The sequence below is a fragment of the Zalophus californianus genome, chromosome 12, assembly GCF_009762305.2.
Source record: "Zalophus californianus isolate mZalCal1 chromosome 12, mZalCal1.pri.v2, whole genome shotgun sequence".
Classification (NCBI taxonomy): Eukaryota; Metazoa; Chordata; class Mammalia; order Carnivora; family Otariidae; genus Zalophus; species Zalophus californianus.
The window spans coordinates 54247547-54391725 of record NC_045606.1 but is presented as its reverse complement, the minus strand read 5'-3'; the positions used below and the strand labels follow the sequence as shown (position 1 = coordinate 54391725).

Below are 144179 nucleotides of genomic sequence, written 5' to 3'. Positions count from 1 at the left end.
GGATCTGTGTAAGCAGGGCTACTCTGATGAATCACTCTTCTTATGTGTTGGAGAAGATCCTCCTTAGTAACTAAGGCCCCTCTCTCATCCCTGCCCCATGGATTAATGCAAAAAATTGTGTTCAAATTTCTGAGTTTGCATTTGTGAGAAATAACTGCCATTCTCTGGTACACGGTGTGTTAACAAAAAGCACACTGTTGTTCCAAATTCCCACTCTTTGCTTCAAATGTTTTTGAGAAAGAACAATATGAGTCATTTTTCACAGGATTGGAAATCTGAGTACTTCCCTTTGGAATAGCACGCAAATATGTAATAAAAAATGGCAAGCATCCTCATTATCATGTTTTGTGTTCCTGGTATAATAGTAACACAGTGATATAATTACAACAGTGATGATGATGATGATGATGATGATGATGATGGTGTGTACCATTTATTGAATGGTGCCAGCCACTGGGCTGAGAATATTTATACACACATGCATTTTTAATTCTCACAATTCCATGAGATAGGGTTGAATATCCTCATTTTACAGATAAGAGAACTGAAGGTTAAAGAGGTTGTAGGACTTGCCCAATTTTACACAGTTGGGAGCTAGGCTCTGAATCCTATCTGCTGACTCAAGTGAGCCTGCTGAACAACTATGGTGTGCTGCTTTCTCTAAGTTCATGACATCACCTGCTACAGATGAAGAACTAGGGTGGGAAAGGCAGTAGGAAAAGAGATGTTTCCAATGGCTAAAACTAATCTTTACTTGGAGTAATTAAAAATTCATTTGTAAGAAGAAAATCTTTTTTTTTTTTTAGTTTTTATTTAAATTCCAGTTAGTTAACACACACCGTAATATTAGTTTCAGGTGTACAATATAGTGATTCAACACTTCCATACAACACCTGGTGTTCATCACAACAAGTGCCCTCAATCCCCATCACCTATTTAACCCACACTCCCCCCAACCTCCCCTCTGGTAACTATGAGTTTGTTCTGTAGTTAAGACTCTGTTTCTTGGTTTGCCTCTCTCTTTTTTTCCCCCTTTCTTGTTTGTTTTGTTTCTTAAATTCTACTCATGAGTGAAATCATATGGTATTTGTCTTTCTCTGACTGATTTTGCGTAGCATAATACTCTCTAGCTTGATCCATGTCACTGCAAATGGCAAGATTTCATTCTTTTTATGGCTGAGTAATATACTACTTCTTTATCCATCAATCAAGGGACACGGGCTGTTTCCATAATTTGGCGATTGTAGATAATGCTGCTATAAACATCAGGGTGCATATATCCCTTTGAATCATTATTTTTGTATCCCTTGGGTAAATACCTAGTAGTGCAATTGCTGGATCATAGGATACTTCTATTCTTAACTTTCCAGGGAAACTCCATACTGTTTTCCAGAGTGGCTGCACCAGTTTGCATTCCCAACAACAGTGCAGGAGGGTTCTCCTTTCTCCACATCCTCACCAACACCTGTTGTTTCTTGTGTTGTTGATTTTAGCCATTAGGACACGTGTGAGGTGATATCTTATTGTAGTTTTGATTTGCATTTCCCTGATGATGAGAGATGTTGAGCATCTTTTCATGTGTCTGTTGGCTAACAGAATGTCTTCTTTGGAAAAATGTCTATTCATGTCTTCCGCCAATTTCTTAACTTGATAATTTGTTTTTTTGGGTAGTTTGATAAGTTCTTTATATATTTTTGACACTAACCCTTTATCAGATATGTCATTTACAAATATCTTCTCCTGTTCTGTAGGTTGCCTTTTAATTTTGTCGGTTGTTTCCTTCACTGCGCGGGAGCTTTTTATTTTGATGAAGTCCTAGTAGTTTATTTTTGCCCTTGTTTCCCTTGCCTCGGGAGACATATCTAGTAAGAAGTTGCTATGACTGATGTCAAAGAGGTTACTTCCTGTGTTCTCTAGGATTTTATGGTTTCAGGTCTCACATTTAGATCCTTAATCCATTTTGAATTTATTTTTGTGTCTGGATTAAGAAGGTAGTCCAGTTTCATTCTTTTGCATGTTGCTGTCCAGTTTTCTCAACACCATCTGTTGAAGAGGCTTTTTTTTTTCCCCCATTGGATATCCTTTCCTGCTTTGGAAAGATTAGTTGACCATGTAGTTGTGGATCCATATCTGGGTTCTCTATTCTGTTCCTTTGATCTACGTGTAAGAAAACAAATCTTGAACTACAGTTTAAGAGAAGCATTATTGTATTTTCAAGATTACCTGGAGTCAAGTCCAAGCTTTACCATTTACTATTTGCAAATTATTTCAGCTGCCACTGCCTTAGTGTCTTCATGTGTAAATAGAGGTAATAATGTTATCTTCTTCACAGAGCTGCAGGGAAGATTAAATGAGTTAATGGGTATAAAGCACTTAAAACAGTGGCTAAAACTTAATGGGTGATTGAGAGGATGTAGAAATAATGTGGGCTTCAATCACCTGGGCTTGGGTTTGAATCCTGTCTGTGCTCCTTAATAGTTGTATGACCTGAGCCGAAATTCTAGACTCTCTGTGCCTAATATATGCTTGTGTTAATAAATGGATTTTAAGAATATGACCTGCTTGCCACAGACCTGTGCCCCTGAAACAAATGATACATTATATGTTAATAAAAAAATTAAAAAAAAGACTATGACCTGCTTATAACATTATGTCTACAACATTTCCTCTTCCTCTATATTCATTTCTTCCTATTTTGATAGGTCTGATCGGCAACAAGTGACAAGTAAAATCAGGTTGATGCTGCTTTGAGTATAGTAGCTCAGACTTCTCTGCCCTGAAGATAACTAGACCTGAGTGTAGTATCTGAAATTAATGTCTGGCCAAAAGAATGCCCCAAGTAAAACGTGGTTTTAAGAACTCAAAGAAGAGGGAGATGTTAGGAAAGGCGATAGCAGCTATCCACTAGGTATTTTATCTTCTGAATTTCTCAGCAGAGGAATCTGGATATTAAATAAGAGGCAAAGATTCATGGCTACTTGCTGTTGCTGCTTGTAATAAACATCTTGAAGCAGAATGGCCGTGGCTATGGTGCCTTGGGCAATCCTCTGAAAATCCCAATTCTTTCTTCTTCCAAAATTACTCCTCCTCTTTCTTCAAAAGATATATGAGATGATTACCCAAAGAAAAGGAAAACACTAATCCAAAAAGTTATATGCATCCCTAGTTTAATGCATCATCATTTACAATAGCCAAGATATGGGAGTAACTCAAGTGTCCACGAATAGATGAATGGATAAAGAACATGTGGTATATATATACAATGGGACATAACCACACCATAAAAAAGAATGAGATCTTGCCATTTGCAACAACATGGATGGACCTAGAGGGTATTATGTTAGGTGAGATAAGTCAGAGAAAGAAAAATGCCATGATTTCACTTATATGTCGAATCTAAAAAACAAAACAAATGAACAAACAAACACAGACTCTTAAATACAGAGAACAAACTGGTGGTTGTCAGAGGGGTGGGGGATGAACAAAATAAATAAATAAAGGGGATTAAGAAGTATAAACTTTCACTTATAAAATAGATATAAGTCACAGAGATGAAAAGTAAACCAAAGGAAATATAGTCAATAACATTGTGATATGTTGTATGGTGACTACACTTTTCATGGTAAACATTGGCTAATGTATCAAATTGTTGAACCATATGTTGTATACCTGAAACTAATACAACATTATATGTTAATTATACTTCGGTAAAAGAAGAAAAGAGTATGTATTTCTTTAGGGCTCCATTCCTAGCCAGATGCTACAGAAGAGGGAAATCTGACAAATGAATTCACCTAAGAGCATTAGTGACCCCTATAGTTGCAATATAGAGTGAACAACCAGAAAGAACTGCAATTTACAAAATAAGATAAAGAAATGGATTTCTAATCAGAGTTTAGGCTATCAGGAGACTTTCTAAGGCTCCCCACATCTCACATGGTCTGCTTCTCTCCCAGAAGCCCCAGTAGACTAGGTTTTGTATATGCACTAGGTTATGCCAGAGCAAGCTAAGTGCAAGGTAGGACTCTAGTGGGGGTACAGATACTTACTTTCTTCGGTTTTATGACTTCATTTGGGACAGGGGTTTTTCCTTAGACACAAACCAAGCACATTTAATAACATGAGACCAAAATAATATCTTTTAACCTGAATGATAGGAACTGTTACAGCTATGATCTTATCTTACAATTATTTTTTCTGTTTGCTCAGGTTAGGCCTGCTCAGTCCTGAAGGCAGAAAGTTGTTATTTTGTGATTTTTTTTCGTGAAATTTTTATTATCAGACCCAGACTCCAAAAAACTCAGGCCAAAAGACAAAGTTCTTTCTTGAATTATTTGCTCAAGAAGTTCTTTGCTCAAGCAATTGTGCAAATGTCTACTTCCCTTTGAGTTTTATGGAGATGAATGAAAAATATTTCCCCTTTGGTAAGTATCAGGGGTTCAGATGAGGGCATATAGAAATCATGGTTTGCTGGAATGCCATTCTGCTTTCTGGGATAAAATGGTAATCAATTTTAAAGCCTAAGACTTTTTACAATGGAACTCACAGGCCAAAAGCAATTTTCATTTTTTTCAGAAGGATTCAGGAAGTAGAACTCCCTACAATACTGTTAAACATTTGTTGGCAGGGCCTTGCTAGATGTGCCTGAGAGCTCTTGGCAGAAGCTATAATGGAATCATCCTTTTTCCCTTTGTCACCCCAGCTATTCATGGTTGATTTATAGTACTTTCTGAGAAAGGCAATTCTCAGTCCTAAGGGACATTAAAATGAAAAGCACACCAAATGAAATGTTTAATTTAATCAACCCAAGGATTAAGTAAAAAGTCTTTTTCTCTTTAGGGTTTATAATAGCAAAATAAGCTTCTGTTAGAGAGACTTGCTTACACCAACACTTATACAATAAACTTCTGGCGTAGATTACATGTCAGTTAAAATTGTAGCAGAGGAAAACATGGGAACGTAAACCTGTTCAATTCATTCCTTATGGGACCACATACATTTTTTTTTTCTGTAACAAAGAGATCCTATAATATGTCTCAAGATGAAAGTTTATTTCATCTTATTTTTTTAAAATTAATAGGCTATTTTTAGAGCAGTTTTGTTGACAGAAAAATTGAGCAGAAAGTAGAGAGTTCTTACCTACTTCCCTTCCTCCTTACCAGCTCCCCCTCCTCACAGTTTCTCCTATTATGAACATCTTGCATTAGTGTGGCACATTTATTACAATTAATGAGCCAATATTGATCTGTTATTGTTAAAGTCCATAATTGACATTAGGGTTCACTCTTTGTTTTGTACATTCTATGGACTGAACACATGTATAAAGAAATGTAACCACCATTACAGTATCACACAGAATAGTTTCACTGTCCTAAAGATCCCCATTCTCCATCTATTCTTTCCTCCCTCCCCCTTAACCCCTGGCAACCTCTAAACTTTCTGTCTCCATAGTTTTGTCTTTTCCAGAATGTCATATAGTTGAAATTATAAAGTATGGAGCTTTTTTTAGACTGGCTTCTTGCACTTAGCTATTGCATTTAAGGTTCATCCATCTTTTTGTGACTTGACAGTTTATTTATTTATTTTATTTTAAGTAACCTCTACACCCAGTGTGGGGCTCAAACTCACAACCCCGAGATCAAGAGCCACATGCTTTACTGACTAAGCCAGCCAGGCGCCTTGTTTATTTTTATTGCTGAATAATATTTTATAGTGTGGATGTATAGTAGTTTATTCATTCACCTACTAAAAGACATCTTGGTTGCTTTCAAGTTTTGGCAAATAGGAATAAAGCTTCTGTCAACATTTGCACATGGATTTTTGGGTGGACATAAATTTTCAGATCATTTGAGTAAACACCAAGGAGTATGAGTGCTTGGTCACTCATAAGATGTGTTTAGTTTTATAAGGACTGTCAACTAACTGTCTTCTAAAGTGACTGTAGCACTTCACATTCCACCAACAATGAATGAGAGTTCCTGTTGCTCTACATACTTGCCGTCATTTGGTGGTGTTAATGTTTTGGATTTCAGCCATTCCAGTAGGTACATAGTGACATCTCACTTTGTTTTAATTTGTTTACATGCATTTTGAAGTGTCTTAAAACATATTGGCACCTTCTGATCTGGGGTTCTTAACCTAGAATTGACAGATCAGATTTAGATCTTTGTGTGATTGTATGTAAAATTGTGTGTGATTTTTTTGGAACATGAGACTTACTTTTTTTAAAGATTTTATTTATTTATTTGACAGAAAGAGAGAGAGCACAAGCAGGGGGAGCAGCAGGGAGAGGGAGAAGCAGGCTTCTCGCTGAGCAGGGAGCCTGATGCTGGACTTGATCCCAGGACCCTGGGATCATGACCTGAGCCAAAGGCAGGCGCTTAACCGACTGAGACACCCAGGTGCCCCGAGACTTATTTTTATTGTTAGAATTTAAGGGAGGTTTTAAACAACAAAGACAAAGAGACTCCATTTTAGAGCATTTTACTATTATTATTTTTTAATCTAATTAACTCTTACGGTATTGCTCAGATTCCAGGCTTTTTAAAAGATTAGATTATGAGCAATTATATCGCTTCTTGGCCTTTTGGCTAAGATCAAGTGTAGATTATGAGCAATTATGTTCATGATCATCCAACACATTTTAGAACATCTTTAATGTGACAAACACAAATATTAGGTGCTAGAGATAGCTCAAAAAATGCATGATCTCTGTTCTTAAGAAATTCAGGCTAGTGTAATTTGGGTTATCAGTAATCATAGAGGAAGACTCAAAACTGCTCTGTCATTTTGAAGATTAACCCTGGGTGCTTAGTCTGGTTGTGCCAGTAGATGTCATTGTAGTGCAGGCCAACTAACTGATCAGCTAGCATGGAGATGTGGAATTCAGAAATGTCTTTTTTTGTCTTGATGCATGATATACACACATATTAAAAAGTGATCATATGGATTTTTTTCTCTTACTGACACAGACAGAGCTGTCATGAGTATAAAATTGTGGTTATTTTGAAAGTTAAAGGAGATTTTGAATCCTAAATAAAAAATATTTTTGCAAACCAAACAACAATATAACTTCTAATATATAGTGTAGTTGGCAAGCTGAGCCTGTTAAGCTTTCAGCATTATCTTGAGGTTTATTACAACCTTCATGTAAAGGAAACCCAATAATAACAATTACTTACATTTAATAACATTTGGCTTTTCTCCCATAAAACAAAGACAAATTGAATGCTTCTAGTAGCAGTGAAAGATTTAAATTTTAGTGTTTATGACATGTATGTTGTTTCAGACAGTATTCTATTGTGAAATAAGAAGAATTTTGTACAAGAAAAAGCTGAACTAAAAATCAAAAGCCTTGTTTTCATTTTTAGAGTGCTCATTCATTTATTAAATAAATTATGCTAATGTCCAAGATTTTCCAAGCCTTTTATGAACATTGCAAATACAATGGTGACTAAATTATATACCTCGCCCATAAGGAGATTTTATTCTAGTGAGAGTGAATTTTGTTTTTGTCTTTGGAAACAAAAATTAGATTAGCAATCATATAGCTCCAGACTCAATCTGATTTAATGTGTGTTTTAGCTAGTAAGCCAGTAAGAAATCAATGAGGTAGGTACACTAACATACAGTTGTGCTGAGGCTTAGAATTTTTCTTTAATACCAAGTTGTTAGGGTTCTGGAGCCAGTTACTGAACCAGTGAGTATGTCTAGCTTACTGCTTGGCATCCATATCCTAAAGAGGTCTTGCCAATGCACACTCTTTTTCATACAGGGAGTCACCTTAAAGAGGCTGCTATGTTTTAAAATGTTCATCAAGTAAGTGGGTGAAAATTGAAAAGCTGTCTATTTTCTAGTGGGAGGGTTGACATAAGAAAATCATTTTGTGAGGTCAACATTATCATGATACTGAAACCAGACAAAACCAGTACAAGAAAATAAAAACTAACAACAATTATCCTGCATAAACATAGACCCAAAAATCACCAACAAAGTATTAGCCAATCAAATCTAGCAATATATAAAAAAGGTAATGCATCCTGAGCAAGGGAAGGCAAGGTGGCTCAATATTGAAACTAAATCACTGCAATTCACCTTATCAATAGACTAAAGAAGGAAAACTCTGATCATTTCAATAGACGCCAAAAGAGCGTTCAACAAAATTCAGTATTTATTCATGGTAAAAATTCTGAGTAGAAATAGAAAGGAACTTCCTCAATTTAATAAATGACATCTATGAAAAACTTACTGACATCATATGTAATGGTGAAAGACTGAATACTTTCCCTTAAGGTCAGGGACAAAGGAGAACGGTATAATCTCACCACTGGTATTTAACACTTTATTGGAGGTCATAGCCAGTGCAATAAGGAAGGGAAAAAAAATGCAAAGATATTGAAAAGGAAGAAATAAAAGTATCTCTATATACAGATGATATGATTGCCTAGATAAGAAATCCCAAAGAATATACAAAATAGCTACTGGAACTAATAAGTGAATTTAACAAGCTTGCAGGATACGTGCTCAACACACAAAAATCAATTATATTTCTATATATTAACAATGAACAACTGAAGTTAAAATTAAAAAATCACTTAACAATAGGACTAAAATCATTAAATACTTATGTATAAATCTAACAAAATATGGGTAAGATTTGTATGCTGAAAATTATAAAACATTGATAATAGAATAAAAATCTCTAAAGAAAGAAGTATCTGTGTTCATGGGTTAGAAGTCTCAAGATTGTCAAGATGCTAATTCTTCCCAAATTGATTATTGATTCAGCACAATCCTAATAAAAATTCCAGCAGACCTTTTTTTTTTTTTAGAGAGGAAGTGGGGGAAGAGCAGAGGGAGAAGGAGAGAGAGAATCTTAAGCAGGCTCCATGCCAAGCGCAGAGCCCAATGCAGGGCTCGATCTCACAACCCTAAGATCATGACCTGAGCCAAAATCAAGAGTCGGATGCTTAACTGACTGAGCCACCCAGGAGCCCCCAGCAGACTTTTTCTTTTATCAAAGTGGCAAGTAAATCCTAAATGTAAGTGGAAAAGCAAGGGATAGCCAAAACAATTCTGCAAAGGAATGGCTAAAGCAAAGGAATGGTCAAAACAATTCTGAAAAAAGAAAAAATTTGGAGGAATCATACTCCTACCTGATTTCAAAACTTACAATAATCCAGTTAAAAAATGGGCAGAAGACATGAACGGACATTTTTCCAAAGAAGACATCTAGATGGCTAACAGACACATGAAAAGATGCTCAACATCACTCATCATCAGGGAAACACAAATCAAAACTACAATGAGCTACCACCTCACACCTGTCAGAAGGGCTAAAATCAACAACACAAGAAACAGCAGGTGCTGGTGAGGATGTGAAGAAAAGGAAACCCTCTTGTACTGTTGGTGGGAATGCAAACTGAGGCAGCCCCTCTGGAGAACAGTATGGAGGTTCCTCAAAAAGTTAAAAATAGGACTACCCTATGACCCAGCAATTGCACTACTAGGTATTTACCCAAAGGATACAAAAATAATGATTCAAAAGGATATATGCACCCTGATATTTATAGCAGCATTATCAACAATAGCCAAATTATGGAAAGAGCCCAAGTGTCCATTGACTGATGAATGGATAAAGAAGTTGTGGTATATATACACAATGGGATATTATTCAGCCATCAAAAAGAATGAAATTTTGCCATTTGCAATGATGTGGATAGAGCTAGAGAGTATTAGGCTAAGCAGAATAAATCAGAGAAAGACAGACTATATAATTTCACTCATATGTAGAATTTAAGAAACAAAACAGATGAACATAGGAGGAAAAAAAGAGAGAGGCAGACCATAAAACAGACTGTTAACTATACAGAACAAACTGAGGGTTGCTGAAGGGGAGGTGGGTGGGGGGATGGGTTAAATGGGTGATGGGGATTAAGGAGGGCACTTGTTGTGATGAGCACTGGGTGTTGTGTGTAAGTGATGAATCACCAAATCCTACACCTGAAACTAGTATTACACTGTATGTTAAATAACTGGGATTGAAATAAAAACTTGGAAGAAAAAAAAAGAAAAAAGAAAAAATACCCTAAAAACCTTATAGGCCACAATAATCAAGATAGTGTGGTATTGATAAAGGGATAGACACTGATTAATGAAATAGACTACAGCAAGTGTTGTCAAACTAGAGCCTGAAGGCCTAATATAGCTTGTTGCCTATTTTGTAAATAAAGTTTTATTGAAATATAGCCAGGATCATTTGTCTACATGTTGTCTATGGCTGCTGTTGGGCTGTAATGATAGAGTTGAGAAGTTATAGCAGAGACTGTAAGACCTGCAAAGCCTAAAATATTTCTTATCTCTCCCTTTAGAGGAAAAGTTGTCTAACTCCTAAAATAGAATCCAGATATCAAATGACTCATATATGGTCAATTGATGTTTGACAAATTGCTGAGGTAATTCAATAGAGAAAGGATAGACTTTAAATACCTGCCACTGGGACAATATATGCTGGACATATACGTATAAAAATGGGAACCTTGACCCATATCCCACAGCCTTTTAAAAGCATAACTCAAAATAGATCATAGATTTAAGTGTAAAACTTAGACTGTATAATCTCTAGAAGAAAACATGTGAAAATCTTTGTGAACTTGAGTTAGGCAGTTCTAAAATAGCATCTAAAAGTGGAGACCAGAAAAGAAAAAGTTGATACACTAGACGTGATCAAAATTTAAAACACTTATTCTTCAAAAGACACTGCTAAGAAAGTAAAAAAGAAGCCACTGGAAAAAACATTTATAAACACTATCTAATAAAAGACTGATTGCTTTAATATGCAAAGAACCCTGACAACTCAATAATAAGAAAACAGAAAATCACTTTTAAAAAAATCAACAGCGTATTTGAACAGACATTTCACAAAACAAGAGATACAGATGGCAAATAAACACTGAAAGCATCTTTAGTCATTAGGGAAATGTAAATTAAAATCACAGTGAGATATTACTACAATCTTCTTAGTGCTGCCAAGGATCCTGTGCCACTGGATCTCTTATACATTGTGGGCGGAATACAAAATGGTGCAGCCACTTTGAAAAAACCATGTGATGGTTTCTTATAAAATTAAACATGTACTTACTACACAACCGAACTTATCTTCTAGGTCTTTACCCAAAAGAAATAAAAACACATAGGTCCACACAAAGACTAGTACGTGAATATTTATAGTAGCTTTATTTATAACCACCCAAAACTGTAAACAACCCAAATGGTCATCAGCCTGTGAAGGGATACATAAACTATGGTATCCCCATGCTGTGCGCACACGTACCGTGATGCATTCCATACCATGAATTCCATACAATGCAATGCTATTCAGCAACAAAAGGACAAACCTTAATTGCATTATCCTAACCAAAAAAAAAAAAAAAAAAAAGAAGCCAGCCTTATAAGACCACATGCTATCTGTTTCAATTTATATGGCACTCTGGAAAATTTAAAATCATAGGGACAGCCATAGGCTGGGGATTGACCACAAAGGGGCACCTGGGAACCTTTTGGGGTGGTAGAAATGTTTTATAACTTAATTGTAGCAGTGGTTATATGGCTGAATGTATTTGTCAGAAATCATAAAATTATACATCTGAAAAAGTTGATTTTACTCTGTGTAAATTATATCCCAATAAACCTGACTTAAAAATAGCTGTCAAGGGGCACCCGGGTGGTTCAGTTGGTTAAGCATCTGCCTTCAGCTCAGGTCATGATCTTGGGAGTCCTGGGATTGAGTCCTGAGTCAGGCTCCTTGCTCAGTGGGGTCCGCTTCTCCCTCTCCCTCTGCCTGCCCCCCGCCACTCATGCTCTTGCTCACCCTCACTGTCTCTCTCTTTCAAATAAATAAATAAAATCTTAAAAAAAAAGCTATCAAGTAAGAAAAAGATTTTGAGTCAAAGTTGTAAAGCTGGCTAACTTGTGCTAGGAGGAAACTCAGCATTCAAGCTAGTAATTTGACTTAGAAGAAATCCAGAAGCCCACATAAAAGTTTGCATATTCAAACATTTTGGATCTGTGAGGTCTCAGGGGGTATACCTTGGGAATATTAATGGTCTATGGCATGTACCATAAAGTGCAAGTGCCCAATAAGAATCTATTTTTCACATAAGAGATCTACGGGCATTCAAGGGAGTAGGTAGTTAACTCTAGGTAGAGTCTCAGGCAAGCCTAACAGAGATAATGACGTTAACTTCTGAGTAGCTTCTTGAAGGATGAGACAAGAATAAGATTGAAGAGACAAACATTCTAGACAGAAGGGCAACCTAAGATACTAAGACTTGATAGAGTAAAGTACCTTCTAGGAAAGAGAAGTATTTTTGAAAGTTTAAAGCACACTTATTCATTGTATTTCACATTTATCAACTTTTCTCTTGCTTAATTTCTTCCCTTCATTTATTTCACACATTCCTGAGCACCTACTTTGTGTCAGGTAGTAGGTAAGGCTTAAGGAGATAAAGATAAATAATTAATAGTTTCTGTTTTCCAGAAGCTCATGGGCAATAGTACACACACTCACAAACAGGCACACGTGTGCACACAGACAGCTGTTCTAAACCTTTGAAATAAGGGTATTATGCGCATGCGTATTCAGGTTGCTCAGAGACTAGAGAGTCTAACTGAATAGGGTGGTGGTGAGCAGCCAGTAGTGAAAGAGTAAATAAAGGATACTCAAGTTGAATCTTAAAAGTATGAGCAAGATTTGTCAAATAGACCTGCAAGGTGGAAGGAATAGCACATGCAAAAACATAGCAGCAGAACAGAACGTGGCACTGGGAGAAAATGAAGAGTTGTTTAGTATGGTTAGAGAGCAAAGGACAAGGTGCATTTGAATGCATAGACAAAGAGGTGTGGCTAGAAAAGTGGACAACGGTCCGACGTGCTAAGGAACTTTGACTTCTATAGACAGTTGGGAGCTACTGAAATATTTTACTCAGAGTAATGACATGATCAGATTTGGGGGTTACAATGCCATTTTTTTTTTTTTTGCCAGCTTTCTGGAATGTGATTTGAAAAAAGAAGAAACCAGAAATAGAGAAACTGGTTTTACAATTGCTGCAAAAATGTAATTGTGGGATGCTGGAGACCTGGCCTATGAAAGTATAGATTAAGGGGCACTTTCAAAAGATATCTGAGAGAAGAAGCTGATGGACTGTGAATCAATTTCAAGTGTCTGGGGGAGTGGAGGGAGAAAATGGAACTCAGTGTATCTACCAGAGCTCTGGTTTGAGTAGTGGGATTGTGAAGCCATTAACTGGGTTAAATTATTATAGAAGAAAGAGCAAATTCTAAACACAGTTGTCTAATAATCCATTTTTCACATTGGAAATCTAAAAACAGTATAAATTTGGGATGCCTGGGTGGCTCAGTTGGTTAAGCGTCTGCCTTCAGCTCAGGTCATAATCCCAAAGTCTTGGGATTGAATCCCGCATCGGGCTCCTTGCTCAGCAGGGAGCCTGCTGCTCCCCCTGCTTGTGCTCTCTCTCTGACAAATAAATAAAATCTTTTTTAAAAGAGTAAAAACAGTATAAATTTAAATTACAGAAAGTTGTAAAAAAAATACTCTGGATCCTGCCCTCTTCTTTGCCAGTTAAGGACATATTTCTTTGCTCCTTCTCATTCAAATACATACTGAAACAAAATGGAACCTGAGGCCTTGCAAACCATGTGCAATTTACTCCTGAACTGTTTCACTAGTGACACAATGGTTACCTTAGAAATGAGATAAATAGAAAGTTGTTTCCTTTTGTGTTCCAAATAATTGTCTTGTTGCCTAGGAAGATAAGTTCTAACCTCAGGCTCTCTGTGAAAGGGTACTAACCTTTTTCTTTGTTGGTTCACTTCCTTCTGCTTTGAGATTCCTTTTGAAATCTCACAACATGTTGTTCCAAGTTTCTTTGAAATGCCTTCAATATTTTCTATAATTATAGTAATAGCTACTGAGTGTCTAGTATGTGTCAGGCACCGTGCTAGGTGCTTTAGAGGTATTATTTCTTTTAATTTAAAAAAATTTTTTTTTCCAGAGAGAGCGCGAGAGAGCATGTACATGATCAGGAGGTGGGTGGGCTTGGGGGGTCAGAGGGAGAGGGAGAGAGAAAATCTCAAACAGGTTCCAAACCCAGGGCAGAGCCTGATGCAAGGCTCGATTTCATGATGCTGAGATCATGACCTGAGCCAAAATCAAGTTAGACGTTTAACCGACTGAGCCACCCAGGCGCCCCGAGGTATTATTTCTTTTAATTCTCAGTAGCACTATGAGATACACGTTAGTTTTTTAAAAGATGAAGAGGAAGCTCTGTAAGTTTCAGAATCTTGCCCCAGATTCCCTAAATGGTTAGTGAAATGAACCACTATTTGCACATTGATCTACCTGACTTCAAATTTCAATTATGTCACACTGATTAGATCTATATATAGAAAAATAAAACATTTTAATGGAAAAGTTTAAACAAAAGAATAGGGAATAGTATAATGAACCTCCTTGTACTCTTCCCCCAGCTTCTCTAAATATTAACTCATAGCCAATCTTGTTTGATCTTTACCCATCTATTTTTTCTCCACTCCCTCCTTCTACCACTGAATTATTTTTTACCAAATCTCAGACATCATATCATTTCATCTAGATATTTTTTGTATGGAGATTTAACAGATAAATATTCTTAAGAAAACCAACCACAATACTGTTATTACATCAAAAGAAGTAGGCAATAGATTCCTTAACATCATGAAATCTGCGGTCAGTGTCCCTATTTCCCTCATTGTCTTATACATTCTTTTCAATGGTTGGTTGTTTGAATTAGGATCATTGGAGCTAATTTTTACTTGAGGTACATAGTTTAATTTAGTTAAAACACCAGCTCATTTGGTCCATCTATCATTGCATCCACATGCATAGGAGCTAAGGGGAACTCAGTGACAAATTATAAATGAACTACTGAATCAGTGAGTGATTTGTGGGTCTCTATTTCTTTTTTTTATTGAGATATAATTGACATTATATTAGTTTCAGGTGCACAACATAATGACTTGGTATTTGTATATATTGTGAAATGCTCACCGCAGTAAGTCTAGTTAACATTTATCACCATAGAGCTATATTTTTTTTCCTTGTGATGAAAACTTTTAAGGTCTACTCTCTTAGTAACTTGCAAATATACAATACAGTATTTTTAACCATAGTCAAGATGCTGTGCATTATATCCCCAGGGCTTATTTATCTTATAACTGGAAGTTTGAACCTTTTGATGCCCTTAATCTATTTTTGATATAGACCACAACAGATAAGGCTGGAAGTCCATCCCATCTGTGATATGTGTGAAATGAATCATTACTTTGACACCTTAACCAACATGCAAAGTTTCACCGTGTTTGACCACCTATGTCAAATCAGATTATTTTCATTTCCTTTGCTAACTGCCTCAGAAACAAGATGAAGAATTGAATAAGTGTGGAATTTTAATGTAGATCTTCTATCAGATTAAAATGTCACACAATAAAAAATGTAAGAGCTGTACATATTGAGTTTCTACACCACATCTGGTGATGCCCAGGTATTAGAATCTGTTTCATGGTGGTCAGATTTTGGAGTAGATAATATTTGTCTCTAGTGCCCTTCTTGTCCTTGTCTTTCTTCCCCGAGTCCCTGTTCGCTGGGGTCATGGTTCCCTATGTCTTCCCAGAGACCCCTACTAAAAACAGTTAGGCTTGATCTGATTCCAAATTCACCCATTCTCTAAATTGCCCATCTTTTACCTCATCCTCCAGTCAAAAGCCCTTTCCCCAAGGACAAGCAAATGTCATGGAAGGCCTGTAGGCTTTGGAGTCAGACAGGAATGAAGTGGAATCCCATCTCCACGACTCTGTGACCTTGGCCAAGCTGGTTAACCTTCTAAACATAGGTTTTGAGATTAACCATTGGGTTGTTGGCAGACATAGAATATTTATCCACCCTATAACTTTCAGGTAGCACCTTCAACAAACTCTTTTTTGTATGATGAATCAAAAAGATTGGTCCAGGTCTCAAGCCCTGGATGAGTGGCTCAATGGATACACAGACTAATGGTAGAGACTCAGAGGTGGTCAGAGAAAGGACATGCTATCAACCAGTCTTTCTTCATTTTGTTTTGTTTTTTACTTTTATTTTTTTTAATATTTTATTTATTTATTTGGGGGGGTCAGAGGGAGAGAAAATCTGAAGCAGACTCCACACTGACCATGGAGCCCAATGTGGGACTCAATCTCACCAGCAAGAGATCATGACCTGAGCTGAAACCAAGAATTGGTCACTTAACTGACTGAGCCACCCAGGCGCCCCTTGTTTTGTTTTTTACTTTTCATTTTATTTTTAAAGATTTTATTTATTCATTTGAGACACAGAGATACAGAGAGAGAGAGCATGAGCAGGGGGAGAGGCAGAGGGAGAGGGAGAAGTAGGCTCCCCGCCGAGCAGGGAGCCTGATGTGGGGCTTGATCCCAGGACCCTGGGATCATGACCTGAGCCGAAGGCAGATGCTTAAACCATCTGAGCCACCCAGGCGTCCCTTGTTTTGTTTTTTAAAAAGACCAAGACTCATATGCCACCTACCCACAACTACTTCCTCAAATCACCAAAGCAAAGTAGGCCAAACTGCCCTCCCTTGCTCCACACACCCCTTTCGGGCTGTATGTTGCCCTTTCATGATTTGTAATCCCTTTTCAGATCCCTTGAGAAGTTCCCTGAGACCTGATTTAGAGGCAGGAGGACAGTAGGGAGCGGAGCACACAGTATGATTTGCTTCATTTCACCCCCCATTAGAAAAGGCCCTGCTTAGAACTATTCATATCAGGAACTGGAGGAAAACAGCCTTTTAAATATCCGCAGTTAACTGGTATTTCACAGCATGGCCATGGGCAAGCAGAGGTCAATCAGGGACTGCCTGAGTGGAGTTGCCTATTATACGATTCAGCATATTGTTCTGGGGCCCTTCCTATAACCTTTGAAATAAGCCTTCTTCTGGCAGCCACTAAGCGAGACAACCAAGTTCTCTAACATCTTGCAGGCAGTTTTATTTTATTTTATTTTTTTTAAAGATTTTATTTATTTATTTGAGAGAGAGAGAATGAGAGATAGAGAGCACGAGAGGGAAGAGGGTCAGAGGGAGAAGCAGACTCCCCGCTGAGCAGGGAGCCTGATGCGGGACTCGATCCCGGGACTCCAGGATCATGACCTGAGCTGAAGGCAGTCGCTTAACCAACTGAGCCACCCAGGCGCCCTTGCAGGCAGTTTTAAAATGGTGCTCTGGGGAGCCCTGGAGTTCCAACAATGATGGAGAAGAGGGTAGGAGAGCAGAGGAGGCTGCAAACACTCCATTTCTGTTCTGTAAGTTCTGCTTTGTTCAGTTTATTTATTCAGTCTAAAGGAAATATTTGGGAAAAGGACAGAGGTTGCTACTAAACACACACACACACACACACACAGATACACACACACACTGGCAAACCAGTCTTGGATATTGTGTTCAAGGGGAAGTTAAAGAAGGATAATGGGGAGAGGGAGCAGGCAAGGAAGAAGCAGCAAAGCCTTGAACTTGTCTTACTATAAGATTATATTACTAGTATTTGGTGTTCCCAAAGAAGTTAAGAAAATATACGTGTTCATGTTCATGTATGGTTGGTAGAGCATTTTGAGTCGTTCTCAATTCTGCTTGTACATTGTAATCACCTGAGGGGCTTTAAAAAAAAACAAACCCGTGCCTGGGTTACACCCCACAGAGTCTCATAACGCTTGGTATTAACTCACCTCTGGTGTCTAGTAATTAAAAACATATATCCATATTGCAACATTTGAGCAATTATATACAGATATATGTATATATAGTAATATGCATATATAAAAATACATGCATATTATATATAAAAGTTTTATAGGGAAATTTGACACAATTATAGAGTTGAATTATTAAGAATGACAGTGGTAATGACATTTTTGGATATTTTCTCAATTTTATATTCTCCTCTGCTCACAGAAACACAAGATAAATAGCCATAGGCTTTCCTGGCATTGTGTTAGATAAAGAGAGGCCATAAAACAAACTTTTATCATTTTTGTTTTTTTTTTTATCAACCAGAGGGATAATAACATATATTTGTCTTCATGATCTATTCCAGCTTCCTGGTTACAATAAAGGCATTTTAGAGAGTTATTCTCTGGGTGAATTATCTGATGTCAAACATTTGCTTCAAAATATGGCTATAAGGGGTATTGGTCATGGTCTTGGAAAACACAAGGCCATAAACGTCCACTCTGCTTGAATAATGTTGCAGGAAAATACAAGCATTAAATAAATTCAGAAGCCATTTATCATAGATTTATTTCAAAACTCTGTTATTTTCAAGATGACAAAATTAAACAGCCCACAATGAACTATAGCACTAGAATATGAAGCAAACACAGGTTCTTCCTACTTTTCAAGTATTTGAAAGAGCTGTTTCCTAAATCTATTACTTTTCACCATTAAAAATAATGTGATGATAGAACCATAGAACAATTTATCCTGAAGAATCCTTTAAACCTCATGGGAGTGAATCATGAAATATTTACAACACATACCCTTCTGAGCTCAGAGAGTAAAATTCTTCTCTCCTTAATGTAGTTGCTTTAAAGGGAGCATTCTTTCCTTGGGAATGGCCTTTGTTGTCATGAGCCAAATAACTTCCCCCAAACTCTCTCTGTGGGTGCTGTTACCCCTCCATCGCAGGGAAGGGTGGGGAGTGGCTGTGAAAGGAGAGAGTGGACTCCTTACTCCATAGAGACTGTTCTGTTTTGAGATTAACACAGGTTAAGAAAAATAGTTCTGAAATTCAAAATGTTCTTCTGAATTCTAATGTGGACTTGCATAGCCCACTTGAAAAAACTCTGGGAGAGATTGTGAGGAGAGCATGAATATGGGGGTGCTGACAGAAGGTCTAGGGTTGATCTTGTCCTTGACAAGTTCCTTTTATCTGGGTTCTTACATTTAGAAAAGTTTTAATCAAGAAGTCACAGACAGAATTTTTCCATTCCCGGTGTTGCTTAATAAGGTCACTTTTGAATGAAAATATTTGGTGAAATAAGTAAGTAAGTAAGTAAGTAAGTAAGTAAGTAAGTAAGTAAGTAAATGTTCCAAAATGTTCCCCCTTGTTCAGCAAATAACAGTTCCCAACAAGCAATAGGCAGGGGGAGAAAATGAACGTTTATTAAATACCTATTGTTATCCGGGCACAGTGCCAAGCACTATTATATGTATTATCTCCTTTAATCCTTACAAATGTCATGCAAAATGTTATTTTACAGATTGAAAATTAAAGTTTCCGAGACGCTAAGTAACTTTCCCAAAGTCATAGATCAGGAGAGTAGTGAAGCCAACATTCAAATGATAGCCTAAATTCAAAGTCCACATTCTTTTCATTATACTAAACTGCATCTTTCCTAAAAAGCATAATGAATTAAACCATATGAAACCAAATGAATTACAGCATTATAGATTTAGTTTGAGTGGGCCCGGGGAGAGTAGTGGTTTAGCAAATAGACTGTGGGAGCAGATAGACCTAAATCCCAGATTCTTTACTCAGCAGGCCACTGAATTTGGGCAAGTTACATACTTCATAGGGGCTATTCTTAGTATTAAATGATAAGTGTGCTAAATAAAATCATTGGCAGTGCATGGCACATAAGTGCTCAATAAATTCTAGCTACAATTGTTTTCATTTTCAGGCATTTAAAGACTCTGTTCCAATATCTTTAAAGAAGTAAAAGCCGGATTCCAAGAGTCTAAGTGAATTTCTCAAGGACATAAAATTCATCAGAGGCAAAACTAGAATTGGAACTCTGCTCTTTGGGATCCTGATATAGTCTTGCTGTCTTTCCAAGACATAGTATATTCACAAGAGGATTTCAAGAAAGTGTCTGAGTTATTTTAATGCAAACCCCATGGAACAGAATATTGGAAATATAAGAAAACATTTGAAGTATTTTCTTAAAAAAAAAACCTCCGATATGGATACTGTTAGCATCTCAAAAGGTTATCTTCCTCTTCTTCCTTTCTAACATAATCCCAATTTAGTCCAGGTGTCCACCCCTTTCCCATCTCTTGGAGTAGATTCTACATAGTTTAAGGCAGTAGACATAGAATACATGGAAAATGTATTTTATAATACATGGAAGGTTTGCTAAAACTCAGATTGCTGGACTCCAACTCCAGCATTTCTGATTCAATAAAGCTGAGTAAAGGAGTAAAGCACAAGAATTTGCATTTCTAACAGAGTTCCTGGTTCTCGGAACCTTCAACTGCAGATATGGGAACTGTAGTTTGGGAGTCACTGGTCAAGACCAATCAATGTTGTTCCTCTGTTCTGGGGATGGGCAGGTGTAGTGAGTTGGTCCAATCCGACTAAAGGCAATGATTCATAGTCCTTGGTTGGAGGATTTACTTTCTTCTGTTGCAGGTGAATAATGAATAGTCATTGGTTGCTGGCAGCCATTTTATTACCATGAGGACAGAACCATGAGTAAAAAGGCAGTGCTGTAGAGGGCAGAGCAGAGAGAGGGATAGAGCCCAAGCCTTTCATAACTTTGAGCTTCTGAATCAGCCAAACCAGGGGCTTTATCTTCCTCCTTACACCCTGGTATGTGAGGTTGTGTAAATTTGCCTTGTTGAAGCTGCACCAGATCAGAGCTTCTGTTATTTTGACCACCCTTAACTACTTAATGTCAGATGCATTCCTAAAATGAAATAAGTAACGTTTTTATTTAATGCCAACATTTCCTTTTCCAAATAACTGACCACTTTATCTTTCACTAATGAGACAAGAAATATATAAATAAAATCTATTACTGCACTTTAAATCATAGAAAATAAATAAAAATAATATTTTATTTGTAAATAAATAAATAAACAAAATAAAAGCACAGCCCTAGTCTTAAGGATTTTGTGATATACTATCAACAGGAAAACCAACTTTCTTTCAAAAGACTTGAAGTGATTAGTTAGTAGTTGTAAGAAACATACTTTAGTACATTTCTAAATAAGGAAACACTTGCAATTCTTAGACAAGATAAATTCCTTCTAAGGAGGTTGATCCACAGAATCTTACTATGTGCAGTCTGTTAGTTTCCATTCCGTTCTGTAAGTCCAGAAAGGAACAGAAGTGAAATGAATTACTTCACCTCTCCATGTTTTACATTTTTACTGTAAATAACTGCAACCGTGATAAGGATGTTATAAATTAAAAAGCAAAACTCTCTCTCTCTTCTTTTTTAAAGATTTTATTTATTTATTTGACACAGAGAGACAAAGCGAGAGAAGGAACACAAGCAGGGGGAGTGGGAGAGGGAGAAGCAGGCCTCCCACAGAGCAGGGAGCCCGACCCTTAACGACTGAGCCACCCAGGCACCCCAAAAAGCAAAACTCTCAAATAACATAGCAGCCCTTCCTTTTAGCATCACGGAACTGAACTTTTCCTTTTTTTTTTTTTTAAAGAGTTTTATTTATTTATTTGACAGAGAGAGACACAGCGAGGAGGGAACACAAACAGGGGGAGTGGGAGAGGGAGAAGCAGGCATCCTGTGGAGCAGGGAGCCTGATGCGGGGCTCGATCCCAGGACCACAGGATCATGACCTGAGCCAAAGGCAGACGCTTAACTACTGAGCCTCCCAGGAGCCCCTGAATTTTTTCTTTATCCAGCTCATTTCTTCCTTGTACAAACGTGCCATTTATTGTTTGTGACTGTAAGCAAACAATATTTTTTTTCTGTGATTCTGATACATCTCCATGTAAGTCCTCCCTGTGTGGAAGGTTATTCCGTTGTGGCATAATCAGTTGATTCCCTTTCAGAAAATGTATGTTACCTGGAGACAGAGCCTATCTAAGTCTTGAAGTTATTTTGAAGAGGGCTAATAACAAGTTTCGAGTTTTTCTGTTTCCTATAAACCAAAGATTGTGATGAATAGTAATAATAGCATTTGTTGCTACTTACTCTGTGTTAGGCTGCTACTTACTCTGTGTTAGACATTATGCTAAAGGCTTTACAGGGATTTCTTATTCATTCAATCATTAATTCATTCAGCAAACATTTGTAGAACACCTAACATTTGCCAGTCTGGTGCTACAGACCATTTTCAGCTAGAATGTTCATCAGGATGGAAAAGAGCAGCAGTCTGATTTTGGATCCCAGGGCAAGAGCCACATTGCTCAGGAGGTAGAAGATAGAGAAGATAGAAATCATATTCTCTCAGGGGCACCTGGGTGGCTCAGTCAGTTAAGTGTCCGACTCCTGGCTTCAGCTCAGGTCATGATCTCAGTGTCCTGATGATCAGCAGGGAGTCTGCTTCTTCTCTCTCTCCCTCTGCCCTTTCCCTTGATCATGCTCTCTCTCTCTTTCTAAAATAAATAAATAAATCTTTTAAAAAATCATCTTTTTTCCTTTTTATTCCCTGAGTTTTTGCTCCCACTGCAATATCCCATGTTTCTTAAAAGTTTGTTCTTTGATATTTCCACAAGAGAATGATAAATAGGTATTATTTTAAAAGTTTCCATGACTGGGCGCCTGGGTGGCTCAGTTGGTTAAGCGACTGCCTTCGGCTCGGGTCATGATCCTGGAGTCCCGGGATCGAGTCCCACATCGGGCTCCCTGCTCGGCAGGGAGTCTGCTTCTCCCTCTGACCCTCTTCCCTCTCGTGCTCTCTATCTCTCATTCTCTCTCTCAAATAAAATCTTAAAAAAAAAAAAAAAAAAAAAGTTTCCATGACTAAAAATTTGGAGGAGAAACATGGGAATTCAACCATGAAACACAATTCTTGACTACAGAAATCCTCTATCCCTTTAATATGCTTTGGGGCTTTCCAAGCAGGTGCCACATTTTTAGCATTATGTCCCAAACTTATTTGACCATAACCCCCTCCCACTTCCACCCCCCAGAGGAGGCACAGTGTCAGTGTTCCATGGCACACATTTCAGGAAAGACTGATCCAAGCTATTTTTGCTTTTAAAAGTTTTTTTTTTTCCATTCCTCCCTCCACATCAAAGCTCTCTAGTTCTCAAAAGCTCCACAATTGCAAACTCCCCATGCCCCGCCAATCTTCTGCATCTTGAACACATCTAGTTTTCAGACCTTACAGTCATTTCAAGTTAAATTTGAGATAATATAAATATAATTAAGTATAATATAAATATAATATATATTAGTATATATTTATATAATTATATATTATTATAAATATATATAAATATAATATAAGTATAATAGAAAACTCACTTCTCAAATGCTTTCCTTCCTGGATGATATAGTGGCCTTGATCCACAACGACTAGGGGAAGAAGAAGGAAGATAGAGGGAGGAAGGTTCTAACCAGGAAGGGAAAAAAATGTACATTTCAGTGAGTAAGTGAAACTTGGCATGGCCCTTCTGAGAAACTGCCAACTCCTGACTGAAACCAAAATGTATAAAAACTAAAGTCATGAATCGTGTTTATCCTGGATGCAAAATGAATGGGAAAACTTGGAAACTGCCTGCTTAATCTTGTCATGTTTCAAAGTCAAGTCCAATAATTCTTGGAGGAGGAGGTGTGGAGAGGGAGGAAATGGTCTTTGGAACTTGGATCATGTAATCTGGCATTTCTGTTGGCTAAATAACCATTTCGAAACCTGGGTTTCTTTTGTGTGAAGCGTGTAGCTGAATATTGTTGTGAGTTGTGGCACTCATGAAGTCCATTTGGGAAACAGTAGGGTAAGTAAATAAAAAAGGAAACCTCTTAACTCTGGATACGTTTCCCTCCTCTAAGTAAATACGCGCATCAGACCCCATCATTCTCTGGAAATGAGAAAAAGAGTAATAGCATCAAGTCGGGGAGAGGGGGTCTTGTGAAGTTCTGTAATTCATAACTTCCTTTTTGAATAGAAAGTTTTTGCATGAGCCAGGAACCTGGTAGGAAACTGAATTCCCCATCCAACATTGTTCATTGGAAGAGATTTTAGTAAAGGGAGTATTTACAGAGATGAGGGCATGGTTAAGGGAGCCAGCAAAGATGTTGAGGTACCCAGGGAGTAGCAACAGTGACAAGTTATTACCATTAGTAGGTCTGAGAGGGCAAGGAAAGCAAAGGTGTTAGCTGGAGGTAGGGCCACCCCATAGAACCTGGACTTGTAAATACAGGACACCAAAACAGAAAGGAGGCAGGAAAAGAAATACCTCTCTCTCTCTCTCTCTCTTTCAGCTCTCAGTTCTCCTGCAAGTATCTTCCACTGGCCAAACCCAGACCGAACTAGAACCAGAGAACAAAGGAGGCTGGGAGATGTAGTGTGAGTAGTGAGACCACTTGGGCACTAGAGCAAGCAAGGCTCTGGGGAGGAAATGTAGAATAACCAGGCCTCTTTTGCCACACTTCTAACCTCTGGGTAAAAACTTTGAGCAAGACCCCAATATGTCAAGAAGGAGGAAATTTTACTGTGGGATCAGTCCAATCCCCTCATTTCATAGATGAGGAAACCGAGAACCACAAAGCTTATTCAAAGTCACACATCTTACAAGATCAATGTAAGGTTTCAGCCTGATTGTGACTTCTAGCTTTGTAATGCCTGTTTTCCACTCTCCCACTCTGCATATTTCAGACCCTCTGTGTCTACTCATTATTTTACTTCTGTCTCAAAATTCAGTTTCTCATGTCTCCTGTGTCTTTTAGAGAAGGAGAACTAGAGATGAAGATTTTTTTCTCCAGGTAGACATATGCTACCAATGATGGGCTATTCATCTGAATAAGGTGAAAAATGCACAGAAATGAAAATGTGATTATATTCATGCCCAGCTACATCTCTTTGGGCCAGCTGGATGGATAAGAAAAAAAACTGGCTCACTGGGAGAGGTCAACTTGATTCTTCCAAATGTACCACAGTCCGAATGGGTAATTAATGTGGTTGAAATGCTGCATCTATTACTAGGTTCAGTGGTGGCTTTAGCCTCCCAGGGAATGCAGGGCACTTTAGGTTTCAATACTTTAGGATCAGCCTTGGGGAAAATTGGGAAATGGTTGATCTTTGCCTTAAAGTCACTTGGTGCCTACTCCTTCATCCAAGGTTCCTTTCTTCCTGTGGTCAGGAGCTAGTTTCAGATTAGCCAGGAGCTGGTCTTCCCCCCACCCCTCCCACCCGCACCTTGAGTGTGACTTCCTTGAATGTGGCCCAGCATTTCAGACTGCCCTTGGCCCTTTGCTCAGTCAAAGCCCATCTCTCCTTTATGGTTTCCCTTTCAGTGAGATTTCAAAAGGAGATCTGCCCAACAAAGCTGTGTCTAACTGTCCAGAGTTGTTACTTAGTGTGTTAATATGTTACCCTTCTCAAATACTCTCCCCATATTCTCATTCCTGGCCATGGCTTCCACATTTAGAGATTTTCCACATTTAGATAGGTCCCATGAGAGGGTATTGGATATTCATAGACTCCAGTCAACCTGTGACAGAGGCAGTAGGGGGAAGATCTTCTAGCTACCACCTCTTGATTGAGATGCAGAGGATGGTAATTCACAGCACCTTCCCCTTTCTAAAGTAGGCTCCACACCCAGCATGGAGTCCAACGTGGGGCTTGAACTCATGACCCTGAGATCAAGACCTGAGCCAATATCAAGAATCTGACACTTAACTGACTGAGCCACCTAGGCGTCCCTCTCAGCCCCTTTATAAAACAGAAAAGAGCTTCTCATCGGCTCATATTGCCAATGGGAAAACAGGAAAAAACAAACAAACAAACAAACAAACCAACCTCTGCCTTGTAAAATTTGAGGTCAAGTAAACATTTCTTTGGTCCTCAACATGTTACTAGAGGTTCGTTCACATTTTCAGAGAAACTGTTCTGTGAGTCATTCAAAGAAAGATCTTTCTGGGAGATTTTTATTTCACAGTGACCAAACACCTGTCAAAGTTCACTTTTCCCTTGCTTATAAGAACTAGTATTATCTGTACCACTATTAATCATCATCGTATTTTATGGCTCATAGCTTAAGTTATTTAGTTGGAGAAAACTGCCATCAACTATTTTCAAGTTATAAAATTTGAAAACCCATCTGTTTTTCACTCGTACTTAACCTCTTTCCCACCCTTCGGCCCCAGCCTCTGTTAGTACATTCTTCTCCCAGAAGTGTTATCTCAGTAATGTTAGTGACAATATATGGGAGCTAAACAGCGGGACTGACCAGAAATCACCTAGTCCAGAATCTCTCACTGCTACTTTCAGGCCATGTACACGTAGGTAATTAACACATATAGTCTTTGGTTTACTTAATAACTGATTGTTGATCTTGCAACTAGTAGACAAGTAGGTCCTGGAGATCTGATGTACAGTACAGTGAATAGAGACAATAATATTGTATTATAATAATCAGACTTGCTAGGAGTCTAGATTGTAATTATCCTAACCACAAAAAAGAAATGGTAAGTATGTGACATGATGGAGGTACTAATTGTAGCTACAATGGTCATCATATTACAATATATAAATATATCAAGTCAACATGATATACACCATAATTTATATGATATTATATGTCAAATATATTCCAATTAAAAGAAGATTGCTGATTCTGAATCAAAATGTGATTGAGCAGTGGTTTGTAATGAAACAGAAATGCAGGGATGCCTGAAAATTGTGGGGCATGGAAAATTCTGCATTAGTCATCAGGGAAAAGCAAACTAAAACCACAGTGAGAATACTACATATACACCAGAACGGCTAAATATTTTTAAAAAGATTTTTATTTATTTATTTGACAGAGAGAGGGAACACAAGCAGGGGGAGTGGGAAAGGGAGAAGCAGGCTCCCCGCTGAGCAAGGAGCCTGATGCGGGACTCGTTCCCAGGACCCTGGGATCATGACCTGAGCTGAAGGCAGACGCTTTACTGGCTGAGTCACCCAGATGCCCCTGGAAAAGCTAGAACTTAAAAGCCTGGTAATATAGATATTGACAAGCATGTGGAGCAACTGGAACTCTTGTATTTCATTGATGGGTGTGTAAATGATACAATTACTTTGGAAAATGGTTAGATAGTATGTAAAGAATAGCATATGCTGACCCTAGACCCAATAATTGCACTCTTGAATATATACCACAAAAGTGCACATACATGTATACTGAGAGTCATGTACCAGACTGTGCCCAGAAGCATTATTTGTAATTAATGGCCCTCCACTGAAAACAACCCAAATGTCATCAGCTGTAGAATTGTCAGATACATTATAGCATATTCATATAGAAGAATACCACACAACAATGGAAAAGAATATAATTACAACAAGAAATATGGATGGACTCCACAAACATCATATGGAGAGGAAAAAAGACTCAAAGTATATATTCTGTATTATTCCATTTATATGAAATGTAATAGGCATAGATACATTAAAGCAATAGGAGGCAAAACTGAGGTTATCTTTGGAAAGGAGAGATGGAGTGGTAATTGGTAGCAGGCGCAATGTAAAGAACTGGATTGTTGTCAACATTCTTTTTAAAAAAGATTTTTTATTTATTCATTTAAGAGAGAGAGAGAGAACATGAGTGAGGGCAGGAGCAGGGGTGAGAGTCATTGGGAGAAGGAGAAACAGACTCCCCACTGAGCAAGGAACCTGACATGGGGCTCGATCTCAGGACCCTGGGATCATGACCTGAGCTGAAGGCAGACGCTGAACCAACTGAACCACCCAGGTACCCCTGTTGTCAGCATTCTTTGTCTTGACCTGGTTTGGTGGTTGCAGGGTTCACCTGTGACAATCTGCTGACAAAATCATATTTTTGTTTTATCTATTCTTCTATATGTATGCTATGCTTCAATTAAAAAAAATACGATTGCAGAGCAGGAGGACCGATCCATGTTAACACAGCCTGTCCCTCCTTGACCCTTTTAGCGTCTCTTATTTCCTTCAGTAGTCCCTCTGATTGTTTTCCGCTCCTGATACTGTCTTACTGCTCATGGTCTCCAAAGTGAGAGACCTTCCTAGGCACTGTCCCAGGCTCAGATATCTACATCCTTCCCTCTGCCCTCTCCATTTTCTTTCCTACAGCCCTGCTCTTTTCTTGGGGACATGATCAATTAATTTTTTCTAATTTCCTGATGACTGATACGACTTCTCTTCCTGGTAAAATTCAAATTTGAAAAAAAAATCCTTAAGAGTGATTTTACGGATTAGTACCATGATTCAACCCATAAAAGTAGAGGTTTTTCTGGGATACAACACTCTTTAAATAACACAAGGTAATTGGGCCTGGACATGTATCCCAAGTCTGTGCTGAGGACTTGCCTCAGGTGAGCAAAGTCCAGACAAGGTGTTCCTTGGTTCTGCCAGCATAACAGGTATCAAGAAAGACCAGCTTGATGGCAGGCTGGGTCACTTCAACATGGTGGTGGAGGAAACAGGTGCTGGGCTTGTCCTTGCTGAACATCAGTGATGATGTTGAATTTGCTCACTGGAATTTTTTTGTTTTGTTTTTTTGGCATAAATATCAGGGTGTGGTGATGATGACTAAGTAGATGAGGACAAAATTGAAAAATGGAAGTATTACTCATACATCAGACTCTCTAAACCCAGGAGTTACAGACCAGAGTGAATGGGCTGGCAAAACTCTTTGGGAATGTGCCTCTTCCTGCCATTTCTTTTCAACCCTCTCCTTGCAGCTGGGCTTCAAGTTCCCAGGCTCATTTACCCTTCAACCAGTTCTTGTGCTTTTTGAATGGCTTCAAGGGTATCACTTGGCAAGGAAACCAATGAAGTACGTGGCCAAATTGCTGTCTCTGCTCTCTGGGTGAGAGGTTAACACATGGGAAACAATTTTGGAAATATGCAAGTTGATACGCAATGAAATGTTACATGGAATATGACTGAAATAATTTGCATCTGATGAATACAGTGAGGGGTCAGAAAGGGGAGAAATCATGTTTCTCTTTGGCCTATGGAACCCAAAAATGATTCATAAACCAAACTGAGACCGGGGAAGAAAACTGCCAGCTTTTCATGTTTGCCTTTAACCTGTGTTTCTGAAGTTCCTCTATGGGCCAAGCAATTTTACTATTGCGGAAAACCCAAAGATGGCAAAACACACTTCCACTTCCTCTGGGGGAGGGTGGTGGTGGTGGGGAGGAAGGAGGATCTCTCACTGTTTTTCACAGTTTTCTATAGATTTTTTCCTGTGTTTTCTGTTCTCTGGGTCTCTGGAAGAGAAGAATCTACATACAAGTTTGTGCTTTTATACTAAATACTGGTGAGGTCTTTTGCTTGTCAGCAGTAATAAGAGCTTCTCTGTGGAATTTATGACAGCACTTTAAGGAGTTTTGAATAATGCATTGGCTACAAGTAAAGGGAAGAATGTTTGACTGAGGTTTACTTAGGCAGAATTAACAATAGTCAGTGTACAGCCAGTGCTGCCTGTTCATCTTAAAAGATAATGGGCACTTTTTTTTTTTTGGTCATAAAACTCAACCTGTTTTTTTTTTTTTTTTTTTTTAAGATTTTATTTATTTATTTGAGAGAGAGAGAATGAGAGATAGAGAGCACGAGAGGGAAGAGGGTCAGAGGGAGAAGCAGACTCCCCGCTGAGCAGGGAGCCCGACGCGGGACCCGATCCCGGGACTCCAGGATCATGACCTGAGCCGAAGGCAGTCGCTTAACCAACTGAGCCACCCAGGCGCCCTCAACCTGTTTTATTGTAGAAGATTTGGTAAATTAAAAACATGTATGAAGAAGAAAATAAAATTCACCCATGATTTCTCCATGCTTACGTGTTGCTGATATAGCCTCCTGACATGAACATTTGAAAATTGTGATCATGTCATATATGCTGTTTTGTAACCATCTTTTCCATCTTCTTCCCACATCATAAAATATATTTTCAAAAAGATAATTGATAAAAGCTGCATAACAAGACTCTCCCAACCATAATTCTTCTAGAAGACATTGGTTAATAAAATGTCTTAGGAGATATATGTGGACGTTTTTCATTTCCAATCACTGGAGTGTAGCAGCGAGTCATTAGGTTTTCTATCCCTACCTACCTCTATGGCTTTCTCATAAATATGAGCCAGATTGGCTCCACTAGCAAGAGATAAGAGAAAGGAGACATTTTCCCCTCAAAATATCTGTTATAAAGATATTGAAATTTCAATTTTAATTTACAATCTTTTTTTTAAGATTTGGAGAATGTTTTCTTCTTTCTGGGATGCTATTTCTAGAGAAACTTGTAACCAACTTTGAAGGATAAAGTTCTCTTTGCACAATGCAAAAAATCTGGCTTCTTTAACTTGGTCCACAGTTCTGGGCATCTACTTATTGGCTTATACAAGAGTGAAAGGTACAACAATTTACTTAGAATATCTTGTGATGCAGATGGGAATCTTAAAGACTCTGGGAACAGCTGGGACCTCACAGTTGTGGAACACAGATGGGAACTGGTGTGATTCAGTGCAGCTGTAGGAATGGGTTGTGTCATTGTCCCCTTGACAGCAGGACTTCATTGATCCCTATTTATACAGTGACTCATTCTACTCTGTCTCTACTTCTACTGTCCCTTTGTTACTGATTACTTCATTCTCTATGTCTCTTCTCTGCCTAATGGCTTCAGTTTGTTCATAACTTGCCCTTCTTAAGGCTTCTCAGGGTCTTTCTACTACCTGACTTTTTAACTTCAGCTCCCACCATGTGATTGATTTTCTCTTCACATTTCCAGTTCAGATTCTTGAAAGAGAATGGGCACAGGTGGCCACCACCACCCATGTTTGCGTGGAGTATTCTTATCGGGTCACCTTTTAGGCCTGGCTGCCTCAGGTTATATGGTTCTATAAAGGGGGTTGAAATGCACAGGTCATGCCTCAGCCTGCTGCCTCAGCTAGGGATGCTGGCTGGAGTAGCTCTCTTAAAAGGGTAATCTGGCACAGCAGGACAGAATGACCTCTTAGGCACATTCTTCTTGTTTTGAGTTAAAATTTTTTTTTTAAAAAATATACCACTAAAGTAATATATTTTTCACGTTTTTTTTTCCCCTAAGACAAAATTCTCCTGACTCTTCCATTTTAAATAGTCATGTTACATAGAAACAAAGAGTAGATTGGTGGTTGTCAAAGGCTAGAGGCTGGGGAAAACGGGGAGATGTTGGTCGAAGCGTACAAACTTCAAGTTGTAAGATGAGTAAGTTCTGGGCCTGTCATGTACAGCAGGGTGATTATAGTTAACAATACTGTATCAATACAATAACAATACTGTATCAAGACTACGGTCTTGAAAGTTGCTCAGAGAGTAGATCTCAGATGTTCTCGCCACACACACACACAAAAAAGGTAACCATGTGAGGTGAAGGATGTGTTAACTAACCTTATTGTGGCAACCATTTCACAATATATGTATATTAAATCATCACGTAGTACATCTTGAACTTACACAATCTTATATGTCAATTATATATCAATAAAACTGGAAAAAAATCATCATGTTACCTAGCTGTTTTCCAGCTGACTCTAACAGAAATATAGATGAGCTAAATCTTTCTTAAATTTCCTTAAATTTAATATTATGGGGGAAACGTTCATGCTTTATAATGTTCAACTGGCATTTTAATAAGCTTATTTGTGAGAAGGTAAATGCGTTTTAATAGTTAATATAGAATTGTGCCTACAGATATCAGAGATTAGCAAAGATGAGTGGGGAGGGTCTGGAATATGCTGACTTTCATAAAGAAAGTTAAAAACATTTCCCTTTTGAAACGGAATGTTCTCAGCCATTTTCCTGGCACTCTGCTGTTAAAATATAAATGGTTATGTGTAATGGTTAACTGCAGACTGTTATTGTTGGAAATTATTTTTATATGCATAAATTGTGATGGAAAGGAGAGTGGATTGCAAACATAAATTTGTGTTTTGGTTTTATTCTGACTTAGAAGGCAGACTTAACTTAAATTGTCTTCTATATCATCTCACCACTGGAAAAAGGGAAGTGAAGTCAGGTGAAAAACTGCTTGGTCTTCTTGCAGAAAGGAAACAAATATGTAAATATACATAGGCAGCTTTCAATCTCTCTCTCTACTCAGCCCATCGTATGCACAGTCCTGATTTAGCATTAGTAAAATATTATGATGTCATTCCCCTAGTCTCAACTCTGGCTGTATGTTAGAACACTTGGAAGGCTTTTAAAATAAACCTATTTCCAGGCCCCACCCTCCAGTTTTCTGATTTATTTGGTGTGGGTGTGGTTTGTGCATTGATATTTTTGAAAGGCATCCTAAGTAATTCTAAGGAGCAGACAGGAAGCCACTAGGCAAGAAGACAGAATCTGAACATTTGCATTTGCCTTTAAGGCAAATTTTCTATTACTGCACCCCCCCCAAGCTTGTTAAGCGCTGGCCAGCTCAACTAGCCTCCCATGCCCTATGAACGTTACTTGTGCTTCCCCTCTTCTATCCCTTTTTCAGGCATTCCAAGAGTTTCTTCCTCACACAGTCTTTTCTGATTCAAATTCCTGCCCATTTTTCAAGATTCAGCTCAGTTTTTACCTTTTCCATGAAGCCTTCCCTGACTGCCTTTGATGAGAGGTCTTGCTCCCTCTTCTGAACTCACAAAGCAGTTATTGTCTAGAAAATCACCATACGCCTTCTCTTCTACTTTGTTAAGTAGATGACTCTCACTTTTTATGTTTGTTATCCAGCTACTTACTCTTCTAGCTTACGCTTCTAGCGTTACTTGGTATCTTTGACAAGCCGAACGTCTTGCACAGTGGAGGAAGTCAGTTGATATTCTCCCCTCCCATCCTCACTTCCACAGGTGTGGTTCAGGCCTTCGTTTCTCCTGGAGTCTTGCCCTGGTCCTACTGTGCCTTTCTGACAGCAGACTCTTTGGCTCTTTAAATCGGGCCATCGCACCAGTGGCTCACATGGCCAAGGGCCAGTAAAACTAATTGCATGCTTGTACTCTGCTCACTCTTGCTCTCTTCCTATTTTTTACTCTAGATGACCCGCTGGCTTCCTTTTGCCCTCTGTCCCCTCACTCTTCTACTCCCTATTCTGCCAGGACTTGATGGCAAAATTCAGTTTCTCAGGTTTTGACCTCTTGTGTTCTCTAAAATGTCAGAGTATAACATACTTTCTGGATCTTTCTGTCCCTAATTCCTTTGGGCAAACACTTCCCCTGGCCAGGCTCTGGCCCAGCTGACCTAACTTATTCTGCCAGCACCCTGGTCTGATCTGTCAAGATTCCCCTCAAAGAGAACAGACACTCTATATGCTGTCTTTAGGATTCTCACCCTTTGGAAGAGAGCTGATTGAGTTGTCCACAGATTAAAAGCTTCTGTTGGTCCCTCATTGCCTGCAGAACAGTGTCTAAACCTGAGATGTCCAATATGGCAGTGATTCATATCCAGATAAAAAAGTGAGTTTCTGATGTCAGAACAATCTGGCTGTGACATCTGTCATCCCATTGATTGCCAGGGTTGGTTTGGCTGATCTGTCTGGCTGGGTGGGTGTCCCCTTCCTCCCTCAGGGTTCCATGTGTTCCCCTCCTGAAGCAGAACATAGGTGTAAGAGGACAGCTTGCCCTGATAGAGGAAGATCATTCTTCCAGTAGCTGCGATCCCCTGCTAGAACCTATAAACAAGCTCTCAAGGTCCATTTATAAGAGAAGGTAGGGTAGTCAAGCGTCTATGACTCCAGACACATCCAAATGAGGCCCTGCAGGTGGCAGTCTGCCTTTCTTTAAAAAAAAAAATTTTTCCTCAGCTATGTCATGTTGTAAGTGGCTAGTGGCTATCATATCGGACAACACAAATACTGGACTTTTCCATCATTGCAGAAAGCTCTGTTGAACAGTGTTCTTCTAAATCCCTTAGTGTAGCTCATGCGGCCTTTTACAATCTCATCTCAACCTTGTGCTCTATCTTAATTTTTGGCTGCTACTTACCTTCAGTCCCACCCACTTTCTCAATGTTCTCCAACCCCTCAGTGCCCTTTTATAACTTGATGCCTTTGAACATGCTGTTCCTTTTTACTGAAATGCCCTTTGACTTTGTTTTCTGGCAAACTCCTATTTACCTTTTAAGATCCAACTCAAACATTACCTTCCTTGTGAAATTCCTTGACCTTCCTAAACACAATAATTTCTTCCTTTGTGTTTCCCTTGCTCATTGAGCCTAGCTCTATTGCCCTATCACTGTATTTTGTTATTATTTGCTTATAAATTTGGCTATGCTCTTGGAAAGGAGATGCTGACTGCCCTAATGGTTACCTGAAATTGTTTGCTTGAAGCCTGTTTGATATCAAGTATTTTCTTATGTATGTGCTTGTTATTCATGTATTTGGCATGTTTAAAAAGATCATTTTGTGCCTGCTTTAAAGTCCTTCCCCTTTCTGGTGTAAACCCAGAATGACTTCCTGTCTTCCAGGATGAAGTCCATTTCTCTTCTAATTAATTCTGTCTGCACTTGAGACGGATGTGATAGGAGGAGGTGACAAGGTCAAAAACAGAGGGACCATATATATAGGAGCTGGTTCAGATGTGCTTAGGTTCCGGTAGCGACACAAAATATTTAGTATGTGTTTGGGAGAAGAGTAGGGAGGGAATATAGAGAAAATAAAAATAGCCCATGGAACGAAAGTTGGGGAGTTGTGCTTGACTTTTTCCAGGCCAAGGCCAAAAGCAATGTATAATAAGGTAGGAAGAGTTTTTATGACCATTTTGCAAAAGTGTACATTTTTTCCCTCCTGGTATTTATTAAGATTTTAATAAATTCTCGTGACTCGAATTACTGGGAAGTAAATCCTCCTGACCAAGAAATTAAAATATGTTAGTTTATTTTCCGTGATTATGGTCAATATCACTCCGAAAGGCTTATTTTCTTCTGAGAGGGCTGTAAATCCTATTGGCTCCGGGTCTGAGAAACGCTAACAGATCACTCTTCACTAGCCCTGCAGCAAATCCTACGGTCAATCATTTTCTCTTTGGCGCCCCGACCACGCCCAGGGCTCAGACCACGCCCATCCAAGTCGCCCTCCCGCCCATCTCTTGGCTCCGCCCCAGGCCTAGCAGAGGAAGATTCTTATTGGTAAAGAAGTTGTTCTGGTCCCGCCCCAGGGCATGGCGATAGGCCGAACCGGAGTGGGGCGGTGGTGGTTGGCTGCCTGGGGACGGGTCCCTAGCCGTGCCTGTCAGAGTGGCTGGCGGCAGTGGCGGCTCTCCCGGCTGGGTTGTCAGTCAGTGAGCAGAGGGGGAAGATGGCTCGCCGGGACCCGTTCTGTTAGGAAGAAGGGGGGCAGGTGGTGCTGCTACTCGGGAGAAAGCACAGCAGCCGCTGTCGCTGTCGCTGCGAGTCAGACAACTCGAGGTTCTGGAGGTGGAGGTCGGGGAGCCGCTCTGGTGAGTCCGACCGAGCGACCCACGCCGGGCCCCCAGGGCGGCCGGCGACCGATAACTTTTTTGTCAGGGAGGAGCCGGGGCGAGGGCGGCGGGGAGGGGACCAGGACTTTGTCCCCGGGGCGGCGCCTTCGTTGGGGGTAACGGCTCCCTCGCGAGGCGCCGCGGGTGGGCGCGAGAAGGCGCTGGGCGCTAGGGGCGTCCGAGGGGCCGGAGCAGCCGGGTTGGTGAGTGGGCTGCGGCCGGCGGCTGCTCGCCCCGAAGTTGGGCGCAGCCCGTTTGCTGCCTGGGCGGCGGCAGCTTTGTGCGCCTGGACTCGGGTCTTTCTCTTTCCCAGCAAGGAGCAGTCCAGACTCCGGGCGTGCCCAGGGTACAGCCGCCTCGGCCGGACACGCCGCCCCTCTGCGGCGGCCCCCCACCCCCATCCCGCCGCAGCTTGTGCTCTGGCCTGGCCTCTCCCCCTCCAGGGAGGTTACCGCTATCCGTCTAGTCTAGTGACCAAAATGGTCACCGTCAAACCCCCCCCCCCCATCTTTAAAAGCAGTGTTCGCCTGGGTCTTTGGTGTCTCGTAGGGCGGTGAGATTCAGAAAGCGGCTACGATTCCTTCCTTGGTTATTGCACTGGAGATCCCCTCTTCAGCACTTGCTCCCTTCTATGAGTTATTCCTCTTCCGAGGCTGATTTTTTTTTTTAAGATTTTATTTATTTATTTGAGAGAGAGAGAGAGAGAAACAGTATGAGAGGGGAGAAGGTCAGAGGGAGGAGCAGGCTCCCCGCTGAGCCGGGAGCTTGATGTGGGACTCGATCCTGGGACTCCGGGATCATGACCTGAGCCGAAGGCAGTCGCTTAACCAACTGAGCCACCCAGGCGCCCCCGAGGCTGATTTTTAACGTACTCGGGAATCGTCGGGGTTTTGTCTGGAAATGGTTGCATTAAAAGACCCCAAGTTTGCACGCTTCAGCAAAACTGCGTATCCGCCCGTCAGCGTGCACAATTGTGCTCTGTACCCCTAAGTTTAGGCATTCCTGAAAGATTTTAATTTTGCCCTAGTGGTTTCATACTGCACAGGATCGGGTCTCTGATAAATACACTATCACACGCCCGGCAGCGTCTGCGCTCTTCAGGTAGGGGGAGTTTGTTCCACAGGCAGCTAGCTACTAATTTCAGAGACCGTACGATAGGCAGTAGGACCAAGCTGTCCTTTTGCAAATTATTTGTCCTTTGGGCCACACAGTAGTTTGGGGAGCCGATATGCCACCTCTTTGGTTCATGTAACACTTGACATTTTGAGATTTCCAGCTTTTAAAATCCTATCTGCGTAGAGCCATGAGGATCGGTGTAACCTTGAGTCAATGTGATAGACCCAGGAGGGTTGTTTTCCATAAGAACATTTTCCTAACACCCACAGACTGGCTGGCCCTCCCTCCAATTTATAAGCATCTTTTCTTTGGATTAATACATTTTAAGGTTTACAGGATGAATATTGGTCCCATTTTTTTTTTTTTTGAAGTGCAGGGAAAGGCAAGAAAGAAAGAAAAAATTTAGGATCTGCTTGGCCAATAGTAGCTTTAAAGTCATTTATTCAAATAATTCATTTACATAAAGTGGCTAAAGGGAGAACCATCATATATTTAGATTAAAAAATTCTGGATTTGGCTTATTTTATTCTTTTTAGATTTACTATTATTATCATACAGGGATTATAAAACCTCTTAATTATCAACATGAGCAGTACTTGGATATAGACACCCAGATAAGGTGTTGGTTAGCTCAGTATGTTATTCCTGCTATGCTTTCTTTGTTGTGTTTCTATTTTATGAAATCTGATCTTGGTTGCATTTCTTAGAGTGGTGTTGTTTTGACAGAGTTTAAACATATAGTCACCTCTGTTTTATTCAGGATCCTGTTGTGTGATACTTATTTTATAATGAATATTTAAAATCTTTGAAAAATGTTAGTATCAGTACCATTTGGGGGTATCAAGTTTACATTTTGTAAATAATTGAAATTTTGTCAAACATATATTTACTTTGCACTGTCCCAGGCTGAATAGGTTCTAAGGCAGAAATGAATGTCATAGTTCTTGTCATCAAGAAATTTACTCTCTGATGTACAAGACAGATCAAGTAAGTGTTATAATACCATGTGATAAATGTGAATAGAGATATGCCTAGTGTAGTAAGGGAGCAGCAGGGTAGGAGATGGCTAAATCAGTTTGGATGTAGGTAGAGTCAGGAGCACACAGTACAGTTTTGAAATATAATTTAGCCAAGTGCAGGAGGTTAGTAACTTTCCAAGAGGAGAATAAGTGAGAAGGCAAGGAAGCATGAGAAACTATGACAGTTTAGAGAAGTCATTGTCAATGACAAAGTCAGTAATAACATTGACATTAACATGGCTTGAATGCAGGGGTTAGATAAGGAAATGGTGGAAGATGAGAATAGTGAGGGTGGTAGAGCTCCAGACCAGGGCATGGTTTCCTTGGCTACAGGGATTGGATTGAAGGTGATGAGTAAGAAGCCATTTAATGAATTTTTGTTTGAGACTCTCACCCTGGCAGAGTGAGGTAGAATCTGATAGGTCTTGTCACGTTTGGGAAGAAAGGAGGAGGAATCAGGACCCTGAGGATTTTACTTGGTTCTAATAATTGGAAGTGAGGGAAGATGGAGGGAAGATGATAAGTTCTCTTTGGGGTTTTTTGAATTTGAGGAAGCTGTGGAGCATTCAGGTGAAGATGTCAATTAGATGTTTGGATCCATGGGCATGGAACTTGTAAAGGAAATCAGGATTACAGGGCAGATTGGGGGTTGAACTGAAGCTGTATTGATTTGGTTATATTGAATACAATACAATTGGTTATACTGATTTGGTTATATTGAAATGATTCAGGGAAGGCTTTTAGTATGATCAAAGCTGGAGAACAGAGTGATAAAAAGCAGAAATGGGTAGAAAAATAGTGTGAAAGAGATAGAAGAGTAGTAGTTAGAAAGGTAGGAGGAACATTGAGAAAGATGCTAAGGAAGGAGAGAATTTCAAATAGAGGTGGAATGGTTCAACAACTTTGATGCTGTAAGAGGTGTCAGGTAAGAGGGGTACTCCAGGGACAAGGGAATTGGTCAGGATTCCATAGGTGACTTTAACAAGTACAGTTTTAACTGTGTAGAGTTCAGAGGACAGTTGTTGGAAGACTGAAAAGAATGGGTGATGATAAAGTAGATATACTTGAGTGAGGCATTTCAAGAAAACTGAAGAAGGAAGAGAATGATAGCTATAGAGCAGTGGTTCTCATTCCTAGCTGCACATTTACAGTTATCTGGGGAGCTTTTAAGAATCTTGATTTCCAGGGGAAAGCCCATCCCAATTTGGGGTTGAGGTGGAACCTGGGCATTATATTTATTTCAACAGCTTTGTTGTAATATAATTGGCATGTAATAAACTACATGTATTTAAAGTGTGCAATTTAATGTTTGACGTAGGTTTTCATTTGTAAAACTATCACTGCAATCAAAATAACGAACATACCCATCACTTCCAAAAGTTTCCTTATGTCCCTTTGTAATTTCTCCCTCTCATCCTCAGGAAACCACTGATTACTTTTTGTTACTACAGATTAGTTTCACAGGTATATATATTAAAGTTCCCTGGGTAATTCCAACGTGCAGGCAAGGTTGAAAACCACTGAAGAGGGATACAGGTTGAAGAAATATTATGTTTGTTTCTTTACATGCATAAAGAAAGTGAGAAGTAAGAGATTTAGGAAAGATGAGATATTTACTGGAACTGAGTCCCTGAGGAGATGGAAATGGATGACATTCACAGCTTTGACAAATAACAAAGGAAGACAATTTGGAAACAACAAAGAATATGATGTTAAAGATAGCACATTTCTTTGTTATCAGCATCCATGTTGTCATCATGTAGTATTAAATTTGAAGTACTCACAAAAAAAATTAGCATCTTAATATTGTGGAAATGGATGTCACTCTGGAAAACTCCTTAAATGGAGCCTGGGACCCCTGGCATCACCATGTAATGATTTGTCATTTTTTGGAGGGGAGCAGATGGAATTAACAGTTTGACTATTGCTTGTTACTGAGAGCCAAGTACTGCCAGAGTCTTTCTGGTCCTTTTGAAGTTAGGCTGCATGTCTGCACTGAGGAAAGAGAATATTTAACGTTTGAAAATCATCTTTATGCTCAGAAGAAATCCTGTTTGCTTGCCCTTTGGATATATGCTTTTTAAATACATTGGAGGATAAAATCATTGCTCTGTCTCCCATATGAGACTGAGAAGAGTTGTGATTAGAAGTTGTCAAAGGTCCACACTTTCTATCCTGAGAAAGGTAATATTTATATTCCCCTCCCCCCCTCCCTTCCCTCCTTCCTTCCTTCCTCCCCTCCCTCCCTTCTTTTTCTTTTCTTTTCTTCCTTCCTTCCTTCCTTTTCTTTCTTTCTTTCTTTCGTCTTTCTTTCTTTCTTTCTTTCGTCTTCCTTCCTTCCTTCCTTCCTTCCTTCCTTCTTTTCTTTTCTTTTCTTTTCTTTTCTTTTCTTTCGTCTTTCTTTCTTTCTCTCTTTCTTCCCCCCCCTCCTCAGTATTTGGATGTATTTAAAAGTTGAGCTCTACCAGTTCTGATGTCCAGGGCTTATTCCTAACTTTTGATTCTTACCTTTAACAGGGGGCCGAAAGCAAAATGGTTAATTCTAAATGTTATTGGACATTATACTTGATCATAAATAAATGTGGAGCGAAAACTTTTGTCTGATTTCTAAAGTTCTGAAAATTTCTTTCATTGTGATTAGAGTATCAAAGTATGATCTGACTTAGACAGTAGGCATCCCTAATTTTGGTGCAGCCTAAAATCAATGTTAGCATGATTTTAGATACTATTGTTACTATAGTGACAGCAATTTTGTAAACATCCTGTATTTTCCTAATTATTAATTAAGATATAATAACTGTAGGAAATTTGGAAAATTTAGGAATGCATAAATGATAAATAACATTTATGATGCCTCCACCCAGAGATAATTATTAACACATTAGTGAATATCTTTATAAGTTCTTTTTAATGGGTATTTACTATTTTTTTAACAAAAAGAAACCATACTGTATGTACTATGTTTTTTTTTGTACATGCTGTTTTGTTACTAGATTATTTTCACTTAATTGAATGAATGCTTATCTGAGTCAATAAAATATTATTTTACGGCAAAACATCATTTTAAATCTATGGTTAATATTCTAGAATATGGATTTACTATCATTTATTTACGTTGTTGAAAATTTAAGCTCTTTCCAGTAATTCTGAATGAATAGTATAGCAGTTAGCCTGATAGATTAATCATTGCCCATATCTTTATTTCCTTAGGATAAATTCTGACATCAAAAGATATGCATATTTTAATTATTTTTAATAAATAATAATAGATTGCTTTCCAGAAAGGCTTAATATTCATTTTTTTGGTTATGCTTGAGAATGCTGGCAATTTCTCCATTTCCAGCACTATGAATTAAAAAACTGCCATTTTGGCATGAAAAGTTGTATCTTCTATATTTTTAAATTTCATTGATTATTAGTGACATATATATACACATATATATGTGATTTTTTTCCTAGGATTAGTGATATATATAGAGATATATATATATGAGTTTTTTCCTAGGCTTTCTATTCTGCTTCATGGGGCTGTTTATTTTTTGCTCCAGTAATTTCAAACAGTCTTAGTTTATTGCAACTTTTTAAAGTATCTTACTATAGGGTTGTGTGAATTCCTCTTATTGTTCTCAAAACATTTTTAGCATTTCTCATATATTTCTTTTTTCAGATTACCTTTAATTCAATTTATTAAGATCTCAAAAAATCCCCAGTGGAATTTCAAATTAATTTTTTTGAGATAAGTGTGATATCTTTACAATATTTTCATCATCTCAAGTCATTTTAATAAAATTATTTTCTTATTTTTTTATTAAATAAACTCTACCCCAACATTGGGCTTGAACTCACAGTTCTGAGACCAAGAGTCACACACTACTGACTGAGGAGCCAGGTGCCCCCAAGTCATTTTAAAATGACTTAGTGTTTTATAGTTTTCTTCATGTGGTTCTGCCTATTTTTAAAGTAAGTTTTTGATATTTTAAAAATTGCTATTCCAGTGGAATCTTTTTTCATTGTATTTTAAAGAGTATGGCATCTTCCCAATGGAACACAGAAAAGTGGGTGACTTAGGTATACTGTTTTCTAACTGGTCATGAAATTCTTAATTCTATAGTTTTTTTTAAGATTGTTTAAATTTATTTATTTGAGAGAGAGAGAGTGCACATCAGCGTGGGGATGAGGATCAGAAGGAAAGAGAGAGAGAATCTCAGGCAGACTCCCTGCTGAGCAGGGAGCCAGATGTGGGGCTCCATCCCAGGACCTTGAGATCATGACCTGAGCCAAAGTCAAGAGTTGGATGCTCAACTGACTGAGTCACCCAGGTGCCCCTTAATTCTTAGGTTTTTATTGGACTTTGTAATACAGCAATTACAGCATTTGTAAATGATAATAATTTTGTTTTGCCAATATTTAATCCTTATTTTGTGTTTTACATTAAATTGCTAGAGTAATGTTAAATTATATTAGTGAATAGTGAGCATCTTTGGCTTGTTTCTCATTTGAGTGAGAATGCCTTTAGTGTTTCACAGTTATGTATTCTTTCTGACAACTTTATTTTTTAGCGTGTTAAAAAAATAGTCTTCCTTAATTCCTTTTTGGAATTGAGATTTAATTGGAAGAAGATCCTGAATTTGATCACATACCCTTGTGATGTACGTTGAGGTGGATCATATGGTTTTTCTTCTTTTACCTATTGGTTGATGAATTATGGTAGAGGACTTCCTAGTAGATTTAACCAAACAATTGCTGTCTTTGGAGTAAAGGCAACTTGATAATGGCATATGTCTTTAAAGTAGTGCTAGATTTGATTGCTATGTCAGATTGTCTTTAGTATTCCTCTTATATTATCTTTTTCAGGTTTTAAGTTTCTGAATGTACTAGCTTTGCAAAATAAAAAAAGGGAGAGGGGCACCTGTGTGGCTCAATCAGTTAAGCTTCTGATTCTTGATTTCAGCTCAGGTCATGATCTCAGGGTGGTGAGATTGAGCCCCACATCCAGCTCCCCACTCAGTGGGGAGTCTGCTGGAGATTCTCTCCCTCTCCCCCTTCCCCCCATGCATGCTCTCTCTCTCAAATAAATAAATAAATCCTTAAAAAGAGAGAGAGAGATAGAGAAGCTTTCCATCTTTTTATATGCTCTGACAATTAATCTCTTCCTTAAGGCCTGAAATAGTTTAGCTATAAAAATGGCTAGGCCTTTTGGATTGAATACAATTTATTGAGATTTTCCTATGTGCTACTTTCTAAGTACTTTGCATAATTAATTTTATTTAATCTGTGTACAACTTTATGAGATATAAGTATTATTATCCTTATTCTACAGATAAAGAAACTGAGACTCAAAGAGGTTAAAAAACTTGTTCAAAATCAGCAACTAGTTAGTAGTAGAGAGTTCAAGCTGAATTCCTCTCTGATGCCATAGCTCATGTTTTTAATCAGGACCCTCATTTTTCCTTAATAATACTCTTTCCTTATTCTCAGTTACTGAGAAATAAATTTAACTATTTTATTTGAGTGTCTTATTGTTTTCCTTTTTGCCCAATTAATTTCAGCTTTTTGTAACCGTATCATAATTACTACTTGTCTGTTCTGTATGACATCATATTTTAACAAATACATCCAAGTATGGTTATGGTAGAAGTTCCCGGAATGGGAACGGGATGATAAATGTATAATGTACTATATATAATTTACATTTTAATTTATTGGGGATTCAAGATCAAGTTGCATTCCTGAATCCTGTTTGTACCTTGTAAAGAATGTTAAGTGCAACACAGATAAAATTTCCAGAAGTTGTGGAAATAGTACTTTTCCATTTTAGTTTAAATATTTGTCATTATTGAGGCTTGCATCAGGATAGCCTTTTAGTAGTAAATGTTAAGTGGTATTTGTTTGGTGTTTGTTTTCCTGAACAAAAGGTCTTTTGATTAACTGTGATGAACATTAGTTGCTTTCTCCTATAAATGCATAAAGATTCGTTCAGTTATTTGTACTTGACTTAATGAAAACATTGTATATGAGTTCTTAAACTGTACTATGAAAATTATTTGAGGCTTCGGGTATTGGAAAATTTACATTTACTCTTTTATAGAATGATGTTTAGGCTTGGAAATTTGAGAGAATAATGTAAGCCTTAAAAGTGCTTAAATTGGGCAAGCAATTATGAACTGTATTTTTTAAAAAATTTTTTATTGTTATGTTAATCACCATATATTACATCATTTGTTTTTGATGTAGTGTTCCATGATTCTTTGTTTGTTCATAACACCCAGTGCTCCATGCAGACAGAATGTGCCCTCTTTAATACCCATCACCAGGCTAACCCATCCCCCTACCCTCCTCCCCTCTAGAACCCTCAGTTTGTTTTTCAGAGTCCATCATCTCTCATGGTTCGTCTCCCCCTCTGACTTATTCCCCTTCATTCTTCCTCTCCTGCTATCTTCTTTTTCTTTTTTCTTAAAATATGTTGCGTTATTTGTTTCAGAAGTACAGATCTGTGATTCAACAGTCTTGCACAATTCAGGGTGAACTGTATTTTTTTAAAAAGATTTTTTTTTAAATTTTGAGAGCGAGAGAGAGAGCAAAAGCATGAACCATGGGGAAGGGCAGAGGGAGAGGGACAAGCAGACTCTCTGCTGAGCAGGGAGCCGGACATGGGGCTTGATCCCAGGACCCTGGGATCATGACCTGAGCCGAAGGCAGACGCTTAACTGACTGAGCCACCCAGGTGCCCCTTATGAACTCTATTTTAATCTTTTTGAGCTTGCCTGGGTTTTTTTCTGTTTCAAATGTAAAGAATTAATTTAGTTAGGGTATTGATTCTAATCAACGTACACATCCTATACTCCCCACCTCTGCCTATGGGGGTATAAAAAGTTGCCAGTCTGACCTCTTTAAACTTTCCAGGTATATATTCCCTTTTGAACTAAAAGTTCAACGTTCCTGCTGATTCGTTAATCCATAGATATTACTGTGGTGGATGGAGTGGCAACATAGCCCCCCAAGCATACTTAGTAGTGTAGAAGAGGGAGAGACTATTTTGGGAAATTATGAATCTTCAAGTGGGTCCCGATAAGGGAATGGAAGGGAAGGTAGAAGTATTTAGAACTGGGTTGGAGAGAGAAGTGTCTAATTAGGGAAGGTAGAAATGTGCATATCAAATGGACTGTTCAAGAAGTACAGAAAGTCAGAATGGTTATGTGGGTGATAGAACCAGAATATTGAGGACAGTGAAGTCTTAGAGTTTTGGAAAGGAAGATGCTTGTGGCAAGGTTAAAAAGAAAGAATATTGAGAAAAAAAAAACAATAGATTTGTCATTTCTAAGGTGATGGAAAGTATATGATGAGAACCAAATACATACTGTAAAGGGGGTTAAGGAATAAATTGGTGGTGAAATAATTGGAGGCAGTGGCAATAGATTAGGCTACTAAATCAGAAAGTTAATCGGTGAAGAATAAATAAGGATGGAAGTAGCTGGAGAGCATTAGAATCTAATGAAGTCTCCCTCCTGTCCAGCCCTTCAATCTCCCCTTTTAGGAACCATAAGCTTCTGAAATGCATTCTCAATTGTCCAATTGATAAATATTTTGTTAGTAATAATTAGAGCTATTATTATTGAGCATCTATGGTGTACCAGTGCTTTATTTGTATTATTTTTATCCCTAAAACTTTCCTGTGATGTAGACGTTATCAGTACTTTTCACAATGGTGACATTGAGATTGGAAGGTTTAAGTATTTTGCTGGAAAGTAAGCACGAGTTTTTTGGACTATTTGTTGTGCCCTGTTGTTTTTTCTATTTATTGAGCTGTGTTAAAACATTAGAGGGGAAGGGTGCAAAAGGACCATAAGGTATGATTACTCTTCGAATAGAAAGGAGTGGAAGAGAAATTTTAGCTATGCTCGCTGTAATTTGTGTTAACAGCATTTTGTATTTAAAATGTTTTATAAAAGGATTCCTTTTTTTAAAAAAATTTATTTATTTATTTGACAGAGAGACAGAGAGAGAGAGAGAGAGAGCACAAGCAGGGGAGAGTGGCAGAGGGAGAGGAAGACGCAGGCTCCCTGCTGAGCAAGGAGCCCCATGCAGGGCTCGATCCCAGGACCCTGGGATCGTGACCTGAGCTGAAGGCAGACACTTAACCAACTGAGCCACCCAGGCATTCCCCCCCCCTTTTTTTTAAAGATTTTATTTATTTATTTGAGAGAGAGAGCATGTGAGAGCACAAGTAGGGGAGAGGGGCAAAGGCAAAGGGAGAAGCAGGCTCCCTGCTCAGCAGGGAGCCAGACATGGGGCTCCAACCCAAGACCCTAGGATTATGATCTGAGCCAAAGGGAGACACTTAACCAACTGAGCCACTCAGGCGCCCCAAAAGGATTCCTTTCAATAAGCTTCTCTACCATATGTGTAACATTTAATTTTTAACAAGTCCCTTTTTTTGGGAAGATGAAGGACTTTTTTAAAAATCCATAATAATGATAGGTTGAGGGGAAAGGAAGAACAAGCCAAGAAAGTTAAGGGTAAAACTTACTCTTTTCACTATCAGAACTTCAAATATGCTTCATAGGTGTGTTTTAGGTAGTACCTCAGGAAGGCCAGCCTCTTCATGGAAACGGTGTTGAGCTGGTCCCTGAAGTAATCAGGGCAGATACTTTCCATGTCAACAGATTATAGAGCTCCAGAGTTCATAGTTATATAATGTGATTTATGGCACTTGGAGTCCATCAGTCAGGAATCGGTTATTGGTGAAAGGGTCCAAATAGGTGTTTAGTTTTCTGTTATAAATCCTTTCTTCAGAAACAATGCATAATTGTAAAAGAAATGCTTAAACTACTTTAGGGATTCTAAACATTCTTACAGGACTTTCAAGTATTTGGGGAGGAACCAAGATAGAAATTTTTGTTGTCCTACTTTTAGTTTCATATTCAATGGCAAAGCAACATCTAAGTTATATTTTGTTATACTCATATAAAACTTAATATTATTGAAAACTTTATTTTTTAAAAATGTATAATTCAGCCTCTACCAAAACAAAGTGACTGTTAACCCAGTTAATACGAATCAGCATGATCGTACTGAACTATTTATTGCGGCTTTGCTTCCTATAATTTTTAAACCAAGATAAACAACTATTTTAATAAGATCTACTGAGTTTCTGACTGAGAAGAACCAAGCAGAATTTTGTAGTACAGTCCAGATCTGTTGATTTTACTATTACAGCTGTGCCAGTACACATTACCTTCATTAACTGTGCTTACTTGCATTTTCTCTTTGCACCCTCCCTTTGCCCCCATCATTTTCGAATTGAACATCTGAGCCCCTATTGGCAGACTTTATTAATGGTTGAGAGTTTCATTCCAGTTTACGAAAGGGCAGTGACTCACTCTAAGACATCAACTCAACCCACAAGTCAGCTGGAATTTGGTTCTCTTAACATTTCTCTCTTCCTTTGTTCCCAACATTAGAGCAGGGAAAACTGCCATTTAGAATGCAAAAAGCTTTGAAGAAATTAAAGTAGAGCTATGCTTTGGAAAGTGTATTTCTGTATGCTATAATTTTGGGGAAAGAGAGAGGAAAAAGGGGCAAATGATAGCAAAATGATTGCAAGATAAAATTTACATTGGGCTTTCTTTTACATTCCTCCCCATTTCCTCATAACATTTGTTTTTATTTTATTTGCTTATACCCTGATTTGCCTTGCTTTATTTCAAAAGGGATTAAAGGACACTCACTCTTGCTATGTTTTAGGTTTAACTTGTCTCTCCTAGTGGACCATGAATCCCTCAAGTCTGGGACTATGTCATATTCAGTTTTGTAAACCTAGCATCTAGGACATAGTAGACATTCAATAGTTTATGGATAAATGGATGGTTTTTAAACACCTCTAGTACAAGAAAAGAGAGTGAGATTACTTGCTACAACCCTAGTTTATAGCAGCTGAATAAACTGCATCATGGGCTGAATCATGTCTCCTGCCCCCTTTTATACGTTGAAGCCCTAATACGCAGGACCTCAGAATGTAACCATAATTGGAGATGGGGTCTTTATAGAGGGAATTAAGTTAAAATGAGGTAATCAGGGTGGGCCCCAATCCCATATTACTGGTGTCCTTATAAGAGGAAATTGGGACAGGACTTGCACAGACTGAAGATGATGTGAAAACACAGGGAGACTAGGACTACAAGCCAGGGAGGAAGGCCTGGAACAGATCCTTTCCTTATGACTCTCAGTAGGAACCAACCCTGCTGACACCTTGAGCTTGGACTTCTAGCCTCCGGAAAATGTGAGAAAATAAATTTCTGTTGTTTAGGCCACAGTCTGGTACGTTGTTACAGCAACCCTAGCAAACTAATATGGGTGACTTTTCTGCTTGGATGTAGCAAAATCCCAAATGGCCTTAATGTACATATCCCCAAGGAACAGTTTGCAGTGCTCAGTGCCAAAACCTTAAAACTTTTACACACTTCCCCCAGGCAAGACATGGGGGAAATTATAGAAATTTAATTATAGAATTATACCCAAATTATAGAAATTTGGATGGCTCAGTGGAGAAAGTAATAACTATTCGTCTCTTTTCATTGCCCCCCACAGTACAGGCAATGGCAAGCAGCTGGCTGATTCTTTAGTTCAGTTGAGTTTGCTTGGTTTGGCAAGGAGAAAGTGTTTATGGGGTATTTGTGTTCTTAAGTGTTCAAGAGCCTCTCCCAATAGACCTGGTTGCTTTTTCAAAGTAGAAACTGGAAGAAGAAGACTGAATAAAATACTTTTTAATACAATGTTGATTTGAACTAATTGCTTGTACATAATCTTAGCAACATTACTTTGCCTGTGTTATAATCAACAGGGTCAGAGCAGTGTATCCTTTGGCTCATGCCTATTGCTTTGATAGTTGCCATACCCTCTGATCATCAACCAATCATAATGAGTTGCCTCAGTTATTTTCAGCCTTTTTCACCACATGCTTTAGCCATAAGCTAGATAGATATGCATTTTTTGCCTTTTTTAAAAATTGGACTATATATTAAATAGTGCTGTGTTTAGTCAACTCCTTTATAGTGTTTTGAGATACTTTGCTGAAAGAGAAAAATTTTGAACATATACAAAAGTAGAACACTTGCTCTTTCATCATTTGGAAGCAGTTACCAGAGTTCTGAGGATAGGGAAAACTAAATTAACTAGTGAACTGTGTGTCACCCTGCTAAAGGTGATTTTGCTTAGCATCCCATAATGCTGTGTGTGTCCATCAGTACTAAATTCTGGCCATGAGCTATATGTGTATATGTGCTGCCAAAGCAAGCATTGCTATATGTGTAAGTTAAAAGGGGCTCAGGGAAGGAAGTCTCCTTAAAAGAAAGGAGGAGGACATCCTTTTCCCTCCTTAACCTTTTTCCTGGAATGTGAGCAGGATAGCTATAGTTGCCATCTTGAAATGTGAAGTAGCCTTGAGGATGGAAGCAATTTTGCTAGGATAGTAGAGCAAAACTGACAGCTGTGCCACCATACCAGCCCTGGTTGCCAGTCTCTTCCCACTCATTTTTAATGAGAAGGAAATAGGATTTATCTTGTTTAAGTCATTGTTACTTGGATTTTACTATAATATGCACTTAATTAGTTTCTAACCAATAAAGTCACTTAAATTATAGTAGTTAAAATAGTGTGGTAGAGATGCAGGAATAATCAAAAAGATCATTTAAATAAAGAGTCCAGAAACAGACCCATGTATATGACAATTTAATATATATTAAATGGACCAATTCTTACCTTTGGGAAATGATTGAATAAATGGTGTTGACATAACTGGTTATTCATTTGGCGAGAATAGGTTAGATTCACACTGTGTGTGTATATATGTAAAAAAATCCAGAAGTATTAATGATTTATCATATAAAAAATAAAACTGTAATAACTCTAGAGGAAAACATTGGAGAAAATTTTTATGAAGCAAAATTCAGTATTAATAAAGGAAATGATTATCAGACTTGATTATGTAAAAATGTAAAACTTTCTATACAGTGAAAATACCAAAAACAAAACTAAAAGACAAATGACAAAACTGGGAAAATATTTGTAACATTTAAAAAAGGTAGTCTGTGATAAGCTCTATAAATACGTTTATTTGTTTTTATTTATTTAAAATCAATTTAGTTAACATATAGCGTATTATTAGTTTCAGAGGTAGAGTTTAGTGATTCATCAGTTGCATATAACCACCAGTGTTCATTACATCAAGTGCCCTTCTTAATGGCCATCACCCAGTTACCCAATCCCCCCCGAACCAACTCCCCTCCAGCGACCCTCAGTTTGTTTCCCATAGTTAAGAGTCTCTTATGGTTTTTCTCCCTCTCTGATTTCATCTTATTTTATTTTTCCTTCCCTTCCCCTATGTTCATCTGTTTTGTTTCTTAAATTCCACATATGAGTGAAATGATATGGTATTTTTCTTTCTCTGACTGACTTATTTCACTTAGCATAATACCCTCTAGTTCCATCCACGTCATTGCAAATGACAAGATTTTATTCTCTTTGATGGCTGAGTAATATTCTATCATCTATAAATACCACATCATCTTTATCCATTCATCAATTGATGGACATCTGGGCTCTTTCCATAGTTTGGCTATTGTGGACATTGCTGCTATAAACATTGGGGTGCATGTGCCTCTTCGAATCACCATGCTCGTATCCTTTGGATAAATACCTAGTAGTGCAATTGCTGGGCCGTAGGATAGCTCTGTTTTTAACTTTTGAGGAACCTCCATACTGTTTTCCAGAGTGGTTGTACCAGTTCGCATTCCCACCAACAGTGCAAGAGGGTTCTCCTTTCTCCACATCCTCACCAACACCTGTTGTTTCTTGTATTGTTAATTTTAGCCAGTGTGACAGGTATGAGGTGATACCTCATTGTAGTTTTGATTTGTATCTCCCTGATGCCAGTGATGTCTGTTTTATTTCTTCCTTGGAGAAATGTCTGTTCATGTCTTTTGCCCATTTCTTGATTGGATTATTTGTTCTTTGGGTGTTGAGTTTGATAAGTTCTTTATAGATTCTGGATACTAGCCCTTTATCTGATGAGACATTTGCAAATATCTTCTCCCATTCTGTCCATTGTCTTTTGGTTTTGTCAACTGTTTCCTTTGCTGGGCAAAAGCTTTTTATCTTGATGAAGTTCCAATAGTTTATTTTTGCCTTTGTTTCCCTTGCCTTTGAAGATGTGTCTAGCAAGAAGTTGCTGCTGTTGAGGTCACAGAAATTGCTGCCTGTGTTCTCTAGGATTTTGATGGATTCCTCCTCACATTTAGGTTTCTCATCCATTTTGAGTTTATTTTTGTGTATGGTGTAAGAAAATGGTCCAATTTTCCCAACACCATTTGTTGAAGAGACTATCTTTTTTTCCGTTGATATTCTTTCCTGCTTTGTCAAAGATGAGGTGACCATAGAGTTGAGGGTCCATTTCTGGGTTCTCTGTTCTGTTCCATTGATCTATGTGTCTGTTTTTTTGTGCCAGTACCATACTCTCTTGATGATACAGCTCTGTATTAGAGATTAAAGTCTGGAATTGTGATGACACCAGGTTTAGTTTTCTTTTTCAACATTTCTTTAGCTATTCTGGGTCTTTTCTGGTTCCATACCAATTTTAGGACTGTTTGTTCCAGCTCTGTGAAAAATGTTGATGATATTTTGATAGAGATTGCATTGAATATGTAGATTCATTGGGTGAGGTGGGGGTATGGAGAGGGGTCTTGCCAGGCTTCTGCTTTTTGCTGGGCCCCTGCTCTGACAGTGGTCATCCTACCATGCCAGGGTTTGTGGTTTATGGCAACACTGAGCAGAAAGCCAGCGCCTAGACTTGCAGTTTTCGGTCAGCTTTCCCGCTCTGATGCTTGGGAACTCTGCCTCAATCAGGCACCCCCGTTCTTTTTGTGACCCTGGGGATCCTGAGACCACACTGTCCCACCTGGGATTCTGCACTGCTTAGCCACCCGAGCACCTTTAGGCCAGGGGTGTCTCCAACTGTAGCAGACTTCTAAAAGTTCTGATTTTGCACTCCACTCCTTGCCATACTTTCCAGTAGCCTCCTTATGCAAGCTCTCTCCCCAACCCCGGGTTTATATTCTAATATATTGCCCTGGATTCATGTCTCTGTACCTCCTACCTTGTAAAAAGTGGTTGCTTTTCTATTTGTAGAATTGCAGTGATTCTTTTCTCAGAGCGCCAATTGATTTCACAGGTGTTCAGAATGATTTGATAACTAGCTGAATTCCAGGGGCCAGATGAAATGAGTGTCCCCTACTCCTCCACCATGTTAACTCCTCACCTACATATAAATTTAAAGGAAAAAAATAGGCAAAGTACAAGTAGGCAATTCACAGAAGAGGAAATAGAAATAAACATTTGAAAAAATTTTCAAAGAAATGCAAGTGGAAGTCTGCACTGTAGCTTTTTTGGCCCATAAAATTGGCAATAATTAAGAAGATTAATAATATCTACAAATCGGTTAGGGTGTAGGGAAATGAGCACTTTCATCTATTCTTAGTGGAAGTATAACATGATATAACCTTTATGGAGGGCAATTAAATTTCAATCGCAAGTAACCTTTGATCCAGCATCCTGAGTCTATCCTATAGAAGTACTTGCAGAGATACAAGAAAGTTTATCACAGCATTGTTTATAGTGAAAATTAGAAACAACCATTTTAAAGGACTGGAAAAAAATTTCGAAATGGGTTATAACCCCTAACTTAGTAGATTTAGCTAAAATTGTAATATTCAGAAGTTTTGTTTTTTTTTTTCCCCAAAAGAGACCAATTTCTCTATATATGTTCTATGGTATATTAGTTATCTGTTGCTGTGTGACAAATTACCCCAAAACTTGGTAGCTTAAAAATAACACAGATTTATTATTCTTGTGATTTTATGGCTTCTGGGTTCAGCTGGGCAGTTCTGCCTCTGTAGAGCTGAAATCAGTTTAGCTGAAATCACTTGTACATCTGTATTCCTCTGGGAGCTTACTGAGGCTGAAATCCCCAAGATGGCCTCTCATCTTCCACGATTTTTCTCCATGTGGCTTCTTAGCCACATGTCTATCCCTGAGCTTTTATAGCATGGTGGCTACCTTCTAAGGGAAAGTATTTCTAGAGGACATGCCCCAGGTGCAAGAACTTATTAAACCTCTGTTGGAATCATGCTTGTTAAGTCCTTTGGCCAAAACAGGTCACATTGCCAAGCCCAGTATCAATGTGGGCGAGGACTGCATGAAAGTGTAAATAGTAGAAGGGGTTGTTTGTTGAAGGCCATAAATATAGTGGTGATAGTCAACCGCACATGGAAAAAATAAAGGTAAAAAGATAAAGTCTTGGTAGAAAGTGATTCCTTTTTTTGGGGGGGGTGAAAAAATCAAAACACAAATTGACTATCATATCAAATTGAATGTAGGTGGAGTTATGAGGATCTAGCTGTGTCCTATTAAAAATAAGACATTAAAGAAATTTATACAAATGTGAAACAAAACCACTCTTCTCAATAACTTTGTAGGAAAATTGTTATATTTATTTGTGATTATTTTTTATTTGAGTATAGTTGACACACAATGTAACATTAGTTTCAGGTGTATAACTTAGTGATTTGACAGGTTTATGCACTATGCTGTGTTCGCTGCAAGTGTAGCTACCATCTATCCCTTACATTGCTGTTACAGTATCATTGACTATATTCCTTATGCCATGCTCTTTATTCCCATGATTTATTCATGAAAGTGTTATTTTTAATAAAAATATGTTACTATGTTGACATGTACTGGGTTTATTGTAACAAGTGTTTAAAGTTTTGTCATTAAAAATTTCAAATATGATAAGTATCAGTAAATATAACCACCACAGACAAAAGCTGTTTGGGATTCTCAGTAATTTTTAAGAGTAAAGAATTTTCATAACTGTTGCTTATATAGTATGTGCATGGAAAAGAATTTGAAATAATACACAATAGTACAACAGTGCTTTCTTATGAAGAGTGGGATAGCAGCAGTGAGAAAGATGACATTTCTTTTAATTATGTGGAAAAGATGTTAAGTGTGGCAATTTTTAAAATCTCCGGTATAGAAAAATATTAGTGGAGATGGGAGATTAATAGTCCACCAGAGTGTTTATAGTTTTTTGTTTTGTTTTCTTATTTAATAGAAATTTTATAATTCTTTTAGTTGCATAATAAGCAGAACCCTTGTTTTACCCTCTACATTGCTGATTTTGTACATTTCGGATGCTTTTATCATGATTCTAGCACTTGTAATTATTCCCCTGGAAAATGTAGGGTGCTACCTTGATTCAATGTCCCCCTCATCTATCTTCCTCACTTCCTTTACCATCTGGATTACAGACACAGACCATATCTTCCTGTTCTTTGCTACTAGTACAAAGTAATAGACACAGTTTGCATTCTACTCAGTAGGCACTCAGGGCTTATTGAATTATTAATGTTGCAATTTTAATACATAGTAATATTTACTTTTTGCATAAATAAAAATATTGAATAAATTATCCACATGACCTCCCATCCTATGTCTGTTTTTGCCTAGTCTTGTTCTCTTTCTTTGTTCCCTCTCTGGCCCTGCCTGGCCTGTAGTCTGGATAAATTGTATGAGCTAGACAGTAGACAGGGGATGAATAATAAATTTGCCAACTTGAGGTCCTGCTTTACTAAATACATAAAAAAGCATTACTAAGCACCGTACTACTTACTGCTTATACAATATCATGAATATTGATATTGAATGCTTAATGAATGGTATTAAGTTTTATAGTTTGAAGTGTTTATACTTATCTCTTAAAATCTGTCAACACAATTTTATAAGTTGCGTCTTAGTTATCAGAGTTTCATGGACTTTGATTTACTGAGGTAATAACTTGAATCATTTAGTATGTACTATATATTTTGTTAAACATGCTATGAACATTTTGGAAAATCTTACTTTAGCCAACAATTGCTCTTATAGATTTCTAGCCAATACTAAATGTAAAATCATTTAATTTGTGATACTTTTATTTTTAATGAAATGCATAACTTGTATTAGTGGACTATTCAGAATTCTTATAAAATTCTAGTAAGAGATTTTCTGAGCCCAGATCAATCAGTTAATCGCTAAAGCAATCAATCAGATGATGCTGTTGTGGCTCACAGGTACAGTGCATAGTCCACTTCTGACAGTTTGCTTTGCCAGCCCCTACACTTCATCAACATGGGCCCTGAGTTTTTCCTGGGTAGGTTTTAAAAAGTAGAGAAGTAAAAGGAAGATATGGGAGAGAGGAAAAGAACAGGCAAGGACATGAAGGTTGGAATGGCATGATGTATTTTGGAGAATAGCAATAAGTAAAATTTAGATAAGTAAATTACGGCTGTATTATAAGGGGAGCTTGAGGTGAAAGATCTGATAGAAATGATGTGGAAAAGTGTCATAGTATGTTTCTGGAGAAAAGCAGTGTTTTAGGAAGATTAGTCTGGCGGTAATGTGCATTGTACACTGGAGAAGACACAGAATCAGGAAGGCTGTGTGAACTGAGTATACTGAGGCAATACAGCTTCTGACTGAGGGTGTTGCTGTAGAGATGAAGAGCAGATGTTAAATTTGACAGACATATGAAGGACGAAGTGTATTCCTTTATTCAACAAATATTTATTAAATACTTATGTATATACTTATACTTCTGATATCTGGATTGAACTTTGCTGATAACTACACCACATTTTTTTTATTTATTTATTTATTTATTTATTTATTTATTTATTTATTTATTTGAGAGAGAGTGAGAGTGAGAGAGATCAGAGAGGGAGAGGGAAAAGCAGACTCCCTGACGAGCAAGGAGCCTGATGTGGGGCTCCATCCCAGGACCCTGGGATCATGACCTGAGTTGAAAGCAGACGTTTAACCGACTAAGCCCCCCAGGCACCTCAACACCACATTTTAAACTTTAAAATTATGTACACTGGTGGTGAAGTTCTTAACATTTCTCTTTTCTGGTGATTTGTAATTTAAAAAAATTTTTAATTTTTTTTATTTTTAAGTAGGCTCCATGCCCAGCGTGGAGCCCAGTGCAGGGCTTGAACTCATGACTCTGAGATTGAGACCTGAGCTGACATCAAGAGTCGGATGCTTAACAGGTGCCCCTTGTGATTTGTAATTTTAAAAATAATTACCTTTATAGACCTTTTTAAAATAAATAGCAAACATTTTTTTCCTAATCTTCCAAAATAATTTGTACTTTGTTTGATTAAACACATTGGAAGGCAGCTACTTAATATATCATCTGGCAAGGAAATGGACCTTTCTTAATGAGAGTGCTTTTTTTTTTAAAAAAAAATTTGAAAAGATTTTTTGTTTACTTATTTGAGAAAGAGAGAGAGAGAGAGAGAGCAAGCACAAGCAGGCGGAGGGGCAGAGGGAGAGAGAGGGGAAGGGACTCCCCACTGAGCCAGAGTCTGATGTGGGACTTGATCCCAGGACCCCAAGATCATGACCTGAGCCAAAGTCAGTTGCTTAACCGACTGAGCCACCCAGGCACCCTGAGAGCGCTTTATTTTTTGAAAAATCTTACATTAATATTTGTAAATGATTAAGAATGTCCTAGTGCATACAAAAGTCCTTTCTTTACAGTCTTGTAATGCCAGCATCACTTTGTGCCATACTTTTAGTATCTTGTGGGTCTGATTTCCACATCAAGTAATACTTAAAGTAGGTTGTTAGTTTTAAAAAAAGCTGGAAAGTTCTTTAAGTTCAAGGTCATTTTCTCTGGTAAAGCCAATACCATGAAGTATATATGTATCCACTCAAAGAGCCAAATTAATTATCCTTATAATATAAAGGATTTTCTTTAAGTAATATAGATAATACATAATAGTTTGCATGTTGGAATATAAATATAAGGGCACTGTGAGGCAATGGAGGTAAATCATCATGTTATAAATAATTTACTTCTTAGTTGGCTGATGGGAAAGTCAGACTTGAAAATTTAAACTTACTGGTATTGTCTCCATTTACAACAAGCAAAAATACTTTTGTCGAATTACCTTTGTAACTTTAAATATACTGCCTACATCACTGCTTTTATTTTTCTTTCCATTAGCTCCCAATGAAAGCCTGGGCTTTCAGTGATTCCAGTCCTTTGGAATTAAATTGTTTTCTGTTTTGTCTTCCTGAACATTCATCATATTCTTTGTTGTAATTCTTATACACTTTTATTGCTTTCCTCTTTGATATTTCTCCTGTTTTCTATTTCAGAGATTTCTATTTCATTGGCCCATTTGGAACCTTTCTCAGCCTAGACCCCTATTCCTTCTCTATACTAAATATTAAAAAAGGCTTTTCGCCATGAATATTTACTTAGTTTGGGGCCTCCTATACTTAGCCTATGTCCACTTTGGGAAAAGTCATTTATTGTTATTGTACTCATGATTACTTCATACATGGGTAGCTTTACAACGATCTCTAGCCCTGATTCCTTACTTTTTCTTTAGTACAAAATTCCTTGCATTCAGGATGACTTATTGCATACCATAATGTCAACTACCATCGAGGGCTAATTAATAAGGTAAATATTATATTAAAAACTCAGAGTAGAATTCAGGGCCCAAACTAGTAAGGATTCAAAAGTTTGTTCATTTATTCATCCAGTGGGCAAATGTTTATGAACCTGTTATGTGAGAGCCAATTTAAAAAGGCCAATTGTAACTTAGATTTTTAAGAATTGATTGGGTCAGTATGAAAAAGGTCTTGGGGTTTAGCTAACTCTAAGCATAAAATGAGCTCTTTCTGTGAGACTTGATTGTTAAGGAAAGTTAAAAAATTTGAGGCTTTCCTGATTAAAATGTTGTGCCTTATATTCAGTTTGTTAGATTTCTCCTGGGATATTATATTTATAGGAGATACTAGATATGTTTAGTGTTTCTACCCATGCACAGGCCCTTCTAAATAAATTTGTATCTACATAAGTCTATATCATTGATCTCAACCCGTTGGACCCAGGGGAGGTATCTGTTCCATAGATGGCCAATCCCTAGGCTGGCTAGTGAGTTGTAGTCAGGATCAAAGTAAGCATCTGGCGCAATCAGAGGATTTATCTAAAGAATTTAGATTTTGGAAATTGAGAAATATACAGGTTTGGGTGCAAAGGAGAGTGTGAGCCTGGAGCAGAAAGATCATGATAGGTAGGACTAGAATAGCCATAATGGACCATAGGCAGGATGAGTAAGTTAGGAAGCCATTCAGCAAATAAAGAATGGCACTGAGAAAATCAGAGAAATGAAAATAGACTGACTGCCTTTAGAAGATAAGGATTTACATTATAATTTCTAGTTTTAGGTTCAATTTCCTTAAGCTCCTTTTGTGCTACAGTTCTTACCTTTGGATTTCTGCAGGATTCCCTTTTTTTAAACTAGCATCCAAATAGCTTTGACTAAAATAACGTGCAATTTATTGACAAATTAGATTTCTTTTAGGTAAGAGCAGGCAAGATGGTGAGATCTCTGGGAACCCCATCACTGAGATATGAGCACTTCTTTTTGACATTAACATAACACTTGCCTCAGTGGTTCAACATTATTTTTAAGTGTTCTGTTTTATGCTGTGGTTTATGATGGGTTTTAAACCTGTGGCTTCCTGACAGAGTGAAAATGTGTTTCTTGGTAGTTTTATTATACATTTTATTATACATTTATTATACAGTTTATTATACATTTCTGTAGTCTTTATCTTTCTGCCCACCTTTTATAGAATGGTAGAGTTTATAAGCTCCCAGTATTTAGGATTATTCAGTTTAAAGGCATTTTACATAGAATTGTGCTCTGAATTTTGCCATCAAATTAATGAAAATTATCCCTTTGGAAAATAACAACACTATGAAACCAACCTATATTAATCCTATGCTTTGAGATATGGGTATTGGACATACGGGTTTTGTGGTCTTCTACATATATCCCTATCTAATATTAAGATAGTACATTATCTGAAAATGTCTAACAACATAAAAACATTTTACTAAACTTTCTTTTGAATAATTTATATATGGATGTGGGATGAGCAGGGACTTTAAGAATCTTTTAGATTATCCCGTAATTTTCTTTTAAAGATTTTTTAATTTACTCATTTGAGAGAGAGTAGGAGTGAGAACCTGAGCAGGGGGGTGGGTCAGAGGGAGAGGGTGAAGCAGACACCCCGCTGAGCACAGAGCCTGTTGCGGGGTTGGATCCCAGGACCCCGAGATTATGACCTGAGCCGAAGGCAGACACTTAACCGATTGAGCCACCCAGCCACCCCTATCCCCTAATTTTCATGAAAGTTTTACTTAAAAATTTCTAGACAGATGAAAGATCTATCACTATCTTAAAGAATTTTGGAAATTTTATGTTTTCTCTCAGGAGCCTATTTTATATTGAAGTTCTCAGTAATAAGAGTTATTAATTATTCTGCCAATCTGAATATACCTTAGTGTGTCATTTGACTTTAAAAATTTATATTATATTAATTGTCTCAAAATTTGGAAATATCTTACACTATAAAGCAGAAAATCAGGTGAAACCTCATTTTTCTTAACTGAAAGTTTCAATGGAATCATTGACATCTCAGGAAAATTTTGAGGTGCTCGCATCAGGATATGTGCAAAATAAGATTGTTTATACCTAATGAATAAAAGTAACTTACTAGTATAGTGGCAACTGTGATAGTTATTATGATATATTGGTTTCATTGATTAAGCATAGCATTTATGTTAGGGTGATTATTAGTGAGTTTTGTTTCTCCAAACTCTGAATTCTAGCCAACCAGTTCGCAGTATCTGCCATTGTTAACAATAGGATCAGGCAAAAAAGTATACATATGTGGAATATAATCACATTTATTGAACATTCATAGGTTATGTCCTACTTACAATAGATTTTACTACCGTAAAAATGTAATTTCAGAGAAAAATCTAATTCCTTGATGGCAGGAACCGTGTTTTGATCAACCTAATATTCTCTGATAGGAGTTAGCACAGTGCCTTGCACTAAAAAGGCATACCCTAAATGTTTGATTAAGACAGTGTTTTGGTTATTCATTGCTGCCTAACAAACCATCCTCAAACTTAGTGTGTTCAAACAGCAAATATTTTTTATATTTCACAAATCTGAGGTTGACTAAATTTAGCTTGGCAGGTTTTCTGCTCTATGTTGTCAGCTAAAGCTGCAGTCATCTGGAGACTTGACTTGGCTGGAATGTGCAAAATGGCCAGTCACATGGCTGGTACTTTGTGCAAACTCTCAGCTGGTGGCTTAGCAGTGGCCTCTGTTCTTTTCCAAGTAGACTTTCATGGTAGTTTGGGCTTCTTACAGTGTGGTGGCCTGATTCCAACTACATGAAAGTGGAAGTGGCATGTTTCTTAAGGCCTGTCCTCAAAGTTTTACAGTATTTTGTTCATTGCATTCTTTTAGTCAAAGCAACTCACAGGGTCAGTCCAGATACCAAATTGGTTGACAAATAGTTTTTTTCTAACTTCTATTATTTCAATTCAATCAAATATCCTTTCCCTAGATAAAATATTCTCTTGAAGTCCTGGAGGATTTGAGAATAGGAAGATGGAAATAGGAAATGAGAAGAGGGCTTGCTATATTTCTTCTAATTGTCATAGTTTTTCCAACAGAAACACCATGGCCTGGTTCCCATAGCACATTGAGATCCCAATACGATTTTATTTGTTTTTGGAGTAGACAAAAGATGCTTTAGTCAAAAAACATTTCCCATAGTAAAAATCTCTGCTCTATTTTTGGTAACCAGACGCCTGTTTTGTGATTTATGGGGAACATAAGCCTAAGTTATAGGTCTTTGGAACAACTTCCCACACCTGGTCCTATAAATTAGATTTCTTCTCCCTGTGCCTTGAGGGGAAGCTTTATTCACTTGAGGTAGTGAGGCAATGAGCAACACTTCTTTTTAAGCAACAGCACAGATACCCTATTGTTTCATAGGATATTCCAGTTGACTGGTCAGTTTCTAAGCAGTAAAATCCCAAAAATTAAATTAATTTTATTCTGTAACATAATCTAAGCTTTTCCTTCTGCTCTGTTTTCCTGAAATACAGCTAAGTATCCTGATACTACTTAATTTACTGCTGTGACTCCATTTCATAAGACAAAAGTTTAAAACTTCATGATATGCCACAATCCATTGATAGAAATTTGGTTGTTCTACAGATTTATAGAAACTTGATTTTCATAATGATATAAAAAAGAAATGGTTATAGATGATTTGGTAGTAATTTATAGTTAACACTTCATGATGAAGGGGATGATGTAAAATAATAGTAAGGAAATTTTTAGAGTTTTACAGTGAACATTGTAAATATATTTTTTCTTTTTCTTTTTCTTTTTTAATTAGAGTATAGTTAACATATAATGATTATTAGTTTTAGATATGCAACGTCATAGTGATTCAACAATTATATACATTACACAATGCTCACCATAAGTATAATTATCCTTTGTCATCCTACAAAGTTATTACAATATTTTTTTAAAGATTTTTATTTATTTATTTGACAGAGACACAGCGAGAGAGGGAACACAAGCAGGGGTGGGAGAGGGAGAAGCAGGCTTCCCGCTGAGCAGGGAGCCCGATGCGGGGCTCGATCCCAGGACCCAGGATCATGACCTGAGCCGAAGGCAGACGCCTAACGACTGAGCCACCCAGGCGCCCCGAGTTATTACAATATTATTGACTGTATTCCCTGTGCTATACTTTTCATCCCCATGACTTCTTTATTTTATAACTGGAAGTTTATATCTCTTAATCCCCTCACCTATTTCACCTGCTCCCCTCCACCCGCTCCCCTCTGGCAACCACTAATTTGTTCTCTTATTTATCTGTCTGTTTCTTTTTAAATTTTGTTTTGTTTGTTTTGTTTTTTAGATTCCACATATAAATGAAATTATATGATATTTGTCTTTCTCTGTCTGATTGATTTCACTTAGCATAATACCCTTTAGGTCCATCTATGTTATCACAAATAGCAAGATTTCATTCTTTTCATTCCTGAGTTATATTCCATTGTATTTATGTACACCACATCTTTATCCATTCATCTCTTGATGGATGCTTGTGTTGCTTCCATATTTTGGCTATTGTAAATAATGCTGCAATAAACATAGTGGTGCATATATCTTTTCAAATTAGTGTTTTCATTTTGTTTGGATAAATGCCCAGAAGTAGAATTATTGGGTTGTATGTTATTTCTATCTTTAGGTTTTTGAGGAATTTCCATACTGTTTTCCATAGTGGCTGCACCAATTTATAATCCTACTAACAGTGCACCAGTGCTCCCTTTTCTCCACTTTCTGCCGACACTTGTTATTTGTTGTCTTTTTGTACATTTTTTTGTTTTTATGTTCTTCCCTAATTGGATAATAATGAAGCAATTATAATAAGTTGTATGTCTCTGATGATAACACTTTTGTGTATGCTTTCTGGAAAACTTCTTGAGGAATTTGGGAATTGTTGCTCGGGTAAAATAAGAATATAATGGGGGGACTGAAGAATAAGACACTAGATTTAGAAAGGTCTTATTAGATACTGAAAATATAAAAAATTAATTTCACACAGACTGTCTGCTTGTGAAATACTACATAGAATCCTAGCAAGCTTTCTAATATAATTTTCAGTATTCTGTTCCAAGATGTATTTGAGAAAGATAGGAAGTTAGTTACACAGCAGAAAACACCTATGTTAGTTTTGTTCCTTTTGCCTTTGAGAAGAATAAAGATGTTTTAAATATGAGAGTATATTTTGAATATTACTCGAGACACCTAATTAGGTTTATAAAGCTGCAAAGTTACATAATCAAGACTGCCATAAAGGTTAATAGGTTACATATTAGATATGAAATGTGGGGGTGGGTTAGCAACTACAGAGAGCCTCTTGCTGAGTATTGGTAGAGCGAAACAGTTTTTTAAATCATAGTTTCTATTTTGTGATCACTTTGCTTTTTTTTTTATTTATTTGACAGAGACACAGCGAGAGAGGGAACACAAGCAGGGGGAATGGGAGAGGGAGAAGCAGGCTTCCCGCCGAGCAGGGAGCCCGATGCAGAGCTTGATCCCAGGACCCTGGGATCATGACCTGAGCCGAAGGCAGATGCCCAACGACTGAACCACCCAGGCGCCCTGATCACTTTGCTTCTTGCCCTACCTAGTCTTTAGTGGTACCTTTAGTCATAATTGTTACTCATCTTGGAGTCCAGGGCTAACAGAGAGAACATTTTTTTAAATAACATTACAATGTGTGGTAAGGACAAAGAAAAGCTTCTATCAACTGGAAAACAGTTTTTCACCTTCTATCTCTTTAAATGCTTATCCTATACTTTATAAAATTTCATTGTTCTGTTTCCCATTTAATGCATTGATATTTCCAGTCACATTTAAAAATTTTTTCTTTTTTTCTTTTTTAATTTTTGTTTTTTCTTCCAAGATTTTATTTCAATTCAAGTTAGTTAACATATAGGATAGTACTGGTTTCAGGAGTAGAATTTAGTGATTCATCACTTACGTGTAACACCCAATGCTCATCACAAGTGCCCTCCGTAATGCCCATCACCCATTTAGCCCATCCCCCCACCTACCTTCCTCAGCAACCCTATTCTCTCTTTTTCTTTTAAATATTTTTTTATTTCTTTGAGAGAGAGAGAGCGAGAGCAAGAGAGCACACACACAAGTGGGAGGGGCAGAAGGAGAGGGAGAGAGAATCTCAAGCAGACTCTGTGCTGAGCATGGAGCCTGATGCAGGGCTCCATCTCATGACCCTGAGATCAGGACCTGAGCCAAAACCAACAGTCAGATGCTTAACGGACTGTGCCACCCAGGTCCCTCCTTCAGTTTGTTCTCTATAGTTAAGAGTCTCTTAGGGGGGCTCCTGGGAGGCTCAGTCGGTTAAGCGTCTGCCTTCAGCTCAGGTCATGATCCCAGCATCCTGGGATCAAGCCCCGCATCAGGCTCCCTGCTCAGCGGGGAGTCTGCCTCTCCCCTATTTCCCCGTCGTGCTCTCTCTCACTATCTCTCTCAAATAAATAAATAAAATATTTAAAAAAAGAGTCTTATGGTTTGCCTCCCTCTCTGTTTTTGTCCTATTTTATTTTTTCTTCCCTTCCCCTATGTTCATCTGTTTTATTTCTTAAATTCCACGTATGAGTGAAATCATACAGTATTTGTCTTTCCCTGACTGACTTCACTTAGCATAATATATTCTAGTTCCATCCCTATTGTTGCAAATGGCAAGATTTCATTCTTTTTTATGGCTGAGTAATATTGCATTTTATACACACACACACACACACACACACACACACACCCCACATCTTCTTTATCCTTTCATCAGTGGATGGACATTTGGGCTCTTTCCATAATTTGGCTATTGTTGATGACACTGATATAAACATTGGGGTGCAGGTGCCCCTTCGAATCAATATTTTTGTATCCTTTGGAAAAATACCTAACAATACAATTGCTGGGTTGTAGGGTAGCTCTATTTTTAACTTTTTAAGGAAACTCCATACTGTTTTTCAGAGTGACTGTACCAATTTACATTCCCACCAGTAGTGTAAGAGGGTTCCCCTTTCTCTGTATCCTCACTAACATCTGTGTTTCCTGAGTTGTAATTTTTAGCCATTCTGACTGGTGTGAGGTGGTATCTCATTGTGGTTTTGATTTGTATTTCCCTGATGATGAGTGACATTGAACATTTTTTCATGTGTCTGTCAGCCATTTGTATGTCTCCTTTGGAGGAATGTCTTCTGCCCATTTCTTAACTGGATTATTTTTTGGGTGTTTCAAGTCACATTTTTAATATTTATTCCTTTTATATTTTTCTTAAGATATTTTTCCCTTTATAAAATTTTAAAAACTTGTCATTTGAAAGGATTTTTGTTAAGTTTTACCATATTTAGATTTGCTTTGAACTACCTTGACTTGGTAATCTAAAACTATATGAATGCTATTTGAGTGTTTCACTTATTAGAATTTTATGGCATAGTTTAATATTTCTAAGAAATTATAAATTTAATTAAAATATTTGTACATTGTGCTGAAAATTTTTGACTCGCCATAAAGACAACTAAAATGCTTAAGTCCGTTGCTGTTCTTAAAGAAAAGCCAACTAATGACAAGTCAACATGATTAGAATTTTCATTCGTGTTTGTAAATCAGTACTATAATGATTTTCCTTTTTTAAATTACAGCAACAAGTGGAGAAGAACTAGTATATCTCTTTTATAAATTTGTTTCTTTGTCACCTTAGTTTGATGCAGAGAGTAAGGAATAATGGAAAATAATGTGCTCCTTTGGCAATAATGTGCCCTTTTGGCAATAATGTACCCTCCTGAGAAACCCTTGTGTAATCAAATATTTGAAAGTATTGAAATCGAAGCTTTATGTGTTCTTATATATATTTTTAAATGAGAATGATGTAGAATGTTATCAGAAGACATGAATATCTTTGAAGTGATCTTAATCCCATTTTTGGAAGGGGATTTCAAATTACACTTATGGCAGATAATAGGCTACATTATTCTATATTTGATAACATAAATTTAACTTTAAAAATTAGAAATGTATGTACTAATTTTCATTTTTGATCTGCCCTACACAATGCCTAATATCTTTCTACAGATTTGGAAATGAAGGTCTTAAGTATGATCTTGCAGTTAAAACATTATGCAGAAATTGAACATCAACTAGTCATTAGAAAAGTGCAAATTAGGACTGTAGTGAGGTACAACCACATACCCATTCGAACAGGTAAAATGAAAAGTAGTGGCTACCACATGCTGGCAAAGATGTGGAGAAACTGAATTATTTGTACATCATTGGTGAGAATGCAAAATGGTATAGTCTGGAAGAGAGTATATCTGGAAAATAGTTGGCAGTATCTCAAAAAACTAAATATGCAACTATCACATGAACCAATATTGCACTCCTGGACATTTATGTCAGAGAAATGAAAACTTTTATTTGCACAAAAACCTGTATAATAATATTCATGGCAGCAGTAATAGTAAAAAAAGAACTGGAAACAACCCAAATTTCCTTCAGTAGGTAAATGGTTAAATAAACTGTGGTATATTCATACCATAGAATACTAGTTTGCAATAAAAAGGAACGAAGTATTGATACGTCTAAAACTTGGATGGAACTTGAGGACACTATGCTGATTGAAACAAGACCATCTCAAAAGTTCATATAGTATATGATTGTATTTATATAACAGTCTCAGAAAGACAAAATTGTAGAGATGGAGAACAGATTAGGGTTTGCCAGAAATCAGGGATGCTGGAGGTGAAGAAGGTAAGTGTGACTATAAGGGGGTAGCACTAGGTAGATCTTTGTGGTGATGGAGTAGTTGTGTATCTTGATTGTGCCAGAGGTTACAACAATCTACACGTGATAAAATGGTATAGAATGAAACATTCTCTTTGTACCAGTGTCAATTTCCTTGTTTTGATATTGTATCATACTTACCTAAAATGTAACCATTGAGGAAACTGAATAAAGAGTACATGGACCTCTCTGTACTATTTTTTTAATGGGGTAAAATTCACATAAAATTAACCATTTTACATTGTACAATTCAGAGACATTTAGTATATTTACAGTGTTGTGCAACCATTTCCTCTATCTAATATCAAAACATTTTTATCATCCCAAAAGGAAATCCCATGCCCATTAAGCCTCTCTGCACCCCCACCCCCTTCACCATAGACCCTGACAACTACTAATCTGCTTTCTATCTTTATGGATTTACTTATTCTGAATTTTTCATATGAATGGAATCATATAATATGTGATTTTTGGGTTTGAATTCTTCTATTTAGCATAGTTTTTTGAGATGTATTCATGTTGCTCATGTATCAGTCTTTCATTTCTTTTTATGACTGAATAATATTCCATTGTATAGATACTACACATTTTGTTTATCAATTTATCAGTTGATGGTTATGTGGGTTAACACCTTTTGTTTATTGTGAATGGTGCTGCTATGAACATTTGTGTGCAAGTTAATGTTTGAATATCTACTTTCTTTTCTTTGAAGATTGGTTGATTGACTGATTGATTGATTTAGAGAGAGACAGTGAGTGGGGGAAGGGGCAGAGGGAGAGGGTGAGAAATCCCCAAGCAGATTCTCTGCTCATTGTGGAGCCTGACAGCCCTGTCCCAGGACCCAAAGATCACGATCTGAGCTGAAACCAAGAGTTGGCTGCTCAACTGACTGAGCCACCCAGACACCCCTGAACATCTACTTTCAATTCTTTGGGGGTATATTCCTGGGAGTGGAATTGCTAGATCATATGGTAATTCTATGTTTAAATTTTTAAGAATTGCTAAACTGTTTTCCATAGTGGCTAAACCTTTTTACTGTCCCTCTGGCAGTGTGCAAGGGTTATAATTTCTCTACATGCTTGCCAACACTTGTTATTTTACTTTTTGAAAGAAAAGTTGTTACGGCATATTTGAAAGTTGCTAAGAGAGTAGATCTTAAAAGTTCTCATGATACAAAATTTTTTTTCGTATCTACTAATGGTGATGGTTGTTAACTAGATTTATTGCGGTGATCATTTCACAATATATACAAATATTGAGTGATTATGTTGTATACCTGAAACGAATATAATGTTATATGTCAGTTATACCTCAAAAAATTGTTATTTTTTGTCCTCATGGGTAGGAAGTGGTGTCTCATTGTGGTTTTGGTTTGCATTTCCCCAAAGACTAAAGATAGTGAGCATCTTTTCTTATGCTTGTTGGCCATTTGTATATTCTATTTAGAGAAATGTCTATTCAGCTTTCTTTCCATTTTTAAATTTGGTTGTCTGCCTTTTTTTCTTGTTGTTGTTGAGTTGTAAGAGTTCTCTATATATCCTGGACACTAGATCTTTATCTGATACATGATTTGCAAATATTTTCTCCCATTCTTGGGGTTGTCTTTTCACTTTTTGTTAATGCCCTTTGATGCACAGAAATTTTAAATCTTGATGAAGTCTATTCTTTTCTTTGGTTGCTCTTACTTTTAATGTCATATATAAATTATTGCCAAAAAACAAGATAATGAAAATTAACCCCAATGTTTTCTTCCAAGAACTTTATAGTTTTAGCTTTTATATTTATTTTTATAAATAAATACACTTATATATATACTTTTATATAAATATACTTTTGTATATACATATCTCCATTCCCAACAGCTTCCTTCCCAGGCTTTTTTTTTTTTTAAGATTTTATTTATTTATTTGAGAGAGAGACAGAGAGAGAGCACACACTATCAGGTGCCCCCCCTTCCCAGGCTTTTCAGTCTGGCTGTTGCTTGTCCTGACTGTTATCCCTAGTTCCAGGCTGCTGTGGCCCAACGCTTTTGCCTTTAAATGCTTCCATCATATGCCACCTAGGAAGCTGCCCTAGCCCAGGACATATCACCGTATATTGGGCAAAACAAAGGCAACCCTTTGCACCAGTCTTTTAAGGAGCCACCAGACAGGTTGAAGCTGTTATAGTTCTTTGAGAGTAAGATCTCTATTGCTTTCTGTGTCACTAGCAACCTGTACCAAGAATTCAGGCTTCTCTGTCTTCATTGCCACTGCTGATCTGAGAAGTTTGGGATTGAAGATGAGCAATTTAAAATGTCCCAGTGCTTGCTTACCACAGTGCAGCAGCTTCCTTCTTCACCAATCTTTCCCCAGTCTTACAGGTTTTTGACTAGATTAGAGAGTTCTACAAGAGTTGATTTGACAGTTTTTGGCAGTGTATTAGTTGTTTTTATGAAGAGATAGAGCTCTGAAATTCTCTACTCCTCCATTTTTGGTGACATTATTTCTGTACTATTTTGCAATTTCCTATAAATCTATGAGTATTTCAAAATAAGAAGTTTTAAAAATTATCCTAATTCCCTGACCTTCTAAGGGAACAAGCCATGATAAGCTCATAGAAAAATAGTCTTCGTGGTTGTGTGCAGGTATTAGCTATAGAAAGTATTTTCTTCTAAATAATTTGGTTTAGAATATGACAGCAACAGAGGAATTGAAAGAAAGAGGTAGAAATTATTGGGATGCCTGGGTGGCTCAGTCGGTTAAGCGTCTGCCTTCAGCTCAGGTCATGATCCCACAGTCCTGGGATCGAGTCCTGCATCAGGCTCCTTGCTCACCTCTTGTGCTCCCCCTCTCTCTGACAAATAAATAAAAATAAAATCTTTAAAAAAAAGAAAGAGATAGAGATTATTACCCTAATTTGAAGATCTCTAAGTTTTAGTGTAATCCTTTCTTGAGTCCCTAGTTTTTATTGTATTCACCTCTCATTTTGGTGAGATCAATGTCAGTTTTCTTTGTATTAATTCAGATATCACCTGGATGATACCCTTTTGTGGATGTTGAAGAGGTAGGTATGATATGGTAGAGTGGAATTTGAAGGATATTTTATCAATATCTTCTATATTGAAAGGAGGGTAAATAGATAAGAATAGCAGGTAAGGCAGATACGATTAGGATTTAATTGAACCTAGCTTGGGGCGCCTGGGTGGCACAGTCAGTTGAGTGGGGGACTCTTAGTTTTGGCTCAAGTCGTGGTCTCAGGGTCATGAGATTGAGCCCCATGAGGGGCTCTGCACTCAGCGCAATCTGCTTAACTCTGTCTCTCTCTTTGCCCCTTCCCCCGGCCCCAGATGTGCTCTCTCTCTCAAATAAATAAATAAATAAATCTTTAAAAAAGAACTCAGCTGGGCATCTGGGTGGCTCAGTCGGTTAAGTGTCTGCCTTTGGCTCAGGTCATGATCCCAGGGTCCTGGTATCAAGTCCAGCATCAGGCTCCCTGCTCAGCGAGGAGCCTGCTTCTCCCTCTCCCTCTGCCCCTCCCCCTGCTTGTGCTTGCTCTCTCTCTCTCTCAAATAAATAAAATCTTTAAAAATAAATAAAAATAAATAAAAAGAACCCAGCTTAATTACTTTTCATTAGTGGTTATTGACTTTTTTTTAAAATTACTGATTCTCTTCTTTAACACTTGCCACTTCTTTGTAGAGAATAAAGTAAAAATCTATAATTATGCATTTTGGAATAAGCTTTCAAATTTTTGGTTCAGGTTGGAGTCAAGAAATCTGAGCAATTTTGAAAACTTGTTAAACTTGCTTAACTAATATGTGTCAGCTTTATTATATTGACATTAGCTATAAAATATGTATAAAATACGATAGATTTGTTTTTAAAAAGAGTTTGCAGTGTATGTAAATAGGGGCCATTTATTAACTTAAGAGATCTTTCTGGAATATCTCCTATCTGATAGGTAATGGATTAGGTGCTGAGAATAGAATGTGGGCAAAACCAGATTTAATTCCTGCTCTTAAAACACAGTACAGGGGCACCTGGTTGGCTCAGTCGGTTAAGCATGTGCCTTTGGCTCAGGTCATGATCCCAGGGTCCTGGGATCCAGCCCCACATTGGGTTCCCTGTTCAGGGGGAGCCTGCTTTTCCCTCTCCTTCTGAGGCAACCCCTGCTTGTGCTTGTTTTCTCTCTCTCTCAAATAAATCTTTAAAAAAACAAAACAAAACAAAAACAGTACAATCTCTGCTTGGTCTGTTATTCCCCTATGTAGCAAAAAGAGACTGCCCATTAAATCTCTCCAGCAACGGTTTATTTCTTGCCTATGTTACCTGTAGGTGATTGTTGATTAGTTGTTGCTTTGTCTACATGTCTCTCGTTCCAGAATAAGGAAGTAGCCCTTATCTGGGACATTTGGGTGTCCCCTCACTCTCTGTACTCTAACCACATGTATTTCTTTCTTTTTTTTGAACAAGCCCAGTGATTCATTGTCTAGGGCCTTTCCCTACAAGATTCAGTTTGCCTAGCACACTACACACCACACCACACCTTCTCATCCTAGTTAACTCATACTTAGTTAAATCTCAGCTGAAGTTGTCAGTTACTTAGGGAAACTTTTACTGACCCCCATGTCTATGTCAGCGTACACTAATTCCGAGTGATCAGCCAGTAATTGAATTGATTACTAGAACAAAAGGCAACACTCTTTAGAGGATTATAACAGAAACCAGAATCTCTATAATGTATCATCCATAATGTCCAGTTTATAATCAAAGTTCATAGTCATGCAAAGGAGAAGGAAAATGAAACTCGGGAAAAATGAACAGTCAATAGATATCAACTCCAAGATGGTTCATAAATTGGACTTAGCAGAGAAAGGTTTTAAAGCAGCTATTATAAATATGCTCAAAAATTAAAATAATGTTTAAAGAGTTAAAGGAAAATAAGACCTTAATGAATTAATAGATAGGGAATGTCAGAAAAAAATGGAAAGTGAAAAAGAAAACAAAATGGAAATCTAGGTCTGAGGGGTAGATAAATACATGAAAAATTCCTTGTATGAATGTGAGGGTGCTCTGGTTGTGACATCTGTCACCCTATTGATTACTAGGCTTGATTTGGCTGATCTGGCGGGCTAGGCAGTGTCCTCTTTCTCCCTCACTGCTCCATGTGCTTCCCTCACAAAGCCATGTGCTCTGTCGAAGAGGACAACCTTCGCCGATAGTGGAAGACCATTCTTCTGTCAAGGGTATACGAGTAGCTAAGCTCCCCTGCTAGAACCTCCAAATAAGCTCTCAAGGTCCATTTGTAGGAGAACATAGGGTAGTCAAGTTTCCAAGACTCCAGACACATCCAAATGAGGTGCTGCATGTGGCAGTCTGCCTTTCTTTAAAAAAGAGAAAAAGAAAGAAAGAAAGAAAGAAAGAAAAGAAAGAAAGAAAGAAAGAAAGAAAGGAAGGAAGGAAGAAGAAAGAAAGAAAAGAAAGAAGAAAGGAAAAGAAAAAAGGAAAAGAAAAAATTTCCTGTATGAACTTAACAGCGGATTGGAGATAGCAGAATAAAGAGTACACATCGGTAGAAATTATCCAATCTAAGAAACACAGAAAAAAAACATTGAAGGAAAATGAACAGAGCCTCTAGGATCAGTGGACAAATATCAGCCTTACATATGTGTAATTGGAGCCCAAGAAGAGGAGAGTGACAATGATAGGAAGCATATTTGAAGATATAATAGATGGGATTTTCTCAAATTTGATCAAAAACATCAATTTACTGATCTAAGGAACTCAGCTAGCCCCAAGCAGGATAAATTTAAAGAAAAACACACATAAGGGGGCGTCTGGGTGGCTCAGTCAGTTAAGTGTCCACCTGCAGCTCAGGTCATGATCCCAGGGTCCTGGGATCAAGTCCCCAGTTGGGCTCAATGGGGAGTCTGCTCCCTCTGCCTCTCCCCCTGCTTGTGCTCTCTCTCACTCTTGCTATCTCTCTCACATATAAATAAATAAAATCTTAAAAAAAAAGAAAAACACACATAGTCTTATCATAGCTAAACTGCTGAAAACCAAAAATAAAGAAATGTTGATAGGAACCTATTTCAGATGTTCCATGGCACCCACATGTTAGATGATTCACTGGAACTCACAGGACTCAGAAGCAGTTATACCTGCTGTGCTCTATTACAGTGAAAGTATATAAAGCTGTCAGTAAAGGGGAAAAGATGTATCAGCTAGATATTAGAGTCAGAAGGAAACCAGGCATAAGCTTTTCAAAGTCCTCCGTCCTGGTGGTCGCATAGGATGATACACATTTTTCTCCTGCACTGAATTCTAGCAACACATACAAAGTGTTTGTCCCCAACTCACCAAAACTTACACAAAAAGAAATAGAAAATTTTAAATAGCTCTACATCTATTAAAGAAATTGAATTCTTTGAGTAGGAATGATGTTTTAGATAGGACACAGAAAATACTAACCATGAAAGAAAAAAATGACAAATTGGACTTTGTTATAATTAAAACCTTCTGCTATTTAAAAAATACCATTCAGAAAATTAGCAGCGCCTGAGTGGCTCAGTTGTTAAGCGTCTGCCTTTGACTCAGGTCATGATCCCCGGGTCCTGGGATCGAGCCCTGAATCAGGCTCCATGCTCAGTGGGAGGCCTGCTTCTCCCTCTCCCACTCCCCCTGCTTGTGTTCCCTCTCTCACTGTCTCTCTCGCTGTCAAATAAATAAAATCTTTTTAAAAAAAGAAAATTAAAAGGCAAGTCACAAACCAGGAGAAAATATTTGCAAAATAAATATGAATTCATTATCTATTAAGAACACTTAAAACTCAATAAGACATTATAACCCGATTAACAAAGGGCCAACAACCTGTAAAAACACTTCACAAAAGAAGATAAATGAATGGCCAATAGGTACATGAAAAGATATTCAACATTAGTCATCCTAGAACTGTATACTGAAACCATGAAATACTACTGCATACTCACTAGAACGGTTAAAATTTTAAAACCAAATATTGAGGGCGCCTGGGTGGCTCAGTTGGTTAAGCGACTGCCTTCGGCTCAGGTCATGATCCTGGAGTCCTGGGATCGAGTCCCGCATCGGGCTCCCTGCTCAGCAGGGAGTCTGTTTCTCCCTCTGACCCTCTTCCCTCTCGTGCTCTCTCTCATTCTCTCTCAAATAAATAAATAAAATCTTTAAAAAAAATAAATAAAACCAAATATTGAGGAAGGTTAGAGGTATTGAAAATCTTATAGGGGCGCCTGGGTGGCTCAGTTGGTTAAGCGACTGCCTTCGGCTCAGGTCATGATCCTGGAGTCCCGGGATCGAGTCCCACATCGGGCTCCCTACTCAGCGGGGAGTCTGCTTCTCCCTCTGACCCTCTTCCCTCTCGTGCTCTCTATCTCTCATTCTCTCTCTCTCAAATAAATAAATAAAATCTTTAAAAAAAAAAAAAAAAAAAAGAAAATCTTATAGATTGTTGCTGAAAGTATAAAATGGTAGAGCCAATTTTTAGTTTGGTACAGTTGGCTGTTGGTGTTGTTGTGTATACGTATATAAAGATAAAACATTGTTATTATATGACCTAGCAGTTCTACTCATAGGTGTTTTACCATAAATAAAAATGTGCCCACAAGATTTGTACACAAATTGTTCCGGTTACTATTGCTGTATAACTATTGCAAATTTAGTAACATAAATAACGCCATTTTATCATGCTCATGGATTCTATAGTTAAGAATTTGAGAAAAGACAGATGAAGATGACTTGTCTCTTTTCCTCAATGTCTGTGGCCTTAAGTGAGAGGGCCCAAAGGCTAGGGATGACTGGGGGCTGGAATTATCTGAAGACTTGCTCACTCTTAAGTCTGCTGGTTGATGCTGACTGTTAGCTGGGACTCAGTAAGATTGTCAGTGGAGAACACCTACATGTGGCTTTTCATGTTAGTCCTTGGGCATTTTCATAATACAGTGGATAGGTTTCAAGAAATGGTCCCCAGAGAATCAGGTGCAAATTGTATCACCTGGTATGACCTAGCCATAGTACCAAGCTTACTTACATTCAAAGGGAGGTTACATTGATTCCACTTCTTGATGAAAGGTGTGTCCAAGTTTTCTTGTAAGGAGATTATGTTGTGGTTATCTTCAGAGAATACAGTCTGCCACATGAATGTTTATAGCAGCTTGATTCATAATAACCCCAAACTGGAAGTAATCCGTATGTCCATCAATAAGTAAATAGGTAAAATTTTGTGGTATGTTCATACAAGTTAGCAATAAGAAAGAACAAGCTATTGATACACTCAACAGCATGAATAAATCTCAAAAACGTGCTGAGAAGATGAAGCCAGAAACACATGTTCATAGTATATTATTCCATTTGTATGAAGCTCTTGTGCACACCGAAGTAATCTATAGTGATAGAAATCAAACCAGTAGTTGCCTGGAATAAGGGGTTGGAGGGTTGACTGGAAAGGATGGCTACATAGAACTGAACACTTAAAATGTATACATTTTATTGTATATAAATTATACCTCAAAGTTGATTGTTTTAAAAGCTAAAAAAAATTGTAAGGGCAGGTAGGAATTAGAAACAAGCATACAACTCTTTTGAGGAGTTTTAATGTAAGACAAGAACAGAGATGTGAAAATAGCTGAAGAGGAAATGAGGTAGAGAGGGAGAAATTTAGGGAGAGGAGGCTTGTTAAAGTGATTTTGTTAGGTAGGCAAGAGAGGATGGTTGTAATGCCTTATTCAAAGGATTGGCCTCTGATAGGATCATGGACAATTCATTTGTAGTTAACAGAAGGGAAGATGGAGTGTAAAGGTACAGATGCTTTTAGGTAGGTAGAAATTTGGGAATTTGTGGAAGTTGTCTTCTGATTGTTCAGTGAGGTAGGAATTGAGATTGTCAGCTGAGAGTAAGAATGGGAAGAAGGTTTTAGAATTTTAAGTATTAGGTAGAGTGTATGAAACAATTAAGTAGGAGACTGGGAAAGTGAATAGCCTGTAGGGGAACTGCATGATTGCCAGGCAACATTAAGGGTCTACTTAAGGTTCTTGGTCATAACTTTTAAGTGTTGTTTTAGTTGTTTTTTCCACTTTGTTCAGCTGCATGGTTGCTGACATGCACCAGGTGAAGAGTTGGATTTTACCAGGGTTGTATTTTTGCCAAAGGAATAAAACAAGGGGAAAGTAGTTGAGGGAGTATATTCAAAATGGTGATTAGAATTGACTAAGGAATTTGAAATGGGCAAGGAGAGAAAGGAGAATATTGGGAAGTGACATTGGTCCTGGTATGGTCAAAAGGTTTTGGGGTCTGAGTGCCTAAAAAGATGTGTTGAAAAGATAGAAGAGGTCAGAGTCAGCAGGAGTAATGACAAGGGCTAGAGCAGTGGTTCCTCAAAGTATCATATGGGGACCTTTGGGGGTCCCTAAGATCCTTTCATGTAGTCTACAAGTTTAAAACTATTTTCATAATAATATTAGGACTTTAATTTGTCTTTTTCACTCCCATTAATGAGTATACAGTGGTGCTTTCCAGAGGCTACATGATGACTAATGGGATATATGCTTATAAGTTCTTATGTTTTAAAAATTTCTGTTTTATTTTTGAATATAGTAAATATCAATAGATATTAACCTGCATAAATAAAAAGCTGTTTCAGAGCCTCAATAATTTTTGAAAATAATTTTATGAACAATTTTAGATTTATAGAAAAATTGCAAACATAGTACAAGAGTATCCCCATATATCCCACATCCAGGTTCAGTTTCTCTTAATGTCATTTTAGGATTGTGCGTTTGTCATTACTAATTACATTGCTATTAACTAAATTTCAGACTTTATTAGGATCTCACTAGTTTTTTCATTGCTGTCCTTTTACTTCTAGGATCTGATCCAGGATACCATATTGTATTCAGTTGTCATGTCACCTTAGTCTCTCTGATCTATAAGAGTCTCACAGTCTTTTTCTGTTTTTTTATGACCTTGTTATTCTTGAGGAGTACAGATCAGATATTTTGTAGAACATCCCTCAAATGTTTCTCTAATGTTTTCTCATTATTATACTGGGTTTATAGGTTTTTGGAAAGAATACCACAGGGGTAAAGTGCCCTTCTCATCATATCATATCAGGGGTACATGATATTCACATGACATCACAGGTGAGGTGAATCTTGATCAAGTCAGTGTTTGCCAGATTTCTCCACTATAAAGTTACTATTTTCCCCTTTCCATACTCTATTCTTTGGAAACAAATCACTAGGTCCAACCCATTCTCAATAGGGAGGCAGAGACTAAACTCCTCCTGGATATATCATTTGGAATTCTTCTGAGAGGAAGACTTGTCTCTTGCTCTCTAAATTTTATTTGTTTGTTTATTTATTTATTTCAATGTGGACTCATGTATGTTTATTTTATATTTTGGGTAATAATTCAGTACTACATTATTTGTTATGTTGCTCAAGTTGTTTCGGCTTTGGCCATTGCATGTTCTTTCAGGTTGGTTTAATATCTTAAAGTGTAAAATGGCCCTGACCAAGTGCTGGTCTAGGTCATGATCATAGGATTGACTAACTGAGGCAGGGAAGAAGACAATGTGGTTGGAAGAGATTTTTAGGAATTAAGAATTCAGGGTGTGAGAAAATAACCACCAAGAATTTAAATTACTGTTTATTTATTTATTCATTTATTTATTTATGAGAGAAAGAAAGAGAGCACAAGCAGGAGAGGCAGAGGGAGAAGGAATGAGAAACTCAAGCAGACTCCTCGCTGAGCGCAGAGCCTGACTCGGGGCTCAATTTCACGCCCCTGAGATCATGACCCCAGCCAAACCAGGAGTCGGATGCTTAAACAACTGTGCCACCCAGGTACCCCAATCACCAGGAATTTAAATAGGAGTAGTTTGAAAGAGGGACAGTGAGCCAGAGCTAAACTCATTTAGAAATGAAGAGGAAGTGGTGGGGGATTTGATTGATAGATGACAGCTACATGAGTTTCAAAGCAACGTTGGGTGGATGGTTTGAAAAGAGAGAGGAAGAATGATTTGAAATGATAATAAGGAGGAAGGAGGACACTTTACCTCCAGGCTCAGTGGTTTCTTCCGGGGCTATGTGAGGAAAAGCAGTCACTGTGAGAAGATCACAGGGAAAACTGTCTTCAGAGAAGAACTGGGTTTCATATTAGAACGAGAGGAAAAAGACATTCAAAGAATTGTTGAGGACATAGAGGATTTTGCTGCTAACAGATTGTCAGTTTCAGAAGGCACAGTGAAAAAACCTCCTTCCAGAATTTGGATGGGATAGGAGATGAGGGTAAAACAGAGAGTGTGTAAGAGTTATGAAGATTAGTGTGTGAGGGCTAAGTGTAGCCTGGAGCTGTAGTTTCTTGTGGTGCCCGAAATAAACAAGGATCAGAGATGAAGGGAATGATGACTTTGGTCTTGGTAGACCTGAAGCAGATAGTGGTGGTGAGGCTGTGAAAGTTTCAAGGGTAGGGAGGTATTTTTAAGCCTTTCTTTTGAGCTCTGCAGAAGAAGGCAAAGAGGTATGGGCAGGGACAATTTTACTTGAGCTTGAACGCATGCTAAACAAGTGAGTATTCAGATTAACTCAGCTATGCAATTGAGGGCTCCCATATGATCTCTGTAAAGTCGAAGATAAGAGCCCTGGGGCTGTCTGGTGTTACTATTGTATAATATACGCACAGAAAAATGCACAGATCAGTGTGGAGTTTGGTGAATTTTCACCAAATGAACACACCTGTGTAACCGGCCCCTACATCAAGAAGCAGAATAATACTAGAACCCAAAAAGTAACTCCCTCAAGGGCAACCATTATCCTAACTTTCAACACAATTTATTAATTTTGCCTGTTATTGAAGTGTATGCAAATATAGAGTATGTACTCTTTTTCTGCCTCCTTTTCCCCAACATTGTGATATTGATATAATTATAGTTTATTGTCATTGTTGTATAGAACTCCATGTACAGTGTACCATAATTTATCCATTCTACTCTTGATGAACTTTTGCTTTGTTTCTACTTTTTAACTATTTACAAAACCTGCTACCATGGAAATTCTTAAGCACATCTTTCAGAAAACATATATCCACTTTTCTGTATGGTATATTTTTTATGGGTGGAATTGCTGGGTCTATGGCACATGAATGTGTTCCAGTTTAGAAGATATTGCCAAAGCATTTTCCAAGATATTGTACCAGTTTATATCCACACCAGTATGTATGAATATTCCGTTTGCTCCGTACCTTTTTCAATGCTTGGTATTATTTGCCATTCATTCTAGCCACACTTGCAAGTGTGTGTGTGTGTGTGTGTGTGTGTGTGTGTGTGTGTGTGTGTGTGTGTGGTATTTAATTGTGGGTTTTAATTGACTAACAATGTTGAACGCCTTTCATATGTTAGGTTTCCATTTGGGTAAGTGATATGCTTGTTTTTCCTATTGGGATTGTCTGCCTTTTTCTTACTCATTTATGAGTTCTGTATACGTTTTGGATATGAAGCTCTTGTCAGATATATGAAATGCAAATATCTTTTCTGACTCTGTGGCTTTGCCTTTTCATTCTTTTAATGGTAACTTTTGATGAACGAAAGTTCTTCCTTCCCCCTCCCCCCAGCTTTATTGAGGTATGATTGACAAGTATAAGTTGTATATATTTAAGGTATAAATGATGGTTTGATATGCCACAATCAAGCTCATTAATATATTCATCACCTTACATAGTTATCTTTGTGTGTGAGTGTGGTGAGAACACTTAAGATCTACTCTCTCAGCAAATTTCAAGTATATGTTTTCAACTGTAGTTACCATGCTGTATTTACATTAGATCTCCAGAACTTATTCATCTTATGACTGAAAGTTTATGCCTTTTGACTAACATCTCCCCATTGCCCCTACCTCCTAGCCCCTGGAAACCACCCCTTTACCCTCTGTTAACTATGAGTTTGACTCTTTTAGATTCTACATATAAGTGAGATCTTGCAGTATTTGTCTTTCTGTGTCTGGCTTGTCTCACTTAGCATAATATCCTCTAGGTTCATCCATGTTGTCACAAATGGCAGAATTGCCTTCTTTTTAAGGCTGAATAATATTCTGTTGTGTGCTACATTTTCTTTTTTTTTTTTTAAAGATTTTATTTATTTATTTGACAGAGAGAGACACAGCGAGAGAGGGAACACAAGCAGGGGGAGAGGGAGAGGGAGAAGCAGGCTTCCCGCTGAGCAGGGAGCCCGATTCGGGGCTGGATCCCAGGACCCTGGGATCATGACCTGAGCCGAAGGCAGATGCTTAATGACTGAGCCACCCAGGCGCCCCTCACTAACACTGATCCTGCCTGAGAGCTGCTTGTTGGTGTCCATTCGTGTTAGAGAATACTGCTGCCTTCAAGTGCCTAAGGATAGGAATACTTCTCAATTTGTCTTTCCAGACTAACTGGAAAAATTGAAGGATTTTTTTCCTGTTTCAGTCAGAGCCATGGAGAATTTCTATACAAAATCATGTAAGTGACACAAACTAGCTTTATATTATAGATGAAGGACATTCACTGTTCTTCTTTCCGAGGAGCTGTAACCAGAGCGATCCTCGTGCGCTGACATGTTGAGCTCGGGAGAGCCGTGCAGCGGGCCGGGGGCGTAGCCCACCTGTGACGGCGACACTTAAGGATCTGGGGCAGTTCGCCCAGATCTCTCGTTTGAAGGGAGTAAGTGAAACTTCCTCTCTGATCTGACTTAAACTAGATAATCTCTAGTGGCCCTGATGTGCTAACTGTTTCTAAATATCTAAATCCCAGAAGCAGTTGTTACTCGTTCCCACAGTAACCAGTACTTCCTCTCGCGAAACTCGGACCCCGCTGTTATTTCATTGTCTACCTGGCCCACTCAATGTTTTGATGGCAGTGACCAGAAATATACTGTTATGGTGATATCCCCAGCACCTGGCACAGAGTAGATACTCAATATTTGCTACATGGATAAAATATCTTGGGGGGAAACATAGTCAGTAGCCAAAGAAAAGCACTGACACACACCTGCACCAACCAAGCAAACACCTGCACGTGAGTCTTGCTCACTCCAGCCCTCCGTGTTCACTCCTTCAAACTGTCAGTTCATAGCAGCCAGAAACTAGCACGAATGCCCCTGGAGCCAAAACCCTGCTTATTCAGCTTGCTGAAGCCAGGGAAATATCCTGTGGAACCTGAGAAGTCTCTCCACAAGGGGGAGTCAAGACGGACATTTCGTTGAAAGTGGCTTTGTACTCGATGATTTTGAGGAAGGGGTAAGGAAATGGTGGCCACCTCTGAACAATGTTGTCCAAAAGCAAAGGCAGTTCAGTAACGAGGTGTCAGTAATCTCGTTTGAGGAGGTGGGAGAGGTTGAACTGGTTTGGGAGGTCTCTGGGAAGAGAGCTGCAGTCATTCCGAAGGAGGGATTGGTAATCCACCACAGTCCCTTGGTCTTCAAAGTGCTATGTAGGGTCTGCCGGCCTTTGGAAATGATGTGTCCAGTTAGGAACAGTGCCTTCCGCCTGTCTGCATCAAAATCAAGTATAATTCAGCCAGACGTGACCTTCGGGATTGGCAGTACTTAAAATGGCCACATATTCTGATCATTTCGTGATGAGCATTATGATGGTGTTACAGCAAATTCAGAGGTACTTCATGATTTTCTCTGTTTTCCTGCAGAAATACTGCTGACACTGAAGGTAGCTGGTTGCTTCTCTCTTCAGCTGAGTGGGCTCACTTGCTTAAAACACTTACCAGCCTAGAGAGCTGTGTCTATTTGTTTTGACCCAGTCGACCTGCCAGCCACTTCTGCCAGAGCCCGGTCAGCAGATGGACCTGGGCCCCGGCTCCCAGGGTGGGGTCCGCTTGGCTGTTGCAGGAGGGAGCTGCCTCTTCGCTTGACAGTCGGAAGCTCGCGTCCAGACAGTTGCTCAGTCTGTTCACTGCATTCACCTTAGTGCAACTTAGATCTCTCCCGGCAGGTTCGGGGTCGGTGTGTGAGCACCGGGGCTTATCTGGGACCCTTGGCAATGCCCGCCCAGGCTTTCTGCTCCCGCAGCCGGCAAGTCCGGAGGGGCAATCTGTTGTGTGCTACATTTTCTTTATCCATTCATCTGTTGGCAGATAGAAGTTCTTACTTTAATGAAGTCCAATTTATTTTTTTAACTGTCTTATGATTAGTGCTTCTGTGCCTCTTGTTTTAGAAACCTTTGCATACTCCAAGGTTATGAAGGTATTCTCTTATGTTTTCTTCCAAATGCTTTATGTTTTACTTTTTTCACTTAAATATATGGATCCATGGAACTGATTTTTGCACATGGTGTGAACTAGTAGGTCATGGTTCTTTCCCCACCTTCCACCCCAGTCTCTGTCCATTGACTTAGCCTCATTTAATTTAAAGACTGTTCTTTCCCAGAAGATAGGGGAAGAATGAAGGGGAGTAAGTCGGAGGGGGAGACGAACCATTAGAGACGAAAGACTCTGAAAAACAAACTGAGGGTTCTAGAGGGGAGGGGGTGGGGGGATGGGTTAGCCTGGTGATGGGTATTAAAGAGGGCACATTCTGCGTGGAGCACTGGGTGTTATGCACAAACAATGAATCATGGAACACTACATCAAAAACTAATGATGTAATGTATGGTGATTAACATAACAATAAAAATTATTTAAAAAAAAGACTGTTCTTTCCCTATTGAATTACAGTGTTACTTTTATCATAAATCAGGTGACTAATATATCTGTAAGTCTGTTTCTGGCTACTCCGTTTCATTGTTTTTTTTTTTTTTTTGACCCTTATGATTAATACCACACTGGCTTAACTACTATGATGTTTGGTAAGTTTTGTAGTAAATCTTGATATTTAGAAGTTCAAGTCCTGTAGCTCTGCTGTTCTTGATTGCTTTGACTATTCTTGATCCTTTGCAAATCCCTCTTGATTCCTTTTAACCTTTTAAAAATTAGTCTTAATTTTACTAGGGAATTATTTTGAATTTTTGTAAAAAATGTTACCTCTCCCAATTCTCTGTAATTTGATGTAGCATGGTTTTATTTGTGATAATTTTTTGTCCTACTTCATAAAAAATGGATACGTTAAAAAAAGAAACTCTTATTTGCATTTATATTTACTTTGCTTCATTTTCCCTCACGAATAAGTATAATACAACAAGATAAACATAAGTAGATCCAGGGGCACCTGGGTGGCTCAGTTGGTTAAGTGCCTGACTTTGGCTCAGGTCATGATCTCAGGGTCCTGGGATCGAGCCTCGCATCAGGCTCCACTCGGCCTAGGAGTCTGTTTGTCCCTCTCCCCCTTCCTCTGCCTTTACCACCCCCTTCCCTGCCAACTCATGCTCTCTCTCTCTCAAATAAATAAATAAATAAATAAATAAATAAATAAAATAAAAATTTTTTAAAGTAGATCCAGGCAGAAAGAAAATAAGAATAAGTATAATATGAAACAAGAAAAAGGATTAATTCAGACCTGCTTTTTTGTGTATAGAGTTAGGGCAGAAACTGTGACTCCCATTTTATTAGAATCAAAGCAAAGAGAATCAGTTACGAGAGTCACAGTATCCACATGTAAAAGAAAACCAGTTACTCTAAAGGAGAGGTTTTTCCTGGTGGTGAAAACTGAAGATGGGAATTTTCTCTTCTTTTGGATTCTAAAGGTGGTAATGTGATCTAGCAGGATTTTCAGTAACGTTTGGGACACAGTTCCAAAGGCCAGTTTATTTGAATGGACAGTTCTATAAAATCAGTAGTATGGTACACATTTGTGGTTTTTGATGGTTTGAATTGACTCAAGGATAAAATTTGGATTAAAAAATAAATGGGCTATTTTCTATTCTAAAAAAATAACACCATATCTCTCAATTCTTAATGAATGAATGACTATGTGTGTGTATACACATATTTTTCTTAACCATTGTTTTATTTTTTTCTTCATTTTTTTAACCATGTTTTTAATGGGAATTAGACAATAGAAACTTTAGAGTATATTCTTTGGCAAGAACCTGTGTTGTTCATTAAGGCATATCTGTACGCTTTGATAGTCAGCTGAGCAGAGGCTATATGAGTTGATATTCTTCAATAATAATGCATAGTATTAAAACTTACTGTAATAAGTGCTTTTATTTGCATTTTTTAATTTAATCCTCACAATAACCCCCTGAAAGTAGGTGTGGTGACTATCTGTATTTCACAGATGAAAAAGGTAAGGTAAATAAGTTGCCCAAGGTTATATTACAAATAAGTAATAGAATCAGGATTCTGTTTCTGGCAATTATGCCTCTCTTTCTACTACACTATAATACTGATGCCTAATGCAGGATTTGTGCCTGAGTTAGAGGTTAGTAAATTCAGATAGAGCTAAGGTTTTCCTTCAAGAAACAGTTTTTAGGTCTCCTCTCATACAGATGAGTGAAGAAAACTACATTGTACGTTCACAAAAAATTTTGCTTGAGATAAATTTGTTTTGCATTTTCTTTAGCTTCCTTTCTTTTCTTATTTTTACTTAACTAAATCCCAGTCTTCTGAATAACTATTGTTGAATATTATCATTATCTTGAATATTATCATTTTCACTCTTTATAAGTATTAAGCTTTCAGAGAACCAAGTGCCTTGTCTAAATAGATTGTAAAGAATCAAAATGTAAGCAAATTGAATTCTTAAATGCTTTCTAAAAGTCAATTTTGTAGCATGTCTTTTTATATTTTTACAGTTTTAAAATGTTTTCTGCGATTTTCTTGTGATGCATGATATTTTGGAATTATTTCATTGAAACTAGGGGAAAGTGTTCAGTAGGTTTTGCAGCTGGCAGTCCTAAAAGCTGAATGAAAATTGCAGAGCCAATTTCACTATGTTATGATATTTATACTTTTATTAAAATTCTTGCTTTTGAGTGTTTGTTTGTGCACAATGTTTTGAAATAAGCCTAGTAATTCATGTTTGAAACTGCTTTAATTTCACAAATAAGAAGTAACTAAATTTTATAGGATTAGTTCTATTCATAGTAATCTGACTATAAAATGTATTCAAAATTTTAACATTTTCCTATGTTAACTTTCAGGTTGAAGGTCTAGAACAGATGTGGAATGATGTTCACTTCAGAGAAAGGGGCTGTGGAGGAATGGTTGTCAGAGTTTAAGGTAATATTTACTGTTTTACTATAATAATTATATTCCAAAGAAGTTTTGCTTGGGGTTTAAATCCCAGTGGCTCTTTTTAAAATTTTATTTTACTATAATTTTATAATTTTTGTTTTTTTATGACTGAAAGGCTAAGTATCTATGGAAGCAGAAATATATTCCAATAAATCTTAATAAGGAATTATTTACACATAGTAATTCTTTCCAGGAAATAAATTCCTTTTTTCTCCCAAGTGGTTAAAAGAGTTTGTTTTCTCCTTTTCATAGCAACCCCACAAAGAATGGTTAAATTTTCTGAATGTTAATGTTACCCTCTCCAGCCATCAAAGATTGTGTTGAAATGTTTCTCCCAATTTGGAGGGCAATGGGAATGGGTATGATCAACAATGGGAGAAGATGGGAAGATATTTGCCCACCTTTCTACCAATGGATCCTTCTTTAACTGGCTTTCTTTTCTTGTGAACTTTTCTCTATAATGGCTAAAATCGTCTTCTTTTTTTGCAGGGGGTTGCAGAGGGAAAGGGAAAGAGAGAGAGAACTTTAAGCAGGCTCCATGCCCAGTGCAGAGCCTGACAGGGAGCTCTATTTTACAACCCTGAGATCATGACTGAGCTAATATCAAGAGTTGAACCCTTAACCAACTGAGCCAGCCAGGGACCCCTAAAATTGTATTCTTTAACCAGTTAATTACCTTCTCCTTATCCTCTAGGTCTTGTTACACATAATTATGTGAACTTCATGATCATGAGCCATAGGAGTGAAGGGTTTGGGCTGCAACTGTCACTTTTTTGTCCAGCCTAATCAGCCCACAACTTTCAGGGACAAATGTATAGTCTGACAAAGTCAGACTTATTGGCTTGTTTCAAAGAGGGAGACTACACAACAGGCACCAAACAAAGGAAAAGATAAAATTATAAGATTTGGAGGAAAGGTGAAGTTTAGATGAAATTTAAATGAAGCAGTATTTTTATGGGGCTCAAAACAAAGCAGAGCTATGTGTAATGGAGTCAAAATCTGGTGTGGACTTCAAAGTGGACCCAGGGTCATGTTGTCTTGGAAACTACAAAGTTAACATCTATGTGGAATGTTGTGCTCAGAAACCGCTTATCTGAAGCTCTGGCTCTGCACCTTGGTTGGAAATCAAGCCTGCTTCTCTGTTTCAAGGTGACTTAGATCCTCCAGGCAAGAGTGGGATGTTTCATTCTTACTGTTATATGTTTATACAGCCAAGTTTTTGATATCTATGATTTTAGATAACAAGACTTCTCAGTGAGTAAGAATACAGTTAGTCACTCAAAAAGGAAGGTTGTTATGAAACTTCAGCTGCAGTGTGTCCTTGAGAGAAGCAGTGTTTCCTGTTAATTTTGCAGCTGGCCTTATCAGTCATTATTATCTCATCCTGACAAATGGCTGGGCAGATTTTCACTTTGTCAGTTATTATAGTCATGAGTTGAGTATCCTTCTCCAGATCCTCTAAGGCATCATAAAGTGATATAGAATTTTATAAAAGTGTACTGTATATAGTGCCTTCTACATATTTTAATAATTTGATTAAACATTCTGCATATGTTGTTTTTGTAAGTGTTCAAGGTGTTTTAAGCTTTTTTTTTGCTTCAGGAATGTTTAACATGGTTCATTCTACCATGATTTAAAAAAAAAAAAAATTTATTTATTTGAGAGAGAGAGAGCACAAAAGGGGAGAGGAGCAGAGGGAGAAGTAGACTCCCCTCTGAGCAAGGAGCCGGACATGGGACTCGATCCCAGGACCCTGGGATCATGACCTGAGCCGAAGGCAGACACTTAACCATTTGAGCCACTCAGGTGCCCCATCATGATTTTTTTGACAGGTTGATGGAAATTGTCTAGTTTAAGAGTTGAGTACTACTTCTAGGGCATTGTTATGTTTAATAGTGAAATAAAATTTACAAAAACAAATATAGCCAGCCAGTTAGCCATTTTTTAGTATGGGAGTTGTGGAAAGGGGGCATGTTAATGGATGGGGGAAGGGTCAACTATTAAGGCAAATAATTGAAAATCATGACTGATTCCCTTACCTTCCTGTTTATTCCCTTTCTCTCCTGGCTTGGATATGTAGCACCCTAGCAAGTGTAGCAGTGAAGGGTAAGGGGTCAGTGCAGTAAGTAGTATGGGCAAAAATATGCCCTAGTGTTTGAGGAAGTGGGTAGTTGGGCAGAGGGTTGCAGAGGTGACATGCAGAAGACTCAACTAGAGTGGTTACATTGGTAGGTTGGCTACTTTGAGTAAATAAGTAAATACATGGAGGATGATAATGGGAGTTAGGTTTCTCTCTGTCTGAGAAAGGAATTAGAAACATGGAATGAGGAAAGCAAGAAAGAATGCTAAGGTGTTCATTAGAATTGAAAGAATCAGTATGAACTCATGGATTTAAATATGTATCTGATTAAGTTATACATGTAAAACCATACATAAATGCATCCATATATTTCCCAGCTTTATTCACTGGGAGGGCTGAGGAACAATGACACCCTGGTAGTAATGAGTACACCATGCACCCAGATCTTGTTTTCTAAATGCCATCTTCCACTAAAAGAAACTAGGATGTGAATAAAGTATTATCTAAATAATATTTTAGCAATATAACATATATTATGTGGGTAGCACTATTTTATCAAAATTTTTATAAGATTAAATCAAGGATAAGGAAACTTTTCCATTGGGGGAAGGGGAGTGAAATCCTGGGCCACATGAATTAAAAAATAATTTAATTTTGTTCTAGCCCCCCAAGATTAAATTTACCCAATTTTCTTCCTTTTTTTTTTTTAAGATTTTATTTATTTGAGAGAGAGCATGTGCTGGGGGGAAGAGCAAAGGGAGAGGAAAAAGCAGGCTTCCTGAGAGCAGAAAGCCCATCCTGAGGCTTGATCCCAGGACCCTCGGATCATGACCTGAGCCAAAGGCAGATGCTTAATTGACCAGGCCATCCATCACCCCCTAAATTTGCCCAATTTTTAATCAATTTAATATAATGAATGTTTTAAATTATTGTTAAGTCTACATTATAGCAAAGAGAAGATATTTTCTATTCCTTGTTTAATTTGGTAAATGTTCCTGAAAATTATTTTGAGTGTTATTCAGAATTGTGTTAATATGTGTTGAATTCAATTCAGCTCTGTTTATGTTTGATAAAGAGATTAAGCTTATCAGGCAAAATCAGCAGCATATTAAAGGTAATAGAAAGTAGAAAAGTGCTTGAGAACATATCTTTTAAGTACTTTTAAAATTTTAATTTTAATTTTAAAAACATGGAATTAAAATTAAAATTTTATTTTTAAAATTAGAGTATCTTGTCTTTTGAAATGATTTGTGATGTTATATGTTTTGGCTAAAATAATTAAGAAAGGAAGTTTGGATATACACAATATATATATAGAGAGAGATTGAGGGAGAGAAGAGGGTAGGGGAAGCCTCTGTTTGGTTGTTTAATTTGATAACCATGGTGCTATTAAGGCTATAAGATCATCAGATTGACAAAGTAGTTCAAGCACATAGGGACTCAGAAACCCTTTGATATAATCATAATTATTCTGCTAGGTGGTTTTATGATGCTGGAAAAATCACATTAACTTTTTTAGGTTTCAATATCCTCATCAGAAAGAGTGAAGTGGGTGGTCTGTGAAGATGATTTTAGTTCTACATTGTTCCGTGGTTGCTGTCTGAACTCCCAACCCTATAACTTCATTCACCATGCTCACAAATGCACAAAGACAACACAATTTGTTGTGTACAAATTTTTTTTTTTTTTGCCTTTGGAAGAACTATTCATATCTACTCTAGCTGTGGGCCCTCATATACCAACAAAGTGATTAGACTTGAGACTTCATTATTTTAAGATTTCATTAATAGTTTGGTTTCTATCTTTTTTTTCAAGATCTTTTTCAAGATTTATTTATTTATGTTAGAGAGAAAGTGAGCATGAGTTGGGGGGAGGGGTAGGGGGAGAGAAGGAGAAACAGACTCCTCCCTGAGCAGGGAGCCCAATGGGGGCTAGACCCCAGGACCCTGAGATCATGACCTGAGCCGAAACCAAGAGTCAGATGCTCAACCAACTGAGCCACCCAGGTGCGCCTAGATTTTATTTATTTATTCATTTGAGAGAGAGAGAGAGCGCACCCATGTGCATGAGTGGGGGAGGGGCAGAGGGGAGGGGAGGGGAGAGGGAGAGAGAGAATTTCTTAAGCAGACTCTGCGGGTGTGCAGAGCTGGACAAGGGGCTCAATTCCAGGACCCTGAGATCATGACATGAGCTGAAACCAAGAGCTGGCTGTTCAACCCCAACTGAGACACCCAGGCACCCCTCAGTTTCTATCTTTTCAAAGATGTATTTGTAAAGTATTATCTTTCAGATTGTATTGTGTTTTTTCTTAATGTTTTGTGTAGATTTATCTAGCAGATTTCTAGACTCCTAATTTTTTCAATTTTCTGGTAATCACTGAATCTTAAAATCTAATCTGTGTATAATATTGAATAGAGTTGTTTTATTTATCGGTTCTCCATCCGTCTGTCTTCATTAATTCTCTTCTACCCAATCCATATCACCTCCTTACATTTTTAAAAAACCATCTGCCAAATGATACTTTAGTATGAAGCATCTGCCTTCTTCAAATTTTGCCAAGACTAATTTCCTAGTATTATTATTATTATTATTATTGTCTCCAGTTCTGCCTTCTTTTTTTTTTAAGATTTTATTTATTTATTAGAGAGAGAGAATGAGAGAGAGAGAGAGAGAGAGCATGAGAGGGGGGAGGGCCAGAGGGAGAAGCAGACTCCCTGCCAAGCAGGGAGCCCGATGTGGGACTCGATCCTGGGACTCCAGGATCATGACTTGAGCCGAAGGCAGTCGCTAAACCAACGGAGCCACCCAGGCGCCCCTCCAGTTCTGCCTTCTGAAGTTAGAAAGCTTAGCTGGTATTTAAGAAGGCCAGTGCCTTTGAACTAGTACAGCGCAAGAAAATGTAAAGGTTTGCTGATAATAGTATTTAAATCCATGAGGCTCTGTTAGATCTTAAGTTTTTCATTTTTTTAAAGATTTTATTTATTTATTTGAGAGAGAGAATGAGATAGAGAGAGAGAGCATGAGGGGCGGAGGGTCAGAGGGAGAAGCAGACTCCCTGCTGAGCAGGGAGCCCGATGCGGGACTCGATCCCAGGACTCCAGGATCATGACCTGAGCTGGAGGCAGTTGCTTAACCAACTGAGCCACCCAGGCGCCCAGATCTTAAGTTTTTCAAAGCACTGTTCATAAACACAGCAATTATATTTTCTCCCCTTCTACAGACAAAAGTGGCTTTTCCCACATTTACAAAATGAAATAATGACAGAATTCTGCACTAATTTTTAGAAGACCCGTCCTCAAATTTAGCAGCGTAGTGTCCTAGGCCCAGGGTATTTCCAGAGAAGAGCTATTTTTTTGCCTTCAGGCTGTTTCACAGAATATATTTCACCTCATGAAGGCTAATTGGTACATAAACTGAAAATTGTAATTCACATTTTAAAAAAGATTTTACTTATTTATGTGAGAGAGAGAGAGACAGAGATAGTAAGAGAGAGCACGAGCGGGGAGGAAAGGGAGAAGCAGGCTTCCCGCTGAGCAGGGAGCCCATCGCGGGTCTCCATCCCAGGCCCCTGGGATCATGACCTGAGCTGAAGGCAGACGCTTAACCGACTGAGCCACCCAGGCGCCCCTGTAATTCATATTTTTAATGAATGTTACGGTTTTAGCATAGATGGTATATGTAATATTATAATAATCTTTCTATTCACTAATCATTTTTTTAAGATTTATATTTCAATTCACTTAGTTTTAAATTTTATTGTTAGACACACACACACACACACACACGTAATAGTGTATTTTATATATAAGTCAGGTTCATTTCCATTCAGGGAGTTAAAAATCTGTTGTTTATTTGACCATTATTCCCTTTTATATAAATTCCCCTAGTCTTAGGTTATTCTTGATCAAATAACGGAAATGAAATGTTGCCTGGAGATCTTTTGTTACATGCTTTTGAAATATTGAAAAATGCCCTAATGTCCTCTTTAGTAAGCAGTTGCAGTGAAACTTTTTTTTACTCTGGAGAATGGTAGAAGTTTTCCAGATAGTTCACATTTACTTACCATTCTGGTAAATGAAACTATCTTATTGACTTAAAAAAAGAATCTATTCAATTATATATCTTAGGATGAAATGTGACCTATTTTTAAAGAATCTACTGAAGTATAAACACTGGCAGTGTTTATTTCTTATTCTGTCCATCTCTAATAAATCCCTTCAGCAAAGGTTTGAGTATGAGGCCTTATGCTGAGTGCCATGGATGGAGAGATGATAAGATAGTTCTTGCCCTTAAGGAGCTCATGGTAAAGTAAAAATAAATAATATATCCTTAGTATAAACATTTATGTTGTTTAATTTTCTGTGTCTGTTTATGCACATGTACACCTATGTACATTAACCATAACTGTTTTAAATTATAAAATCCTAGGAGATGTGACATGTAAGAAATAGTGTATCTCTTGGAATGACTGTTAGCAATATCTTGAGACATTATATATACTGCAGGGTTAATATTTGTTGATTGATTGAAGTAATTTGCATGAGAAAAAATAATGACTTGGAGACAGATACTAAGGAAGGGATATACTCTAGAAGGGTATGTTTTTATCATTTGTTATAATGAAGTGTTTTGTTTTTGTTTTTTTTTTTTTTTTTCAGATTTCCCTACTACTTTTACCCAAAACTGTCTGACTGGAGTTTTATCTCTTCCCATTCCTCTCTGGTCATTGTGTCTTTTCTGAATGGATGGTGCTGGCAAGCTGTAATTAGTTGTCCATATTTTAAGTGGCATTAGGAAAACTAGTTTGTTGGTAGTGTGGCTCTCTTTTTCTCCACTTCTGAGAAGTCTAAAATTTGCCCCCAATTCCTAACTTAATAGTCACTATATGTAACTCAGGAGTTACTTTGATAGATGACTGTGGCTTTAAGGTTTGAAATGTTATTTGATCCTTATACAACATGTTTATTAAGAAATAGGATCAATACCATTAATGAGATTTGTAACATATAATGCTACAAAAAATATATATCTGGCTTTACACATGTTTTGTATCCTATTTCTAACCTGAAAGATGAAATGTTAATGTTAATTTATATCCCTGTTGATGATAAGAAAATTAAATATATTTTTTGTTGAGATATAATTCACATGACATAAAATTCATTGTTTTAGAGGGAAAATATAGTGGGTTTTGGTATAGCCACAATGTTGTGCAACTAATACCAGCATCTAATTCCATCACACCAGAAAGAAACTCCATACCTATTAGTCACTCACAATTCCCCCTCCCCCTAATCTCTGGCAACAACTGATCTACTCTCTGTTTATGGGTTTGCTTACTCAGGACATTTTATAAAAGTAAAATCTTTTTTTTTTTAATTTGTTTAGACACTACCAGAAACATCTTTATCAAATTATGCCACAAATTTGAAAGACAAGAGTTCTTTAGTCTCATCTCTGTATAAAGTTATCCAGGAGCCACAAAGTGAGGTAAGTACTCTTACAGTTTATTATGCTAGTAGCATTCAGTTGATTGATTTTTAATTTTTTATTGTGAAATATAATATATATATAAAAGACTAAGAAAAATTATATGTTTAAAGAACTTTAATATATATTATGGATTGTTTATCTGATTACATTTGAGAAATGGGTGGGGGGTAAGAGTAGAATACTGTATGTTCAAAAAATGGTAGAGTGAAAAAAAGAACTATAATAAAATGAACTTCATTATACCATCTCCTAGGCCAAGAAATAGAATTATTACCATATTCTAAAAGCCATCTCTGAACATGGTCCTCCTCTTAATTCTATCTGTTTGTCTGTCTGTTTATCTATCTATCTTGTTAGAGGTAGCCTACAAAGTCAGGACCATTATATGTATTGATTGATTCAACAAATATTTGTTTGCTCATTATGAGCCAGCTTCAATGCTAGGCAATAGAAATTCAAAGATAAGTAACACATGGTCTTTATCCTGCAAGGAGAAAGGGAGAGAAAATAAGTAAATACATGCATTCAAGCTAATGCCTAGATGGATATGCACAATTCCAGGTATGCAAGGTGAAAAGACATTGCAAATAGTTGGGTTAGTATGTGGAGGCCTGAGAAAATGCAAAACATTTAAGGAATGGCAAGTAGTTTGGTCCAGCTGGTGTTTCTCTTTCCTTACTTCTTTTCTCTTGCCCCCATCTCCTTTTTTTTTTTTTTTTAGGAAGAAAATTTAGTTTGAAGGTGATAACATAATCTATACTCCAGATTCTGGTGTTTACAAACCCCACCATTCATAGTAGAAATAGAAAAGGATTGGAAATAGTGTGGAAAATAAAAGGCATGGCATTTGGAAAAAAGCAAATAGGCTAATGCAATAGTTAACAAGAGAATAAGACTGGTACTGAAATGAAGCTGCAAACATTGGTTTAGGCTGTAACCATGGTGAGCCTTGAATTCCATCATAAGCAGGTTAGACTCTTTTTTGCACTGAAGGCATGACTTGATCAGATTATTGTTTCAGGAAGTTGGCTATGTGGAGAATAGATTGGAGAATGGAAAAATTGAAAGCAACAGATGCTAGGACAATAGCCTAGGAGGGAGCTGTTGAGAATGGAAAGAGGTGGGTGGAGTAGAGCGGAGCGCGATATGAGGTGTGTAGTTTTTTTGGTATCTGAGTTTGGTAGATCACATGGCAGCTCTAACACCACTAATGTTATTATTTGGTGGTAAAATAACTTATACCCTGAGTCCGGTCCTATGTAGATCTTTGTGCCTTTTGGATGAAGCTCTCAAACCTATAGTCTATTGTTATTTGAGTATTTAACCTCTTTGGGAAGGGGTTCCAGAAAAACCCAGCTTCTACTGATTATGCTATAAAGTGCATCATGATTTTTACAGGCTGAAGAAAAGACTAGGGATGAAATTGATAAGCCCAAAACTTTACCTGGAATAACTGAATAAAACAATCATATTTTGCTTCTCCCTTCCTACACTCCAAAACTTTTTAATTTGTATAGTATGTGTAGGAAGCTTGTTTTCTTGAAGGGTGTTAGTTTTTAAAGTATTTGGGTGGAAGGTATTTTAAAGTTTTCCATGTTTGAGAATTATTTCACCAAATAGAATAAGTATAGGTATATGCTTTATTTTTTTAAACAAATTAAATCTTGTTTCTCATTTACTGTTTAGTATTTAGTATTTTGCAAGTCTTAAAAATTATCCTGTGATGAAGGGTGTTTTAACCAGCCTACTTTGGATATAGTTTGTAAGGTAAATTTCTGATAGACTAGTTTGGTTTATAGCATTTCTTTTATTCAAAGTGAATACAACTCTCATGGTTCAGAACAGTATTTCTCAAAGTATTTGTGGTGAAGGACCAGTTTTTTAAAAAATTTCAGTGTGTCACAGACCAATATGTGTACTTAATGCACATGATGAACGTGCAAATCACATCATATGTGAAGTACCACATGAATTTGATTACCCTTAACTGATCTGTACTATATCCTGTTCAGTAAGTCTGCTGATTACCCACTTGGATGTTGCAGCAATATCAAGTTGCTGTAAATGTTTCTAAATGTTTCCAATTTCTGTATTTACATTGTTGGGCACTGGTAACATTTGTGGATAGTCTTTGGTCCATGGACCACACTTTTAGAAGCACTAGTTTAGGAAGTTTTGCATGTAAGTTTGTTTTATGTTTTTAGCTTGATTCATGTGTTAAAGACACTGTGTATTCTGTATTCTTAAAACACAACTCAATCTTGGGGCGCCTGGGTGGCTCAGTCGTTAAGTGTCTGCCTTCGGCTCAGGTCATGATCCCAGGATTCTGGGATCGAGCCCCGCATTGGGGTCCCTGCTCAGCCAGGAAGCCTGCTTCTCCCTCTCCCACTCCCCCTGCTTGTGTTCCCCCTCTCGCTGTCTTTCTCTCTGCCAAATAAATAAATAAAAATCTTAAAAAAAAAGCACAACTCAATCTTAAAAGATATATTTAGAAGTGCTTCTAAAATATAACTGTGTAAATACTTTAATATCATAACCCTCCTTTTTCTCTTTAGAATATTTTGTATCTTAATTTGGTGATATTCCTAAAATGTTGCTATTATCCATTGTCTTTTGGCATTTTTGAAATTTGGGACATGGTTTGGGTGTTACTTGAAGTTCGGCAAATTTGTTATTTGGATTTTATTAATAGTACTTTTTCATTATTCAGTTTATTTCATTTAATAAGCATTTATTGAACCCATACAAGGTGCCAGAAATCACTTAGAAATGTAGCAGTGAACAAAATAGACTAAATTATTGATCTTCTGGATTAGAACTTGTATTGTGGTAGGTGAGATAGACATTAAGCAAATACCTAAATGTGTAATACAGTGTTGGTTGGTGATAAAACTATGAACAAAAATAAAGTAGAGTAGGGGGAGTATGTATTGAGATTCAGAAGGTATTGGTTGAATCATCTCTGAATGAATTAGGGGGAAAAATAAAACTAAGGGCAAGAGTTTTCCAGGAGAGGGAATAGTAAATGCCAAGACCCTGAAATAGAAAATGTGTGGTATGATCGAGAAATTGTAGAGGCAGTTTATGGTTACAATGCAGTTTGCTTGACTTGTCCTTTTAATTGACTGTAACTTTAAGACAGGCATATGATTAGAGGCTAACAGAGCTCAAGTGTGTTATGAAACCAGCTGTTTTGTGAAAGAGCCACATAAAGTCTCTTTGGTGTTCTAGGCATAGGGAGCACAGAGTATGGAGAGATCATTCAGTGGGTACGGGCACCTGAATAGTGGTGTCCTTCCAACTTTTCTGTATCTTTTTCCTACCTATGTTCCTCAGTAAAGTTCAATGTAAAAAAATTAACTTGCAAGATTTTCTTGTAAATTTATGCAAACTTAACTCTTCCCCAACTTCTATCCCTGCTTTAGTCATTCAAAGGCAATTTTATGTCACATTTCTCTCTTAGGATAAAAACTTCTTATGTACAAATGGATTTTTGTAAAAGTTTATTTGTAACTTACTTGTTTTAGAATCCAGAATGTATTTTAGAATGGAAAGAAGGTACATGATGATTAGGTTCTCATTAGACCCATAAAAAGCCCATTTAATACCTGAAAATATATTTAAGAAGCAGTTCTGTCTTAACACTACTGTAGAATCTACCCACCAAATAAAATTATGTCAATGAGAATATACATACAAAAATTCAAATCAAACACTAGTAACACAACATGTTCTAATGCTCCATTGTTTGTCTCAAATATATTCAAGTTAGATAAGTCAAATACTGCCTGTATTTCCTACGTGATATATTTTTCATTGCTTTTCTGATATTTTTCAGGTATGTTTGTAAAGGAGTCAAAACATGTTGGCTCCAGTTCTGACCTCTGTGAGCTGCATAATTTTGGCCATAGTAGATAGCCTCTTTGTCTCAATTTCCTAATGTAAGAAGTATGGATAATGATATTCTACCCTACAATGGTGTGGGAATTGAACAGTTCACGTACTTTGAAAGTACTTGGCAAGTTGTAAAACACCGCACAGATACTGGTATTTCTCTCTTGGTTTGACATGCATAATTTCATCTAACCTCATCATAACATAATGATTTCTCCGCCCCTTTGAAGCTGTCTTCATTTGGTTCGGCTTTCATAAAGCAAAAACTCTTAATTTTTTTTAATTTTGAATTTTAAATTCGTTATAAGAACCTGTTGAGGGTGTTTTGATTAAAATTGATTATGTTTCATGAAGACTATTGAATAAATTTTCAACATAAGATTTCATAATTTCATAAATACTTGTTAGGTTATATCAATTGATTTAACCAAAGTTTTTCCGGGTATTTAAAGATTAGGGTTGTTATACAACAATACAAGATTGCTGACATTGGTCCACAAAGAAATTTTTAAGACTCTACTCTGAAAGCCGACCCATTTCCCTGCCAGTTTTTCTTTTTTCCTACCACCCCCAATCCAGTTATTCCAAATTCCTACTTTAAAAACATCTCTTGTTATCTATGAATGGGGTTACTTTGCCTCTAGCCATCCACTTTCCTGTTACCCTTGCCATGCCACAGTAGACATCTGTTGCGCTCTGACAACCATTATGGGAGTGAAAAAAATATTCCTTAACTGTCAGAAGTTAGATAATTTTTCTTTTTTCTTTTTTTTTTAAGATTTTATTTATTTATTTGACAGAGAGAGACACAGCGAGAAGAGGGGACACAAGCAGGGGGAGTGGGGGAGGAAGAAGCGGGCCTCCCACAGAGCAGGGAGCCTGACGCGGGGCTCGATCCTAGGACCCCAGGATCATGACCTGAGCCAAAGACAGACGCTTAACAACTGAGTCACCCAGGCGTCCAGAAGTTAGATAACTTTTCAATAGGAAAGCCTAGTTTGGCTTAATGTTTATTGAAGTGTAACTTTCACTACACCTTGTGTAAATAATACTGACTTTAATTATAACCAGTATACTTTACATATTTAGCATGTTTGAAATCAGAACATCCACCGTATGTTAGTTTCTGTGCATTACAATTACTGGAAGTAGAAAATTTGTTTAGTAAGTTGACTTAAATCTATTGCCTAAGTTAGTGAAGTAAATGAACTCTAGTTCATTGAAAATATAACAGCCTGATGTCTTGAAAAATCAGTACCCTGTGAATTTCTTCACATATTTATGACTTGTGTGTGATCATTGTATATGCTTAAAGATAATACTTACATGTAAGAGTCTCTTATGTCAACTTTCTGATTTAAAAAAATGTCTATGGTATAGATACAGTTATCTCTATTAACTGGGTAATACTGGCCTGTGGTGGGAGAGGAAAAGGTTATAGATAACTCCAGATTTTGTTTCAAATAAAATGACAGCAATGTTTAGATTATCCAAGGGCAATGTATCATGGTTACAATAGGGATCTAGATCTAGGGGTGCTGTAATTATTCAGCTATTTCACACACATTGCTGTTGGATGCTGCCTAATTATAAGCTCAGGAGGGTGATGTGATGATAACTACCTAGGATTCCCATTTCAATTTCTCCAACCCTGTAGGTAATCATGTATATATTGGCATGTTTTATCAGGAAGATAGCTATTTAACTAAGTTAAAAAGATAGGATATAAATAACAGTACCACTTTAGAGTTATAGATTATTTTAAAGTTTACAGGTGCTTCCAAATACGTTTATTTTGAACTGTTTGGCCTTCCAGTAGAAGTAAACTTTCAAAGGTTTGCTAAATAGCTTAGCAGTGAATAGTTTTGCTTCCAAAAAAATAAAAACATTTATATATTTTAGTAATTACCAATCAGGGAAAACCATTTTTATTTCGTATGTCAGTGTCATTCAAATACAGTCTAATCCTTGAATTAACACGTCGTCTTTTTTCCAGTTGCTAGAACCTGTCTGTCACCAGCTCTTTGAATTCTACCGCAGTGGAGAAGAGCAGTTGCTTCGATTTACACTGCAGTTTCTTCCAGAATTGATTTGGTGCTACCTTGCAGTCTCAGCCAGCAGAAATGTGCATAGCAGTGGATGTATTGAAGCTCTTCTTCTGGGGGTTTACAATTTGGTTTGTATTTAATGCAGTTAACAAGTGTTTGCCAAGAGCAAATATATAACCTTTTCAGCAAAAGTGAATACATAATATCAACTACTTTTCATTTTAGTAAAGCTAATATTTGTTTTTCATACATCAAATGGTACATAGCTCATTCTCCTAAAAAATAACTTTATGGAGGTTGAAGGCCATACAGGCATACATATAATTATGTAAATATACCTTTTTGGATTGGTTGAAAACTGAAAATCAGACCATTTTTGTTCTTTTATAGAGGTATCTAAAAATATCAGTGTTGAATTTTAAATTTTTTAGATTTAAAATCTATTGTCTATAAATTGTCTTTTAGTGATCTTCACAAAAAGCTTGGGAGAAAAGATCTAGTCTGATACGTACCACTAATAATTTCATAAAATCTGGACTGTCTCCAGAATTCATACCATTGATTTAACAGATAGTTTTGATTACTCTTTGTGTATTGATTAGTATGGTATTCTAGATATTTAAGGTTTATACTTTTTAAAAAGGAAAAGAAATTTAAGGTCCTTTTCTTGACATATTTTGTAACTATGTTAATTGATTTAGAAAATGTAACTCTTTACATAAGGAAAACCAGTGATTATTAAGATACTACACATCTCTATTTCAGCTATCCTATGTTACTTATATTTTTAAGAGGAAGGTTAACTCCTGGTATTTATAAATAATTGATAATTGATTATCATAGTTTATGATTTTAGTTGACTTTAAAATTTCTTTCCTTTCAGGTCATTTTTTTAGACTAACAGTTTATAGTTAGCTTTTAAACTTATGTGTAAAAAATAAATATTTTAAGATTTTTTTTCGCTTTTATAGGAAATAGTTGACAAACAGGGACATAGCAAAGTGTTGAGTTTTACGATTCCATCTTTATCCAAACCATCTGTATATCATGAAGTAAGTGACATTTTATCAAGGTAAATTTTTTGGTTCTAAGATTTGAAGTTGCTATAAATTAGGGTCTGGTTATTGAGGCCCCCCAAAGTTTATGAATTTATTAGGACCTGAAAAAGTATAAAACACCAGACAAGGTATTTACTATTCCCAAAGTGAAATGAGAAATCAGAATCATAAAACTTTAAAATCTGATTGTTTAAGAACTCTATTGAAAATACTCATTTTGAAATATTTTTCTCTCCTTCTGATGGATAAAACTAGTCTAATATTTTTGTATGTGGCAATTATGTATTTCTGGGGTAGAACTTTTTTAAGTTCTTATTTTAATTCCAGTATAGTTTACATACAGTGTTATGTATGTACAATATAGTGATTCAACAATTCCATACATCATCCAGTATTGGTGTAGAATTTTTGAAGTTAAACTAATTTTATTTCTACTTGTGGTTTGGTTTTTAATTAATTGTTAAATCTTTGAGCAGAAAATTTAGTACACAGGCACAATATTTTTAAGATATATGATGTTCATGGCAATCGTTCTTAGTGGTTTATATATTCTTAATATCACATTTTCAATAGAATGGCTTTTTCTTCTTTATTCAAATGTCTCTAGCCTTCCAGCATTGGGTCCATGGCTCTGACTGAGAGTGCACTATCCCAGCATGGTTTGTCAAAAGTTGTGTACAGTGGACCTCACCCCCAAAGGGAGATGCTGACAGCACAGAATAGGTATACTGTGGAGACATAACCTATTATCCTACCATGCTGATTTTTTAAAAAATTATTTTGGTAGATTTATAAATAATGTTTAATGAGCTGTATGTAACACTTTAAAAAAATATTTGGTCATTTTATACAAGAGAAAAACACATTTTCACGATTTGTTACTTTATACTTCGATTCAGATGTTATCTGGAACATTGAATTTTTAAGATAATTTTCAGATGACTGTGATTTGAGAAGTCTTTTTTTTTTCTTTTTAGTTTTGGTATTGTTATTGATATGGTTATATTATATGGGTCTATTCTATAACATAATATCTTTCCATAATGCCTGCCTAATTATGGTTGACTTCTTAGAATTCTAAAGATTTGTAAATATTCTTTTGGTTTGTCTTTAGGTTTGAAGTATTAACATTCCTTTTGTTGTGTTACAATGCTGCCTTAACCTACATGCCCAGTGTTTCTCTTCAATCATTGTGTCAAATTTGTTCAAGGTAAATAAAAATTCAAATGTTTTTAATGTTGAAGTATATGAATCTAGGATTGCTAGTTTGTTACACATCTAAGTTACTTTTGTTTTGTTTAATCATTTGTTTAAAACATTCAAGAAGTTAATACGAAGCTCAGCCTAGCCAGCATATAGAAAGCTCCCAATAAATGACAGTTCTAAAAAACATAATGAAGAGGGTAAAGCTGAATAACATTTCAATGGAATATTTAATCAGAAAAGGATCATACTGTATAATTAAAAGGTTGGAATTGTTATGACCTTTTGATTTTTGGCATGTGCTTGGTTTCCATTTTGTTTGTTACTTTGTTTTTATTTATTTATATTGTGCTCTAATTTGGTACCAAGAAACGAGTAAGAGATACTGTTTTTAAACTCTCCTTGTTAAAAAAAATTGAGCCAAGAGGTTTTTAAATAAATTACGATAGTCTCCTAGGTATACTATAAAAACATTTAAAAATTGTGATTTAAACAGGTATTTAATGATAGTATATATAGTATGATTCCAGCATTGACTGAGTATGACCAGAATATTAATAATACTTATGTCTAATTGGTGGAATTATGGTTCATTTTCACTTTTTTCCTGTGTGATTTCTTTTGTCATTCTTTAAATTTTCTATGATGAACATATTACCTTTGAAAAAAAGAAAACAAAACAGAAGACAGAGAAAATCCTGTTGGTAATACAAGTAAATAAGGGGAAAGTGGAATTAAGAGGCTTTTAGAATAATTTAGAATTGGGGAACTTATTTAGAAGATGGAACTTTGGAAAGTTAGTAAGAGGGAGGGTATCTAGAGCAATACTTAGAAATTAAATCAAAACAAAACAAAGGGAAAAGCAGAAATTGATATTAATAGAATAGAAAACCATGCAGGACCAGAGAGAGAAAGGAAGTAACAAGGCAGGAGACTTGTTAGAGAAATAGAGAAGTGGAGAATCTTTCAGATGATTCCTGAATTAGAATGTAGTTATATTTCCTAGACCTTGGAAGATGACACCAATGTGCCATCCCTCCCATTTACTGAATCTTTCTGACATGTTTCTTATTTTAAATCCTTTAAAGGCAGAGGTGTCCAGAGTGTTGAATTTCACAAATCTGTAAAATTTCAAAAAATTTAGAGTGGGTGGGGTATCTACATAACATTGCCAACTTTTTATTTGTCAAGTTATCATATTATAAAATACCGTGAACATTATTTAACAAAAGGGAGACTATTTTAACAACAAAAGAGGTGTGTGGTGGGGGAGTAGAAGTGAGGGACAACAATTTATAAGTTAAAAATGGGATGTTTAGCTTTTCTTGTTTCTTATTTCACTATGGTCCAGTGAAAACTTTGTTATGGACTAAAATGAGTGTGAGGACCAGCCCTTCATAAACATTTATTTAAGGAGTAACTTGATGCAGCAACTTTTACCTGTAGAACTTAAAACACACTACAAAGCCCAGGTTTTACTCTAAAGCAGTGTCTTACATGGTAGGACCCAGGAATAATGTTCTAATACGTTTGAAGTTCTAATGTTTTAATATAGATAGATGTTCTAATACAACCTCCTAAATAAGAATGACTGTTGATGTTTTCACGAAACTACTGATGGAAAAGTTAGGAAAGAACATGTGTCACTGGTTTCTGTCCTGTGTGACTCCTATGAACTGCCCTCTAATATAATTACTTTCACATTCTTGATAGAAAGTTGCTAATATACCAGTTTTAACTAACCAGGGGAACTGGGTTATCCTTCAAAAACACAAGTAATATCTGGTTTTAAAAACAAAGAGAAATACAGATTGAAAACTAGCTATAGGATTTTGGCCAAGGAAGATTTTTAGTAGAGACATTAGATTAATTCTATGCAAGGAAAAATTGAAAAAAAGAAATTTTAATGTTCACCAGCTGTAAGAAAACGAGGGAGGAAAGAGATCTAAGTAATTCAAAAGACTTAAGCTGTTTAAGTAATGCTAACTCTTAAGCCACAGAAGGTGATAGAAGAGGACATCCTTCAAATTTGTCATTCATGTCTTTTTTTTTTTAAGATTTTATTTATTTTTCAACAGAGAGAGACAGCGAGAGAGGGAACACAAGCAGGGGGAGTGGGAGAGGGAGAAGCAGGCTTCCCGCCGAGCAGGGAGCCCGATGTGGGGCACAATCCCAGGACCCTGGGATCATGACCTGAGCTGAAGGCAGACCCTTAACAACTGAGCCACCCAGGCGCCCCATTCATGTCTTTTTTAGTTTGCTTTTTTTTTTTTGATTCTCTATTACTGTGTTCTCAATGGCTTAAAATCTAGTTATTCATTTCTCTTAATTCCTGATTTCCTTAAGCATTTATCAAATATTCTAATTAAGATATTTTGTACATTTTTAAAACTAATAGAAAAGAATTAGAAAACACTTGTATCTAATCAAGCAAAGCCTAGTCTGTATCTATGGAAAGAAAACTGATTACAGAACTGTGATGACAAGTAAGTTATAAATGGTTATGATAGTTAAAGAACAAGAGCTTCCTGATGATACTAGTCCTAGTGCAGGTTTTCTTGTAGAATCAATCATCACACTGTTTTATGGCTAAAACAGCCAGCCTTTTGGCCACATGGCAGTTGTGTTAGTTTGCTGCTCGATTTGGTTGTTGATGACTATGACAAAATGATTGACCAGGTCATCTAGGAGAAAGGATACATAATTACAACCAGAAAAATTTCATGGAATATTTGAGTTAGACTGGGTGACAAATGTATTTCATTCTTTAACTTTCCAATTGTAATGAATTGTGGAAGTAGTTAAAACAATCTTGGACACTTCCCACCCTCCACCCATACATACACATCCATTCTACTCAGCAAAAATCTGTTTGGTTGCTTTAAGCTTTGCTTCCCTGATTCAGACTTACGGCCAGCTTGATAGCTGTTTTCCTCCCATATGGTGTATACAGACTACTTGAAGAAGAGACCTAAAAAGAAGCAAGAACTAGACTGAATGAATTTTAGTCAATAAGTTTTTATTTTCTTATTTATTTTTTAAAGATTTTATTTACTTATTTGAGAGAGAGAGAATGAGAGATAGAGAGCACGAGAGGGAAGAGGGTCAGAGAGAGAAGCAGACTCCCCGCTGAGCAGGGAGCCTGATGCGGGACTCGATCCCGGGACTCCAGGACCATGACTTGAGCTGAAGGCAGTCGCCTAACCAACTGAGCCACCCAGGCGCCCAATAAGTTTTTTTTTTGCTAGTAGTAAACATTATATATGGCCCTCCTAAAAGAAATATAACCACCAATACTGCAAATAAGCTTTGCTAGTGTATACTGAAGTTCTCTAAACTGTGGGAAATAATTTTCTTTTTTTACTGTTAACTTCTCTTTTAATACAAGGCTATTTAATAGATGGCTTATCTTGCCTTTTGTTGTGGAATATAAATTTTAAAGATGAAACTGTACTAAGCTAGTAAGTTAAATTCTTTCCCATTGTCTAAGGGAGTTTCTTGATTTTATTTACCTGGTGAGTCATCCAGTTGACTGACATGGATATGTACTACTATGGATTCTTGATCAGTGTATTTGTTCTTGTGTACCTATAGTGAAACCCTGCCCCTTTCCTCACTACTAAATCAGCCTTCCTGACCACCTAAACAGATTTCTTCTAATCTGTCTATTCAGGTACCCTTTGTGCAATTAAGCCATTCTGTGGATTAATTCTCCTGACTGATAAAACTATATATTTATATTATATATTACATATAATATATATCAATATATTATATATGTATATATATATATACACTTAACACAGTGTATGCCACCTTGTCATCATCCAATAAATGACAGCTATTATATATTATATACTAATAATGAACACACATGTTCACTATGGATGCATAACATCTTTTTTTTTCTTGCCTGTTTTCTACTGCTACCAACAGTTCTAGAGCATATCTCAAACTAGATCATTCCTTGTTGAAAGAACCTATAGTTGACTTCTCATTTCTTCTTATTTTGTTTGTAATTTTTTTTTTTGCCTAGCTAAATCTTCTCCATCCTTTATAACCCAATTAAAATAATCTCTTATCTTCCAACTTGAGCACAATTTCTGTGTGTGGTATTCTCTTGAGGAAAGTGATAGAAGATTCAGACTTTATTAAGCTCCTAATTTCAAAAAGCAAAAGCAAGAGAACAGAAAAGTGCCCATTACTGTATAGGCAATTATTCAGTTTTCTTTTTTCTTCCTACTTCCCTATTTTCTGATCACCTAAACTTCTCCTTACCTTCCCTCTCCTCACTGCTTAAAAAGCAGAGCAGAAAAGGAAGAAGATATGAAATTGTTCTGTTTTATTTCATATCTATATCTGTTACCTAGATAGATAGGAAGTAGAACTGGACCAAATTTTAAATATTTCTCAAGTTAAAAATTAGAAAAGCATTTTTTCCCCTTTTTTCCAGCTAGTTTTTACTTCCTGGTCTGTTGATCTGGTAATAGTTAACCTATTTTCTTTTCTAGTTTACATTCTGGTATATTCGTGAATAAATACTCTCCCCAGTTAGCCTCACTGGAATTGTGCCCTCCAATTATTTTGTGATTTGTAACTCAAAATATTTTGACAAAAATCTCAAAAGTTTACTTTTAGGCTGGGAATGAGACAGTCTTTTGACAGAGAATGAGAATCATGGCGAGAGTTTATCTCACTTAAAAACTGATACTTAGAACTTCTCCCAGAAATGTATTTACAAAATATACATTCCAAAAGGATTTTTATTTTAATGTGGCTTATGAATTTGGGAAACATCTATATGTGACCAAAGGTAAATTTAATACAGACATAGGACTTAAACCACTCAACTGCTCTTTTGTAGGGTTGAGTTCCTATGTTTGAATTTGTAAAGCAAAATAGAGAACTTCAAGGATACTCCTCTGATGAACAGAGGAGTCAGGCATTTATGGGGCATTGATATTCTTATTTTGTTCTGCATTTTATTTAAACTCAATAAAGGATCTCTGAGAAAAGAATGTCTTTAAATAGAGAGATCAGAAAACTGAAGAGTAAATCAGAGAAGTCTTGGTTATTGTAAGGAATGGAGAAAAGAGGGTCAAGAGGTACTATTATCAGTTAATGATGCAGCTGGATAGGACTAGATTATTTTGGGTCTCAGCTCAGATGTCACTTCCTTGGAGAGGCCTTCCATGACCATCTTTCTAAAGTAGTACCTTCTTACCCCAGTTTATTTTCTTTTAGCATTTATAACACTATAATTACCTAGTTTGTTCATTTGGGTATATAGTCTGTCAACTGCTGGAACTTCACGAATTCTGGAACTTTGATGTTTTGTTCACTGCACTGTCCTCAGAGTTTGGAGAAGTGCCTGGCATATGGTAGAAACCTAGTAACTATTTTGTTGAATGAATGAAAAATAGATGATCTCTTCCACTTCAGATTTATGATCCATTAAGTACAACTAAGATTAAAGGAAATAATTCAGTTTTTGCTTTTTTAAAAGTCTTACATTGATAAATGCAAAATTCCTGCAGTCAATTGCCACAAGTATATAAAGTTTTAGTAGTTACAAAAACTAACTGCTATGATCTGAATGTTTGTGTCCCCCCAAAATTCATATGTTGAAATCTTTTTTTTTTAGATTTTATTTATTTATTTGAGAGAGAATGAGAAAGAGAGAGAGAGCATGAGAGGGGGGAGGGTCAGAGGTAGAAGCAGACTCCCCGCCGAGTAGGGAGCCTGATGTGGGACTCGATCCCAGGACTCCAGGATCATGACCTGAGCCAAAGGCAGTTGCTTAACCAACTGAACCACCCAGGCGCCCCATATGTTGAAATCTTAATGCCTAATATTATGGTATTGGGATGGTATTAGGAGGTGCTCTCATAGCCAAGAGATGCCACAAATTTCCCTTGTTCCTTCTGCCATTGAGGATACAACGGAAAGTCTATAACCCTAAAGAGGGGGCCACCCCGTTTGTTGTATTTTGTTATAGCAGTCTGAAGGACTAAGACTAATCCTTTGCATTTCTGAATAAAGGTTTTAGTACAGCCTCTAACAGATGACTGTTTATTTCCTTATGGGTAGCTAGTAGAGAAAATCAGGGAACCTGGAACCTTATTTCCCTTGTGAATCTGGCAAGTGTGCTGGTGTTTGAGAGAATTGTCTTTCTAGTTCTTACCTAAAGTAAATTTAAAAGTTGATTGACAATTTTAGATCTATGGCAAAGTTGGATTTAAAAAAAATTGTGTACTAACAGCAATAACTTATTTTTCTGTCCATATCCTCTATCCTGAATCCTATACTTATTTCCTGATTTCTAAACCCATATATCTGATCCAGTAGCCATCTCTATCAAGATGTCCCACAGACACCTTGTAAAAGTTAGAACTCTTTCTGCTGCAACTAACTGATATCTACATAAAACCAGATTATACCAAAGGGAAACTTTTTTGGCTCTTTTTACCTGGGAAGAGCAGGGATGGCACTGGCCCCAGTAACAACTAGATCCAAAAGCTCAATTGTTATCTGGATGTTCTTTCCCAACTCTCATCTCATCTTCTTCATCTGTTGGCATTGTACTTTTTTCTGTAGGTAGGTTTCCGCCGTGTGATAAGAACAGTGATGACAAGCGGCCTAAAACTTACATTATCTACCTTTAATGAACTCAGAAGAAAGAACCCCTTTCCCAGTTTTACTGTGAAAAACCAGGCAGCAAAGACACTTTGATGTTGCCAGGCTGAGGCTTCTACAAACCCCTCTGGGGTCATGTTTGTTAGTGTTATTGGAAGAGTACTTAAATATTGGTTTAAATATTGGTTTGGCTCTTAAAGATAAATAATGGTAATTTAAATGATATTTCTTTTTCTTTCACATAAAAATCCAAGCTGGTAGATGGTCTGGGGGTAGATTGGCTCTGTTTCTAAGGTGTTCAGTCTCCTTCTTTGTTGAGATTCTCCCATTCCCTAGGATGGTACCCTTGTCTGTATGGTGATGGATCACTATTTTTTTTAAAAAGATTTTATTTATTCATTTGAGACAAAGAGATACAGAGAGAGAGAGAGAGAGCATGAGCAGGGAGAGAGGCAGAGGGAGAGGGAGAAACAGGCTCCCCACTGAGCCAGGAGCCCAATGTGGGGCTTAATCCCAGGACCCTGGGATCATGACCTGGGCCGAAGGCAGATGCTTAACCATCTGAGCCACCCACGTGCCCCTGGATCACTATTTTTAATCTGCTTTCCATATCCTACAAGCAGGGGGAAAGAGAGAGTGGAAGGCATGCAACGGCTTTTAAGCTAGCAGTTACAGCTAGCAGACTGGTGTCCAGAACTAGTTACATGGTCACCCTTAGATGCAAGGAAGGCCAGGAAATGTGATCTCTAGTAGGTAGCCATTGTTCTAGTTAAAATTGGTTGGGGAGAGCGGAGAAGAGGTACCTTATATATGTTATTAAATGGAAGAAGGGAAAAGTAGATGTTAGGGTATTGACCTCTTGTCACAGGTAATTTTGTTATTTTATTTATAGCACAATCACATGATTATACTTGACGACATAGGAGAAGACTATTTCCTAAAGGTAAGAGGGGTGGAGGTACTATTAATAGAAGACATTGGTGGCCAGGGGAGAGGTCATGGCAAACAAATCAACATATCAGAAACTTAGTGTCTTCCAAAACAGTGTGTCTTATTTGTCCAAGTTCATTTAATACCACTACCATCCAGCCAGCTATCCAAACTAAATGTGGTAATAATTATACACTCCTCTTGTTTCTTCAGTCTCACCCCATGATTATACTTCCCAGGTAGGACTTCCTCCTCCCCACAGCTACTTCTTTAGTTCTCCCCACAATTACTTCATCTCCCTCCCCTCCAATTTCAGTACACTGTTCCGATGTAGCCCGAGTGATATTATCAAAAGACCAATCTGATCATGTCACTCCCTTGTTAAAACAACAAAACAAAAACATTCAGTTGCTTTCCATTGCCTGCATTATAAAACCTTGCAAGTTATAAGATACTCCATAATCTGACCCCTAGTTAGCTTCTCTGTTATTTTCTAGTGTCCGAGGGTTCTATCCTATGATTATTGTCCCAGTCTCCTTGGTGTCATGCTGTTTTATCCTTCTCTGGTTTTTCCCATTCCTATATTTTCACCAGGAAGCCTTCTCTGACCATCTACTTCTTCCACTAGAGTTTACCACTCTCTCCTTTTGCTACCTCTGTAACTTATTCATTGCAGATACTTGTTTACTGTAGTCTCCATGATTAGATTGTGCATCCCTGAGGGAACTACATCTTTCATCTATATTCCTAGTGTCTGATACATGATAAATCTTTAAAAATATTTACTGAATGAATAAATGAATTAATTGAAAAAATCCTATCTTTTATATATTGGTTCTCTGTTATTTACTACCATCTCTATCATAAATGTATATATGGTGTAAGAAAATAAAAATTTTTCTGAGTTTCCTTTTTTAGATAATAAGAGGAGTTTCTAGTCTATTTTGGATATAAGTATTTGTAATATCAAACAAAATTCAAGTTGGTTTTATTTCATATACAGTTAATTTTTTTTTCAGTGTTTATTTTAGTCATCTCAGGCTGCTGTAATAAAATACCATAGGCTAGGTAGCTTAAACAATAGATGTTTATTTCTCACACTTCTGGCTGAGCAATCTAAGGTCAGGTAACCAGCAGATTCGATTCCTGGTGAAGGCCCTCCTCCTGGCTTGCAGAAAACTGCCTTCCTCCTACGTCCTTCACATGGCAGAGAGTGAGTTCTGGTCTCTCTTCCTCTTTGAATAAGGGCACTAAACCCACCATGGAGGCTCCCATCCTTGTGACCTTATTTAAACCGAGGGTCCCACCACCAAATATCATCGTATTACGGCTTCAGCATATGAACTTGGGGGGAAACACAAATATTCAGTCCATAAATATCCCTGCTCCCTTTTACTCTTGGTTCTAAAGAGTTCTAAGATCTTCTCAATATGAAATGAATTTTTATTTTTGCTTTAAAGTTACTTTGAATTAATGATATTCTCAAGGGTCTTTTTTTGAAATGGTCTGTGGTATACTTGTATGTTTAAATGAAGGCTTAGACTCAGTCTATTGACTAGTACTATATTAAGTGAAGGTTTATTCTGTCAACCACAACACATTATGAGAAAACAACTTTTTCCCAGTTTTACTAAAATTAGAAACTTATTTTTTTAAAAGCAGTGCATGTTGATCATAGAAAATTTAGAAAATATATATAAGGAAGAAAATAAGTCTATAATCTCACTTTATGACTTTGTATATGATCTTTTTGTTGTGACGAACAACATTCACCTATTTGTTTATTACAAAATGGGAGTGGGTTTCATGCTTTATTCTGTACAGTTTTTCTCTCCCTGCCATTTAAACATCATGTTTAATTGTTTCATAGTATTCCCTGAATTATTTATATAATTCGTCCTCTTTGTTGGACTTTTAGGTGGCTTCCTATTTACTATAGTAAATACACCTTAACGTTAGTACTCCTTAAGTATCCTTCACTGTAATAAATACTTTGAATTTCAGTTGTGTTCATGGTAGTTTCTTTTAAAAAAATTAGTAAGATCTATTGGTCTTTCTTTAGGATTCTACTTTTGATGTCATGTTTAAACTTGCAAAGAATATGTAATGATTTGCTTATGTTTTATTTCTTTTTAACATTAAAAATTTCAATCTATTTGAAATTTATTATGATGTATTATATGGGACTTGAGTCTAATTTTAGAGTATTTTCTTGGAGCCTGCAATTTGTGTCAAGAACTTTGTCAGCAATAGAAGATCATATCATAGATCTATTTATGATAAATAATACCAAGTTTCATATAATGGGTTTTATGGTAACTAAAAATTATTATTGAATTGACTGAAATTAGTGAAGCAACTCTGAGAATCTGGTTCACTTACCATATAATAGTATACCTCTAGCTTTATACATTTTTCCCCCAGTTTCACTTACTCAGGAAAATGTTACAGGCAAATGTTCTGTTCGGAAAGATTCTGTGTTTCATAGCTGTTAGGTTTGTATGAGAGCATACCTAGTACATTATTGGCTTATAAATGTAAAAACTAAATTACCTAAATTTTTACCAATTTTACAAATATATTTATTTTGTTTTTTCTAGACTCTGTGTTTGTGGCTATCCCCGACAACATGTAAGAAAATACAAAGGTATAAGTAGCAGGATACCAGTTTCTTCAGGATTCATGGTGCAAATGTTAACAGGGATTTATTTTGCCTTGTAAGTTTATTTAATATACAAAGTAAATCTTCGATCTCTTTGAAATATCATAATCTGTTGTTTTATTGTTATTATATTATAAACTTGTTGGATAGACAATCAGCATATTTTTGTGAAAGAATATGAATCAAGATTTTTTTTTAATATTTTATTTATTCATTTGAAAGAGTGACAGAGAGTGTAAGCAGGGGGAGGGGTAGCGGGAGAGGGACAAGCAGACTCCTTGCTGAGCAGGGAGCCTGACACAGGGCTTGATTCTGGGACCCTGAGATCATGACCTAAGCCAGAGTCAGACATTTAACTGACTCAGCCACCCAGGCCCCCTGAATATGAATCTAGATCTTGCTAATAGTTTTATTACTTAAAATATATCTCTTAATGTTCTGAAGAATTTGTAATCAACTAAAACATTTTATCTTTCTTTAACTCAAGGACAGAATGAAAATTAGCAACACCCACATATACTCACAGTTTCTTTCTTCATTACTCTTTTTTTTTTTTGCTGTAATTTCCAAATAGTTTTTTTCCCCCGGTGAAGAACTTTTTCCATTTCCAGAAATTTTAACTCTTGAAAAACATCTTAGAGCCTTTTTGCTCACAAGTAGCTTATTATTAATTATTAATTTCTAATATTAATGCTCAGTCTTATTTAATGCCTTAGATACTAGTATTTTTCTTTGAACCCTATCTTCTACTACACATATCTTATTATACTTTGCATTATATTCATTTGATACCTTAATTTTTCTTAGTAGATTATAAGCGTCTTGACTGAAGGTAGAATTTATAATCTTTGGACTAAATATGGTCTGCTGCCTATTTTCTTTTCTTTTTTTTTTTTGCTGCCTATTTTCTTAAAAGTTTTATTAATATACACTTACACCTGTTTACATATTGCCTATGGCTGATTTTGTGCTACAGTGACAGAGATGAGTAGTTGCAATAGAGATTGTATGGCCCACAAGCCTAAAATATTTATTACCTAGCCCTTAAAGAAAAAAATTTGTTGACCCTCATGTTAGACCATTAATATTGTCCCGCAGCTCTTGGATGCTCTGATCTGTTCTATTTTCTGTCTTGATTGCTTTGTGTTTCAGGTTTAGTAATTTCTATTGACCTGTCTTCACATTCATTCATTCTTTTCTTGATGATGTTGAGTCTATTAATGAGCCCACTGACAGGGTTCTTCATTTCTGTTACTGTGTTTTATTTCTAGTCTGTTCATTTGACTCTTTCTTATGGTTCCCATCTCTCTGCTGAAATCACCATCTGTTCATACATGTTTTCCATCTTTTCCACTAGAGCTTTTAATATTTTAATCATAATTAGTTTAATTTCCCTGATAACTATAAAATCTGAATCATTTCTGAATTTGGTTCTATTGTTCTTTGTCTCTTGACAGTGGGTTGTTTTCTTCTTGTTTTGTGTGCCTTGTAAAATTTGAGTGATTATCATTTTGTTCATGGATAGAACAGTAGTGGCTGAAGTAAATATTATTTATGCCTGGAAATGGCACTCCTCTTTTCTTCTAGGCTTCTAGTGGAGTTATTATAGGCAGGAGTGAGCTGAGGTTGGATTTTGTGGTTGCTATGGTTACCTTCATGGTACCACCTACTTCAGATTCCTCTCATGATACCTGGCAGTTAGAATGTGAGCTGGATTGCTGGAGGGTTTTTCTCAATATTCTTGTTCCCTTCTCTGCTTTTAGCTTTCCCTGTGTACCTGCACCAAAGAAACAGTCTTTCTACATGTTCTTTTCCCCTCCTTCAGCAATAGAGTGCTGTTGCTTATTTCTGAATGTGTATTGGCCTGTGTAGGGGCTTGGGGGGGAGTGGTGTTCTCTGTTGTCCTGGTCCAGCATCAGTTATAAGCAGGACCTATGTCCCTGTATCTGGGGTTGGGGGAAGAGGGTAGCTTTTTAGTGGTCCTGTCTTTCCTCCTGTGGTAAGAGACCTCTAGTGGTCTCAACATAGGAGTTTCCTGATCCTTTCCCACTGGTAGAGGTGTTTTTTTTTTCTTTTTCTTTCCCTCACAGCCACAGTCAGTCTTCACCTCTGCCCTTGGGGTGAGAGGGTTTGCTGCTCTTTCCCCAAAGGCTTTAAAACTTCACATGAGAAAAAGGTCTGGCTGGATCATCAGGCCTTTCTTGCTCAGGTGGCTGTTCTTCTCCTTCAGGCCCGAACTACCAAGAGGAGCTTTCTCTGGTCCCTCGCCTTGCCCCCAGTTTTTCTTATGAGTGCCTAGAGGAGGTTTGTGGAAAAGAGCTTGTAAGTGGGTGTGAGCTCCCCTTTGTATCTGCTCCTAGAGATTCTATACACTCATGCTGGTCCATACTGGGCTTTTAGCAGTTTAAAAGCTTAGCTGAAGTCTTCTTACCTGCTTGCATTGTGGTCTGTCTCTCTTTAGAGAGACATCTGTCTGCCCTTAGGTTTCAAGCTACTTGGCTGCCTTGTGATTTTAGTTCTTTGCTGGATTAATGGAAAGCTATGATTTTATAGATTATCTGACTTTGTTTTTAGGGTGGGAGCAATGCTCTTTCCATTTCTTAGGACTCATTTGCACTCTCGATATAATTCTATTCTTTATTTTTGTTGGCAGATGACCAAGACATTATTTCTCTGTGCATTTTTATCATTTACCTCGTTTTTAGAGTTTGGCCTTATCTTTGAAAATTAATATGCATACACACCTTTCCCCCCAATATGTCTCAGATATTTGCAACATATATCATGTACACTTCTAAATGACTGTCAGAATGCAAAGATGTAACTACTTAAGATACTGTAAGCCACAGTAGTTGTTAATTCTCATTAAAAACTGTGGGAGTTACAGAATAATTTGACCATAAAGTGTTCTGAACATTATTCTAAGGTATATAATTTATTATGCTCTGACTTGCTTTGAAAGTGTAAAATGCTTTGAAATTGCCTCACTTTTTTGATATCTGGTCTATAAATAGACATGTTCTTTAGAGAAGAAATATATATCTATAGAATTTTCTTTGCTGTTAATAGGCTTTCAGACACAATTGAAAGGAATTCAAAGATATAAAAATATGTTTTTAAGGAGGGTGAAATGCTAATGTGATCTATTACTTTACTCAGTAAACAGTTTCTCATTGTATTTTGTTCAAATATATAGAATTAATTGAAAATAATTATACTTTATTTAATTTTACAGTTATAATGGAGAATGGGATCTAGCTCAAAAAGCTTTGGATGACATTATATACAGAGCTCAGCTAGAATTATATCCAGAGCCATTGCTGGTAGGTGCCTCACTTGTTTATGTAATAAAATTTCTCAATTTAAAACTATAAATTGAGAAGTAGTCATTCATAGTGCATTAGTGTCATTAACCTCAGTGATTCATGCTTCTGTTATACTAGAAAAATTTTATGCTTGAAAAGGTGTAGATAATTTGAGAATTTCATTAAGTTAACTTCTTAGGTACCAGTTAATAGTCTTTTAAACTTATAAGAATGTTCTTCTTAACATGCTAGAGCTGCATTTATTAATTAACATTAGGCATTTGGAAACATAAGTTCAATATTTTGGAATTTTAAATTTCATCATTTACATGTTAACTATAGTTTCCTTTTGAGCTCTTACTCCTTATTCTAGAAGATTTATATATCATCCTATGAAATACCTTGGAAAAGTATTCTTCTTAAAAACCTGTTAAAATTTGGCATTTTCTTTTATGTAAGGGTGTAACACATCTGTTAATACCCATCTTAAACCATATTTTTTTTCCTTAGGTTGCTAATGCCATAAAGGCTTCATTGCCTCATGGTGCCATGAAATCTAGTAAGGAGGGTACAAGGTGTATTCAAGTTGAAATCACACCAACTTCCTCTAGAATATCAAGAAATGCAGTAACCAGCATGTCAATAAGAGGTCATAGGTGGAAAAGACATGGTAAGAAATAAAAAAGTCTTCAAATTAGAGGATTATTGATTCTATCATATTTTGTCTTTACCTACAGTGCTATACCTTCTAATTTAGTAAATAACATTGCGGTAGCATGGAAGAAAGAGCTGTTGGATCACCTTTAATTCCTAAATTATTATCCACAAGTGATAAGCAGTAAGGCAAATATAGCCCCTTATGTTACATATATGAATGAAAATTTATTTAAACATTGTATTGGTTTTTAAATTTTATTTCTATAGAATAGGAGAGTAGGAAAATACATGTTAAAATTATTCATACATGGGTTTCTATTCAAAACTATTTGCAAATATTCTTTAGTGTTTCTTATTTCTCAGCTAACTATTTGGCAAGTAAACTTGCATACTGAAGTAGAACAACTAATAGGGACTTTGACATTTTCTTTTGTACTTCCTGGTCAAGAATGCCATTGTATTGAATTGATGGCAACTCTAGCTAGGCCTATTTCCTGGATGTTAATTTTCTTCCAGGACTGTTTGTTTTAATATTCTTCCTTGACTGCTTCATTTTATTACTGAAAAATTCCACAGGAAATTAATTTTATTTATCATGGCCTTCTCAATGCTTTCCTACTTCTCTCCCTTTCTTATAATTTATTATTTTAATTTAATTTCTTATTCTTTTTATAACTCCCCTCCTACCTGCAAGTGTTATTGTAGTGGCAAGAGTCAGTGTAAGATTATTACCTCCCTCAGAAGGTAATCAGTTATAGGACAAGAAGCAAAAAACCACTTCTTTGCCCCAAGCAAACACATATATTACTCTATTTTCTTTTTCCTGTAAACTGTGTTGAAAATGTAGCTCCTTTTGGTATATTTGGTTTCAGTTGTCTCTGTGGTCTCTGCAGAGAAAGTGCAAAAGTGAGAATATTCATGGTGAAAGAGAAAGTTGATGATGAGAACATTGTTCCTACTTGGGAATTCTAAGAAATAGTATGTCACAATGGAATGATGATAGGAAATTCCAACTTAACCAATGATCATTTTCAGTCATTTTATTTTTTAATGAAGTGTGACAATTCTTGAAATTTCTTTAGGAAGGCATAAAAGAGGTAGTAATGTTTGCCATTGGCAAGGCAAATGATGCAATGATTTAAAACATACAGAGTCTAAACATACTTTAGTTTCTTCAGTGAAAATTATGCTACTGAATGGGACTAGATTATAGGTCAAAAGTCATTTAATTAGTATGGTGGCATCCTAGAGATCAGTTTTCTGTTTTGGCATTAAGAGGTGAAAAGAGGCACAAAGGCAATGAACCAGATCATATAGGTCACTGTGGCCGTAATTGCTCCCAAACTCATACAGAAAATGCAAGAATGAATTCCTTTTCCACATTCCTTCTTGTTCCTTAGGTGAATGTATGGGGAATTAGAAAAAAATATAGAGGTTCTGCAGTTAAAAATGTGAAATATTGAAATTTGATTGTATTTGGGCATGTGTGTGTGAGAAAGAGGTGTGTGTATGTGTCCATGCATGCATTTAACAGAACAAGATGTTTACCCTGCAGTAAAATAGAAGCAATTTTCTAAGAATATTTTATAGGAGTAAATTACCAAAATAAGAGTGAAGACTACTTGAATATGTTGTATCTATTAGATTCTTACATATCTTCCAGATTCCATTTTGGCTACCACTTGAGGGATTGCTCCTGTGTCTTAAGGCTGTAGCCTCATTAAAGTAGTCTTCCTCACCTATCCCCTTACACTCATTCCACTTCAAAACTCTAACACTTGGGCAACTCTATGGTGACAAAAAAAATCACAGATGAGGATTTAGAAGAGAATGAACTATAAAAAAGCAAGTCAGGTTCAGGGAACAGACGCAGAATGTGGCTTATCTTGTTTACTACTCTTCCACAGTGTGAATTCCCTTTACCCAATGACCAAAATACTCCTACTCTAAGATACTTATTTATCTCCACAGGTAGGTTACATTCTCCCTTTTTACGGTAGTCTTGGTTTTCCTAACCAGAGCAGTATTTTTCACTGTTACCTGTCCTGTTGAATTAAGGTAATTTGAATTAAGATGGAATTTTCCATCTTTGTGATGCTGATTCCTACTTTGAACACCTTATTTATTCTGAGCTCTCTAACCAACACTGGCTTCTTGTGGGGAAGATAGGTAACTTCGTGATAGCTGTTAAATATATAGACAATTCTCAGGTTATAATGGATTTTTAAATTTGTTTATATATAAATGATATTTATTCCATTTATATATTATATAAATTTTAACAAAATTTAATTTATTTATACATTAATTTTTGCAGAAACCACGTTAAAGGGTTTGTAGATTCCAGGATGACCCACAAAAGCCTTTCATTCCATAATGTTTCTGAAGCATAGGATGTAGGTTTAGTTTATGACTGTGTGAAAACTGTTTCTTGATTTGATGAACCTCTACATTGTTTCCTGTTCCACCTATATCCTTACCACTCCCTTAGTACACCAACCCTCCCAGGAGGAAGGATTTCTTCCCAGATGCTGAACTGTATCACACAGTAGGAACGTGGAATATGCAATTTTTTTATTGTTATGTTAATCACCATACATTACATCATTAGTTTTTGATGTAGTGTTCCATGATTCATTGTGCATAAAATCCAGTGCTCCACGCAGAACGTGCCCTCTTTAATACCCATCACCGGGCTAACCCATCGGAATATGCAACTTTAAGACAGTGATAATGAGAGCTGGGGAAGGAAAGGGACAGGAAACATGAGCTTTAAGGAATATTCCTTTTTTCCCCTTGTCTCTTTCTTTGTTATTGCCAGTTGCCAGGAAAGAAGAAAGCTATTGGTCCTTTTTTCTTTCCTTGGGTCTCTCTCCTTTTTCTTTTCTTTTTCTTGTATTTATGTCTTTTTTAAAAATTGAGATATAATTGACATGCATTATATTAGTTTTGGGTGTACAACATAATGTTTTAATATATGTATATACTGCAAAATGATTACTACTCTAGAGTCTACCAAGTCTAGTTAACATCCATTGCCACACATAGTTATACATTTTTTTTGTGATGAGAACTTTTAAGATCTACTCTCTTAGTAACTTTCAAATATACAGTATAGTATTATTAACTATAATCACCTTATATCCTAACATCCCCAGGACTTACTTATTTTATAACTGGAGGTTTATACCTGTTGACTATCTTCACCCATTTTGCTCACCACACCCTGCCCCCAACCCCTGCCCCTGTTGTCTGTATCTATGAGCTTGGTTTGTTTGTTTGTGTTCTACATATAAGTGAAATCATATGGTATTTGTCTTACTCTGATTCATTTCTCGTAGCATAATGCACTCAAGGTCATCCATGTTACTGCAAATGACAGGATTTCCTTCTTTTTTATGGCAGCATAATATTTCATTGTATAAATGGCACATTTTCTTCATCCATCCATGATAGACATTTAGGTTGCTTCCATATTTATGTCTATTTATTGCCTGTCTCCTTTTTTCTCCTTTTTCTAGCCTATCTGGGGAGAAGAGGGAGAGGAGTAAAAGAGGCTCTCCCATGGAAGCAGCCAAGCACAACTTTTTTTGTTTATTTTCTTTCTATTTCTTTTTATTATTAAAGAATATAGATAATTAAACCATATGAACATATTAGTATGTTTGCATATCGGAATCACCCAAAATTACCCATGCTAACAAATACATTGAATTGGAACAATTAATCACATATATTCTTTTATTTGTAGCAGAAAAAACTTATCTTTACAGCAAAAGCCAGTTGATATTTTAGTGATTTTAAAACTAATTTGGAACACTTTTTATTTCTTACATTAAAATTTTTTTCCGAGCTCCTCTAGAATGTATCACAGATCTGCCATTCTTTTAAGTCAAGAATTATCCAAAGTTTATATTTTAATAGAAAGTATTCTTTTGGAAGGTAAAAAACTAATAGCTTTAACACCTCCACTCATGTCAGAACATATAGTCCTTGCCATGGTCTTATTACTATTGAATAACAACCCAAACTTCTAGGATTATATTTTGACCAGTTTAATTGCTTGGCCCTGTATTTATTATATGATAATAATAGTAGACTTTATTTTTTAGAGCAGTTTTAGGCTCACAGCAAAACTGAATGGAAAGTACAATACCCATATACCCTCTGCCCTCTCCCCCCAATACACACATATATCTTCCTCCACTATCAACACTCTGCACCAGAGAGTTACATTTGTAAGGCCCTGTAATTTTAATTTTGACCAGACAATGTATCCTCATATCAACTAAAGAGGGTGGCTTTTAAAGAAAAGTTGGTTTCTACTGAGATACTAATTTAGAGACATGTTTGACAATTAGTATTTTTGCCCAATTTTCCCCACTTCTCACTTGATTATCTTAATATTGTACTGACATGGCTTAACTTAATGGTGTGTTTTCAAACTTTTTAAACTTTGTGTATAAATTTCTGAGAAAAGTTTAATGACTTTATGATTCCATGCCAATACAAATGGAAAATGAAATTACAATGTAGAACTGCTGCTTTTCACTTTTAAGGGTCATAATTTCAGAATTAGTAGTTTTATTTATATGTTGCTAATTCTTTTAAGCATACCGTGTTTCACTTATTGTATATTTTTTAAACCTAGATTTTCAGACCACCTAGAGATTGAGGGGTATTTAGAAGTCATAATTTGAAGGTAAAATGCAACTAGGAAAGGATAATAATAGAATAAACGTTTAAAAACCATTACGGTAAGGGAGGAATGAGTAGATTATGACCATAGCAAGAATCAAAATGAAAATTCCAATAAGGAAAAGAAGATAAAATAATGAGATAATTTGTTAATTTTTAAAATTAATAACAAAAATGCAATTCTATTAAAAATAAACAGAAATAGCTAAAAGGAAAACAAAATATTTCTCTACAATTATGCCTCAGTTCTATAGTCATTCTTAAATGTTACTTCTAAAAGCTATCTTCATCATCTACCATTTCAGCTATAGCCCTTTTTCTTAAATCCTTGAACGATTGTCTACCACTTCAAGGTTCTGTTATGCAGTCTATACTTATTTATCTCCTTGTACTTTTTCCATTCCCTCTCCTCTTCCAGAGCAAATTTAATTGCTATTTTTTTTTTGTCTCCCCACCACTACCACTATTATGACTCATTCTTCCTCTACTTTTAAAAAAAAATTACCTATACTTGGAACAAGGTAACCAACTTTTCTCCTTTCTTTTAAAATACTTGAAATACCACTCCTTTGTTCTGTAAAATCCCCTAATTAAGTTATGGTTGCAAATAATGAAGGCTTATAATTTTTGCCAACTCGTTATCTAATAAAACGCTTATCTAGTGAAATCCCAATTCTTTATTACTGCCTACCATTCTTTCTACCTGCGCATTTATTTGTGAGATAATGAGGCAAGTAAGTGAAAGCATTTGGTATGCTTTAAAGTATTTATTACATAAAGGCTGATTGTTAACTCATTAAGAACTATTTAATTTGTCTGGGCGCCTGGGTGGCTCAGATGGTTAAGCGTCTGCCTTCGGCTCAGGTCATGATCCCAGAGTCCTGGGATCGAGTCCCGCGTCAGGCTCCCTGCTCCTTGGGAGCCTGCTTCTCTCTCTGCCTCTCTCTCTCTCTCTCTTTCATGAAAAATAAATAAAATCTTCAAAAAAAAAGAACTATTTAATTTGTTTTATTAGCTACACCGTAATTGTATTCTTGATAAGCTTTCATTAGCTAGCTTGCTATTTGAATGATTCTGTGATTGAGCTTTTTCATAAAACACTGTTTTTGAAATGTATAGTTTGGATTTTCTCAATTTGAGATAAACATTTAGTTTAAGTTAGTATCAGACACAAAAATATGAATGTGTTCTATAATAGTAACAATCAATTAGTAATTTTTTGGTAATTTTTGTAGCCCTGAAGTGTAGTACCCTAATCTGACATTTATATTACCATTACAATCAGGATTTTTTAGAAGGTTGTTTTAATACCTGTTTAATACCTCTCAATCCCAAATTAACATGAAAATAGAATAGATTGAATTTGTATTTCTCACTTATGTATTGTTACAACTGTTTGCAACGAGTAGGTATCAATAATAACAACATTTATAAACTAGATCCTTTGAATTTTTCCCTACTTTTGGTCCTGGCATTGTTAAATGGTTTATTTTTATAACATTATATTTCAATACTTTGACTTAGGGGATCCAAGAGTACAATGTTTTAAGTAGTAAAAAAAAAACTAAAATTAAGAGCTACACATTTTTAAGTCTTCAACTCAATACAAAATAAGTACCCTGAGAATTTTAGAGTATTCAATTAATTACATGAAATGTTTAAGGGAAAAATCAAATAAAATAGTTTACATAAACTAAAGAAAGTGAAGTTTCATGTTGTTATAGCAATTTTATTGCATTTTCAGCATTAAGTTTCTATTTAAAGGATGCCGTGATATTTAAATAAATTTAAATGATTACAACAAAGTTCAAAGAGACCTGTGATTATGTTATTTTAAAAACGATGAAAAATATGATTTATTTTAATTTGCTTAAGTGGTTTAATACTAACTTATTAGATAAGAAAAGAAAATCAACAGTAAAAGATGCAGTTCATGTTGGAAAATAATTTATTGATTTAGAAATCATTGATTATTGATTTGGTTATTGATTTAGAAAATGTTAATAAATTTATATTACATAATAACATATTGATGAAACAATATTACTAACTTTCTTTTGAACAAATCTGATTATGAGGTGTATTTCAGTTAATATTTTAGAAAATAATTATATGTAAATATTTCAAAACACATAAGGTAGTCTTTTCCTAGATTCTGCAGATGAATGTCATAAGTCTTGAGATGGAACATTTATTTTGTGAATCTGATTTTATGACTTTATGAGAAAAGTGTTAGTTGAGAAACAAAATTGCTAATAGTTGTAAAAGCATTTTGAAAAACACAGAAATCATAATTTTAAACTCAAGTGTGGCAAACTTTTAAGAATTGGCTGTTAGAATTTCACATCTGCAAATAGAAATGCATAATACTTATGTTTTTATTTTAAAAGTTGTCTTACTTGTTAAGGAAATTTAGAAAAAATATCTGGCAGTTTTATAAAAAGGTTTAAATGTTTTCAGTATCATTTTGAGAAGCTCCATTATTTTAAGATTCTAAAATGCTATTTGAGGAACAAATTTTCCTTTCCCAATATAGATGGTAAAACATTTGGACCAAAAATAAGCATTTCCTTCTGACCAAAGTTAGCATTGCATGAGTTTTACCTAGCACTCTTGATATGGAACTTTATACTCATGGAAGACAAAATAAAATAGGAAATATTAGATGACTCAAAGAAAAAGGACATATTAACCAGCACTAAAATATCACATTGTCCAATTGATACATATAAACATTAAATTAAAGAGGAAAGTCTTAGAATCTTGGCTTAGCCAACTTTAGAAGAAAACAAAACAAAACAAACTTAGTTTATTTCTAGGTAAAATAAAGTAAAATACTTTTCTACATAGAGAAGCAAAATACTTCAGATTATTGATCTTATGAGGCAAAAACATTTATAAATTATTGTGTTATACATTTTTTTATAAAAGAGATCTTACATTAAAGAAGAGTTTTTTGCTATGGTTAAGGAATTTATTATTTATTATTTATTGTTACCTATCATTGAGCACTACCCTTCCCCCTGCTCCCCAACCACCACCTTTGTAGGAGCATTTGTTACATGTTGCACACAGAAGAAATAAGCTTTTGTAGATAGTTTTGTAATAAGCTGTTTTTGGTCTGACTGTGAGGATCTTTAATCATCATGAAGGATTCACCAGGTCCAGCAGTATCCATATGTTGCAAATCTCAAAGGGATTTTTTTTTTAACTTGAGACTTTAATAAAGGTGACAAAAGAAGTTGTTGAGAGTAACTGAATCCACCTCAATAAGAACTGTATCATTTTTTTACATACACAACAAAAGCTAAAGGTGACTGATCTTGACTTAAGGAAACTGGGAATAGCTCCTAACCAGTATGTTTTATAAATAAAACACTCTAGTCTGTATTGTGTTTTTCTTTGTGCCCCAAGCTGCTGTTTTCTTACCTGGAAAGTCTACTTCTGGCTTCAGGACTTGTATTTCTAAGTCTTACTAAGGGTTTGTTAAAGTCCTTGCTCAGAGTGCAGCCCTTTAACTTGGGGGTCCTTTCTTTGGGTTTCTAATCCAGCTTTGATTTCCTCTGATCTACCTTGCAAATTACTGGCCCAGGCTGTAGATTGTTACAGTGCTGCTGTTTTTTTTTCTGACTTAGGACACACTTCATGCTCAGTATTTTGTGTTACACAAATAGGATTTCTGTTAATAAGAAATGCTAATAAAATACACACAGTTTATCTGTGTACCTGTCATTGGCTGTCCCTTGCAATCAGAACAAAAGCCAAGCTCTGTACTTCGGCATAAGTGCCCTAATGATATGATATCTTGCCTATCACTTTGACCCCACTTGAAGACCTCTCTCACCTTTCCTTCTAACCCTTCAACACACTGAGCCATTTCCATTTTAGGGGCTTTGTCCTAGCAATTTGAGATAATTGAGCTGAAATTTGAATGATGAGAAGGTGACAGCTTGAACTGTCTTCTTCCACATCATTGTGTGTTATCATCATTCAGATCGCAGCTCAAATGTCCCTTCCTCAAAGAGGTCTCCCCAGACCACCCATCTAAAGTAGACTTTCTCCCTTACCACGCTTCTTACTCTTTCCCATTATACTTATTTCCTTCGTTGCATTTTCCACTATCTAAACTTCTGTTGTTTCCTTAATTCCCATACTGCAGTGTAAACTCTGTGAGGGCAGGGTCTTTGTCTGTCTGGTTGGCCATTGTATCCCCAGCACCTAAAACACTGTCTGGCATATAATAGGGGCTCAATAAATAGGAGTTGAATGCATGAGTGAGTGAGTGAATGATAAAGAAATTTATAATATAGACTGAGCAATTCATTCCTGCTTTTTTTGAAAAACAGTGTAACAACATAATAGTAAACTGGGTAGAGGGATATTCACTTATAATCACAGTACTTAAAGAATTATCATTTTACAGGTTTTTCCCATATGTGTATGTATTTTTCATAGTTGTGCTCTTTTTAAAATTTTTTGATGTTTTATTTTTGTTCAGTTAATGTTGTCAAACATTTTCCTAAGTTCTCCTAGTAAGACCAGTTGTTTTAAAGGCTACATAGTACCACATTGAGTTGATATTCCATTGTTTACTTAACCATTTCCTTAATATGCCAAATAATTTGTTTCTAACTTTTTGCTATTATAGATAACACTGCAATGAATAGCTTAATGAATATATATAGCATTTTTATTCCATTGAATAGGATAAATTATAAACATAAACTGGATTAAAAGGTATTAAGTTGTTCAGATATATTATGACATTTTAAATATTTATATCTTATAAATTGTAAAAGAATGTGTTTCACTTTCTTTTCTTTTAGAGTTTACTCTAAGATACTTTTCATAATGTCAAAATTGTATGATGCAGACATTTAAGGATTAGATTAATTTTTTTAAAGCTTTGTCTTATTTTATTAATTTCACAAAGGAATTTGTAAGTGCCTTATATCATAACGATTTACCACGTAGTCTTTCAGAGCTGTGTAAATTCTATGAATAAATAAATTATTCCTTTATTAAGTTTCACTTTTAGTAAATAAGGTTGCCATAAAAGGAAAAAAAAAGCTATAGCTAGAATAAGGAGTTTCATAAGTGATGTAACGGAGTAGATATTTGGGATTATAAAATTACATATGAGGGAAATCACAACTTTTCATGATCAGTTTTAATGATATTTGCAATTTGTTTTACCTTTTTTTCTTTTTCTCAAAGCCAGAAGAAATTTTATAGGGAGAAATGATTTGAGTGCCTTTGAGAAACAATTTGGAAATGTCTATTAAAAAAGTATTCTTTAACTCTCCTAATTTCTCTGTGTGGAGAGGTTACCTGTTTATAGAGGTCATACAAATAAAATATTCTCTGAGACGTTTCTCTTTGGATCTTTTTTGAACTTTTCGAATTATTTGAAGTCAAATGTAAGTATTGTTTTTATAGGTGTAGAACAACCATGACACCTTTTGCATAGATTTAAGTTCAAGGCTTTTGAACAGATTCTATTTTCTTATACATTTATATTCCCTTACAACATCTCCTCTATAATTTTCTTAAAGAAAGATGAACTTTTTCTCCTTAGCTATGTTATCCAGAGGATAGCATAATAAAAGAACTGTAGATTTAAATATATATATACATATATATATGTATATATATATATATATATAGGACATTATTAAGCATTTTACTAAACCTGCATTTAGAGGTGGCTACTTTGCTTTTCTAAAACAAAGACACTTTATTTTCTCTGCCATCTAAAAATTATTAGCATAAGCTGTATATTATTTTTTCCTTTTTACCTAGTCAAGTAACACATTCCCAGATTACCTTTCTCATGTCTTCTCCATGTTTTCTCATCTTCACTTATTTTAATAATTTTACCATGTAACAGGAAATTCATTTAATTTATCAGACAAATTTTTTATTGGGCACCTACTATATACAAACTACTTTTTCAGATATTAGGTATGCAAGAATGACCAGAAAATCCCTGCCCTTGTGGAACTTAACATCTAGTGGACAAGATAGAGAAATAACTGTAGTTTAGAGAGTGATTAAGTGCTAAGAAGAAACAAGGTAGGGAAAAGAGTTTATGAAATATGGAGGATATTGAAACTTGATGGGATGACCAGAGAGGGTTTCACTGAGAAGGAAATTTTTGAGAAAAAAAACCTGAAAGAAGTAAGGATGTGAGCCATGTAGGTAGCTATGTCGGGAAGAGTATTCCAGGCCTAGGGAATAGTAAGACCGGTAGAAGGTGTGTGTGGGAAGATTGGGTCACATATCAGGGAAGAAGTTGGAGAAATAATAGCGACCAAGATCATGTAACAGATGTTTGAGTTATATAGTTACCTTTATTCTGTAATTTTCCTGCGAATTATATTTGTTCTTTCTAGCTCTATACAGAATCACATGCTTTTCTTTTTATAAATTTACCTTAATAGCTTAAAAATTTGCCATTTTTACCATTTTTGAGAGTGATAACATACATAAATTAGTCAAAAATTTGTGCTTGTTGGGGGGCGCCTGGGTGGCTCAGTCGTTAAGCGTCTGCCTTCAGCTCAGGTCATGATCCCAGGGTCCTGGGATCGAGCCCCACATCGGGCTCCCTGCTCAGCAGGAAGCCTGCTTCTCCCTCTCCCACTCCCCCTGCTTGTGTTCCCTCTCTCGCTCTCTCTCTCTCTCTGTCAAATAAATAAATAAAAAATCTTAAAAAAAAATTGTGCTTGTGGAAAAACACATAATCTCATTTTTCTACTTGCCATTTATTTTTATAATTTAAAAAATATTTAGTATCATTGTTTTGGGGGCTGCAGATCTTGACTAGTATCCCAGTACATGTGACTGGCAAATCCCATTGTCTAGTGCTGCTTTATATATTATTCCTCTTGTCATTTTCTAGTTTTTCTTGCAAAATTTTCATCATTGCAGCACCATTTTAAATTAGTAATTTTCACTAGTGTCTGTTTAAAACTAAACCCAATTTAAAAAAGTAAAAAAACTAACCTTGAGAGTTATTGACCTATTTAGGTTTTCTTGGAGACTTTTATCTGCTCTTGCTCTCTATTCAGCCAAAATAAATTATTTGCTTTCTATGAAAAGACCAGGAATCTAAGCAAATAAGTTAAACCTAATTGAAGGATGTCAGAGTATATTTAACTCAAAGGACTTTAATGAATTGAAGAGTTAGACTTTGTAATACGTTAGAATGGACATTTGAAGTAAAAAGATTTTGCTGTTTAGCCCACCCACTGAATAGTTGGTAGCTCTTTCTGAACTTCAGTTTCCTTGTCTGTAAATGGGAGTCAAGTTGCCTACTTCAGAGAATATAATTGAAGAATATATACGAACGCTTTAAAAAAACTGTTTAGTACCATTCAGTGTAAGTAGTGTTGTTTTCTATTCTATTAGGCCACCTATGCTTATCTTTTATGTTCATTGGCTTTGTTATGTCTGGATAAATTACACAGCTTATAATTTTTTTTGCACTAGATAGTCCCTTTAGTAGATCTTTTGTGAAACTGCTTCTGTGAGGTAAACGGACAAGTCTTGCTTGTCACCCAACAATGCCGTGGTGATTTTACTCTTAGTTCCAGTGGCCTCTGGCATTCATCTCCGTTAGATATTTACTTGCCCTCACTTTGAAGATAGCTATTAGCAAGGGGACATAGGCTTTTTGGAACTTTTTAATCTCATTAAACCTCTATTAGAGGTGATACCACCTCACCAACATCCTTTGGCCTGTTTAGGAAGTAAACGTTTCATATAAAGAACCTTCAGCCAAAGGTTTATGAAACACTAAGTAAATGGGAAATTATTAGGCCAGCACATTGACCCACCAGCCCAGGGCAACATGAAGCTTTGGGGGCCTCCTGAAGTGCATTTTGCTGCTGGGTATGGAGTACCCAGGGCATTCATGATTTTTGCTTTAATTAAAGTTTTCCAAAATTTGAAAGAATTCGAATAGAGCAGTGGCTCCCAAACTTTGCGACACATTAGTCACTGGGAGCTTTTAAAAGTCCCGATGTCTAGGTCATACCTCATACTAATTAAATCAGAATGTCTAGGGTGAGAGCCAGGTTATCAGTAGTTCTTAAAGATTCCCAGGTGATACCAATGTGTAGCAAAGCTTGGGAAGCCCTTAGGAGTATGTGGCTCTGGCCTCTTTCTTTTACTACCTATTCACATGCTTAGCACCATGAGTGAGAGCTTGATAATCCTATCATGAGAAACATTTGAAAGTAGTAGGTAATATCTCGCAAGCAGATTTGTGTTCTACATTTTTTAAGATATATACTGTTTTACATAGTCTTATGTTGTTTTGAACTTTAATTTTCATTATTGACCCATGGTAGATATATTCATGTTATTTTTCCCATTATTACAGATATTTCCTTGTCAATTTTAAATAAAACCATGCTTTGTGATTTAAGATACAGAATAAAATAGCTACAAGTATTAACTAGTTAGGAGTTTCATTCCTTTATTTTGATTATAATAGCTGCTTTCAGAATAAAGGACCAACAGCCAAGTTGTTTTTCCAGGTCCATTTTTATTTTTCTCCAGTTTAGTAATGAACTGTTGTTATAAGCTGGCCTAAATTTATGGTATGAGTTTGAATCTGAAGGAATAGACTATTTAATTGTGTCACAGCTGCATTAATATTTACTAATACACACAGTGATTGGTGTGTGAGACAAAAACTGTACTTGCAGCAGTACTAACCGTGATATTATGAGTGAATAATCATTTCCCCAATATCATACTTCATTAAGTCAACCTCAGTGTAATCTAATAAAAAAATAGAATTTTAAGTGTGCAAGGGGAATTCTTAAGTGTCTTGGTTCCTAATGTTGACAAAAGCTAGAGTTTTGGCTGTACATCCTGGAACATTTGCCCAAGGCTTGACCTAAGTTCAAATGGTCACAGTGTTATCTTAAAAAACAATAGAAATTCTATTTTGATTGGTAAAAAAAATTTCTGTTTCATGGTCCGTGTCAAATATGTGTGTGAAAAAATGCAGAACATGAATTGATGCTCTGTGAGTTTTTTCATTGTCATTTAAAATTAAAGAACACCACCCTACTGTCTCCAGTGCTGTCAGAGTGATGTAAATTATGGAAATTACTACAGTGCAGATATTTGGCTTAATTCATAACATTCAGTCATCCAGTTTTTGTTTTGGATCTTTTGTTTTTCTTGTTTTGCATTTTTGTTTTGTTTTGTTTTCAGCCATCATTTTGTCTTATCATCTTCAATTCTAGAGCAACCTGACAACAGTAATGATACTACTGAATTGGGCATCCTTGTCATTCCTGAGATTAGTGTCACAAATGTGGCCGGAGAGAGAACCGGGAATGGGGAAAAAGGCAGAACACTAGGAGAGATTGATGCTCAGCATATACAGGGTGTGCAGGAAACAGCCACAGATCCTAGAACTGAGAGCAAAGGCTTGCCAGAGATCAGGAGGCAAAAATCTGTAAGAAAAATGATGGAGGATGGAATAAACTCACCTGGCAGAGTGCAGTTTTAGCAGGGCACTTTCTAGCTGCCCTCCAAGGTATCTCATGGCAAAGGGCCACTGCTGCATGTCTTAAGCAACAGTTGCACAGTCACAAAAATTTTGCATGTCATCTAATAATCAAAATGCATGAATTATGCACCACAATTTCTCAATGATCTAATGCTCTTTGGAATGGTCATACCTGTATTTTCTCTGAGTAAATTGTTATGAAAACTAAGGCAGAAAATTACTTCCAAAATAATTTTCTGCTTATGTTTTGAGATCTGAAATTATTTTTTTATCTTTGTATTTTTGCCATCTTTGGATTTGAAGGATAAAGTATATAGAATTTTAACAAGTTTGAGCTCGTGTTATAGTCTTTTTTTTTAATCTAAGTAAAATAATCTAGAACGTAGAATCAACCTTTAAAAAAATCTTTAAAATATCTTAATATCATTTTTCTTTAAAGTTACTTGGTAAGATCTTTGATTTTATACTGCTTTGCTACTGGGGGAGAGTTTACCCATAGTTTTTCTGTGTGGTATTTTTCCTAATTATTTCTGATCTTTTGCATGAATAGTAAGAGAATTCTTTCTAAAAACACGGGTCGGGGGGGCTGGTTTATGGCATGCTTTTTGTTTAATACACTCTAAATTACTCTTATTTAGTTACAATGAACTATTTTTCTATTTTACAGACTGTTTTGATTTATCCTTTGATTTTGGTCTATAATCTGTTGCTTTATGTAATTGTGCTAAAGTTTAAAGTATCACTGATTTGCTATTAACCATGAAACAAGAATTATTTAAAATACTTCATATTAATTAGTCTTTATTATTTCTTTGTTTAGGAAATGCAGAATTAACAGGTCAAGAAGAACTGATGGAGATATCTGAAGTTGACGAGGGATTTTATTCCAGGGCTGCGTCTAGTACCAGCCAGTCCGGTTTATCAAACAGTAGTAACAATTCTAGTAACAAGACAAGTGTAGGAAAGACTCAGAGACGGTCAGCCGGAAGTAAAACTGGAGGAAAAGAAAAAGAAACTACAGGGGAGTCTTGCAAAGATCACTTTGCCCGAAAACAAACTCAAAGAGCCCAGAGTGAGAATCTTGAGCTTCTCTCTTTGAAGAGACTGACGTTAACTACCAGCCAATCTCTGCCTAAACCTTGTAGCCACGGTTTGGCTAAGACTGCCGCAACTGTGTTTAGTAAATCCTTTGAACAAGTCAGTGGTGTCACAGTCCCACATAACCCATCATCTGCTGTTGGCTGTGGGCCTGGGACAGATGCCAATAGGTTTTCTGCTTGTAGTCTCCAAGAAGAAAAGCTTATTTACGTTTCTGAAAGGACTGAACTTCCAATGAAGCATCAATCAGGTCAGCAGAGACCTCCTAGTATTAGCATTACTCTGTCCACAGATTAATTTGTAATAGTTTTCTCACCTAACCAGCAAATCTAGAGAGACGACTTTGCTTCTTTATGACAGTGCCCAGGGTCTGTCTCATCCCTCTTCCAGACAGGAGCCCTGATGTCTTAAATTCTGAAGGCTACCTTGACTTTATGAAGGGAATAATATGTAGGTTGCAGTAAGTTGAAATATGGTTTTGTTATTTCTTGGATGTATTTTCTCCCTTGATTTTAGTCTTTTTTTCTTTCTTATTTGTTTCTGTTGCCCTAAGATTGTCAGTGTAACAATACATTTTGTCAGGTTGTCTGATCAGATTGGTTACATCTCATGAGAGGTTGTGAGTTCTTATTTTTTAATAACTCCTACTTTGGTAGTTGTATGTTTGGCCTTCAGAGTCAAAGGGAATCTCCATGTATGGGAACTGTTTCTGAAAGAAGGAGGCAGAGGTGCAGCTCCGGGAAGTCTCCAGCTGACATGCAGCATGGCAGTCTGAAAAACAGCCACGTGAGAAAACAAAAATGATGTGTATGAAAAGTGTCTGATAAAAATGTTTGTAATCAGATTATCCTTGAGATTAGTGAAATTGTTGATATAAAACACTGGAAAATGCCTACTAACTCAGTACCTAGACTATTCTATAATTCCAGGGGTGGGTAGAGGAATTTCTGTTGTTGTCTTTGGAACATTTTTATATCAAAAATCAGATTGCTAGTAGATGTGTTGTTTTGAAGTATTTGCTCTGGATTTAGCAAGTGAAAATCCCCTTTAGTTCCTAAAATGTAATAGGCTATGAAGCTCATTTACGCTGCTGCTTGACTTTGGAAACCCTAGGTAGTTTGGTTTCTCATAATTCAAAGCACACATCATCGAAGACTTCCTGGAAATCATTGTAAATTGTGCAACACAGCTCTCAAGATACCAGTGTCAACCATATAATACTGAATTGTTTGTCGGCAAATGAAGGATATTAGGTAAATTTTTCATCTATAAAATGTCATGAAAGAAAATATAGAGAAATATGGACAAAGGACATTTATACATTAACTAATTTAGGTCATTTATGTTTGTGTTCTTAAATTTAGAATTATAAAATGTGAAAAAAATTCATTTTTTTTGTGAACAGGCCTAATTTAAATATTCTTGTAATGATAGAATAATCAATGTAGTTGCCCCCAACCAAAAAATAAAAATGAAAAAGGCAATATGGCAGAAGCTAAACAAACTTGTTTGTAGCTATGGAGAACTATGTGGCCTCTAGATAGATGTAAAAGTTTGGTGTTTGCTAGTGGTAGTTGATTTGGCTATGGTTGAGGTTCCCTGTAAATCAAGTATACTTAACTAATAATTCAGAGGGAGAGAGAGAAAGCAAGACTGAGGATAAGAGTAAGTTGACTGGGAAGGAAGGCCTAGGGAGCCGTTCCCTCTTTGTCTCATTCACTGTTATTACACAGTGGCTTCCTTATTTGCAGTCCCTAGCTGTGGTCACACAGAACATGCTAGTTTTCCTTTTGTGCCTGCTTATGCAGAGCTCAAATGTGAGAAATCTGTATGTCCTGAGGAGTGCTAAAGCATACACTATGAATGCAATTTTTACAAAACTGCTTTGGCTACCATTTTAAATCTAATTCTTCAAAAAACACAAACTAGTTTTCATTCATTAACTCTGACTAGAATATGGTTTTTAATATAAGTGAATTTGAGTTTTTTAGTTCCAGTAATAGAAATGGAATAAGATCTATTGACATAAATTGTAGCAGGAAAAAAAAAAAGAGACAACCAGACAGTGAAAGTTGATATTGTATTAATTTAACAGGAATCCTGTGTACAATTTAAAATATTTTAAAATGTCACTGTGAATTTCCTATTGTCTTTTTGTAATTCTTTAACAAAGAATTTCCCCTAGGCATGTAGCTACTAACAGTATTAATAGTCTTAAGAACTACTTTAGAAGATTGGCTTTTTAAGCAAGTTAAGGTGCTTAGGAAACTTGTAGAAAAAGTTTGAGGAAACAGGTGACACAAATGAGAGATCAGATTTTAATCATCAACTGCTATAATGGATCTTCATTTTGGTATTATCCTAGATCATTGCTACTCCTATAGTCTGAGGACCAGTATATTGCATTGGCATCACTAGGCATCTTGTTAAAAATGTAGAACTTCAGAGCCACCGTTGATCTACTGAATCGTAATCTGCATTTTAACAAGATCCTCAAGTGATTTTTACACACATTAAAGTTTGAGAAGAGAGTATTAAAGTACAAACAAATTACTTACCTAGTATTTAGAATTCTTAGTGATCTCACAACCCTAGATCAAATATGTTAGATAATAAATATTATAATCTTCATTGTTTTTAACAGCTAATGAATTTTTAATAGTGTCTGTAACACTTATTAGATCCTCTACTTCTAAATTTTTAATGATTTTTCATTTTTACAATAAAAATATAACATTTTGTGTTTTTCTTGTTAACTATAAACAGAATCAGAGCTATGGATGCCTACAATTTTAGGTATAAAAGGGGTACCATCCTTTTATACAATGCACAACAAATCTGCATGTGTCTATTCTTTTAAAAACTCTGAAGACTTACTCAGTGGAGTGGATCTGAATTTATGCTTCAAATAATTTGCACCAGTTGATTTTCTGGGGTGTGAAGTTATGTTAACAGTAAAATTATTTATAGTACCTTTGATACTGTTTCAAATAAGGATTATACATTTGAAAATTTTTATAGCAATTATAAATATTGGATAATGCTAACTTTGGTAGCAATTACAATGATCCCTATTGCTCTCTTCCCACTCATCTCTCCATATTGAGTTGGAGTCACGTTTGTAGGTTGTTTTCTCATGAAGATCCTGATGTAGCCATTTGGTCACAGATCTCCTACATATCCAGAATAATACCCTTTACCACAAGAAGGATTCCACCCAAAATGGGTCCTTGTACCCCATACTTCAAAGGATCTGAACAGAAATTGTAGTTCCATTCCACATTTTAAGCCATTAGAGGTTCTTGAAATTACCCAACCTCTCACTCTTCAAATACCCAACTACCTGAGGTATTCTAATGAAGCTGGGTCCCAGCATTTGCCTTTGGAATGAAGTGGGGGAGAGAAACAAAGTAGACCTTTCAAGAGGACCCAGGACAAGTAAGCACCCCGGAACCCCTTGTATACCACCATGGAACTTTTTAAGGCAGGTCTGTAGACTTGAAGGTTAGAAATCCTCAGTCCTTAAATGATGACACAGTTTGCTTTGAATAAGCAATATTTCATTGCCCTTTTCAATTATGAAGCAACTGCTTAGCAAACATTATTCACATAAAAACAAAAAGTTGAATTAAAGGGAAATATATTTTTTAAACCAAAATAGATAAAAATGATCTGAGTTCTAAGGGGTTTTGCCGAGTTTGGAAGAATAAAATTAAGATGTTAAAACCTTTACATTTAAATTATAGAGAAAAAAATGTACTCTGAAACATAATTTTAAACAAATATTTAAAATAAGGCTGTTTAACATTTGAGTTTATAGGCACAATAAATTTACACTTTATTAAAGGGAAGCACATCAAGGAATCTTTATGGTAAATAATGTGACTGAAAAAAATGTTTTTAAAAAAGCCATTAAAAAGAAGAATAATTTGATGGGTACATAAATTAGCATTGTAGATAGAAATTAATGTATAATAGTGTATTCCCAATCTTTGGGTGAAAAATGAAAACTCTCTATTTCTTTAATTAGCATGAATTTATACTTTTAGATTAGTTGCTTAGTAAAATTATACTTAATACTTTGAATTATTCACATTTGTTTAATTTGTTAAATTCTTTATCAGAACTTAAATACATTGTCTTCTGTACTTTGTAATTTGTGCATATCTAAAGAGACTAGCAGTGAACATTTTGGAAGATGTTTTTGTTGTTTTTTATAGTAGATTTCTAGAGTACCTGTGTCTTGACATGAAGTTTCTATTAGTAAACTCAAGATCTTATTTTGCATACCTTTGCTTCCTCTTATGTGGAGTTTTTTTGTGTACCTCTTATCTCCTAATCATGTAGTGATACTAATCTTTTCATAGTAAATATACTTGTTTCTAATTGTATTCCTAGAGTTTACATTCCTAAGAATAAACTATGACTTTGCATATTTTTATGTGCTCTCTACCTTTTTAAGGCTATGGAAATAAACTGGAGTTTAGTTTTTTGAAGTTTTGTATCTTTGTGTAAATGTTGTCCATATGCAATACTTTATACAACAGTGTTGCCTCTTGTTTTATTGAAATAAAAACTGAAAAAATATTTTTTCCAGATCATTTTACTCATTAAAAAAATCATCACAAATTTTTGCAAAAGTCATGATGTGGAGGAAGAAAGTAAAGGCAGAAGACTTAGGTGAGTTGAGCCATTGAGAACTTTTGGGAGTAAGCCATAGGACAATGACATCTCATTTCTGGCTTTGTTTTACCTGGCCCAGGGATAGGAAGTGTAATAGGTCCATTGGTGTCCATTCAAAAGAAAATGAGCTCCATGGGTCATGAGCCATTGACGCATTATTTATCATAGTAGAAGCACAGGCAAATTTAGATAACAATGCTTTGCCCTTTTATCTTTAATATGAGTCTTTATCTTTTGAGTGCAGAGATTTTATACCCCTAGTTCTTAGCATAGGACTTTTTGCACAGTGGGTATTGAGACATTTAAGGAATGAGTGTGTAAGGTTGATATTAGTTTTGGGAAAGAATGAAGGATAGCAGCTCCAATAAATTAATATATTACTCTAGGAAATCTCTGTGGCATAACTTGAATTGCTTTACTGTGTGTGCTTAGAAACAAGATCCTCTTAGGAACTTGAAAAGAAATTCCTGGTGTGTAGTTGATTGTGTATTTGGATAATTCCATTTTATCTAAGGAGCTAATAAGTAATTTGGGAAATGTTTTCTGAACTATTAGAAGAGTATTCATAGAGAACCACAACAGTGATTTTGTGAGCATGTTAGCCTTATGAAATACACACTCTTGTAGTGACTTTAGTAATCCCAATAAATGGTTGACTCACCTCATAGAATCTGACTATGGTAATACCAACATAATTATTTTGTAATTATTAAGAAAGGCTTTTACAAACAATTCTAGTCATTTGCTAATTTTCCGTGCATTGTTATTGTGGTGGTGGTGGTTATACATAGCTAATATATGTAGTGAAAATTATAGTCTCATTTAATTTTCAAAACAATTCTATCAAATGAGTAGAATCCCCATTTTACAAAAGAGGAAACTGAAGCTCTGGGGGCAGGCAACTTGCCCAAGGTCACCTAGCTGCTGGGTGGCAAAGCCAGGGCTTGAACACACGTCTTATGACTCTCACTTTACTTTTATATTACTTGGTAAAAGGAGGTACTACTAGATACTACATAGTGGACATATATTTGAAATTCATCCATCCCATCTGTCTTAAAGGTGATAGAGTTAAGTTTCAGTGTAAAAATAAAAGTTTTCCAAAAGTAAATTATATGCTTTGTAGAACTTTAGATAATTGTGTTTCAGTGGTACACTGAATGCTGGTTATTCTATTAAAGACATGACAAAAAAGCAAATTAAGATTTTATTTATTTTTTTTACCTGCCAGATAGATAAAGATGAAAAAAATTGATACTAGTATCGTATATGCGTTGGAAAACATTAGTCTCCGAGATAATTGACAGGACAATTAGTGTAACTAAGTTGGTGAGCAATTCAGCAAGATCTATCAAATTTTAAAGAGCACATACCCTCTGACCTAGCAATCCTACTCTTCTATGTCTATTCCATTCTTTATATTCTACAGATATTTTAGCGTAAATGTGTGAAGGTATTCATTGCAGCATTGCTTATAATAGCAAAAAAAAAAAGGCAATCTAAATGACTATTAATGAGGCCTGGATAAATTATGGTACATGCATATCGTCAATATGATGTAGCTATTAAAAATAATGCAGATCTGTATGTGATGATTCAGAAAGATTATATAATATAATGTTCCCTGAAAAAATCATGTCATATATATATATATATGTATGTGTATGATCCCATTTCCATAAGAAGTGTGCGGAACATTTAATATGGGTATTATTTTTATATGATATGTTTCTATATGTGTATATAGTGTGTATATATATATAACATATATACATATATATAATGTGTATATAATACATGTGTGTATATGTATAATATATAATATATACATGTACACAAACATATGTTTGCTGCTTTGCAGGGAGGAAAGCATTATTTTTCTTTTTTTTTTAATTTTATTTTATTATGTTATGTTAGTCACCATACAATACATCATTAGTTTTTGATGTAGTGATCCACACTTCATTGTTTTTGTATAACACCCAGTGCTCCATGCAGTACGTGCCCTCCTTAATACCCATCACCGGGCTAACCCATCCCCCCACCGCCCTCCCCTCTAACACCCTCAGTTTGTTTCTCAGAGTCCGTAGTCTCTCATGGTTCAACTTTCCCTCTGATTTCCCTTCATTTTTCTCTTCCTTCTCCTACTGTCCTCCCTGCTATTCCTTATGTTCCACAAATAAGTGAAACCTTTCGATAATTGACTTTCCCTGCCTGACTTATTTCACTTAGCATAATCTCCTCCAGTCCCATCCATGTGGATGTAAAAGTTGGGTATTCATCCTTTCTGATGGCTGAGTAATATTCCATTGTATATATGAACCACATCTTCTTTATCCATTCATCTGTTGAAGGGCATCTCAGCTCTTTCCACAGTTTGGCTACTGTGAGTATTGGGGTGCATATGGCCCTTCTTTTCTTTTTTTTTAATTTTCTTATTGTTATGTTAATCACCATACATTACATCATTAGTTCTTGATGTAGTGTTCCATGATTCATTGTTTGTGCATAACACCCAGTGCTCCACGCAGAATGTGCCCTCCTTAATACCCATCACCAGGCTAACCCATCCCCCTACACTCCTCCCCTCTAGAGCCCTCAGTTTGTTTTTCAGAGTCCATCGTCTCTCATGGTTCATCTCCCCCTCCAACTTACTCCCCTTCATTCTTCCCCTCCTGCTATCTTCTTCTTTTTCTTTTTTCTTAACATATCTTGCATTATTTGTTTCAGAAGTACAGATCTGTGATTCAACAGTCTTGCACAATTCACAGCACTCACCATAGCATGTACCCTACCCAATGTCTATCACCCAGCCACCCATCCCTCCCACCCCCCACCACTCCAGCAAACCTCAGTTTGTTTCCTGAGATTAAGAATTCCTCATATCAGTGAGGTCGTATAATACATGTCTTTCTCTGATTGACTTATTTCACTCAGCATAACACCCTCCAGTTCCATCCACGTCGTTGCAAATGGCAAGATCTCATTCCTTTTGATGGCTGCATAATATTCCATTGTGTATATATACCACTTCTTCTTTATCCATTCATCTGTTGATGGACATCTTGGCTCTTTCCACAGTTTGGCTATTGTGGACATTGCTGCTATAAACATTGGGGTGCACGTACCCCTTTGGATCCCTACATTTGTATCTTTGTGGTAAATACCCAGTAGTGCAATTGCTGGATCGTATGGTACCTCTATTTTCAACTGTTTGAGGAACCTCCATAGTGTTTTCCAGAGTGGCCGCACCAGCTTGCATTCCCACCAACAGTGTAAGAGGGTTCCCCTTTCTCCACATCCCCACCAACATCTGTTGTTTCCTGACTTGTTAATTTTAGCCATTCTGACTGGTGTGAGGTGGTATCTCATTGAAGTTTTGATTTGGATTTCCCTGATGCCGAGCGATGTTGAGCACTTTTTCATGTGTCTGTTGACCATTTGGATGTCTTCTTTGGAAAAATGTCTGTTCATGTCTTCTGCCCATTTCTTGATTGGATTATTTGTTCTTTGGGTGTTGAGTTTGATAAGTTCTTTATAGATTTTGGATACTAGCCCTTTATCTGATATGTCATTTGCAAATATTTTCTCCCATTCTGTCGGTTGTCTTTTGGTTTTGTTGACTGTTTCTTTTGCTGTGCAAAAGCTTTTTATCTTGATGAAATCCCAATAGTTCATTTTTGCCCTTGCTTCCCTTGCCTTTGGTGATGTTTCTAGGAAGAAGTTGCTGTGGCTGAGGTCGAAGAGGTTGCTACCTGTGTTCTCCTTTAGGATTTTGATCGACTCCTGTCTCACGTTTAGGTCTTTCAACCATTTGGAGTCTATTTTTGTGTGTGGTGTAAGGAAATGGTCCAGTTTCATTCTTCTGCATGTGGCTGTCCAATTTTCCCAACACCATTTGTTGAAGAAATGGTCTTTTTTCCATTGGACATTCTTTCCTGCTTTGTCAAAGATTAGTTGACCAGAGAGTTGAGGGTCCGTTTCTGGGCTCTCTATTCTGTTCCATTGATCTATGTGTCTGTTTTTGTGCCAGTACCATACTGTCTTGATGATGACAGCTTCATAATAGAGCTGGAAGTCCGGAATTGTGATGCTGCCAGCTTTTCTTTTCTTTTTCAACATTCCTCTGGCTATTCGGGGTCTTTTCTGGTTCCATACAAATTTTAGGATTATTTGTTCCATTTCTTTGAAAAAAGTGGATGGTATTTTGATGGGGATTACATTGAATGTGTAGATTGCTCTAGGTAGCATTGACATCTACACAATATTTGTTCTTCCAGTCCATGAGCATGGAACATTTTTCCATTTCTTTGCATCTTCCTCAATTTCTTTCATGAGTATTTTATAGTTTTCTGAGTACAGATCCTTTGCCTCTTTGGTTACATTTATTCCTAGGTATCTTATGGTTTTGGGTGCAATTGTAAATGGGATTGACTTCTTAATTTCTCTCTCTTCTGTCTTGTTGTTGGTGTATAGGAATGCCACTGATTTCTGTGCATTGATTTTATAGCCTGCTACTTTACTGAATTCCTGTATGAGTTCTAGCAGTTTTGGGGTGGAGTCTTTTGGTTTTTCCACATACAGTATCATATCATCTGCAAAGAGTGAGAGTTTGACTTCCTCCTTGCCGATTTGGATGCCTTTGATTTCTTTTTGTTGTCTGATTGCTGTGGCTAGGACTTCTAATACTATGTTGAATAGCAGTGGTGATAGTGGACATCCCTGCCGCGTTCCTGACCTTAGGGGAAAAGCTCTCAGCTTTTCCCCATTGAGAATGATATTCGCTGTAGGTTTTTCATAGATGGCTTTTATGATATTGAGGTATGTACCCTCTATCCCTATACTCTGAAGACTTTTGATCAAGAAAGGATGCTGTACTTTGTCAAGTGCTTTTTCTGCATCTATTGAGAGGATCATATGATTCTTGTTCCTTCTTTTGTTAATGTATTGTATCACGCTGATTGATTTGCAGATGTTGAACCAGCCTTGCAGCCCAGGGATAAATCCCACTTGGTCATGGTGAATAACCCTTTTAATGTACTGTTGGACCCTATTGGCTAGTATTTTGGTGAGAATTTTTGCATCCTTGTTCATCAAGGATATTGGTCTGTAATTCTCCTATTTGATGGGTCTTTGTCTGGTTTTGGGATCAAGGTAATGGTGGCCTCATAAAATGAGTTTGGAAGGTTTCCTTCCATTTCTATTTTTTGGAACAGTTTCAGGAGAATAGGTATTAATTCTTCTTTAAATGTCTGATAGAATTTCCCTGGGAAGCCATCTGGCCCTGGGCTTGTGTTTGTTGGGAGATTTTTGATGACTGCTTCAATTTCCTTAGTGGTTATAGGTCTGTTCAGGTTTTCTATTTCTTCCTGGTTCAATTTTGGTAGTTGATACATCTCCTGGAATGCACCCATTTCTTCCAGGTTATCTAATATGCTGGCATAGAGTTGCTCATAATATGTTCTTATAATTGTTTGTATTTCTTTGGTGTTGGTTGTGATCTCTCCTCTTTCATTCATGATTTTGTTGATTTGGGTCATTTCTCTTTTCTTTTTGATAAGTCTGGCTAGGGGTTTATCAATCTTGTTAATTCTTTCAAAGAACCAGCTCCTACTTTCGTTGATCTGTTCTACTGTCCTTTTGGTTTCTAGTTCATTGATTTCTGCCCTAATCTTTATTATTTCTCTTCTCCTGCTGGGTTTAGGCTTTATTTGCTGTTCTTTCTCCAGCTCCTTTAGGTGTAGGGTTAGGTTGTGTATTTGAGACCTTTCTTGTTTCTTGAGAAAGGCTTGTATTGCTATATACTTTCCTCTCAGGACTGCCTTTGCTGAATCCCAAAGATTTTGAACAGTTGTGTTTTCATTTTCATTGGTTTCCATGAATTTTTTAAATTCTTTAATTTCCTGGTTGACCCATTCATTCCTTAGTAGGATGCTCTTTAGCCTCCATGTATTTGAGTTCTTTCCAACTTTCCTCTTGTGATTGAGTTCTAGTTTCAAAGCATTGTGGTCTGAAAATATGCAGGGAATAATCCCAATCTTTTGGTACCGGTTGAGACCTGATTGTGACCTAGGATGTGATCTATTCTGGAGAATGATCCATGGGCACTAGAGAAGAATGTGTATTCCACTGCTTTGGGATGGAATGTTCTGAATATGTCTGTGAAGTCCATTTGGTCCAGTGTGTCATTTAAAGTCTTTATTTCCTTGTTGATCTTTTGCTTAGGTGATCTGTCCATTTCAGTCAGGGGGGTGTTAAAGTCCCCCACTATTATTGTATTGCTGTCAGTGTGTATCTTCGCTTTTGTTATTAATTGGCTTATATAATTGGCTGCTCCCATGTTAGGGCATAGATATTTACAATTGTTAGATCTTTTTGTTGGATAGGCCCTTTAAGTAGGATATAGTGTCCTTCCTCATCTCTTATTACAGTCTTTGTTTTAAAATCTAATTTGTCTGATATAAGGATTGCCACCCCAGCTTTCTTTTGGTGTCCATTAGCATGGTAAATGGTTTTCCACCCCCTCACTTTCAATCTGGGGGTGTCTTTGGGTCTAAAATGAGTCTCTTGCAGACAGCATATCGATGGGTCTTGTTTTTTAATCCAATCTGATAGCCTGTGCCTTTTGATTGGGGCATTGAGCCCATTTACATTCAGGGTAACTATTGAAAGGTATGAATTTAGTGCCATTGTATTGCCTGTAAGGTGACTGTTACTGTATATTGTCTCTGTTCCTTTCTGATCTGTGCTGCTTTTAGTCTCTCTCTTTTTTTAGAGGACCCCTTTCAATATTTCTTGGAGGGCTGGTTTCATGTTTGCAAATTCCTTTAGTTTTTGTTTGTCCTGGAAGCTTTTTATCTCTCCTTCAATTTTCAATGAGAGCCTAGCTGGATATAGTATTCTTGGCTGCATATTTTTCTCGTTTAGTGCTCTGAAGATATCATGCCAGTCCTTTCTGGCCTGCCAGGTCTCTGTGGATAGGTCTGTTGCCAATCTAATATTTCTACCATTGTAGGTTACATATCTCTTCTCCCGAGCTGCTTTCAGGATTTTCTCTTTGTCTCTGAGACTCGTAAGTTTTACTGTTAGATGTCGGGGTGTTGACCTATTTTTATTGATTTTGAGAGGGGTTCTCTGTGCCTCCTGGATTTTGATGCCTGTTTCCTTCCTCACATTAGGGAAGTTCTCTGCTATTATTTGCTCCAATATACCTTCTGCTCCTCTCTCTCTTTCTTCTTCTTCTGGGATCCCAATTATTCTAATGTTGTTTCGTCTTATCGTATCACTTATCTCTCGAATTCTGCCCTCGTGATCCTGTAGTTGTTTCTCTCTCTTTTTCTCAGACTCTTTATTGTCCATCATTTTGTCTTCTATATCGCTGATTCTCTCTTCTGCCTCATTTATCCTAGCAGTTAGTGCCCCCATTTTTGATTGTACCTCATTAATAGCCTTTTTGATTTCGACTTGGTTAGATTTTAGTTCTTTTATTTCTCCAGAAAGGGTTTCTCTAATAACTTCCATGCTTTTTTCAAGCCCAGCTAGTATGTTTAAAGTCATGATTCTGAACTCTAGGTCTGACATCGTACTAATGTCCGTATTGAGTAGGTCCCTGGCTGACGGTAGTATCTCTTGTTCTTTTTGCTGAGGTGATGTTTTTCGTCTTGTCATTTTGTCCAGAGGAGAATAGATGAATGAGAGAACAAAATGCTAACAGTTAACAACGTCCCCCGCAAATATACTCTATACAAATCAGAAAAGACCTGAAACCAGGGGAAAAGAAAGGGAAAGAAAGAAAAAAGAAAGAGGAAAGAAAAAACAAAAAGAAAAAGATTAAAAACAAAAACAGAACAATACAAAAAAAGCCGAATATGATCAAATATGATCAGGCTAGTGCATAGATCAGTGCCGCACACTAGATTTTGGGCGTATTTTGGTCTGTTAGAAAAAAGTTCCTCCTAGAATTTTAAAGGAAGAAAGACTTATATATGTACAAAATAAGGGTTGATACGATGAAGGGATGGAATATGACTGTAAAGATGAAAATTATAAAAGATTTTATAAAAGGAATTGATACAATAAGAAGTTGTTTGAAAAAAGAAAGAAGAAGATAAAAAAAAAGGGAGAGAATGTGATCAGGCAGGAGACTAGAACAAAGCCATACACTAGTGATTTAGGGTATATTTTGATCTGTTAGAAGAAACTGTATCTCAAAATTTTAAAGAGAGAACAACTTATATATATATGCCAAAAATAAGGGTAACTATTATGAAGGGATAAAATATGACTCTAAAAATTAAAAATAAAAAATGTTTTTTTAAAAAAAGGGATTGATAAGATGTTGGTTGAAAAAGGGAAAAAGAGAAATTAGAAAAACAGTTTAAAAAATTAACTTTGAAAAACTAATGAATCATGGTAAAAAAAAAGCCATGAATTCTATGTGCAGTATTCCCCTAGCGCTGGAGGTCTCCCATTCTCCTTGATCGGTAAACTTGGTCTTGGCTTGCTGGCTGTTCCTGCTGATCTTCTGGGGGAGGGGCCTGTTGCTGTGGTTCCCAAATGTCTTTGCCGGAGGCGGAATTGCCCTGCCCTTCTCGGTCCGGCTAAGCAAGCTGCTCGGATTTGCTCTCAGGAGCTTTTGTTCCCTGCAAGCTTTCCGTACAGCTTTGGAGGATGACAGTGAAAATGGCAGCCTCCCAATCTCCGCCCCAGAGGAGGCAAGAACTCGGGGCTCCGCTCCTCAGTGCGCCCCCAGAGAAAAGCAGCCAGTCACACCCATGTCCCTGGTCTCCGGCCGCACTCCGTGTTCACCAGGCCTGTGACTGAGCGTTTCTATCTCTGGCACCCGACCCCATGTGGAGTCTCCAAACCCAGCAGATCCCCGCGGTGCGCTCCCGTGCTGCTCCTCCCGGGGGAGGAAGGGGAGTCTCCCCGGCTCTGCCACTTGTTGGGTCCCTGCTGGAGGGGCAGTGGCCTGAGTGGACCGCGGATCACAGTTTATGGCAACCCTGAGCTGAGAGCCCGCGCCTCCGCTCTGTCTCTGCAGCCGGCTTCCCCGCTCCGATACCTGGGAGCTCTGCCGCACTCAGGCACCCCCAGTCTTTCTGTGACCCCGAGGGTCCTGAGACCACAATGTCCTGCGAGGGTTCCACCTCCCGCTTAGCCACTGGAGCGACGTCCCTCAGTGGAGCCGACTTCTAAAGGTTCCGATTTTGTGCTCCGCGGCTCTATCACTTGCCAGAAGCAGCCGATGGAGGCCCCCTCCCCCGCCATCTCTCCTCCCAAATATCGCCTCGGATTCACTTCTCCGCACGTCCTACCTTCCAGTAAGTGGTCGCTTCTCTGTTCAGAGAGTTGTTGCTACTCTCCTCTTCGATCTCCTATTGAGTTCGTAGGTGTTCAGAATGGTTTGATCCCTATTCAGCTGAATTCCTGAGACCAGACGAAATCCAGGTCTCCTACTCCTCTGCCACCTTGCTACGCCCCAAAAGCATTATTTTTCTAAGCATGATCTAAATATAGCCTGCATTAGGAAAAAAACTGATACTTTTTAAAATAGAGATTCCTGGACCTTGTGCCAATCCCCCTAAATCAGAATCACTGTGAAGCATGAAACATGGAAACCTAAATTTCTTACAAGTTCCTCAGTTAATTCTCATATGAACTTAATATTTGGCCTCGTAGCTGATAGCAATGAGTTGATTATTTTTGTGTGTCTGGTAGCAGTTTGTAGTTAGAAAAGACAGACTTCTTTTTAAAAAATAATTGAGGTATAATTGACATATTAGTTTCGTCTGTAACATAATGATTAAATACTTGTGTATATTGAGAGATGGTCATCACGAGTCTAGTTAACATGCATCACCATACATAGTTACAATATTTTTCTTCTCTTGTGATAAGAACTCTTAAGATTTACTCTGTTAGCAACTTCCAAATATGCAGTAGAGTACTATTAAGTATAGTCATCATGCTGTGCATTACATCCTCAGGCCTTATTTCTTTTATAACTGGAAGTTTGTAACTTCTGACCCCCTTTACCCACTTTGCCCACTCTCTCTCATCCTCATCGTCTGACTTA

At 36.7% G+C, this 144179-nt stretch overlaps 1 protein-coding gene across 2 annotated transcripts; it reads left to right on the top strand.

Moving 5' to 3' along the window:
* The first annotated feature begins 35220 nt into the window (after positions 1-35220).
* On the top strand, positions 35221-133914 carry FAM126A (family with sequence similarity 126 member A). Of its 2 annotated transcripts, XM_027573347.2 has the most exons (12): positions 35221-35428; positions 84031-84109; positions 91593-91694; positions 97588-97767; positions 98611-98691; positions 99305-99420; positions 99812-99907; positions 110067-110183; positions 113364-113451; positions 113944-114103; positions 128052-128347; positions 129141-129479. In XM_027573347.2, the coding sequence occupies exons 2-11, from the start codon at positions 84056-84058 to the stop codon at positions 128318-128320; spliced, it is 1263 nt and encodes a 420-aa protein (XP_027429148.1). In that variant the 5' UTR covers positions 35221-35428; positions 84031-84055; the 3' UTR covers positions 128321-128347; positions 129141-129479. The 2 variants fall into 2 exon arrangements, with proteins under 2 accessions (XP_027429148.1, XP_027429146.1); XM_027573345.2 differs by lacking the exon at positions 128052-128347 and having other exon boundaries at positions 35223-35428; positions 129141-133914.
* Positions 133915-144179: the final 10265 nt, after the last annotated feature.

Coding starts and splice junctions, on each gene's coding strand:
- FAM126A (XM_027573345.2), top strand. CDS start 84,056: ATGATGTTCACTTCAGAGAAAGGGGCTGTGGAGGAATGGTTGTCAGAG. Junction 97,768..98,610: donor TTCTGGGGGTTTACAATTTG/GTTTGTATTTAA, acceptor TCGCTTTTATAG/GAAATAGTTGACAAACAGGG. Junction 113,452..113,943: donor TATATCCAGAGCCATTGCTG/GTAGGTGCCTCA, acceptor TTTTTTCCTTAG/GTTGCTAATGCCATAAAGGC.